The following is a 144,179-nucleotide window of genomic DNA, read 5'->3' on the forward strand; positions in this document are numbered from 1 at the left end:
GGGACCAATATCCTTGCGGGAAGGTTTGCTAGTGCTGCTCGGGGTGTTTAAACCTGAGTTGCGGGGGGGGGGGGGGTGGGAACCAGAGTGGCAGGGCAGCAAGTGGAGTGGCTGTGGGAAAGGCAGATGTTAAGCCTACAAGCAGAGACAGAAATTGACAGGTTGATGAGCATGGTGGGACTAATGTTCTGATATGCGTCTATTTCAATGTAAGGAGCATTGTAGGAAAGGCAGATGAACTTAGAGCATGGATCGACACGTGGAATTATGATGTTGTAGCCATCAGTGACACATGTGGGAACGATGAGGGAAAGGCGGCGGACGTTGTCTACATGGACTTTAGCGAGGCCTTTGACAAAGTCCCGCATGGGAGGCTGCTCCAGAAGGTTAAGTCGCTTGGCATTCAGGATGAAGTAGTCAATTGGATTCAACATTGGCTCAGTGGGAGAAGCCAGAGGGTGGTAGTAGATGGTTGTCTCTCTGACTGGAGGCCTGTGAATAGCAGTGCCCCACAGGGATCGGTGCTGGGTCCGTTGTTGTTTGTCATCTATATTAATGATTCAGATGACAATATGGTGAACTGGATCAGCAAATTTGCAGATGACACCAAGGTTGGGAGCATAGTGGACAGCGAGGAAGGTTATCAAAGCTTGCAGTGTGATCTTGACCAGCGAGGAAAACGGGCTGAAAAATGGCAGATGGAATTTAATGCAGACAAGTATGGGGCGTTGCACTTTGGGAGGACAAACCAAGGTAAGACTTGTACAGTGAATGGTGGGGCTCTGAGTTGTGCGATAGAACAAAAGGACCTGGGAATACAGATCCATAATTCCTTGAAAGGGTGTAACAGGTAGATAGGGTTGTAAAGAGAGCTTTTGGCACACTGGCCTTCATAAATCAGGGCACTGAGTACAGGAGTTGGAATGTTATGTTGAAGTTGTACAAGACGTTGGTGAGGCTGAATTTAGAGTATTGTGTGCAGTTCTGGTCACCTACCTACAGCAAAGATATCAATAAGCTTGAAAGGGTGCAGAGAAAATTTACAAGGCTGTTGCTGGGACTTGAGGACCTGAGTTATAAGGAAAGGTTGAATAGGTTAGGACTTTATTCTCTGGAGCGCAGGAGAATGAAGAGAGATCTTATAGAAGTATACAAAATTATGAGGGGTACAGATTTGGTGAATGCATGCAGGCTTTTTCCCCTCAGGTTGGGTGAGACTAGAACTAGAGGACATAGGTTTAAGGTGAAAGATGAAATATTTAAGGGGAATCTGAGGGGGAACCTCTTCACTCAGAGGGTGGTGCGAGTGTGGAACGAGCCGCCAGCAGAAATGGTAGATGCGGGTTCAATTGTAATATTTGAGTAAGGTTTGGATTGGTACATGGATGGGAGGGGTTTGGAGGGATATGGTCCGGGTGCAGGTAGATGGGACTAGGCAGAAGATCAGGTTGGCATGGACTAGATGGGCTGAAGAGCCTGTTTCTGTGCTTTAGTGCTCTATGACTTTAACCTCCATCCAACACCTTTAAAATTTCACATCCTCCACCAGCATCTTGTGCTTGCTTTGTGTAGCATTACAAAATGCACAGTGTTTTTTTTTGCCAAGGCTACTACCTGTGCCACCTCTAAAAGACAAGGACAGATGTGTAAGGGCGTATTCCCTTTCGAGTTATACCATCCTGACATGGGAGTGTATTGTGCTCCAGTGACCCAGGTTCAATCCTGACCTCAGATGCTGTCTGTGTGGAGTTTGCATGTTCTCCCTGTGACCATGTGGGTTTTCCCCGGATGCTCCGATTTCCTCCCAACATCCCAAAGACGTGTGGGTTGGTAGGTTAACTGGCCGCTGTAAATTGCCCGTACTGTTTAGATAAGTGGTAGAATCCAGGGGGAGTTGGTGAGAATGTGTGGACACTAAATGATGGGATTAAAGCAGGATTAGTGTGAATGGATGGTTGATGGTTGGAACAGTCTCAGTGGGTTGTAGGGCCTGGTTCTTTCTACCTTTCTATCTCTCTATCTCTCTCTATCACACAGACTGCAATTAATGATAGGCAATAAATGCCAATGATTGATAAGAAGTTCAAAGCACTGCCCCTCTGGCCTCTGTAAAGCAGCACCATACCTGGCAAGTGATTTTAGAAGAAATCATCAGTCTGTGTCAAGATAAAGGGTCAAGATGAATCCAGATGAAGGGTCTTGACCTGAAACATCAACTGTCCATTTCCCTCTATAGATGCTACCTGACCTACTACATTCCGCCAGCAGCTCGTTTCTTGCAGGAGTTATCAACATTACTCATCAACATGTTCATCTGGTTTGTTTGTGCAAGCTATGACGTGATTTCTGGAGGAGGTTCAATGCATAAGGATTTGTCAAATAACTTGTATTTACAGAGTCCTGCCAATGAATGAGTTGACACAGTAGGTTATCTAGAAACCAGTGCAATTTAAAAAGCTGTTCAGGTTCACCTTATTAGAAGATTACACCTGTGGAAGATTGCCTTGTCAAAGAAAATTTCAAGACCAGATATGTCAGAGTGTAATCCATATGTTTATTATGCACTAACAGGCATCTTATTTACAATTGTCACAGTCCTGAGTATGAAAGGGCATCCAGCTTCATACGGGAGATATGTAACTCACAACCAACGTGTCATATATGTCCCAGCAAAGGTAGGATGGTTTGTCATGGAGCTGCCATCATGCCTTGTACCTGCACTGTTACTTTACCTATCTGGCAGTGTGGACAGCACAGGGAAGAAATTGCTTTTGTTTCAGTTCTGCAGCCACTACTTTAACAGTTAAGTCCAAATGAAACTTATTTTTGGATTCAGAATAGATGATAAAGATATTTTGAGAAAGCTTGTTTCCTGTGTTGCCCTGTAGTAAGCGTAGTTGTGCAAATTGCAGAATGCAACTCCAATTTGCATGTGTATGATTAAAAACAAATATTGGTTGCAGTCACACCCTATGCTTTTAAACCCAAACAAATTGTACTCATGTCACTCAATGGATGACAATCTCTCATATTGCACAACCCAAAATTATCTTTGATTCCTATTCAGTTATTACACCACATCAATTGGCTCCCCCTTATCTATTCTACTGGTCAAATCCTCAAAGCACTCCAATAGGTATGAAAACCACAATTTCCCTTTCATAAGTCCATGCTGACTGCTCAATCCTATTATTCTTTACTAGGTGTTCTGTTATTACGTCTTTCATTATAGATTCCAGCATTTTCATTTCTACTGATGTCAGGTTAATAGGTCAGAAGTTCCTGTTTTCTCTCTCCCTCCTTTCTTAAATCATGGGCTCAACATTTACTACCCTCCAATCTGCAGAAACCATTCCAGAAGCGGGAGAACTTCCAAAGACAATAGCATCCATTTGCATCATTCTGTGTCTTGCACTCGTCGCTATGTTTATTGTTGTATTTTTTTATTTACCATGTATACTGTTGACTCTTTATTTTGTGAGCTTCACGCCAGCAAGGAATTTCATTGCACCCTGGTGTATATGACAATAAACTAAGCCAACTAACCAATCCACTATCTCTACCTTATCATTCATTTTTTGGCACTATTTATTTTTGTAATTTATAGTAATCTTATGTTTTTGCACTGTACTGCCGCAAAACAACAAATTTCACTTCAGTGATGGTAAACCTGATTCTGACTCTGATTCCACAGCCCCGTCTTTCTGCACTCTGAAATAGAAGTCATTGGGTCCTTGGGACTTCAATCTCACCAACCTTTCTAGTTCATTTTTTTCCTACTAATGCTAATTTCCTTCAGTTCCTCATCCTTGCTCAACCCTTGATTCTGTAATATTTCTGGCAGGTATTTGTACCTTTTTCTAAGAAGACATGCGCAATGTATTTTTAAAATTCCTCTGTCATTTTCATATTGTCAGTTATAAATGACACTACCTTCAAGTGACCCAAATCTGCCCATCACCATTTAAAAACTCACAGACAATTCACAGGCTTTAAATCAACGCAGAAACAGATTATGACTTTCTGCCAAGGGTTGAACAGGCAAAGCAGCCTAAAACACAATCATGCAAACTTCAAAGAATCTTTCAGACTTTAAGGCTTTAACAAAAATGAATACTGAGATGTTATTCATATGACGTATATAGATTAAAATGTTCCCACATCAGTCATATCTCCTCCAGCCTTTGAGCTTTTGCACCTAATAACCTCTGATCTATGACTGAATTTAAATAATAATAATCATCTGTTTCACAATCCCAGGCAATTTGCCTGATTTTGCCAAATTATAAAATTCTTACGCAGGTTCACCCTCCATTTCAGAACTTCCATTTATGTGTGGGATTTATGTTAAACTTCTCCTTTATGGCTTTGCTTCTTGATAATCTATCAAAAGGGGTTGAACTCTACCAAATGTAGGAGCAGATCTCTGATCCTTTAATTGAGCCATCCATGGGAACTCACTCGCCTCTCCTTCCAAATTATAACCAACTTCCTTAATCCTCTTGCTTCTGCCAAGGCTGACTCTCCAAAATCAAATCCTGACAGGTCTGGGTCTGTAACAGGCTCTGCACAGGAACTGTCACCTACTGCAGTTGATGGTCTCCCGACAACTGATTGCAATCTAACTTTCCTCCTTATATTTCATTGTAAACTCTCCACAATCTGTTACAAAATACTTCAGTGTAATCCTACTACCCCTGAATAAAAAATGCCATGATATTGAACAGATTACCTCTTCCGTACCCATAAGCTTCCCCAACATGTATAGACACTTAATATAGACCCAAGCTACCTTGTGCCACGCACATTCATTATTTTAGAGTATTCCATCTGGAACCACCCTTCCAAACTGAGTAAAAAATGCCATGATATTGAACAGATTACCTCTTCCGTACCCATAAGCTTTCCCAACATGTATAGACACTTAATATAGACCCAAGCTACCTTGTGCCACGCACATTCATTATTTTAGAGTATTCCATCTGGAACCACCCTTCCAAACTAAACAGCCATCACTTCTTTTTCTCACTCTCATCCAAAACATGCATGGCTGCTATTGTTTGCAACTGCAAAAGACAACCGTCCACATCTCCTCTCCGTTTAAGAGTTCCATGATCTCTTTTGTGAGTGTATGGTTAACCATTAGTTGACATGATGAGTTGTCCCCTATCCGTGGGTGATGAATTGCATGCCTTATCAAATACATCAGTCCTTGCCTTATCAGGGCATGCAGCATCTGGAATACTCCCTTTAAATTCCTGCCTTCCTGAAACACTCGATAATTTTCTTCCCATTCACAATCCACTTCGTCTTGCAATCTGTGGAAAGAGAAAATATTAACATTTCAGGTCTGAGATCCTTAATCAAGTCTGCTGAAGGAGCACCAACCTGAAATATTTACTGTTTCTCTTTCCATAGATGCTGCCTAACCTGGTGAGTGTTTCCAGCATTTTATGTTATTTATTTCAGATTTCTAGCATCAGCAGTTTTTTTTGATTTCCCTCCTGTAATCTACTGCACTGACATTGTAACTCAACTGACTGTGCTTTTGAGTATCTGCATCTTGTCCCCATTCGTTTCTTCTCTCTCAATCCCAATCTCCGACAATTCTTTCATCAAGCTTTCTATTACTGAATCTTTTTCCTGCAGTTCTATATCTTTTTCCTTTAAAATTTCAACTGTCTCCAGTGACATCTTATCCTCTTCATTATGTTACTGCTCTAAGTGCTGTGCTCTTTGCCTGTATGCCCAGACAGATTTTATCCATTTTTTTGGTTTGATTAGGTTTCATTATTGTCACGTGTACCCAGATACAGTGAAAAACCCATATTTTGCATGCCATCCAAGCAGATCGTATCATACATAACTACATCGAGGCAATGAAAAGAAAAACAAAATGCAGAATATAGTGTTGCAGCTACAGAGAAAGTGCAGTGCAGGCAGACAGATATAGTGCAAGGGCCACGATGAGGTCAACTGGGAGGTCAAGAGCTCATCTTTAGGGTATAAGAGGTCCATTCAAAAGCCTGATGACAGCGGGATAGAAGCTGTCCTTGTTTTGACTTCCCCTTGTCTGTTCCCCCTATTCTTCAGCCTCTATGACAGGGTCAGAAGCAATGGCCCATACCTAACCTTCCTTCAGTCGTAATTTCTTCCCCAGCTACTGCTCCACCATCAGTGTCCCTACCAGGGTGTAAATCTGCAGCTAATCCTGCCTGGAGACACGGGGAGACTGCAGATGCTGGAACCTGGAGCAACAAACAAACTGCTGGAGGAACACTGCAGGTCAGGCAGCATCTGTGGAGGCAAAGTGACGACTGACATTTCGGGTCGAGACCTTGCATCAAGACTGAGAATGTAGAGGGGTGATAGCCAGTATCAAGAGGTGAGAGGGAGGGGTGACGCAGGGGCTGCTGGAACCAGGTGAGGGAGGGGGAGATAATCCTGCTCGATTTTTATTTTCAGTGTTTCAACCTGAAAGTGTCTGCGTGCAGTAAAATAATCCCAGAAAAACAGAGTAGCACAGGCAAGAACCTTTTTAAAAATTATTGAAACTAAGTAACACTATAAGTAATGTAATATGAACTGTGACAAATGATATAACAAGAAAGATAGGAAAGATTTAATAGGAACTTGAGGGGCAACTTTTTTACACAGACAGTGGTACATATATGGAACAAGCTGCCAGAGGAAGTGGTTGAGGCAAGTACAATAACAACTTTTTAAAGACATTTGGACAGGTACATGGTTAGGAGGGTACGGGCCAAATGGGGGCAAATAGGACTAGCTTGGATGGGCATCTTGGTCAGCATGGACCAGTTGGTCCAAAGGGCCTGTTTCTGTGCTGTCCAACTCTATGAATCTATAAAAACATTAAAAGAAACTACAAAAGGTACGATATTGGACGACATGACGGGAAGCGCTACTGAAGTACCGTCCACTGCTACAGCCTCTGTGCTCTAACAATCTTACATAGCTTATAAATCTCAACTGTAACAACAACTTCATCTCCCGTGTAATTAGCTTGAGTTCTGAGTCTGGACTGAAAGAGGGGAATTCCTTAATTCAATCACAGCTCAGCCCACTGATCAAATTAAGGAATTTCCCTCCTTCAGTCCTGATGCAGGGTCTCGACTCAAAATGTTGGTGATCTTTTTGGCTCCACAGATGCTGCTTGACCTGCTGAATTCCTCCAGCAGCTTGTTCTTTGCTGCCCTCCTTCTGGATATGTCCACAGTTTGTTTTGAGAGTTCTTTTGGCTCGTGCCCCTAAGCACCTTTTTTTGTTATACAGAAGAATCAAGTGTGTGACAATTGATTCACACAAACCCTTTCCTTGTGATTGTCTGTTCCATGACGTTTACTCCCTATTAGTCCATGCATTAATCATTTCAATCAGTCCTCTTCATCAGTTTTTGCAGTGGCATTGTTTTGATGCTCTGAGTCCATCAGCACATGGAGATGTTCCTACTTTTGCTGTAGTTTCTCACACCCTTCATCTTACAGAGCCTGCTTCTGTAAAAGTTGCTTTAAAAAGACCCGTGGTTTCTCATGGTATGCTGCGATAGAATTCCAAGTCAATTCTTGTCAGTGTTGGTCAATGCTGGTTCACCAGGAGTTAAGTGCACTCCTGGTTGAAGGTATTTGCCTACAAGGACCCAGAAGGTGTCTGCTGAGGCTGATGGGTGAATAGTTTGGGAGACTGTGCGCTCCTTCCACCGTTTATGCTGGCCTTCTCTGTGCTGCTGACGAATGGTCACAGATCCTGAATGCCATCCTGAATGCTCCATCCCCATTTTAAGCAGTCACAGGCCACAGGTTCCCACTCACTGACGAGAATGTTACAGTATTTCATGGAGGCTTTGCAACCATTCTTGAATCTTTTCCTCTGACAACCTGCTAATTTCTTGAGCTTAGAACGGAGCTTCAGGAGTCTGGTGTCAGGCATAAAATGACAAAGCTGGTCCATCAGAATCAACTCACAATCAGGATCAGATTTAGATTTATTATCACTGACTTATATGATGTGAAATTTGTTGTTTTGCAGCAGCAGTACAGTGCAAAGACATAAACTTACTATAAATTGCAAAAATAAATAAATAGTGCAAAGAAAAGAATAACGAAGTAGAGTTCATGGCTTCATGGACCATTCAGAAATCTGATGGCGGAGAGGAAGAAGCTGTTCCTGAAACATCGAGTGTGGATCTTCAGACTCCTGGACCTCCTCCCCAATGGTAGTAATGAGAAGGGGGCAATGTCCCGGATGGTGAGGGTCCTTAGTGATGGATGCTGCCTTTTTGAGGCACCACCTCTTGAAGATGTTCTCCATGGTGGAGAGGGTTGTGCCCGTGAGGGAGCTTGCTATAACCCTCTGCAGCCTCTTGTGATTCTGTACATTGGAGCCTCCATATCAGGCTGTGATGCAACCAGTCAGAATGCTCTCACTCAGTGGGTGTAATTAGGGCCTCAGTACTAGGGATGCTGGTATTGGGATTGGTTTATTATTGTCACTTGTACTGAGGTACAGTGAAAAACTTGTCTTGCATACTGTTTGTATAGATCAATTTATTACACAGTGCATTGAGGTAGTACAAGGTAAAAACAATAACAGAATACAGAGTAAAGTGTCACAGCTACAGGAAAGTGCAGTGCAGGTAGACAATAAGGTGCAAGGTCATAACATGGTAGATTGTGAGGTCAAGAGTCCATCTCATTGTATAAGGGAACCTTTCAATAGTCTTATCACCGTAGGATAGAAGCTGTCCTTGAGCCTGGTGGTACATGCCCTCAGGCTCCTGTATCTTCTGCCTGATGGGAGAGGGGAGAAGAGAGAATGTCCCGAATGGGCAGGATCTTTGATTATGTTGGCTGCTTCACCAAGGCAGCGAGAGGTATAGACAGAGTCCATGGAAGGGAGGCTGGTTTCCGTGATATGCTGGGCTGTGTCCACAACTCTCTGCAGTTTCTTGCGGCCCCGGGCAGAGCAGTTGCCATACCAAGCCATGATGCATCCAGACAGGATGCTTTCTATGGTGCATCGATAGAAGTTGGTGAGTGTCAAAGGGGATATGCCAAATTTCTTTAGCCTCCTGAGGAAGTAGAGGTGCTGGTGAGCTATGGACTGCATTTTTGAAGGCTACTGGCTGCAAATATACTGGTCTAGTGCTTGAAGCTGGAATTTGTTTGGTTAGCTTTTTTTGAACAGGAATGGACATGAAGGGCATTTGATCCTAATGCCATCAGAGAACTGTTGTACTGCTCAATGATTCCCCATCCACTGACTGATGCAAGAGTCCACCCACAGACCAGTACTTGAGAGTAAATAGCTGATCAATGTGGTGAGGCAGAGGCCAGATGTAATTAGGCTGAGTCATGTTCCAAGGACCGTGGGGTTACAGTGCAGGCGCACATTCCCCTTCCTACTATCTCAAGCCCCATGCCAAAGGAAATTTGACTTAGGGGAGTTTAGATTGCATAACAGGCCAAGATGATCCTAGAATACAGAGGGATCCCAATATGGAGAGAGTCATGCTGTTAACTTGAGGTCATTAGCCTAAAATTCACTCAGCCATGAGTCACATCCAGTCTAATCAGTCACCCTTAGGAACCTTTTAAGCATTTTGAAAGCAGCAACATTGCTAAGGCATGAATTCAAAGATGTGTTCGGACAGACTAAGATCCCTATTGATGGGATTTGAAAAGCTTCTCACTGTGCACACAACAGTCACCAATCTCTCTTCCTAACTGTTGAGGTCAATAAACTCACCATGTTGAGTACTGAGGTTGTGAACTCGTATCCAGTCACTCTGTGGTAGTGTATGAAAATGACCGAAAGATTAATAGAAAGATGAATCAGACTGAACAAATAAATGGGCTTTCCACGCTTGGAAGAGTTTAATGATTGTTTTCTTTGTATCATTTTTTAATTATATTTTTTATTAATTTTGCTTCTTAAGAACATTTATTTATGGATTATGAAACAAAGGAAATCCTATGCCTCTCACAATTGTTGTCTGTGGTTTTATATTTTGTACTCTTAATGGCTACCTTCAGGGACACAGCATGATCTACTGCACTCACTATGATGTGGACTGGACCAATGGAATCAGGATTATCTCAGGTAAACTTAAATTTGTAAATGAGGACATGAGAATTAGGAGAAGAAGCGGGCCACCAGGCCCTTCGAACCTGCTCCACCATTCATCAAGATCACGGCTGATCTTCTAACTCTGCTCCCGTTCTCCTGCACTATCCCCGTAAAGCTTAGTATCGAGGAGTCTATCGATCTTCGTTTTGAAAGCAATCACTGACTGAGACTTCCAAAAATTCACTGCCCTCTGAGGGAGGAAATTTCTCCACCTCTCAGTCATAAATGGATGATCCTTTAATCTGAGACTGTAACCTCTGTTTCCTCAGTCACGTGAAATATTCTACCTCAATCCACCCTCCAATCACTTTGTTCAGCACATACAAAATGTGGGACTTCTTTTAAATACATTCAAGATAATTGGGTGAAACCCTAATTACTACAGTTTAGCAACACTATGATAACTTTGATCACTTTACACTAAAATGGACCATTTTTTTGTTCTAATTGTGTTCTTTCTTGTAAAAACTGTGTATAATTTATGTTTAATTTATGATTTTCTTGTGAATGCTGCTTATCTGATGATGTGTGCCCATGATGCTGCTGCAAAAGTTTTTCATTGCACCTGTGCAGTCATGTACTTGTGCATGTGACAATAAACTCAACTTTGACTTTGACTGCTTGTTGTCCATTCCTGAGTGCCCTTGCTATGCCATCTCAGAAGGCAGTTTTCATCCACATTGTGCGGGTCTGAAGTCATCAAATAGTCCAGACTGAGTACAGGCAGCTGGTTTCCAGCTCAAAAGGATATTAATGAACAGGAGAGATTTAATATCCTTGTGGTTTTGTCATCATTGTTGCTTTTTTTATTTTGATTCAGCTAACTGAATGTAAACTTCCCATTTGCTATTTGAACCAAGGGCCCCACATCTCCCCAGGCTCTTGGATTATTGGTCCAGTAACAATGTCACTGTCCTATCATCCCTTGTTGGGTCAACAATAGATCTTGAGAGCTCATTTTGAAACAATCAAACAAAATCTAGTCTAGTCCAAGGTCCCCGATCTCCCGGCTAATTCACAACTGTGCTCACAATCAGTCCTTTTATTGGTATGAAATTTTAATTTTAATATGCACGGGATTTTTGGTGAGATTTTTTGAATGATGACAGAATTTATTGTTGGTCAATAAGGCCATGATGTCATGAGCTATGAACCACATTTTTTAACAGTTTTCTTCTGAAGTATTTGCAGATGGAGAGAGTTCACTAATGAGGTTGGGAGGAAGGGTAGAGTTTAAATTGAGATAGTGGAAAGGGGATGTTTAATGGATGCTCATTAACTTGGTCCATTATCAGAGGCGAGGATAAAAGAAAGCAGCTGACCAAGCAAAATCAGCTCCATTGTGGGTTCGGAGAAGCTTGAATCCAGCCATTTAGTGCAGAATTCCTGACCTTGGAAATGGAACAGAGGACAGTGATTAAAGTGAGGACCAGAGAATTAATCTCTCCCATTTCCACCTGGACATGGGAAATGGAAGGATTGCTCCTGCAGCATATCTCCTTCAAAGAAGACATTCTGGTAATACCCACAGTTCAATATGTGGACTCTTTTATAGAGAATTGCCCCATTGCAATTTCAATGTTACATTCATTTTCATTTCTAGGTCTATGAGAAAATTTTGAAAATATTGATCAGTGTTTTCTTGGTTGGTGATGTTAGAATCATAGAACACTATAGCACAGAAACAGGTCCTTCGGCCCATCTAGTCCATGCTGACCTGATCTTCTGCCTAGTCCCATCTACCTGCACCCGGACCATATCCCTCCAAACCCCTCCCATCCATGTACCTATCCAAACCACTCTTAAATGTTACAATTGAACCCACATCTACCACTTTTGCTGGCAACTCGTTCTACACTCACACCACCTTCTGAGAAAAGAAGTTCCCCTCAGATTCCCCTTATATATTTCTCCTTTCACCCTAAACCTATGACCTCTAGTTCCAGTCTCACCCAACCTGAGGGGGAAAAAGCCTGCATGCAGTCACCCTATCTATACCCCTCATAATTTTGTATACCTCTGTAAGATCTCCCCTCATTCTCCTGTGCTCCAGAGAATAAAGTCCAAACCTATTCAACCTTTCCCTATAACTCAGGTCCTCAAGTCCCGGCAACGTCCGTGTAAATTTTCTCTACACTCTTTCAAGCTTATTGATATCTTTCCTGTAGGTAGGTGACCAGAACTGCACACAATACTCTAATTTCGGCCTCACCCACGTCTTGTACAACTTCAACATAACATCCCAACTCCTGTACTCAATGCCCTGATTTATGAAGGCTGATGTGCCAAAAGCTCTCTTTCTGACCTTATCTCCCTGTGATGCCACTTTCAAGGAACTATGGATCTGTATTCCCAGGTCCCTTGCTTTACCGCACACCTCAGAGCCCTACCATTCACTCTGTGTATTACCCTGGTTTGCCCTCCCAAAGTGCGACACCTCACACTTGTCTGCATTAAATTCCAGCTGCCATTTTTCAGCCCATTTTCCTAGCTGGTCAAGATCACACTGCAAGCTTTGATAGCCTTCCTCGCTGTCCACTACATCCCTAATCTTGGTGTCATCTGCAAATTTGCTGATCCAGTTGACCACATTGTCATCTAAATCATTAATGTAGATGATAAACAATAACGGACTCAGCACCAATCCCTGTGGCACACCGCTAGTGACAAGCCTCCAGTCTGAGAGACAACCATCTACTACCACTCTCTGGCTTCACCTGCTAAGCTAATGTTGAATCCAGTTGGCTACTTCATCCTGAATGCCAAGTGACTTAACCTTCTGGAGCAGCCTCCCATGCGGGACTTTGTCAAAGGCCTTGCTAAAGTCCATGTTGACAATGTCCGCCACCTTCCCCTCATCGTTCCCATGTTACCTTTCCTCTACTTTCTTTGCTACGCTCTCTTCCAGGTAAAAAGGAACTTATGTGTGTGCAGTGGAATTGTCAGATCATTGAGCATCGTCTGAGAATGAATGGTTGAATTAATGAATTAACTTCATTTGGCTTTACATGTTGATAAATTACTTTTGCTTTATTATTTTAGGCAGCCTATAAACATGTTTGTTCCTGTTTCATTTTTTTTTACTGTGATAAATGATCATTTTTAATATGCTATATTTTAGGTACTCTGCTATTTTTGATGGGACTAGCAATTAATGTTCATGGTGACAACATACTATTGCGTCTAAGGAAACCTGGTGAAGGGAGTTATTATATTCCTCAAGGTAGCATCTTTCTAATAACAATCTTTGGAATTCAGTAGCAAATAATACAATTCTTCTAAAATTACATTATTTGTGTTAAATGTTTGTATGTACATTTACCAAAATTTTGGTACCTAAACAATGATATCTGAAAATGGGGAAGTGGTGTGGATAATGGTATTTATTGAAATGTTCTTTCTCTGTAACTGTAATGCTTTAATCTGCACTCTGTTATTGTTTTCCCTTGTACTATCTCAAAGCACTGTTGTAATGGAATTATCTGTATGGATGGCATGCAAAACAAAGTTTTTCACTGTACCTCTGTGCATGTGACAATAATAAACTAACTTAATTTGATTTAATTTACTCAGGTTCATACCCATCATTAACAACCTTTTGTCTGCCAAATTCCTGTCAATCATTTTTTTGATAGAGTTGTACAGCACGGAAAAAGGCCCTTCAGCCCATACATGTCCCTGCCAACCAAGATGTATATTCAAGCTAATCTCATTTCCCAACACTTGGCCCATATCCCTTTAAACTCTTGTCATCCATATACCTGTCCACATACTTCTTAAATGTATCTAATGTACCTGCCTCAACCACTTCCTCTGGCAGCTGGTTCCGTATATCTCCATCCTCTGTGTAAACAAAATAGAGCTGCCTCTCAGGTTCTCATTAAACCTTTCACCTCTAACCTTAAACCTCCGTCCTCTAGTATTCGATTTCCCCAACCCTGGCAAAAGACTGCTCACCCTATCTATGCCCCTCATGATTTTATATACCTCTGTGAGATCACCCTCAGTTTCCTACACTCCAAGGAGTAAAGGCCCAGCCTGTCCAACCTCTCCCTATAACTCAGTCCCTCAAGGCTTGGCAACATCCTTGTAGATCTTTTTTGCACTCTTTCCAGTTTAATCACGTCCTTCCTATAACAGGGTGACCAAAACTGAACACAATACTCCAGTGTGGCCTTGCCAAACTCTTTAACAATCACAACATAACCTCCCAACTTCTACATTCAATGCCCTGACTGAGGTAGGCCAGCATTCCAAAAGCTTTCTTCACTGCCCTGTCTACCTATGACTCCAGGGAACTATGCGCCTTTACTCCAAGGTCCCTCTGTTCTACAATGGTATCCAGGGCCCTACCAGTCAATGTAAAAGTCCTTCCTTGATTTGTTCTTCCCAAATGTAATGCTTTGCACCTATCTGAAATTCCATTTGCCATTCCTCAGCCCACCTATCCAGCCGATCAAGATCCCGCTGCAATTTTTGATACTCCTCTTCACTATCTACAACACCACCTGTTTTACTGTTATCCACAAACTTACTAACTATTCCTCTTATATTCTCATCCAAATCGTTCATATAGATGACAAATAACAATGGGTCCAACACTGACCCCTGGGGCATATCACTAGTCACAGACCTCTAGTCTGAGAAACATCCTTTTACCATCAGCTTCTGTTTCCTACAATCCAGCCAATTTTGTATCGTTTGCTAACTCTCCTTGGATGCCATGTGAGCTAAACTTCTAGAGCAGCTTATCAAAAGCCTTACTGAAATCCATATATACTACATCTACCACTGTCCCCTCATCAACCTTCCTTGTCATTTCATCAAAAAACTCAATCAAATTTGTAAGACAAGATCTCCAATGCACAAAGCCATGCTGGCTACCCCTAATTAACCCCTGTCTTTCCAAATGTAAATATATCTTATCCCTCAGAATGCTTTCCAGCAACTTACCTACCACTGGTCTATAATTACCGGGTCTATCCTTACTGCCCTTCTTAATTAAAGGCACAACATTTACTATCCTCCTTAAATTGATCAACTTCCCTTTCATGCTTTCTTTGTTTGTTTGTACTTCTACATCAGTCTGACCTTTGTACATAATTCTGCTGTCTCCTACTACACCTTTTGCTGTCATACCCAATAAGTATTAACAAGTTGAAGGTAATATTCATTCTTGGCCGGCCTGACCAACAAAGTTCACATACAGGTCAAAATAAGATGCATTCTCATGGGCTTAGCTGAATTTCTAAACCGAAGGTCACTTCACTAAAACACAAATACTGAAAGCAGGTTTGCCAGAAATCTGAAACAAAAAATTGCAAACATAAACACTTCTGTGACAACTGGGTGTGTTCCAGGATCCAGAAGCCTAAGTGGGCTGTTTTTATCTGAGAATCAAACAATATCACCACCACCCTAAGGTTCTTCTAAGTCCTAAAGGACTGTAGTAAGGCCTTTGACAAGGTCCCACATGGGAGATTAGGTCAGAAGGTTCAGTCAATGGGTATCCATGGAAAGGTTGTAAACTGATTCGAAATTGACTGAGTGGGAGAAGACAGAGTGGTTGTGGATGGTTGTTTCTCAGATTGGAGGCCTGTGACTAGTGGTGTGCCTCAGGGATCTGTGTTGGGGCCATTGTTGTTTGTTGTATATATCAATGATCTAGACGATAATGTGGTAAATTGGATTAATAAGTTTGCAGATGACAATAAGATTGGAGGTGTAGTGGACAGCGAGGAAGGCTTTCAAAGCTTGCAGAGGGATCTGGACCAAATGAAAAATGGTCCAGAAAATGGCAGATGGAATTTAATACATACAAGTGTGAGGTGTTGCATTTTGGAAGGACAAATCAAGGGAGGACATACACAGTAAATGGTAGGGCACTGAGGAGTGCGGAACAAAGGGATCTGGGAGTTCAGATACGTAATTCCTTGAAAGTAGAGTCACAGGTAGACAGGGTTGTAAAAAAAGGCTTTTGGCATCCTGGCATTTATAAATCAAAGTATTGAGTATAGGAGTTGGAATGTTTTGGTGAGGTTGTATAAGTCATTGGTGAGACCAAATTTGGAATATTGTGTGCAGTTCTGGTCGCCGAACTACAGGAAGGATAACAGTAAGATTGAAAGAGTGCAGAGGAGATTTACTAGAATGTTGCCGGGTCTTCAGGAGTTGAGTTACAGGGAAAGATTGAGCATGTTAGGACTTTATTCCTTGGAGCGGAGAAGAATGAGGGGAGATATGACAGAGGTTTACAAAATGATGAGGGGCATAGACAGAGTTAATGCAAGTAGGCTCTTTCCATCTAGATTAAGAGAGATAAGTACGAGAGGACATGGCTTTAGGGTGAAAGGGGAAAGGTTTAAGGGGAACATTAGAGGGAACTTCTTCACTCAAAGAGTGGTGGGAGTGTGGAATGGGCTGCCATCTGATGCGGTAAATGTGGGATCACTCTTAACTCTTAAAGAGTAAATCAGATAGATACATGGGCGAGAGAGGTCTGGAGGGGTATGGGCTGGGGGCAGGTAAATGGGACTAGCAGAATAATGTTTCGGCACAGACTAGAAGGGCTGAATGGCCAGTTTTTCTGTGCTGTAGTTTTCTATGGCTCTATGGTTCTATATCAGATATTATATTTTAAGGCACGGTGACATGATATATTGGAATCAAAATTGCCTTGGCCATAGAAGACAGAAGATAGTGGTGGAGGGGTGTTACTCTGACTGGAGGTCTGTGATCAGTGGTGTTCCACAGGGATCAGTGCTGGGACCTCTGTTGTTTGTGATATGTATAAGAGCTTTGGATGAAAATGTAGATGGGCTGATGAGTAAGTTTGCAGATGACAAAAAATCAGTAGAGTTGTGGATGGTGAAGAAGGTTGTCAAAGGACACGGCAGGATATAGATCAGTTGGAGATACAGGCAGAGAAATGGCAGAGTGTTTAATCCATACAGGGGTGAGGTGTTGCACTTTGGGAGCACAAATGTAAGATGAAAGTATAGAGTAAATGGTAGGATCCTAAGGAGCAGTGAAGTACAAAGTGCTTGTTCACATGAAAGAGGCAACACAAGTAGGTAGAGTGGTAAAGAAGGCGTTTGGCATAGTTACCTTCATCGGTCAGGCTGTCGAGTATAAAAGTTGGGAAATCATGTTGCAGCTGTATAAAACTTGGTTGGGCCACATTTGAAGTATTGCGTGCAGTTTTGGTCATCCCATTACAGGAAAAGATGTGGAGAGGGTACAAAAGAGTTTCGCCGGAATGTTCCCTAAATGAGAGAGTACGAGTTAGAAGGAGAGGTTGGACAAACTTGGATTGTTTTCTCTGGAGCATTGGAGGCTGAGGGGTGAGCTGATGGAAATATATAAAATTATGAGAGGCATAGGAAGATAGTTGGAGTCTTTTTTCCCCAAAGTGGAAATGTCAAATAATAGATGGCAGAGGTTTAAGGTGAGAGGGGGAAAGTTTAAAGGAGCTTTCTGAGGCAAGTTTTTTTACACAGAGAGTGGTAGGTGCCTGGAACACTCTGTCAAGGGAGATGGTGGAAGGAGATATGGTAGTAACATCTAAGAGACATTTAGACAAGTAGATAACAAGGAGGGAATGGAGGGATATCAATCATGTGCAAGCAGATCCTATTAGTTAAAATTGGCATGGTCAGCACAGATATCGTGGGCTGAAGGGCCTTTTCCTGCGCTGCATCATTCCACTTCAGATATAAATTGTTGCTTTCTGTGAGGGTTCCTGACTTTATGTTGGGACCCGAATCTGAAGTGGATCTGTTGTTATGTCCCGATGAGAAGTAAGGCAAAAATTAAGATGTAGTTGAAAAATGTAAAGTGGATTTGCACAAAGTTAAAACAAGTTGAACTAACTTTAACAAAAAAAGTTCCATAAAGAAAGAAAGCAAAATTAGAAAAGCAATAATTATTGTAGGACAAAAAGTACAAGGAAAGATAAAGAAAGCAACGGGAAATGAATAAAGCAGGAGACAGATGCAAAAGTAAGGAAGTTAATGAATTGAAAAGAGGATAGAGGGAGCCGATGGTTTGGAGAGGGGAACGAAGACCATTTGGCACAGATGTCTCATTTCCATCCCACCCTCCCATCATGAAATTGGCAGAAAACTCTGGGCAGCTTAAACCCAGCCTATTATTGCTTGAGCTGGATCCTAACAGGATTCCTATCTACAGTTATGGTGTTGTAGCTGGAGGAGGATGAAAACCTACAGACCTAAACCTCTAACACCATGAATGTAGAACGTAGAACAGTACAGCATAGGAACAGGCCCTTCGGCCCACGTTGTCTGTGCCGACCATGATGCCAACCTAAACCAATCCCATCTTCCTGCACATGGTCCATATCCCTCCATTCCCTCCATGCTCATGTGTCTGTCTAAATGCCTCTTCAACATGTAGCTCCACCACTTCCCCTGGCAGCATGTTCCAGGCACCTACCACTCTCTGTGTACAAAAAAACTTGCCTCATGAATCTCCCTTAAACCTTCCCCCTCTCACTTTAAACTTATGCCCTCAAGTATTTGTCATTTCTACTCTGAGAAACAGACTCTGACTATCCAAGGCAGCAATACCAGAGCAGCGTTTAGCCACCTTTAGGGTAACAGCTGTTCAGTTGACAATTATTCTCAACACTGGTGCCCGGCAAGGCTGTGTCCTCAGCCCTCTACTCTACTCCCTATACACTCACGACTGTGTAGCCAGATTCTGCTCTAACTCCATCTACAAGTTTTCAGATGATACCACCGTTATAGGCCATATCTCAAACAGCGATGTCGGAGTACAGGAAGGAGATAGAGAGCTTAATGGAATGGTGTCATGATAACAACCTTTCCCTCAATGTCAACAAAACAAAAGAGCTGGTCATTGACTTCAGGAAAGGGGGCGGTGTACATGCACCTGTCTACATCAATGGTGCTGAGGTCGAGAGCGTTGAGAGCTTCAAGTTTCTGGGAGTGAACATCACCAACAGCCTGTCCTGGTCAAATCACTGTAGCAATTATATTGGATTCCACTACCTCCTTTGGCAGTGGTATGTTACAGATGTTAAACGCTCTCTGTGTAAAAAAAACTTACCTTTAACCTCCCCTTTTAAACCTCCTACTCCAAGTGTGGCCTAACCTGTGTTTTGTAAAGTTGCAACATATCACCCTAACTTTTATGTTCTTTGCCTCTGTGCCTTTACTCATTATCTCATTACTGTTTATGGGAGCTTGCTCTGTACAAAATGGCAGCTGCATTTCCCATTTTACAGCATTGACACGAGCACTTCATTGGTTGAAAGATGCTGTGGTCATAAAATGAAAGTCTACTTTTCCCGCCTGAGAAGGTTAAAGGGGAATCAGTGGAGGTGTTAAGAAGTATGAGGAAGTTTGAGAGAGTGCATAGAGCATAGAACAGTATAGCACAGAACAGGCCCTTCGGTCCACAATGTTATGCTGACATAGCTGATCCCTTCTACCTACAGAATGCCCATATCCCTCCAGTTTCCTCTCATTCATCCAAGACCCTCTTAAAAGCCCCCAATGAACTTGCCTCCACCACCCTATCAGGCAACGCATTCCAGGCACCATACCTTTGCCGCTCATAATTTTATACACCTCCAACAGATCACCTCTCAGCCTCCGCCGCTCCAGAGAGAAGAGCCCGGGTTTGTCCAGCCTCTCCTGATAGCACATGCCCTCTAATCCAGGCAGCGTCCTGTTGGATGCTCCAGTTTCCTCCCACAGCCCAAAGTAATGATGGGAGGACAACTGGCTGCAGCAGATTACCTCTTAGTATAGATAAGTGGCAAAAGAACCAAGGGGGCAGGTTAATGGGCATTTAGTACAACATACATTGTAGGGCTCCAAGGGAACAGGGAGAGGGCGAATGGGACTGACGGGATTGTCTTGTTGGGAGTCTGATGCGATGGAATCATAGAATTGTCGAGCATGGAAACAGGCCATTTGGCCCAACTTGTCCAGTACGCACCCTTGCGTATTAATCCCATCCCCCCCAGCACTCTATCGCCCTTTATGTCCGGGCGATTCAAGTGCTCATCTGGACACATTAAATGCTGTCAGTGATCCAGCTTCACCTACTCTCTCAGGAAGTGCACTCTCGGTACTCCCCACTCTCCAGGTGAAGGTCCCCCTCAGATTCCCTGTGAATCTCTACTCCCCTAAACCTATATCCTCTAGTTTTATCTGCCTCTGATTTGGGGAAGGTTTCCTGCAGTCTACCCTATCTGTTTCAGCATCTGCAATCTCTTAGGTCTCCTTTTCTATCCATGAATCTGTCTAAATGTCTTTTAAATGATGTTATTAATGATCTTGAAGAATGGTGGGGCAGGTTTCAAGGGCCAGATGACCTCCTCCTGATCCTTAGACATTCCTAGAACAGCAGAATTCCTTCCCAGAGTGAACCAGATGTTGTTTTTATGACGACCTAGTGGCTTCATGGATACTTTTACTGGGACTCGGTTTATTTGATACTTGAATTTAAATGCTTCATTTGCCATGGTGGGATTTGAACTCTTATCTCTGGATCAATTGTCCAGATCTCTAAATTAACTGCCATGTCACCCATGGACTCTGTCTACACTTCTTGCTGCCTCGGTAAAGCAGCCAGCATAAGCAAAGACCCCACCCACCCCGGACATTCTCTCTTCTCCCCCCTCCCATTGGGCAGAAGGTACAAAAGCCTGAAAGCACACACCACTAGGCTCAAGGACAGCTCAAAGACCATGTGGCCAGATTCTGCTCTAACTCCATCTACAAGTTTGCAGATGATACCACCATAGTGGGCTGTATCTCAAACAGCGATGAGTCGGAGTACAGGAAGGAGACAGAGAGCTTAGTGGAATGGTGTCATGACAATAACCTTTCCCTCAATATCAACAAAACAACAGAGCTGGTCATTGACTTCAGGAAAGGGGGCGGTGTACAGGCACCTGTCTACATCAAAGGTGCTGAGGTCAAGAGGGTTGAGAGCTTCAAGTTCCTGGGAGTGAACATTACCAACAGCCAGTCCTGGTCAAATAACGTAGATGCCACGGCCAAGAAAGCTCACCAGCACCTCTACTTCCTCAGGAGGCTAAAGAAATTTGGTTTGTCCCCTTTGACTCTCACCAACTTTTACCAATGCACCATAAAAGCATCCTATCTGGATGTATCATGGCTTGGTACGGCAACTGCTCTGCCCAGGACCACAAGAAGCTGCAGAGAGTTGTGGACACAGCCCAGTGCATCGAGGACACCAGCCTCCCCTCCTTGGACTCTGTCTTTACCTCTCATTGTCTTGGTGTAGCAGCCAGCATAATCAAAGACCCCACCCACCCGGAACATTCTCTCTTCTCTACTCTTCCATCAGGTAGAAGATACAGGTGCTATGATAAGACTATTGAACGGTTCCCTTATACAATGAGATGGACTATGACCTCACGATCTACCTTGTTGTGACCTTGCACCTTATTGCACTGCACCTTCTCTGTAGCTATCCCACTTTACTCTGTACTGTTATTGTTTTTACCTGCAGTACATCAATGCACTTTGGACTAACTCAATGTAACTGCACTGTGTAATGAATTGACCTGTACAATCGGTTTGTAAGACAAGCTTTTCACTGTACCTCGGTAAAAGTGACAATAATAAACCAATACCAATACCAAAAAACTGCAGATGCTGGATATCTACAATAAAAACAGAAAATGCTGTAAATACTCAGCAAGCCAGGCCACATCTGTGGGAAGATGTTGCCTCTCCTGCTGAGTATCTCCAGCATTCAGTTGTTCAGATGCATTTTGAAATGCTACATTTAAATTCCTCGTACCCAAATGGATAATGATTGGTGTTGTGTGCAGGAGATTTCAGGCACCAGATAAGCTGGTCATAGATCACCTTTCATTTCACCAGCTTGCATACATTCACTAAGGATAAGGGGTTCTATAAAGCACCTTGGATTGGTTTTCCACATTAAAGGCACTATGTACATGTATTTTGTAAACAGAACTTTGGATGGTCTGTGATCATCTCTCCTCCATTTTGCAGGTGGGTTTTTTGAATATGTCTCGGGAGCAAATTATTTTGGTGAAATAGTGGAGTGGTTTGGTTACAGTCTTGCAACTTCAACTTTGCCAGCCTTCGCTTTTGCCCTTTTCACTGCTATTAACTTGGGACGTCGTGCTCAACATCATCACAGGTAAGTCACAAAATACCGCCGGTGAAACTCAACTGATGGAAATCTGAAGTAAAACCAGAAAATGGTGGAAAGACTCAGCAGGTCAGGCAGCACCTGTGGAAAGAGAAACAGAGTTAACATTTCAGCTCGACATCTGCTGACCCTGACAAAGGGCCTTAGGCCTGAAACATTAAAAGGTGCTGAGTGTTCGAGGCATTTTCTGTTTTTAATCTTGAAATGCCACAGATCTGGAAATCTTAAATATGCTGGAAATTAGCAAATCGGGCAGTAACTGTGTTGAGTAAAACTGTGTAGCATAATAAAAATAGTTAATATTTCACATTTCAGCAGTCATGATGATAGGCTATTGACCTGAAGCATTAATTTTGTTTTCCTCTGTACTGGTGCTGCGTGACACGTCAGCCTTGAGGGAATCAAGTTCATTATGGGAACAATTTTCTTTATTCTTTCAAAAAATGTGAGCTTCGCAGGCTGAGCCAGCATTTAATTACCCATCCTTAACTGTCCTTGAGAAGGTGGTGGTGAGCTGCCTTCTTCATCACAATCCTTGAGATGTGGGTATAAGGGAGGGAGTTCCAGGATTTTAACCCAGCGACGGTGAAGGAACAGCGATATCTTTCCAAGTCACTGTGGTGTGTGGCTTGGAGGGAAACTTCCAGGTGATAGTTCTCCCACGTGTTTGCTGCCCTTGTCCTTCTAGCTGGTAGAGGTGATGGGGTTGGAAGATGCTGTCTCAGGAGTCTTGGTGGGTCGCTGCAGTGGATCCTGCAAATGGTACAAACTGCTGCTACTGTGATGGAGTGAGTGAACAGTTGTGGATGGGGTGCTTCTCAAGTGGGCTACTAAGTCCTGAATGATGTTGAGCTTCTTGAGTGTTTGTGAAACAATATTCATCCTGGTAGGTGGAGAGTATTCCATCACACTCTTGACTTGAGCCTTGTGGACGGTGGACAAGCCTTGGGCAGTTAGGTGGTGAGTTACTCACCACAAGGTTCCTAGCCTCTGACCTGCTCCTGTAGCTACATAATCCAGCTCTGCCTATTAGAAACAAATAAGATAAGGTATATTTATTAGTCACATGTACATCAAAACACACAGTGAAATCCATCTTTTTTGTGTAGAGTTGTTCTGGGGGCAACCCACAAGTGTCGACACATTTCCGGTGCCAACATAGCACGCCCACAACTTCCTAACCCGTACCTCTTTGGAATGTGGGAGGAAACTGGAGCACCCAGAGAAAACCCATGCAGACACAGAAAGAACGTACAAACTCCTTACAGACAGCGGCCGGAATTGAATCTGGGTCGCTGGCGCTGTAATAGCGTTACGTTAACCACTACACTACCGTGCAATGCTGGTTTTATATCCTATCTAGTTTTATTCCTCATCACTCAATTGCTCTATTTATGGTAATAAAAAAGGCAGTTGCAGGAGATGAGTTCACTAGCAAATGGGTTGGGTATCTTCTGCTGGTTGGTGAGCAGTCTTGCACTGGGAGACCAGCTCCCAGCTGATTGGACAGTGCCAATGGAGACGAAGGCCTTTCTGGGTATAATGCCATAGAAGTTCACAAAGACCCATCACAGGCACAAAAATCACACCACAAAATTTTAAATTTTTATTTTCCCAAAAAATATTAAAACACTAAAAAACACTCACGTGTAATCAAATACAATCAATTTCTTAAAAATGAACAAAATTAACTCAACCGTGGAAAGGTCAGGTCCTGGAGTATTTGAGGTGACGGACATGGATGTATTTAAGGCGAGGTTAGTGAAGCAGCTGAGGCAGTGAGGAAGGGAAGGATGTGTTGATAGATGAAAAGGGTAGTAGGGGAAGGATCTGTGGAGCATAAACGCTATCATGGACAGATGGCCCAAATGGCCTGTTGTGATGTTGTAGATCCCACATAAACCTTTGTGTTATGGAGAGGTACACTTGCCCTAGGAACACATGCGAAAACCAGGTTTTCTTCACATGGCATTCCTCTATGGCTCCTCTCCTCTGTGTATCAGGGAACATATTGGAACTCCTGATGCTTCCAAAATTCAGCGACATTTCTGCCTGATGAGAGGTGGGAGTGCCTTCTCCATTTGTCCTCGTTAGGTTGTTGCCGGGTCAGAGTGGTGAAAGGGTGTTCAGAAATGGTGTTCCAGGATTTCTTTAAAATTTGTTGATACCACATTCTTCACTGAGCTGATAGGCTGTATTTTTTGTCACATTCAGATATTATCTGGAGAAGTTTGATGATTACCCAAAATCAAGGAAAGCCATGATACCCTTCATCATTTGAAATTCATCTGGAAGGTTATGACATCATGTCAAGATTTTCAAATGAAAGCTCCATTTTCAATGGAAATTAACATCAATTCTTAAACTTTGCAGGACATATTTCCATTCATTTTATACTTATGACTTATACACATGCATATTCATCCTATTTTAACATTCAATGCTAGGTTTATTCAGTTAAGATAATTTATTATGCCTCTTGTACCATGGCCCTGAATTTCCTTCGTGAGAGGTTAGTAAAAAAAAACTTCGGAGGCTTCGTGGGTTTCGCTTCGGAAAACTTCAGAGCAGATAAGTTTTTCTTTTTTATCTTTTCTTTAATAGTGTTTTAATTATAAGGGTTAGTTTTTAATAGGGTTGTTATTATTAGGGTTAGATTCTTATAAGGTTCTTTTTTAAGTGTTTTATAAGTTTTAATCGGGAAGAGTGGGGGCTGGACTGCGCAGGCGTGGCGCGGACAGTTTAGAAAGCAAACCGCCATATCCAGCGGGCAGCACCGGAGCAGGCAGCTGAGTGAGAGGGAGCAGGGTGGTCAGGCTTTGGCTTAAGGGGCTTCGGCGTAAAGGGGCAAGGCAGGTGAGTAGCCGGTAGGTAAGTAAAGGTAAGGTTTACCTGTTACAAATTTTTAAGTAGGAAAAACTAGGGCAAGAAAACAAGGAATTAGTTCAGATGGAGGACATGGTGGTGCGCTGCAGCTGCTTGATGTGGGAACTCGTGCACCTTGTTGTGGTCCACGATGGCCACATCTGCAGTAAGTAGTTGAGGCTGGAGGAACTTTGGCTCAAAATCGATGAGCTGGAGTTACAGCTTCAGACACTGCGCAGCATCAGGGAGGGGGAGAGTTTTGTAGATACTGTACATAAGGAGACGGTAATTCTGGAGTCCAGGAAGTAGATAGAAGGGTGACTGTCAGGGGAGGGAAAAGGAAAAAGAGAACAAACAGGCAGATAGAGCAGAGGACCCCGGAGACTGTTCCCCTCAGTAGCAGGTTTTCTGCTTTGGAGGCTGTTGAGGGAGATGACCTGCCGGGGCCTAGCAGCAGTAGCCAGGTCTATGGCACTGGGACCGGTCCTGCTGCTCAGAAGGGAAGGGAGGAGAAGAGGAAAGCGGTAACGATAGGGGACTCAATAGTCAGGGAAACAGATAGGAGGTTCTGTGGCAGTGAGCATGAATCCTGGATGGTATGTTGCCTCCCAGGTGCCAGGGTCCGGGATGTCACTGATCGGGTCCACAGGATTCTAGAGCGGGAGGGAAAACAGCCAGAAGTCGTGGTTCATGTTGGTTCCAACAACGTAGGTGGGAAAGAGGGACGAGGTCCTGAAAAGGGAGTTTAGCGAGCTAGGCAGAAGGCTGAAGAACAGGACCTCAAGGGTAGTGATCTTGGGATTGCTGCCAGTGCCACGCGATAGTGAAGGTAGGAATAGGAGGAGGTGGCAGATGAATGCGTGGCTGAGGAGTTGGTGCAGGAGGGAAGGTTTTAGATCTTTGGATCATTGGGATCTCTTCTGGGGAAGGTGGGACCTGTACAGAGAGGACGGGTTACACCTGAACCTGAGGGGGACCAATATCCTTGCGGCCAGGTTTGCTAGGGTGGTTCAGGAGGGTTTAAACTAGATTGCGAGGGGGAAGGGAACCGGAGGAGTAGGTCAGAGGAAGAAGGGGATGGGGAAAAGGCAGATCTGACAGGTAGAGAGGCTTTGAGGAAGGAGAAGCAGAGTACAGGCTACAAAAGTAGTAAGGTGGATGGGCTACAGTGCATTGACTTGAATGCAAGAAGCATCAGGAATAAGGGAGATGAACTGAGAGCTTGGATAAGTACATGGGACTATGATATTATGGCTATTACTGAGACATGGCTGACATCGGGGCAGGAATGGGTATTGAATATTCCTGGTTTTCAGTGTTTTAAAAGGGACAGGGAGTGGGGGAGAAGAGGAGGAGGGGTGGCGATACTGGTCAGGGACACTATTACAGCTGCAGAAAGGGTAGGTAATGTAGAAGGAACCTCTCTAGAGTCAATATGGTGGAAGTTAGGAACAAGAAAGGGGCAGTTACCCTCCTGGGAGTATTCTATAGGCCCCCCCCCCCCCCCCCCCCCCCCCGGTAGCAGTAGGGATACTGAGGAGCAGATTGGGAGGCAGTTTTTGGAGAGATGTGAAAATAACAGGGTTATTATAATGGGAGACTTCAACTTTCCAAATATTGATTGGCACCTACTTAGTGCCAAAGGTTTAGACGGGGCGCAGTTTGTTAGGTGTGTCCAGGATGGATTCCTGACACAGTATGTTGACAGGCCGGACTAGAGGGAATGCCATATTAGATCTAGTTTTAGGTAATGAACCAAGTCAGGTGACAGATCTATCGGTGAGTGAGCATTTGGGGGACAGAGACCACTGCTCCATAACCTTTAGAATTGTCATGGACAGGGATAGGAGCAAAGAGGACAGGAAGATATTTAATTGGGGAAAGGTGAATTATGAGGCTATAAGGCGAGAACTTGGGAGTGTAAATTGGGATGACATTTTTGAAGGGAAATGTACTATGGAGATGTGGTCGATGTTCAGGGATCTTTTGCAAGATGTTAGGGATAAATTTGTCCCGGTGAGGCAGAGAAGGAAAGGTAGAGTGGAGGAACTGTGGGTGACGAGAGAGGTGCAACAACTAGTTAGGAAGAAGGAGGCAGCATACATAAGGTGTAATCAGCAAGGATCAGACAGGGCTCGTGAGGAATATAGAGTAGCAAGGAAGGAACTTAATAAAGGGCTGAGGAGAGCGAGAAGGGGGCATGAAAAGGCTTTGGTGAGTCGGGTTAAGGAGAATCAGAAGGATGGCTAGGGTAAAGGTAGGTCCGATTAAAGACAAAGGTGGGAGGATGTGCCTGGAAGCTGTGGAAGTGGGTGAGGTTCTCAATGAATACTTCTCTTCACTATTCACCAAGGAGAGGGGTCTTGATGATGCTGAGGACAGTGTTGGTGAGGGTAATGTTCGAGACTGTGCAGATATTAAGAAAGAGGATGTGTTGGAGTTGTTAGAAAATATTAGGACAGATAAGTCCCCGGGGCCTGACGGAATATTCCCCAGACTGCTTCGTGAGGCGAGGGAGGAGATTGCTGAACCGTTGGTTAGGACCTTTGAGTCCTCGTTGTCCATGGGGATGGTTCCGGAGGATTGGAGGGTGGCAAATGTTGTCCCCTTATTCAAAAAAGGTAGTAGGGATAGTCAAGGGAATTACAGACTGGTGAGCCTTACGTATGTGGTGGGTAAGCTGTTGGAAAGGATTCTAAGAGATAGGATCTATGAGCATTTGGAGAAACATGGACTGATTAGGGACAGCCAGCATGGCTTTGTGAAGGGAAGATCTTGCCTCACTAGCCTGATAGGGTTCTTTGAGGAGGTGACCAGGAAGATTGATGACGGTAGTGCAGTGGATGTGGTCTACATGGATTTTAGTAAGGCGTCTGACAAGGTTCCACATGTTAGGCTTCTTCAGAAGGTCAGAGGGCAAGGGATCCAGGGAAGCTTGGCTGTGTGGACTCAAAATTGGCTTGCCTGTAGAAAGCAGAGGGTTGTGGTGGAGGGAGTGCATTCGGATTGGAGGGCTGTGACAAGTGGTGTCCCACAGGGATCAGTTCTGGGACCTCTACTTTTTGTGATATTTATTAATGACTTAGATGAGGGGGTGGAAGGGTGGGTTAGCAAGTTTGCAGATGACACAAAGGTCGGTGGTGTTGTGGATAGTGTGGAGGGCTGTCGAAACTTGCAGAGGGATATTGATAGGATGCAGAGCTGGGCTGAGAAGTGGCAGATGGAGTTCAATCCGGAGAAGTGTGAGGTCGTACACTTTGGAAGGACAAGGCAGAGTACAACGTAAGTGGCAGGATTCTGGGCAGGGTAGAGGAGCAGAGGGATCTAGGGGTTCATATCCACAGATCACTGAAAGTTGCCTTGCAGGTGGCTAGGGTAGTTAAGAAAGCTTATGGGATGTTAGCTTTCATAAGTCGGGGGATCCAGTTTAAGAGCCACGAAGTGATGATGCAGCTTTACAAAACTCTGGTTAGGCCACACTTAGAGTACTGTGTCCAGTTCTGGTCGCCTCATTATTGGAAGGATGTGGAGGCGTTGGAAAGGGTGCAGAGGAGATTTACCAGGATGCTGCCTGGATTAGAGAGTATGGATTATGAGGAGAAACTAAGGGAGCTAGGGCTTTACTCATTGGAGAGAAGGAGGATGAGGGGAGACATGATAGAGGTATACAAGATATTGAGAGGAATAAGTAGAGCGGACAGCCAGCACCTCTTTCCCAGGGCACCAATGCTCAAAACAAGAGGACATGGCTTTAAGGTATTGGGTGGGAAGTTCAAGAGAGATGTCAGAGGGAGGTTTTTCACCCAGAGAGTGGTTGGTTTATGGAATGTGCTGCCTGGGGTGGTGGTGGAGGCTGATACATTGGACGAGTTCAAGAGATTGTTAGATAAGCATATGGAGGAATTTAAGTTAGAGGGATATGTGGGAGGAAGGGGTTAGATAGTCTTAGGTGTGGTTTGAAGGGCAGCACAACATGGTGGGCCAAAGGGCCTGTATTGTGCTGTATTGTTCTATGGTTCTATGGTAAATTGGTTATTATTGTCACATGTACCGAGGTGCAGTGAAAAACTTTGTTTTGTGTGTCATCCATGCAGATCATCAGTGCATTGAGGTAGTACATGGGAAAAGCAATAATAGAAAGCAGAATATCGAGCATAGAACATTGCAGCACAGTACAGGCCCTTCGGCCCACCATGTTGTGCCGACCTTTTAGCCGATTCTTAGATCAATCTAACCATTCCCTCCACATAACCCTCCATTTTTCTATCATCCATGTGCCTATCTAAGAGTCTCTTAAGTGTCCGTACTGTACCTGCCTCCACCAGCACCCCTGGCAGTGCATTCCACGCACCCACCACTCTCTGTGTTAAAAAAAAACTTGCCTCTGATATCGTCCCTGTACTTTCCTCCAATCACCTTAAAATTATGCCCCCCTCCCCGCACCCCCCCCCCCCCACCCCCATGTTAGCCATTTCTGCCCTGGGAAAATATCTCAGACTGTACACTTGATCTTTGCCTCTTATCATCTTGTTCACCTCCATCAAGTCACCTCTCATCCTCCTTCTCTCCAAAGAGAAAAGCCCTAGCTCACTCAACCTACCCTCATAAGATGGTTTCCAATCCAGGCAACATCCTGATAAACCTCCTCTGCACCCTTTCTAAAGCTTCCTATAATGAGGCAACCAGAACTGAACACAATACTCCAAGTGTGGTCTAACCAAGGTTTTATAGAGCTGCAACATTACCTCGCTGGTCTTGAACTCAATACCCCGACTAATGAAGGCCAACACACCATACTCCTTCTTAACAACCCTATCAACTTGCGCCACGACTTTGAGGGATCTAAGGACTTGGACCCCAAGATCCCTCTGTTCCTCCACACTGCTAAGAGTCCTGACACTAACCTTGTATTCTGCCTTCAAATTCGACCTTCCAAAGTGAATCATTTTACACTTATCCGGGTTGAACTCCATCTGCCACTTCTCAGTCCAGGCCTGCATTCTATCAATATCCTGTTGTACAGCAGCCATCTACCCTATCCACAATACCACCAACCTTTGTATCATCAGCAAACTTACTAACTCACCCTTCCACATCCTCATCCAAGTCATTTATAAAAATCACAAAGAGCAGGGGTCCCAGAACAGATCCCTGCGGAACACCACTGGTCACGGACCTCCAGGCAGAATACACTCCATCTACAACCACCCTCTGTCTTCTATGGGTAAGACAAACAGCCAAGTTTCCCTGGATCCCATGCCTCGCGACCTTCTGAATGAGCCTATCATGAAGAACCTTATCAAACACCTTACTAAAGTCCATATACACCACATCCACTGCTCTACTCTCATCAATGTGTTTTGTCACACCCTCAAAGAATTTAGTCAGGCTCATGAGGCACAACCTGCCCCTCACAAATCCATGCTGACTATTCCTAATCAGACCATGCTTCTCCAAATGCTCATAAGTCTTGTCCCTAAGAATCTTTTCACATAATTTGCCCACCACTGAAGTAAGACTCACTGGTCTATAATTCCCAGGGTCATCCCTGCTCCCTTTCTTGAATAAAGGAACAACACTTGCCACTCTCCAATCATCTGGCACTACTCCTGTGATCAACGAGGACACAAAAATCATCGCCAAAGATGCAACAATCTCTTACCTCACTTCCCGTAATAACCTTGAATATATCCTATCTGGCCCCAATGACTTCTCCATCCTAATGCTTTTCAAAAGTTCCAGCACATCCTCCTTCTTAATATCAACATGCTCTTGCTTATCAGCTTGTTTTGCACTGTCCTTGCAAACGTCAAGGTCTCTCTCACAGGTGAATACTGAAGCAAAGTATTCATTAAGGACCTCCCCTACCTCCTCCGACTCCAGGCACATGTTTCCTCCTCTATCCTGCATTCCCGTAGTGTTACATTTACAGAGAAAGTGCAGTGCAGGAATATTATTAGTAATTCTTAAGTCTTAGAATTTAGATTTAAAACAGTAGAAAGATTATAAAAGAAGTAATGAGTAGATCTGCAGAGAGCAACTTGCAATGAGTCGGCATGCTCAGGCGTCATCTTGCTTGCGTTTTCTTTTGAAGGTAGCTGGGAGTAGTGGGTAAATGGTTTGCCTTGTATTTTGTTGGTCAGGCTGCTTGTCCAGTCTGGATCCCATGGTTGTCCCTGCTTAGGTTTCAGCCATAAATCAATGGCTAGTCCTCTGAGCCAGAAACCCTTAGTTAAAGTCACATTCCGGGAACTTAAATGTCAACTCTATTCATATTCCAGTATAGTACTGGCACAATATTCCAGAACAGTCGTGTCTTTTTGATGAGACATTAAATTGAGATCTCGCCTGCCTTCACGGATTAATTTAGACGGTGCCATAGCATTATTTCGATGAAGAGCAGCACGGATATCCCCAGCGTCCTGTCCAACAATTTTCCATCAACACCTTGTTATTGAGCTTGCCCCCATGCTAGCCCCATGGTTGCATAAATCGTTTGCAGCTATGCAGCTCCCGATAACATTGAGGACTCAGTTTCACATCAATCCATGGGTGTAAGGGACTGAATGACGAACGGGCTTCTAACGTTTGTGCTATCAACGGCCAGTGCCATTGTTTTAGATTCCATCATATGCAGCCGATCACCTCCTGGCCTCTGTTGCTATTTCTACTATTCCCTCCTCCATCAAAATAACAACTTTTAAAAAACAGTTGGACAGGTACATGGATTGGAAAGGCAAATGGGACTAGCTCGGATGGGCATCTTGGTTGGCATGGACCAGTCGGGCCAAAGGGCCTGTTTCCATGTTGTATGACTCTATGACTCTATCTGCGTGTCACCCCTCCTCACCTGGATCCACTTATCACCTGCTAGCTCTTGCTCCACCCCTTCTCTTCACCTTTTTGCACTAGCTACCTCCCACCTTTCAGTCCAGATGAAGGGTTTCAACCCGGAATGTCATTTCCCTCCACAGATGTTGCCTGAACTGCAAAGTTCCTTCAGCATCTTGTTTGTTGCTCCAAATTCAATTTTCTGGTGGTTTAAAAGCAAGCGGTTGGAATGCAGCAGCCCTCACAGAAGTCACAGTTAACATCAAATTATCCATGTGGCAGTTTTCCAATAATTGTGAATGCTTGTGGATCTTGAGAAGACTCTTAAACATTAAGTTTTTTTTAATAGAAGCATGGACAGAAATAGGCACTTTAAGAGGTTTAAGTATCAAAAAAACAACTTGATGTACTGAGAAACTTGGTTACTGTATGCCAATCAAACATAAATGATTTTGTATATTTTTAAATGTCAATAACATATTTCAAATCATATAACTCATAGTTGAAACTCTTGACACTTACTAAAGTGCTTATTTTTATAATGAATATATTTTTAGCTGTAAGAGTAAAATATAGAAGTGTGCCAATATTTTTTAATGTGTAGCGGTCGCTACCGCAGAATGAACACAAGATACTAGTTGTAGAGTTTCAGAACAGAACTGGTTTATTTTCCCGCCTTGTGCAGGCCTTTTAAGAGAGCCTGTTCCCACCCACTCAAAACGGCAATGACATATACGCCACTTCATCAAACCTTTCCCGTGCGCCAGTTCTCCCTGTTGCTCGGGGAAGACAAAAGCCCACCACCATCTTGGGCCTCGCCGCTTCAACGACGCGCGACCCGACCGCCGAGCCAGTTCGCTTGCTCGGACGGTGAGTCGCTACAAATGCAACAAATACATCTTATAAGGCTACTTGTTTGTGCTAATACAGGGAAAATTTAGCATGTATTTGTCTTATTATTGTCACATGTTCCGAGATACAATGAAAAGTGTTTGTGTGCCACCCAGTCAGATCATGCCAGATGTATGTACATCGAGGTAGTACAAAGAAAGACAGAATGCAGAATATATTGTTGTAGCTACAGAGAAAGAGTAGTGCAGGTAAACAAAAAAATTACATTTGGCCAAATACAAATTAATTTGATTTGTAAGAATTGAATCAGAAAGCAAGCCCTAATTATTGTGCACATTATCAACTGGTCTCAAAGTGTAACTCTCATTCCGTCCTGTGAACACAAATATAGTTATCTTCTGACACAGGGAAGTAGGTTAATTGTTTTTTGAATTAACAAGAACAAAATAAATCTGATCAAAATTATTTTTCTGCATACATACTCACAGTGAAACCTAACAGCTTACTGATTGATAGTTGCTTTCAGAGTGACTGACAATGCATCCACATGAAAGACAAGTGTATTCATTTCAGATCACAAAGCCTGTTGTTATGTTATTATTGTGGCCTGGATTATGCAATTGTTCAGAACTATATAGAATAATTACTTCCTATAAAAATAAGGCAATACACAAGGTAATTTAGTTTTAACAAAGATTCATTTTATTCTTGAAACTTATTCTTCAAGCTGTGATATATGTAAATTCAGTTTTTCTTTAATTTGTTCACTGTTATAGCCTATCCCTAATTGTCCTTGAATGAGTTACTTTTCCAAATAAATTAATTGACATTCAATTAACGTATGTTATTGATCTACAGGTTGACCTAATTTGTTTGTTTCTGATCAAAGTTCACTTTGTTGCTGCATCAAAATGCAACCACACAGTAGCACTTTCCATAATTTTACCATTTTTGTAAAATAATGAACAATTTCACGATGTGTATTGGTCTGCAAGTCTTTCAAAGCTGCTGCAAGTGTCCATGAGACACATCACTGATGCTACGTAACTACAAGGGAGTCCCACGTGCTTGAGATCAATGTCAGAATGTCCGGGTGATGATGGACCTCTCCATTATGTTGACAAATCTCCTTGTCAGCCAGACCTGTGCATTAACTCATCAATGGTCCACAGAAACCATGTCTGTCTTCTTCAGCATTGCAAGGACTTGGGCTTTCTTTCTGATTAACAGTTGCCTGACTTGCCTTTTTCACTTGTGTGTTATTGCCCCCAACCACGATAAATGCTGAAATTTCCAATGTACAGTAATTAGAAAATACTTGGATAAGCATGAAAATGTTACAAGCTACAAAGTCATAGACCTGGAAGTGGAAAGTGGATGAGGCTGGACACTATGTCCTCTGCTGGTTGTGATTGGTCCAACGACTTTAAAATTTTGTACTGTGAATTATTAATTGCACTGTTCTGTCCTAAAAATACCTTACAGTCATTGAAGTACTTTTTAAGGGTTGTTACCGAATGTGTGCACATGGGAGAGTTAAGCAGCATGAGAAAGTAAAGGAAGATGCCTTAACCCTGATGTGCTTAGCCATGTTAAAGGCTGCTTAAAAATCAAAAAACTGTAGATCTGGAAATCTGAAGTAAAAACAGAAAATGCTGGAAACACTCAGCGGGTCAGGCAGCATCTACAAAGAAAAACAGGATTAGTATTTTATGTTGTAAGAGCTGAAGCAAGTTAGTTTCCCCTCCTCTCCCCTTTCAGCACTCTGAAGGGATCATTCCCTTTGCCATTTCCTGGCCCATCTCCACCAACCATTGCCCTCCTCTCACCGTCTCCCATGCAACCACAGGAGGTGCAGTGCCTACTCTTTTATCTCATCCCTTCCCACTTTCCAGGGTGATTCACTTGTACTTCTTCCAGTCTGGTATATTGCATTTGGTGCTCACAATGTGGTCACCACTGTACTGGAGAAACCAAATGCAGCTTGGATGACTGTGGTGTATGGGGCGTGACCCAGAATTTCCATTTGTTTGTCACTTTAAATTCCATGTCACTTCCATTCTGACCGATCTGTCTGCGCCTCTCTGCACTGCACCGACAAGGCCCAGCGTAAGCTTAAGGGACAGCAATTTATCTTCCATCTGGGTATGCTGCAGTTTCCGGACTCAGTATCGAATTCAACAATTTCAAGTAACTTGCTTTTTTTGTATTCTGACCGGTTTTGCTGTAGATTATCCATCTATAACATGAACTCAATTTTTCCCTGTCTATCGACACTGCCTCTTCTGCGAGGCATTTTCCACAGCTCTGACCTGCATTTCACAGCTTTTATATGTCCTTTTCTTGTTTTCTCTCTTCCAACTGTGTTCATCAATCTATCGACCGGATAGCTTCATCAACAGCTTATCGCTATGGCAATCCTGGGTGCACGCTGTCAGAGATATTCCCTTTGTGCCACCCTGCCCCACCCTCTCCATAACTTAAAACTAACTTGTTTTCTCACTTGTAATACACAAAAAGTGCTGGAGGAACTCAGCAGGTCAGGCAGCATCCATGGAGGGAAATAAGCAATCGACGTTTTGGGCCGAGACCCTTCATCGGGACTGGAAAGGAAGAGGGCAGAAGCCAGAATAAGAAGGTCAGGGGGAGGGGGAGGAGCACACGCAGGCAGGGGAGAGTTCAGGTGAGGGGGGAAGGTAGTGGGTGGGGGAGGGGGAGAAGACATAATGAGCTGAGAGGTGATAGGCAGAAGAAACTGAGGGCTGAAGAAGGAGGAATCTGGTAGGAGAGGGCAGTGGACCATGGAATAAAGGATGGGGGAGGGGAGGAGAGGAGGTGGGCAGGTCATCAAGTTGGGGTAAGGGAGCCATGGGAATAAGAGAAGACAATGGAGTTGGGGGGGGGGGAGAAAAAGAAGAGGTGGGGTTACCAGGAGTTAGAGAAATCAATATTAAGGCCATCAGGTTGGAGAGTCCCAAGGCAGAATATGAGGTTTTCTCTCCTTCCCAGTTCTGATGAAAGGTCTTCAATCTGAAACATTAACTCTTTTTCTCTTTCCACAGATGCTAACTTGTTGAATGCTTCCAGCATTTTCTGCTTTTATCTAAGGATACTTGACCTTTTTCTGCCAATAAGATTGCTTGCCATTGTAATAACCCTTGTTAAAATAATACAGAGTGGGAAGACAAAGATATGTTTGTTCATCAGGGTGCAGCCATCTTTTATATTTCTTCTCCTGACTCCACTGTCCTACTTGTGTCAGAGTTTTGCAACCTCCTCCTGTATTGCATTCAGTGAATTCACAGTCTAACCCTCCTCAACGCTATTTGTATCATCCAGCATGCTCTTCATTAAGTCTACACAGTCCTTGTCAGAGTCAGAGCCATTGGTGCTAATATTGGTCAAATCCCTTCCCCTATGTATAAGCATCTTTCCCTGAGTAAACACAACTGTTCTCTTGCACGTTTTGGCCTCAGCATGACTAGCGCCAGTTCCATGTTGGTGGAGTTCAATGATACAAATACTATTTGTGAGCTAGCAAGACAACACCCGCTGACATCCCTTCCCATGTGGATGTAGCGATGGTTACTGATGATACACACTACTGAAATTTAGAAGTGCAGGGTAGATCCAAGTATTGTTCTGGCTCAAACCTTAGCACCCGCTTCCCCTCCATGATAAGAAATTAACTATTCCAGCTTTTTCTGTGCCTTGAATTTACAACTGCTGCCTGCTTGACTTTGAAAGGTCACTTCAGTTTCAGGATCTGCCCAGCATCTCAATGCAGCTGTGGCTGAAGGTGGTGTGGCTTAACTTACCTTGTGGTGATTATTTAACCGTCCAAGAAAAGAAACAAGCCATAGCTGTATGTAGAAAATTGTAAATTATGATTCCACAAAATGTTGCTTATGAAAGAGGTTATCTAAGGTTGTTCACTTCCAAACACTTTTACTCTGAAATAATCTTTGTTGGATTCCCACCAAAAATCAATTTAAGATTCGTCCACTCATCTTGAAGTGACTCTAACATGCTGCTCGACCTGCTGAGTTCCTCCAGCAGTTGCTTGTTGCTCCAACATTTCTTCACCTGATTGTTGCAATCTCTTTACAATTCTGTTCCCTTCTTAAAACCTACCTCTTCCCCTAAACTTTTGGTCGTTTATTTTAATTGCTCAAAGTCAAAGTCAAGTTTATTGTCACATGCACAAGTACAATGAAAAACTTACTTGCAGCAGCATCTCAGGCACATAGCATCATATAAGCAGCATTCACAAGAAAAACAAATAAAACACAAATTTTACACAACTTTTACAAGAAAGAACACAATTAGAACAAAAAAAAGTCCATTTTAGTGTAAAGTGATCAAAGTGGTCATAGTGTTGTTAAACTCTAGTGATTAGGGTTGTGCTGGTTGCTTCAAGAACTAAATGATTGAAAGGAAGTAGCTGTTCTTGAACCTGAGGGTGTGGGACTTCAGGCTTCTGTACCTCCTGCCCAATGGTAGCTGCAAGCAGATGGCATGGCCCAGATGGTGGGGATCTTTGATGATAGATGATAGGATCTTGAGGCAGTACCTCCTGAAGAAGTTTGTTCGAGTGTTCGTTGAAAAGCCAGACCTCCTTAACCTCCTAAGAAAGTAAAGATTCTGGCATGCTTTCCTTGTGATTGCATCTATGTGTTGGGCCCAGGACAGGTCATCCAATATGTTGACACCCAGGAATTTGAAGCTGCTGACTCTCTCCACCACTGATCCCCCAATGTAGACTGGCACATGATCGCCCTCCTTCCCCTCTCTAATCATTCTTTGTCAAATTTGAGATTGGTGGCATTCCTGTGCAAGCACAATCTACCACATTATTGGTAGTACAAAAGGTTATGCCGCTCTGTGAAGCTCTTAGGGGTGTTTTTCAATGTAAAAGTATTTTGTTACATAACATCACAGAGAAATTACAGTAAAAGAACAAGCTAAATGACCAACAAACAATCTGCTGGAGGAACTCAGCGGGTCAGGCAGCATCTGTGGGAGGAAAGGAATTGTCTGATTCTCATACTGGTATTTATGCTCAGCATGAGCCTCCTCATACCCTACAAGTAGAAAGTGGTAGGCAAATATAATACAGAGAGCAAATAACTTCAGTTAAGACACTGTAAAATCAAAGCATAATAAGTAACATATAATTAGTAATAAGCAATCAGAAGCCAGCTAAAGTAACTAAGTGGCAAAATACCATTTAAATATAAGTAGTTTGATTGTTACAAATGCATTGATTTTAGGGTTTTACGTAAACAGAAATTAATTCCAAACCACCAAAAATATCTCGAAAGATCTTGAACTATTAACTCTCTCTGTAACAACTGAAAGATAAATGCAAGGTTGCTACTGCTATTATCATTGTCTTGTGTCAGTGTCTTTAATTAGGTGTGATTGTCCAGGAATGCGATCCACTTCCTTTGTTCAACCCTGAATGGCCCATGATTACATTTCACATCCATCCTCTTCCTCCACACTGCATTCCTCCTGACAACGGCTTTCAGCCCTTACAAAACACTCAAGGAGTAAAGTTTCACCATTTCCCTGTGAAAGTGACATGGAACAAATATGAGTTTTTTCATGGAGCAAATATGAAACTTGGTATAGACACAAGAGACTGCAGATGCTTGAATCTGGAACAACACACAAAGCAGTGGAGGAACTCAGCAGGTCAGGCAGCATCTATGGCGGGAAATGGACAGTTGACATTTTGGATTGAGACCCTTCATCTGGACCCGAGTGAAACTTGATGGTTTGATCAACTAATGAATCAACCACGTTCAATTAGCACGGGACCCATGTGCTGTGTTTCTAATTTACACAGTGAATTGCCGCCAACAAACATTGCAGGCAAGCTTGCATATTTCAACATGAGTTCAATGCAATTTAATGCATTATTGCAGGTGGATGAGAGAGAATTAAACAATCATTGGGGAACAAAAATAATTAATTGAAGGTATCACTCACACTTAGAATTTTAAAATTGTGTAAGTTTGTAGTGACTCAATGTCCGAGCAAGCGAACCGGCTTGGCGGTCGGGTCGCGCGTCGTCGGAGCGGCGAGGCCCAAGATGGCGTTGGGCCTTTGTCTTCCCCAAGCGACGGGGAGAACCCGCGAGCGGGAAATGTTTGATGACGTAGCGCATACATCATTTCTGTTTTCGGTGGGCGGAAACCGTTCCTCTTAAAAGGCCCGCGCAAGGCGGGAAAATAAATCAGTTTTTGTTCTGCAGCTCACCGACTAGTGTCTTGCTTTCACATCGTGGTAGCAGCTGCTACAAGTTCATACTTAGACCAGGATTGAATGCTACATGTTTTACTTTATGAAAAAGGGATATGAGATATCTTTATTAGTCACATGTACATCGAAACACACAGTGAAATACATCTTTTTGTGTAGTGTTCTGGGGGGCAGCCCTCAAGTGTCGCCACGCTTCTGGCGCCAACATAGCATGCCCACAACTTCCTAACCCGTACATCTTTGGAATGTGGGAAGAAACTGAAGCACCCGGAGGAAACCCATGAAGACATGGGGAGAACGTACAAGCTCCTTACAGACAGTGGCCAGATTTGAACCCGGGTCACTGGTACTGTAAAGTGTTACGCTAACCGCTACACTACCGTGCCTACCACACTTGCAGGTTACCATTTCTGTATAAATAGTGGACACAGCAATAGATTGAATGGTGGCTTATGAGTTCACACAGGTCATTCTACCCTTGGATTGAAGTGTGGCCAATGTATGAATACAGAACTAACTTCCTGTAAACACATTCCTGGTCCGAGTGTAGAATTCTAGCCTATCAGTTAAGTTGCATATTACATTGCGCAAGGCATGTTACTAAATTACAAAACCTGGACAGAAGCAAAGCTTTTAACCAGTTATATGGTTTTAACAAAGGGTTTCTCTTTGGTTAAGAATAGAGGAGTTGTTTTCTAAAATGTCAATTTTAGAATGGCACAGTTCATGCAACGCTTTTTTTGTGTTCATTGAAGGAATGTGGGCTTCGCAGATTAAGATAATTTAGTCAGCATTTAATCCTTTTATTATTTTTACAAAATAAACTTTCTTCATGATATACAAGAATAAACAATGCAAAACCTTTACACTTGTGTACAATTCATTCAGTAGCGTTAACTAATTTTTTGAAACCCATAGCACCATTGCCACTCATGTGGCTCCCTGGGGTGATACCCCAATACAATATTTACAATACTTAAGGAGCTTCTCCACCCAACCCAGCCCCTCCATGTTCAGTAGCGGAAGAACACTAGACTATGGTCCTTCCCCTCCGGGCCCTCATGAGCTTCATTCTTGAACCATTGCAGTCCTTGAGTTGTGGGTATACCCACAATACAGTTAGGGAGAGAGTTCCAGGATTTTGACCCAGCGAGGGTGAAGGAACAGTGATACATTTCTAAGTCAGGATGTTGTGTGGCTTGGAGGGCAACTTCCAAGTGTTTAAGAATCATTTAATTCTGAAATATGGAGTTGTGAGGAACCTGAGGATCATCCTGGATGGGTTAGTTAAGATTGGCAAATGCTCTTCCCCCTTTTTAACTACCTTATCACCTCAGCTGTGGCAGCTTTTGGGAATTTACAAATAGTTTGTCACTCATGGTTTAGGATGAAGGAAAGGATCAGCTCGGAATCAAAGTCATCTCATCGGGCCAGGAGAAATCTTTGCAGGAGCTGTTGCCAGGACAATGTCAAAGGGAAATGATATTAACTGTGGGGATGTAATTGCTACCTGAATAATTTATCTGCACTGTTGGCATTGTATTTGCATGCCAATCATGTCATTTTCAAACTGAGGTGTTCCCACTCTTTCTGGATAGCACTCATATGTTTACTTGCAATGATATTTTTTATTTCTGAGATCCGTGAATGCTTTTGGACTTAACACTTTGCCATTTTCTGGACTAGATTATTCCAAACAACTAGGAGGAGGATAGTCCCTTTATTGCCAATTAAATGCTGCACATGACAAAACAGACAACGACTTTGCCCATTAACTGTATTTCTTTATTAATCGCGATTAGTTCAAACAACTCAAAGGCTCAGTACCAAACCAGACTTTATTACTCTTTGGCTGCAAAACTCTTTTAGCAATTTCACAACCTCCAAAGCTCATTAAGTCTATTCAGATATTACCCGCTCCAGATGAACCTGGCCAGGGTTTGATGTGGTGAGTTTCTCTCTGAGCCAGAGACTTCAGATCCTCTTCTGCAATTGTTGGTCTCTGGAGTTACCACTATCGATTATCCCATATTTATACGTTTCTTCATAAACTTTTCAGACATTGCTTTGATTTTATAGCTCATTATATGGCTAAAGTTGACTCTTTTTCCATATACGTACTTGTCAGTTGAAACTTTCAAATTCTTGCTGGTTCTCATAATTACATTAACCACCTGGTCTGCAGTTATCAGAGTTTAGACTTATACAACACTGTCCCTGATACACAGTATCTCAAAATTGTCTGTCTCTCTCGGTATTGGGAATAATGGGAGAGGGAGGGGAAACACAGCACTGTAAAACAGTCTCCAGTGGAAAATATCTGCAGCTACGTTCCCACACTGTTCATAACCAAATGTTCAAATGTTAGCATGATCCGTTCAGCTTCATACTGACCAAGTCTCTCTTGTGTTCAATTCTTCCTTCTCTCCTCATCTGCCTTCCTGATTATTACTTATTGGTACCTAGAAATTGGATTTCACCCTCTTTTGCTGGACTAAACAACAAGCTGTGCCTTGCACTGCTGTCCAATCAGATCTCCAGCAAAAATTAGTGACATCGACAATAATGTTAAGAAGAGCAACACTGCAGTCTGCTAAAACAGCAACTGTGCAGCTTCATTAGCAAATTGCAAAGCTGACAGCAACTGCATCATTGCCTCACTGATCATTGGGCAGAGCACAAGATCTCAGCAATCTCCCTGTGGATGTGGGCATCACCCTTTTAATGGTTTGTCCCTATTTACCCATTCAATCAACCTGTCTGTATTTCCTTGAGCAAACACACACAAAATGTTGGAGGAACTCAGCAGGTCAGGCAGCATCTATGGAGGGAAATAAACAGCCGATGTTTTGGGTCGAGGCCCTTCATCAGGACTGGAACGGAAGAGGGCAGAAACTGAAATAAGGTCGGGGGAGCGGGAGGAGAACAGGTTGGCAGGTGGTAGGTAAGTAGGGGAGGGGATATGAAAGGGAGTGATGTAAGAAACTGAGGGGTGATAGGTGGAAGAGGCAAAGGGCTGATGAAGAAGGAATTTGATAGGACAGGGCAGTAGACCATGGAGAAAAGGCAAGGAGGTGGGGAATAGATGGGCAGGTCATGCTGAGGAAGTAAAGGATTAATAAACTATAACTGTATTCATATCTTATAACTGATGAGAACTGTGGCTACACGAAATACTGATTAAAAAGGTGGTTGGCAGGCCAGGGCAGCAAAACCAGTTTTTCTGGGCTGGGTGCTGAGTGACAATTGCTGTGTCCAGGACTTAATTGCTTGCAATCAAGTTAAACTATAAGGATGATGGTTGCACGTAACGAGAAATGGGAAGGCTGTCCCAGACAATGAGTGTGATACCTGTCTTTCATTGCAAACCAATTAACTGAACCTAGGGTGCAATGCTGTTCTTTGCTTCTCTGCAGTGGTCCTTTGTTTCCTTGCTGCTCAGCCCAGAACCGTGGCGCCTGGCTCATTAAAGTGTGCATGACAATGTTTGCATAAATTACTGTCTGCCCCCTCTGTACCTCGGAGAGCTCTGCTGCGGACTCTGAGAGTAAGGAGGTTTCTCCCTAGTGATAGATTTCTAAATGAACGCATTTGAATTAAGCTGTGGCACTGTGTGATTTTACAGCAGACAGAAATGGGACTTCAAAATGGGGTTAACAATGGGAGGGAAAAGAGAAGGGGTGAGGGGGCCACAGGAATTAAGGAAGACAAAGGGGGGGGGGGGGAATTTTCCTTGAAATCTATTACTAACCTCCTCCAAGTTCATGATGCTTCCAAATGTCAAGTTATCACATTACATCCAATGTTGGAGCAACCTCGCGGTATTGCATTGGAGTTTCAATCCAGATGTACTGTTCAAATCTCTGGAGCAGGATTTGAATCCAGAACTAAGGTACAGAGGCAAGATTGACGGGACGTTGATTAGCATGTTTCCAAATGTCTACCATTAATGCTGTATATGGCTACATTTAATGAGGGCACCTGTCCTTCAGTTTTGCAATGGAGTCCTGCAAAACCAATGCTTACAATAAAGCTACCTGAAATTCAAGATCTTGACAAAAATAAAAGAAGGAACCGATGTGGGATTGTTTTGTCTTGGTGAAGAACTTGGACAGAGCCTGATGTCCATGTCCTCTTGTTTGAAAGTCTCAGGTTTGGAAAGTGCTGCCAATTGGGACTGACCAATTTGCTGCAATGCAACCTTTATCTTGTGCTGAGTCTCTGAACTGCTCCTGTTGCTAACTCCATCCAGAATCAGAATCAAGTTTATTATCACTGACATATGTCGTGAAATTAGTTGTTTTGCGGCAGCAGTACAGTGCAAGATATAAAGACATAAGAATTACTATGTTACAAAAATAAATAAATAGTGCAAAAGAGGAATAATGAGGTAGTGTTCACGGGTTCAGAAATCTGATGGTGGAGGGGAAGAAGCTGTTCCTGGAACTTTGAGTGTGGGTTTTCAGGCTCCTGTACCTCCTCCCCGATGATAGTAATGTGAAGAGGGCATGTCCCGAATGGGGAGGGTCCTTAATGATAGATGCTACCTTCTTGAGGCACCACCTCTTAAAGGATGTCTAGATGGTGGGAGGGGTTGTTGCCCGTGAAAAAGTGAGAAAAAAGAGAAAAAAGAGGCAATTCCATTAAACTTTTTATTTGTTTGATTAGTGGGAGGGGAGTCAGGATGTGAGCTTTCATGCTGAATAGCCAAATTCACACCTCCTCTGGTAACCACAATATCAATGTGGTTATTTCATTAGACCTTTTGGCCAATGGTTGCCCTTGGGAAAGTGCTAAGATTAGGTTTGGCAAAGTTAATGATTGAACTCAAGGGGAAACCATATGATGAAGACCATTGATGAAGCAGCTGAAGATATTTCAACATTGGATCCTTCCTTCTTGAAGAATTCCTGCAATCGTGCCCGGAGGCTGGGATGATTGGTGTCTAATAACCACAGTCATCTTCCCTTGTGCCAGTTATGAATCCAAATTAGTGGACAACTTTTGGCCTGATCCCCACTGACTGATTTTGTTGAATGCTCAGTTGAATGCTTCTTTTAGATCAAATCAATCATTCTCACATACCTCTAGAATTCGGCTCTTGTATCCAGATTTAGATCAGGAGCTTAATAAGTTGTGGAGCCAAGTAGACCTGGAGGACCCAAACTGATCTCAGTATGCAGATATGACGGGTAAGAGACACCCAGCAGCAATGCTAATGGGGTTCAAATCCATTCAGCTTGGTTCCACTTTTGGAAGTCAGTTTTTGTTCTTTGGCCAGCCAGCAGCTGTCATTTACCTCTGTTGACACATGGCTTGAAAGGCTTGTTCATTGGTGTCGAAACACTTGTTGGGTTTGAATGTTATACCAAGCAGTAGTAGTGCCAAAAAGAGCATCAATGTCCCCTTCTGTTGAACCTCTGTTGTGAGAAAGGTTCTTTTGGTATCTTAAAGATAAAGGTATCTGGACACACAGGTGGATCTTATTCACAAAGACCGACACAGGAACAGAATGTGAAGGAACAAATGCACCCTCGCACACTCGCACTAAGGTGATCGCGAGTGTGGAGGGAATCACAATAGGGGGTGAGGTGCACGCACACACACACACGCACACACACACACACACACACACACACAATAACTGGTTACAAATGATCAGGGAATAAACAACACAATCTTTGAACACCCTGATATTCTGGACAAACATTGGCTCTTTGGTCTCGGGAGTCCTTAACTAACTGCCCTGAAGTAGTGCACAGCTTACCTCAACATCCTTGGAGACAGAGAGAGAGAGAGAAAACCAAACATGCAGCACTTTTATACTGCTGGAGGGCTGGGTGGTCCAGCAAGGATAAAGGTGTTTACCTGATGGGGTGGTGCCAAACCTTGACTGACAGTGGTGTCACTTTCGGCCATGTGCTCAATGGTGTCATCCCAACCAAAGGGGTCAGTGTTGTCAGTGTTGTCATGGTCACATGACAGCCATGACCTTTTACACTACAACCCCTAAGCGTTAAGTGCTGCTCCAAACCACAAAAACGTTGTCTATAAAAGGGACCTTTATTCAGGCTGTTGGTGATTTATCTTCCCAATGACTACTCAGGTAGAAAAACATATTTCTTTTTTATGCTGGATAAATATGAATAATCAAATTCCTGATAAAGGAATAATGGAACAGGTATAGACCATTCAGTTCCTCTAGAATGCCTCGGTAAAGCAGCCAACATAATTAAAGACCCCACCCACCCCAGACATTCTCTCTTCTCCCCCCTCTCATTGGGCAGAAGATACAAAAGCCTGAAAGCACGTACCACCAGGCTCAAGAACAGTTTCTACCCCACTGTTATAATACTATTAAATGGTCTCCTAGTACAATAAGATGGATTCTTGACATCACAATCTACTTCATTATGGCCTTGCACCTTATTGTCTACCTGCACTGCACTTTTTCTGTAGCTGCAACACATTATTCTGCATTCTGTTATTGTTTCCCTTGTACTACTTCAATGCACTGATGTGATGTAATGATCTGTATGGATGGCATGTAAAACAAAGTTTTTCACTGTACCTTGGTACATGTGACAATAATAAACCAATTTACACTATTCAATCAAGTCATGGCTAATCATGGCAACTCACCTTAGTCCTATAATCCAGAATATGGACATACGATTTTTTAATTTGTAGAAGGTGGCAATTGGAGATGGTGTCACTGGAGAGTTGCACCAAGACACAAGAATACATAAACAAGCTTGCAGACTGGCAGATAAGTAACAAATTAAATTCAATCCAACAAGCACAGTAATATAGCAGTTAGCATAATGCTATTGCAGCACCAACAACCCGGGTTCAATTCTGGCCACTGTCTGTAAGGAGTTTGTACGTTCTCCCCATGACTGCGTGAGTTTCCTCCGGGTGCTCTGGTTTCCTCCCACATTCCAAAGATATACGGGTTAGGAAGTTGTGGGCATGTTATGTCGGTGCAAGAGTGGCGACACTTGCGGGCTGCCCCCAGAACACTCTATGCAAAAGAAGTATTTCACTGTGTGTTTTGACGTACATGTGACTAATAAATAAATAAATAGAAAATAGAAGTGTGAAAGGAGGAAAAATAAAGAGACCATGTTTTTGGTTAAGAAAGGAACTAGTGTGACAAAAACAAGTATTGTGGACACTGGAAATCTGAAATAAAAACAGAAAAAGCTGGAAACACTCAGCAGGCCAGGCAGCACCTGGGGAGAGGGAAAGACAGTTGAGATTTCAGACCAAAGGTCTTTCACCAGAAAAGTTGGAAGATAAATAAGTTTTAAGACACAGAGTAAGGGAGAAGAGAACAAAATGAAGTCTGAGATTGTGTGGAAGAGACAAAATGCCAAAAAAAAAAGGTGAAAGAGTGCAGGAAGCAAAAAAATCATTTTATTGAACATTATTTTGAGTCTCTATTAGACCACAAATGTTGCATTGTGCAATATTCTGGGACAGACTACATTGACAACTATACACGTACACCAGGGGGTTGCCCTGAAATTGGTTTGCAGGTGCCTTCTGAATGATCTGGGAAAGCCAGCAGCAGCTGTTGCCATAGTTACAGGCTCATCATACTGCAGGGTGGAATTTGAAGGCTGAGATTGGCATCTGAGGCCCTTTCAAAGTTTGGAATCACGGGCTTGCTCAGGTGCCTGAAGCTCACCTGGGCCAGAAAGTCTGCGACAAACTACCTGCTTTTGATTGTACCTGGGGGAAGGAGATGAACTCACTTGCTTCAAGCAACCAAGAAGTATGTCACCTTGCTGATATGATAGAGACATAAAAGACTGCAGATGCTGGAATCCAGAGTAAGAAACAATCCGCTGGAAGAACTCAAGAGCTGCTGGAAGGTCCTGTTACAGGGTTTTGACCCAAAGCATCAACAATTGGCACACGAATGAGAGGAAAATGGAGGGATATGGGCATTCTGTTAGTAGGAGGGAATAGCTATGTCGGCACAACATTGTGGAACGAAGGGCCAGTTCTGGGCTGTACTGTTCTATGTACTAATTCCTTTGCTCCCACAAATGCCTCTTGATCCACTGAGTTCCTCCAGCAGATTGTTTGTTGATATGATAGCCTCCTGTCCAGGTACAGACATGGAGATTAGGAGTTGCAACAATAAGTGAAAGATAAACGATGTCAAGGAGGCTGCAGAGGACAGTGGAAGACAAGTGAGGCGACACAAGGGTCTGCAAGTGCTGGGATCTGAAGTAAAACAAAAGGAGCTGCCGGAGGAACTCAGCGGGTCAGGCAGCGTCTGTGGAGGGAAATAGACAGCCAAGATCCATCATCTGGGCGGAAATATGAGGAGCTGGGCTACTTGGAAGCTCCTATGTAGAACAGGATAGGCCGATTGGACCCCGCTGCGATGGGTGATGGAACAAATAGTAATCAGGCAATTTAGCAAATGCTGTATTGAAATTCAAAATATGACAAAAAAAAACAAATTGCTACCTCAAGAGCGCTTCTCCTGAAAGTTTGTGTGACCTTTAGTATCACACTGCATCACAAATGTTTAGAATTACTTCTTGTACATAACGGGTCCAATCCGCGCATTATTATAATTCGAAGTGGCAACGATATTCGATTCATTATATTTCTGAAAAACTAACAAACTAAACAGACAAAAATCAGAATGGTTTAGCTCCACGTGTTTGCACACTTCAAACGTCGAATACAAGTAATATAACAGCCTGCACATTGTTTGAATAAACAAAAAAACAGCATTCGGAATAGAGCAGTCATAATTGGCACGTGTTATCATTAAAATAGAATTTAAATAGAGTGTAGATTCTGCTGTTTAGTGGAGAATAGTCGAATGGGAGTGGTTTATGGTCAGGCTTATAACTGACGAAAGTGGATTGGTTTTAAAGACTGTGAAACAGGTTTTGTGACTGGTGAAAACTCTTGCTCAGAGCACACAGCAGCCGGTGCAATGTATTAATTATTAGCACTCCCTCTTACCAAGGCCGAGCGGGAATCGCAACCTAGAGGTTTATTGAAGATAGTGGCGTCCGGTTTTGTAATGATGGGCTCGGACTGCAATGGAAGTATCGTGTTGTTCCTTTCCAGTATCCTCGTACTCTTAGGAGTTTGCACTTGGAAAAAACAACAGAAGGAGGTTGTCATGTACGGAAAGTATAGGTTGGAGTCGTCCAGTGATGCCACGGTCCTGATTCCGGCTAAGGTGGGCTGGGGCGTTCAGGAGTTGCCTTCGTTTGTTGTACCCGCCTTGTTGATTTACCAGTCGGGAAGCCTGGATACCTTGGGGAGCAAACTCTTGCTGTTCTTATTCTTCCACAGGTAAAGTCGTCATAGTGATTGGGATGGCAAGTACTTGCACTTAAACCCTTTCCCGCCCCACACGCAAAATAGGAAGCCACCTGGTCTATTGATGGTGATGTGATGTAGCTGTGGTATTCAAGTTAATTCCCCTTTCCCTGTTGTTCTTTTTTTCTCTCTAGGCACAGATGGACACACACACACACTTCCCAAACACATTCGATTCCCTTGTGATGGTTATTATTGCATCTGCTTCCATACTACCACATTCCTTCTACCTTGATTACAGTGATTGTCTTACTTTCCAAGCTGAGAAATCAATTTCTACATAACCTGGTCCACTGTTGATGAGTATCAGACTTCTGGCTGTTCTTTGGACATCTATTGCTTCTGTTTTTTTCCAGTTTTGAAAGGTGCAAGTCATGACCTGTGTCCAGTGTGCAAGTTTGAGGAGTTGTGGTGGTCACCTCAAAGACCCCAGCCACCTGGATCATTCTCTCTTCTCTCCTCTTCCATCAGGTAGGAGATACAGGAGCCTGAGGGCACGTACCACCAGACTTAAGGACAGCTTCTACCCCACTGTGATAAGACTATTGAATGGTTTCCGTATATGATGGGACGGACTCTGACCTCACGATCGCACCTTATTGAACTGCATTTTCTCCGTAGCTGTGACACTTTACTCTGTGCTGTCATTGTTTTTACCTGTACTACTTCAATGCACTGTGTACTAACCCAATGTAACTGCACTGTGTAATGAATTGACCTGTACGATCAGTATGCAAGACAAGTTTTTCACTGTACCTCGGTACAAGTGACAATAATAAACCAATACCAAAAAGGGTGACCAAGTGGATTGACTAGCGTAGCGTGGTAGATGTTGTCAATGTGAATCTTTAATAAGGTGTTTGACAAGGTCTTGTGTGCTAAGCTGTTCTGTAAGGTTAAAATACATGGGATCCAGGGTGAGATAGCCAATTGGATCTAAAATTAGTTTGGTGATAGGGTGCAGAGGGTTGTAGTGGAGGGCTACTTTGCAGATTGGAGGCCCGTGACTAGCGGTGTGCTGCAGGGATTGGTGCTGGGTCCTTTATTGTTCATGTGTACTAATGATTTGGGAGAGAATACAGGTGGCATGATTTAGTAAGTTTACAGATGGTACTAAAATTGGTGGAAGTGTGGATGGTGAAGAAGGTTGTCTGAGGTTACAACAGGATCTAGATCAATTGGGGAAGTGTGCAAGGGAATGGCAGATGAAATTTCAACTCCAACAATGTGAAGTGATACAATTTGGGAAGTTAAACCACATCAGGACATAGTGAATGTCAGGGCCCTGGGAGGTATCCCAAGGTGTCTCTGTTCAACAAGTACATAATTCCCTGAAAGTGGCAACATTTGTAGATGAGGAAGGGGTATGCCCTGCTTCCCTTTATCAGATGGGGCAGTGAGTATAGGAGCTAGGATGTCATGTGACATTCATACAAATCAGTAGGCCATACTTGGAATATTGTGTGTAGTTCTGGTTGCTGCACTATAGGAAGGGTGTAATTAAACTCTGGTGCAGAAAGGATTCACAGGAATGTTGGCTGCGCTGGAGGTCTTGAGTTATGAGGAGAGATTGGATAGGCTGGGACTGTTTTCCCTGGAGTGAAGGAGGCTGAGGGGTGAGAAGCTTTAATAAAATAAGAGGCATAGAAAGGGTAAATAGTCTTTCTCCCAAGACAAAGTCAAAAACACAAGGGCATGGGTTTAAGGTGAGGGGAAAGGTTTAAAAGGGATCAGAGGGGCAGGTTTTTCAGGAAGGCTAGTGGGTATATGGAATGAGCTGCCAGAGGAAGTAGTAGAAGCAGGTATAATTACAACATTTAAAGGACCCTTGGACAAGTTTATGGATAGGAAAGGTTTAGAGGGACATGGGACAAATGGGCACCTTGGTTAGCATGGATGAGTTGGGCCGAAGAATCTATTTCTGGGCTAAGCAACACTGACTCTTTCTAACAAATAAACGAAAGCAAACCTGATACAAGGCTTCAGATCAAGAAATTGTGGGATTTGTCTGAATAGACTTTTGGGGGGTGGGGGAGACACATCAATTAGATAGCTATCTTCAATGCTGTTAACTTCTATTTTAATTCTATCTTTGATGGTTGTGCATGCTGTGCACTACACCCAAAATGAGGTTGCTTCATTTCTCATGGTGGACTTGGTAAACTAGAGGAATTTCCAATATTGCTGTTGCTAATGTTTTGCGAAAAATCTCTGAAGGAAATGATTTCTAGTATTACAAGAAACAGAAGTACTTCACTAACTATAGAATGTTTGGGACCTGTTCAGAACCATATCTGAGCAGTCATAAGATACTTGAAGTGTTTTCTTTTGAGAGAGATCTGGAAAAAGAACCTCAAACTATAACATATCAAACTCTTTTCCTGTACATTAGGACATGGATTTATGGATACCTCACCAGAGGGAGACCTGTTCAAATCGCCTTTGTTTTGACAAGTTTTTTATTTTGCACTTTGAATGGGTACCTTCAAGGACACAACTTGCTCTACTGTACGAAGTATGAAGATAGCTGGACGACTGACTTCAGATTTTTGTTTGGTAAATTCTTATGATTGTGTATCCTGTAGCATTTGAAATGCATTCAATGGTATCTGCAATAAATTCTATCATCTGATTTGTTTTATTCCTTTACTACATACTCACTGGCTTCAACATTGTTCCTTTTCTGTGAATTTAATTTAATTATTTTTTTGACAGAAATTGCTTTAGTTTGTGATTAAGTATTTGATTGTACTGAAGAGGATAAGACCAAAACAGTGGTGGGTGTTTTGGTATATACCAATTATCTTGGATTGATTTAGTCTGTGATAAAACTAATATTTGAATAATAAAAGCATAACTAGGGAGAGGGCAGGACAACTCAAGGATAAAGGAGGGAACATGTACTTGAAAGTGGAGGATGTGGGTAAGGTCCTAAATGAATACTTTGCATCAATATTTAACAAAGAGAAGAATGTGGAGGATAGTGAAATAAGTATGAAGTGTACTAATTTGCTAGGGCATTTTGAGATGAAGAAAAAAATAGTGTTGGGTCTCCTTGTCTTAAAGACATTAAGGTCGACGTCCCTCGGGCCTGATGGGATCTACCCCAGGTTATTGCAAGAAGTGAGATTGTTGGAGCCTTGACCAAGATCTTCATGTTCTCTCTTGCCACAGACGAGTTCCTGGAGAACTAGTGGGTAGCTAATATTCCATTATTGAATATTCCATTATTCAATAAGGGAAGTGGGTATAATCATGGAAACTAAAGATGGTGAGTCCCATGTCAGTGGTAGGGAAGCTATTGGAGATGATTCTTAGGGATAGGAGTTATGAGCACTTTGAAAACTATGGCCTAATTAGGAACGGTCAGCATGGCTTTGTGCAGGGCAAGCTGATTGATTGAGTTTTTCGAGGAGGTGACAAAGGTGATTGTTGAAGGTAGAGCTATGGATATTGTCTACATAGATTTTAGTGAAGTGTTTGACAAGGTCCGTCATGGGCTCATCCAGATGATTAAGATGCATGGTATCTATATAGAGCAGGATGAAAATGTGGATGGGTGGGTTAGTAAGTTCGTAGATGATACAAAGATTGGTGTTGTGGATAGTGTAGCAGATTGCCAAAGGATACAGCAGGATATAGATCAATTGCAGACATGCGTGGTGAAATGGCAGATGGAGTTTAATTTGGCAAAATGTGAGATGTTGCACTTTGGGAGATCAAATGTAAAGGGACAGTACACTGTTAATGGCAAGACGCTTAACAGTGTTGATGTACAGAGGGATCTTTGGGTCAAAGTCCATAGCTCCCTGAAAGTGGCTGCACAGGTTGATAGGGTGGTAAAGAAGGCATATGGCATGCTTGCCTTTAGTCAAGCATTGAGTTCAAGAGTTGAAGTTATGTTGCAGAGTTATAAAACTCTAGGCCACATCTGGAGTACTGCATTCAATTCTGGTTGCCCCATTATAGGAAGGATGTGGAGGCTTTAGAGGGTGCAGAAGAGGTTTACCAGGATGCTGCCTGGATTAGAGGGCATGTGTTATAAGGAGAGGCTGGATTAACTTGGGTTGTTTTCTTTGGAGGAGCAGCAGAGGGGAGACCTGACAGAAGTTTATAAGATTATATGAGGCCTCGATAGAATAGACGTCTAGTATCTTTTTCCCAGGGTTGAACTGTCTAATACTGGAGGGCATGCATTTAAGGGGAGAGGGGAGAAGTTCAATGGAGATGTGTGGGGCAATTTTGTTTTATTGGTGGGTGCCTGGAATGTGCTGCCAGGGGTGGTGGTAGAGGCAACTATGATAGAGGCATTTAAGGGGCTCTTGGATAGTTATGCGAATGTGTAGAAAATGGAGGGATATGGACATTGTGTAGGCAGAAGGGATTAGTTTAGTTAAGCATTTAATTACTAGTTTCACTAGTTTGGCACAACATCGTGGGCTGAAGTGCATGTTCCTGTGTAGAAGTACAAGTGCGCCACATGTTTTAAAGGATTATCATTTTTTTCTTCCCTCTTGATTCGTAAATATAAAATGTAAGTTGTACTGTGGAGACTGGGATCAGTAAGGAAGTGGGGATCAATCATAGGGTGGGAAATGGTGGAGAAGCTGAGCTGCATCAGATGAAGCCAATGTGGAAGTGAAATAGAACCGTGCTGGAAAAACTCAGCAGAGCAGGCAGATTCTGTGTAAAGAGAAACTGTTAACATTGCAGGTCAAAGGCCCTTCAGATGAGAGTGCAGATGTTAGTCTAGGTAGTAGAGGAGGGTAATGGGTATGTTACATAGCTCCATTATTTTACACTATTACAAAGATTCCTTTGTTCCACCCATTGCCCTCCTATCTTCCCTGCTACCTAACTTGTTTTCATTCTCTCCCTTCTGAAGAAGGGCCTTTGACCTGAAAAGTTAACTGTTTCTCTTGTCATAGGTGCTGCTTAACCAGATGTGCATTCTGTTTTTTTTTAAATTTTATTTTGGATTTCCAGTATCTTCAGTTTTGATTTCCATTTACTACAGCAGCAGCCCTATTGAAGTGGAGTTGTAGGCATTATGATCTTGTTTTGAATGAATATTGCAAATTAAAAGTCCTGAAGTGAATCGCTAACATAATCAAACTGCTCTTCTATTGGACATTGAACATGGTTCTGCCACACTTATTCCATAAACTCCATCTGAAGGTATAGTGATCATCTAATTACCTGAATTGTTTATCAATTTGTTGCACAGAAAGGGCCCTTCTACCCAACTTGTCAATGCTGATCAAGTTGCCAACCTGAGATAATCCTATTTGGCCCATATTCCCTCTAAAACTTTCCAATCCATATTTTTTTTTATTCCAAAATAAACATTATTCATCATAAAAACCAAACTATATACAACAATAAAACAGTGCAAACCTTTATATTCGTGTACGGATCAATCATTAGTGTTACCTTTTTATATAAAAACCACCACACCAATGCCACTCGTGTGGCTCCCTAGGGTGTTACCCCAATCCCATATTTACAATATTTAAGGCACTTTCTCGCCTGACCCCACCCCTCCCTCTCCAGTGGCTGAACAACCCTAAACTGTAGTCCTTCCCCACTGAGCCCTTGCATTGGCTGCACCCAGCTTCAGTGCGTCCCTCAGCACGTACTCCTGCAGCCTGGAATGTGCCAGTCGGCAGCATTCCCCTACGGACATCTCGCAGTGCTGGGAGACCAAGTTTCGGGCAGACTAAAGAGTGTCTTTCACAGAGTTGATGACCATCCAGCAGCAATTGATGTCCATCTCTGTGTGTGTGTCTGGGAACAGCCCACAGATCAGAGAATCTTGTTACACAGCTGCTGGGGATGAAACGTGACAAGGACCCTTGCATCTTTCGCCACACCCTCTTCACAGCAGAGACTGGGACAGTGGGAACAATGCTCCCCCTCAATAACTGGGAAGAACTCGGTCATCAGGTGTGAGGTGCTCTCAGGGCTGCTATACTCGGCGCAGGTGTGGCCTGTTCCTCGCTCCTCTGGCTTGGAAATCACCTGTGCCATCTTCCGGTTCATCTGGGGATCCGGCAGGTCGCGATGCACCAGTCCCTGGACAATGGGGGCAAAAGTGTCTCCAATGTCACCTTCATCCTGATGACCACCTTTGTCTCTGGCTGCATCAGGCTGTGTGTGGAACCAGAGTATGTGGGCACCTAGTGTCACTATGTGCCAAGGTTCTACCTGTCCCCAGTGTTGCGAAGGATGGACCTGGCCCCGTTGCTGCACAACACCCCAGTCAGCTGGACGTTGCCGCGCTACCTGTCCTTCGTTTTTAAAAACAATTTCTTCCAGACCAACACCTTTGACCACAAGTCCATCAGGCAGTGGTCAGCATGGAACATCCTGCAGACACTGCAGGAGGAGGACTTGATGGATACTGTGGGGTGGTTCCCTGAGCAGACTGTCCAGACCATCTTGCAGAACGCCTCATCGGCAGAACTCATCAACGAGCACCAAGACCTCGCTTGGCTGGCAGTGAGAGGGGCCCTCCCAGTCAGATCCTTCCTGCATGTCGAAATATCAGTCCCAGTGCACGCTGCCCCTGGGAAGACTGCACTGGGGATGAGACAGTCGCCCACTTTCCAATCCATATACGTACCTGTCTAAATGTGGTTTAAACATTGCATTGTATTTGCCTCCACTACTTCCACTGGCAGCTTACTTATTCCACATGCCCATCACTGTCTGCATGGAAAGTTTCCCCTTGAGTCCCCTTTAGATCTTCCTCTCAGACCTTAAAACAATGGCCTTTAGAGTTAGATTCCCCTACCCTGAAAAGAGTGTGACCATTCACCTTGTCTGTGCCCCTTTATGATGTTTGTATTCCTCCAAGGTCACCCCTCAGCCTCTTGCAATCCAGAGCAAATGCCCTGCCTACTTTGTAGCTCAACCACTCCAGTCCCAGTAACATCCTTGTGAATCTTTTTTTTGCACCCTGGTCCAACTCAGTGCCCTGACTAATGAAGACAACATGTCAAATGCCACCTTCAGCACCCTGCCTACCTGTATCTCTCTTCAAGGGAGATTTATTTTTCCAATTGCAAGTTCTACATGTGCTTATACCCGTAGGTCTCTGTCCTACAATATTCTCCAGGGCCCTGCCATTTATGGTGCAAGTCCTGCCCTAGTTTAACTTCCCAAAATGCATCACTTCACGCTTGTCTGAAGTAAATTTCATCTGCCATTCCTTGGCTCACTTTCCCAGCTGATCTAGATCCTGTTGTAATTTGGATAACCTTCCCTGTCCACAATACCGCCAATTTTGGTGTCATTTACAAACCAGTGTTCTGCCTATGATGCAGGATTAAAAAGCTTGCAGCAATTCTTGTGGTTTTGGTTACTATAAATATAATTTGGTGGTGATCATTTCTATGTAGTTTATAAATATAAGGGATTATCTTGAAGAAACGTATAAAATGTTAGTACTGACAGTTGAGAGAATATGCCCTAATAAGTGGAGAGTCCAGAACCAGGGATTTGTGGCCTCCATATGGGGCATGTCATCTAGAACTGAGACCGGGAGAACTTGTGGCATTTTCAATCTTGAAGGTAGTGTGGGACTTGGCAGCAAGATAATATTTAATTCTAAAGGGATCGAAGGATATGGGGAGAAGGTAGGAACAGAATACTAAACTGAATTATTGATCCGCCTTGATGGTGGAGCAGACCAGAATAGACTGCTATTCCTATTTTCAATATTTCTATATGAAGTGTATATGTAACTTAAAACCATTTTTAGTATGGTTAGCAGAGCTTATTGGTCCCTGGCATTTCACGTAAATGATATTTCCTTTAATCTGTGTGTGGAGGTAGTGTAAAAGATTCATCTGAAACCCTTCATACTTTTATTTTGGGTTCCTGACACTCTATAATTGGGTGAAGCCTGAGAACTAATACAATTTGAAAAGGGTTAAAGTGAAGTCTGATAAATTGATTATTCCACATTGGAGTCTCAAAATAATAATGAATTTGCAAAACTGATACAACGTGAGTGGTGGACAGTGACTAGAATTGACCCAAAATGTCGACTGTCCATTTACCTCCAAAGATACTACCTGACCTATTGAGTTCCTCCAGTATTTTGTGTGTTCCTTTTTTCTCTATTGTGTTCCAAGATGTTTTTATTTTTGTTTTGTAGGGATATTGCTATTCTTACTGGGAATGGCCTTCAATATTCATAGCGATAATTTATTGCGGAATTTGAGAGAACCTGGAGATTTCAGTTATAAAATTCCTCGAGGTAACTTTTCACACTTTCTTTTAAAGTAGTAACAGAGCCTCGCATCTAACTTTTCTATCCATTCCATTTGTCACTTCCACTTGCTTTAATGATAATGAAGTAATATGCTATACTTGTATTTTTGAAGCCATGTCACAATTTTTTTTAAAAAAGGTTGGAATATGCCAATATCTTGGCCAAATTCTCCAACAAATTCTTGGAAATGCTTGTGTCGTTCTGGCATGGCGGTTAGATGAAATAATATTTGATTTTGATAATATGGCTGATTTATTTCTGTCCTAAAATCTGATTATGGTTACCAAGATAACTCATTTTGTTAAACTTCCTTACTTGAAAACATTATGTTCTGCAATGCTGCCTTCTATTGAACAAAGTCCCCTTGCATGTTGATTCTACTACCCTGTAATTGCAATTTTATGTGGTTTATCCTTGGCCCATTAAGTGTCTGTGCTAAATCTAGAAAGTTGATTTGCAGTATTTTGCATTGGAATTGGAAAATCGTCTTTTTTATATAGGCATTTGCAATGTAGTTTTTCTATAAAGTAAGAATCTCATTATTAATTGAGGTCTGAGCAAGCTTTTAATGCTGCTTGGCAAACTATCTGTCTCTTCTGCACCCAAAACATAATGTACATTAAAATTGCAAACATTTATCATTGAGAATGTGTTTGGCTGCTCAGCTAGTTAAATGGCATGGGTTACAAGGTACCAGGGTTCTTGAACGCAAGAGGCATCAGAAAAGTTCTGAACGCCATACTGTTCTGCCCTTGACTTTGAGCCAATGACTACAGAATCTAACACTTTAAATGACTTTGTCTACAACCTCAGTTTTTGTGTAAAGTTAGCTTGTTGTACTTTCCACTCTAGTACCTAGGTCTGAATCCAACATTCCTCTCAGAACAGAGGTCAATTGGCAAGTGACCCATAGAAAGAGTTTGGATAATCTTAGTCCAGCTCCTAATAATATGTGTGTGTATATATACTTCTAATTCTGCACTAGAATTCAGGGGTGTGATGGGAAGTGAATTATTAATGATACTTTAGTGGGAGGGTGCTAGAGAAAACCTGAGTAAATTTTGCTCTATCTCTCCTGTGTAAATGATGCTATTTCGACATTCATATTAACCTTGTTTTAAGAGCAGCCAAGACAAATTGGTTGAACACAATAACTGCTCAATTTTTGGAACTTGCAGCTAGTTTAAGGAAACGACTGCCTGGATTGTATTGGTGCTAAATCAAAGTCAAAAGTTTTTGTACCAAGATCTTGACCTAGATAACCAGAAGTTGTATGTGACACTAATTGATTATGATTACAGACATGGATCAATCTTTGTGGTTCTGCTTTTTCAGGAGGATTATTTGAATATGTTTCTGCAGCAAACTACTTCGGTGAGATTGTGGAGTGGTTTGGTTATTCCATAGCAACTTGGACCTACCCAGCTTTTGCTTTCGCTATATTCTCAGCGCTCTATTTAGGGGCTCATGCTTTGCAACGTCACAGGTAAATTTGAAGGAGGAAGAAAGCTTTCACAGTAATAAACATCCAATTTTGCAATGAATGATCTAACAATTCAGATTCAGGTTTGAATAGTCCTCAGCAGAATTTAATGGGGTAGATTTTTGATTTGGTACAGTTCTGTAACTACCAATTACTGATTTATCCAAATGTGCACTTAAAGAATTAAAATAAAACTAACAAAAATTTGATCTTTGAAACAAAGCTTGTCTGTTTGCCTTCTATCATTGATCTGCCATTTGAAGATTGTCCAGATTTTGTCTTGTCAAACCTTGTTGGTATTTACCATTGTTCTTGGTTTTACAAGTTGAGTTTGTACATGGTAATATTTGTCTTTGCTTCCTCCTAATATCTTAGTGAATGCAGACCTGCATTTGTTAGGAATCAATGTTGCCTGTCCTTGGTTCCTGTATCTTTCACTGAGTTGACTTTCCACCAAAAAAAAAGCTGATATGTGGAGTATAAGTTTGCAGTTGTATTAGAAAGGATGCAGCATGTTTCAGCTCATGGTGAGACAGACAAGTTGAAAATGTAAATTATTTGTGGAAATTTTAATGAGGAATTTGGGCTAGTTGAAGTGGTTAGAATGTGGAATTTCTTGACATGAGTGAATGGCAGGAATATACTTAAAATGAAGCCAAACAAAAGCATTGGGTAGACTGAAAATATCCCATTGGCATTATTTCAAACAGAGTAATTGTTATGGCTGGTATCTGGATTAATTTATCCCTTGGGCAGATTTGTCTGAAAATAATAAACAGGGCTGGAAATAGCAAGCCAGGCAGTTATCTACAGAGAGAAAAACATGTTTCTAGTTTCAAATCAGAACTAGTAAAAGTCAGAACTCTAATGTGTTTTAAGTTGCAGATGAGGGGGCAGGCTGGGGAGAATAAAGGGAATATCTGTGATGGGATAGAGGCCAAGAAACATGGTGATGAAGGCTTATTTATCATAGCTGATCAGTCTGGAAAGTGCAAGTAAATGATTGACAGAACTGAAGAAGGGAAAGAAATTATGCTGGAAATGTGATTATAATACTGCATTTGCTGGCAATCTGAAATATGAGGATGATAGAAATACTCTATAGGTCAGGCAGCATCTGTGGAAAATAAAAGAAAAAGTTAACATTGACTTTGGCAGAACTGACTAATTGTGATAGGAACTGCAAGAGCTAGTCATCTAAAATGGAAATCTATTTGGTTTGTGAAGGACATTAGGAGAAGATTGCGTATTTCTATCAAGTGCAATACTTTTGTATTTCTCTCTCCTCCCCTTCATTGCAACTTAATGTGCTGGATTTCTAGTACTTTTTCCTTGGTTCTATTGAACCTTCTCAAAGTTTTTCTCTACAGCTACTATTATGCCTGCTAAGAATTTCCAGCATCTGCATCTTGCTACTTTTTATTTTTCTGCATCTTTGGCTTTAGTACACAATTTGTCTCTAACCAAGGATTATGTAGAATCACAAGATGTATGGCACAGAGACATCATTTGGCCCAATACTCCATGCAGGCACTTGGGTGTCACCTTGAGAGCCTTACTCCACCTTCCCTCTAATTCTATCAGGATAACCTTTTCCATGTGCTCAACCAGCCTCTCCCATAAATGCATTTTTACCATTTGCTTCAATTGTTTGCTTGAGTAATTAATTGTACATTCTCTCCAATTTTTGGGAAAGGAGCTTCTTCTGAATTTCCCCATAGAATTTGTTGGTATCTTCCATTATTGGCCTTTGGTTATGATGTTCCTTGCTGTTAGTAGTGCTGCTGCACAGTTCTAATGGAGTTGTGTTGAATCCTGACCTATGATGTGTCTCTCTGGAGTTTGCACACCTGGGTTTCTCCATCCCAAAGACCCATTAGTTGATAGGTTAATTCTACTGCAGGTCATCTCTAATGCAGATAAAAGTGCTGAAAGAATTAGGATGGGGGAGAGGAATGTGAGAGGCAAAAGCTGTAGGCGAATAAGTGTGGGCATGGGACTGATGGGGAATTGCTTGGGAGATGGCATTGGTTTATTATTGTCACTATGTACTGAGGTACAGTGGAAAAAACTTGTCTTACAAACCGCTCTTACAGGTCAATTCATTACACAGTGCAGTTACATCAAGTTAGTACAGAGTGCATTGATGTAGTACAGGTTAAAAAAAAACAGTACAGAGTAAAGTGTCACAGCTACAGAGAAAGGTCAATGCAATAAGGTGCAAGGTCACAACAAGGTAGGTCATGAGGTCATAGGTCATAGTCCATCTCATTGTATAAGGGAACTGTTCAATAGTCTTATCACAGTGGGGTAGAAGCTGTCCTTAAGTCTGGTGGTACGTGCCCTCAGGCACTGTATCTTCTACCTGATGGAAGAGTAGAGAAGAGAGAATGTACCTGGGATGGTGGGGTCTTTGATTATGTTAGCTGCTTCACCAAGACAATGAGAGGTAAAGACAGAGTCCAAGGAGGGGAGACTGGTGTCCGTGATGCACTGGGCTGTGTCCACAACTCCCTGCAGCTTCTTACGGTCTTGGCAGAGCAGTTGCCATACCGAGCCGTGATACATCCTGATAGGATGCTTTCTATGGTGCAGTCGGTAAAAGTTGGTGAGAGTCAAAGGAGATAAACCAAATTTCTTAGCCTCCTGAGGAAGTAGAGGTGCTGGTGAACTTTCTTGGCCATAGCATCCACGTGGTTTGTCCAGGACAGGTTGTTGGTGATGTTCACTCCCAGGAACTCGAAGCTGTCAACCCTCTCGACCTCAGCACCATTGATGTAGACAGGTGTATGTACACCGCCCCCTTTGCTGAAGTCAATGACCAGCTCTTTAGTTTTGTTGACATTGAGGGAAAGGTTGTTGTCATGACACCATTCCACTAAGCTCTCTATCTCCTTCCTGTACTCCGATTCATCACTGTTTGAGATATGGCCTACAACGGCGGTATCATATACAAACTTGTAGATGGAGTTAGAGCAGAATCTGGCTACACAGTCATGAGTGTATAGGACCAAATGATCTCTTGTGTTGATATAATATGAAAATATTTCTCTATCCATTGTATCATTTTAAGGACTTCTATTAGGATATCCCTCGGCCTTCTGTTTTCAAAGAAATTCTTCATTCTTTGTTTCTGATATCTCTGCATCCTTCCAGTACCTCAATCCTTTTCACAATATGGTGACCAAAACTGGATACAGTACTGTAAGTGGTCATAACAAACTTTTTGAAATGAGCTCCTTCACCCCACTTAGATTTATACCTTTCAGGTAATAAGTGACCTCCTTGTTCTTCTAAAACATTGCAATTTACATTTGTGTTGAACCTCATCTGCCATGTTTGCCCATTCTGGAAGTTTACTGAAGTCCAGAGTATTGATCATAATCTCCCTTCCTCCAAACACTGCAAAGTTTGTATTATATACAAATGTAGAAATTAACTCCACAACATGGATCATTAATGGAAATTATAAATGGTATTATGCCAATACCCTTTACACCTGAAGCCAGCTATCAATCCAATTTGCTCCCACACAATGACTACATGTTCTCAGACATTTGCAAGTCTATAATTGGGTGACTTTTTGAAGGTATTTGTATTTTAAAAAAATCTAAATTACATCTATATTACCATTGTCTACTATTGCCTCAATTTCTTCAGGTTAGTTGAGCTAGATTTTCTCTTGAGATTCTGCCGTTCAATCATTTATATTTCTCCTTTAGTATTCTATTTATCTCTTCCTTGGATTCTCCTAATATGCATGGATGTAATCTATCTGGACTAAAGCCTGAGCTTGGTTAACATTTAAAATTTACTTTCTTCTAGTGTTTATGCAGTCATTTCATTACTTGGCATACAATGTCATGTTCCTGTGTTCTCCTGCCTGATAAATGTCAAAGTTAAAAAAAAAAAGATTTGGTATTTTTGCCACTTTTTTTAAAATCACTTTTGGAATCTGGGCATCATGGGCAAGACTAGCAATTCATGCACATCCCTAATAGCCCTTGAAGGTGATGGTGAGCTACAGAGACCACGTTTCTACCTTTTTCAATGATCTGTCTTCTTAAGACCCTATCCCAGTATAAACTTTCAATGATACCTCACTTTAATATTTTTGTTCCTTGATAATTTTAATATTCCCTTTTGTCTTGCTACTTTCATAACCTCCTTGTATTCTCCCTCATCATGCATTGCTTTGCTGTCTATGTACTCAATGTATACCTTTGTGTTAATTGTTCCCTTGTTTCATTTTTCCATGGATTATCACAAGTGTCTATGGAGCATCATTCTTCTTGGTGAAGACCACCAGGCAAATATTTTTTCTGCACTTTGGGAAGCATTTAAAAGTTTTCATTGTCATTCTGTTGTTTATCTATATTATCTTCACATTTCATTCTCAGCTCCTTTAATCTGTTAGCCTCGTTTTATCTATATGTCTGTTGCTATTTTCCTAAAGGACATGGGTGTCTGAATGGAAGTTTGCAACCTGCAACGGTTCCACCATAGTTCAAAATTTTCTGCATTCGTAATAAAAAATGTTAGTACATTTCTTGTGAGGGTCAAATGAATAAACGTTAATCTTCTATTTGTTTTTGTTTTAGGTTTTATCTGGAGAAGTTCAAGGAGTATCCAAAATCTAGAAAGGTTTTGATTCCTCTTTTATTTTGAAAAATCTGACCAATTTTCTTAGTTATCAGTGTTTAAAATTTTCTGCTGCAGTGACAAAGTTCTTTATGCTTAAAATCAACTTTAAATCATGTGAATCTTGAAGAGAGCTGTATTAAAAGACTGTACAATCTTTGCTAATTTAAGCTCCAGTTTTTAAGTATTTGGCTGAGTTTCTTCCAGTTTTGACAATCAAATGCTCAATAAAATTGTGACAAGGCTGCTTCATGAATGCAGCTGAATTTCATTGCGTTTCTGCATTAGATTGGGGTTTGAAGGAATAATGTTTTTGTTTGACTTTATAATTGTTTTGAAGACCAATAATTATGACATCAATTAATGGAATATTATATCTGAAAGTGAATACAAAATGTTAATTTTCAATTGGACCATAAATTTATTGGTGCTGAATTAGATCTAGTTAACCAAAGTAATATCTCAAAGATATTGAGAAGACAACCTGGCCTTTTTCTCTAATAGTCACTTTAAGTGGTGACACAAGAGATTCTGCAGATGCTGGAATCTGGAGCAAGACAACATTGGAGGAACTCAGCAGGTCAGGCAGCATCTATGGAGGGAAATAAACAATCGATATCTTGGGTCAAGACCTTTCATCAGGACTGGAAAGGAAGACAGCAGAAGCTAGAATAAGGTTGAGGGAGGAGCATAGGCTGGCAGGTGAAGGGGGATGAAGGAGTGATACAAGAATCTGAGAGGTGATGGGCAGGAGAGGCAAAGGGCTGAAGAAGGAATCCAGTAGGAGAGGACAGTAGACCATGGAATAAAGGGAAGGAGCTGGGGAATAGATGGGCAGGTCATGAGGGGAGGGGAAAGAGAAGGGGTGAGGGGGGCCGCAGGAATGAGGGAAAATGAGGGGAGGGGTTATCAGAAGTTGGAGAAATCTATGTTGAGACCGTCAGGTTGGAGAATACCAAGGTGGAATGAGGTGTTCCTCCAACCTGTCTGGTCTCAACGTGGCAGTAGAGGAGGCCGTGGATAGACATGTCAGTATGTGAGTGGGATGTGGAATTGAAGTGGGTGGCCACCAGGAGATCCTTGATTTTGCAGAAGGTGCTCAACAAACTGATGTGTACTTGTTTTACTTTGCTTGCTTTATTATATGTAGATTCAATTGGGTTCATTTTAAAATCTCTTGAATTGCAGTTTAATTTGAAGTACCAAAGGATGGAGAGTTCTATATGTGGAGAGTGATAATGTTTCATTTCAGTGGATCATGCAATTATGATGTGAATGCATGTTAAGCTTTAACTTGATTGTGGCTTTGCTTACCTTTGTAAACAATTAATAGAAGTTTAGAGTTGAGAAAGAATTGTAACATGACAAACTGACAGTATCAAGTGCACCACAACTAAAGGACAAATGCATAAAATTGGTTTTAAAAATAATAGTTGTACAGACTGGAAGATAAGCTGTGTTCCATAACTTGGTGCCACTTGCTCAAAACTGGCATTCATGATTTGGAGAATAAAATGGGATAAATTTGCAACTTTAATACTCCATTCCTATATCATGTTGACAGGCTTTCAGACTAGGTGGTTGAGTGGTAAATGAACCAACAAAAATGGCAATGAACTAATTGTTTCCCTTGCCTACCAATAAAATCATTAAATGACACATGTTGCCAAGAAAACTTGTATTTCAATCTTTAGTACTCGTGTGTCAAAGTGAAAATAGTGTGTGGTAATGATCTGCAAAGATCAAGTCTCCATTCTGAATTAATGATGTCATTGGAGACAATGAACCAAGTAGTTACAAGGATATTACCGATGCAAACTGTGGCTTTTGGGAAAATTTGAACAGGATTATGTAATTTCTCAAAGTGAAGAACTGGGAGAACCTTCACTCTTTAAAGATTATGACCATGTTGGGGTGGTTGCTATGGGAACACTTCAAATATGAGAAAATCAGAATCCCAAGAACCAGATATGCAATGCAAAAGCCAAGATTTGATGAGTCTGTCTTTGAGAGAAATAGTATTCCAGAAACAAATGCTTTCTTTTCAAATGTTGATAGTGGGAAATATTGACTTTCAAAGGGACTGTGGCATCCTTGTACGCATCATTGGAAAACTAATGAGCAGCAGGCAATTAGGAAGGCAAATGATATGCTGACCTTCAACACTATCTTTACTCATAATGAAAACTTATTTTGCAACAATTACAAAGTGCTGGTGAGCACATCTGGCACTTTGAATAAAAAGGAATATTTGCATGATTGGTTCTTGGTGGGTTTCTCCTATGAGGAGAGATTGGGTAGGCTAGGCTTCTTATTCTAGAGTTTGGAAGAATGAGGCATTCCTCCTTTAAATATACAATTATTCTTTTTGATTGTTCAACAGTGTAGAGATGGAGAAGATGCTCCCTCTGGCTGTGGAGTATAGAACTAGGTGTCACAGTCTCAAAATAAAGAGTAGGTCAGTTAAGACTGGGAAATTTCTTCACTGAGGGGTGAATCTTCAGAAATCTCTACTAGATTCTCAGTCATTTCACTCAGAACTGAGAGTGATCGACTTTGTATTTGAAAGGCAGTGAATTATGTAGATGGGTCTGAAATTTATGTGGAGGTAAATCAAACAAGATTGCATAGCAGAGTAGTGTCATTGAAGAAAGTTAAGACTAATGTTACAGATGGATAACCTAAAGCAGAACTGGTCAGTTCTGTTGAGCAGAAAGCATGTTAAATTTGATATTGCATCTGGAAGGCTGTAACATGCTCAGATGAAAGATGAAGTGCTGTTCCTCCACTTTGTATTGCGCCTCTTTGGAACAGTGCAGGAAGCTATTGACTAATCAGAGTGGGATTTTTAATTTTAAAAAAATTAGTGACTGGCAACTGGAAGGTCTGTTGGCCCTGTGGACAAAGTGATCACTCGATCTGCATTTAGTTTTAGTGTAGAGGAGACTACATTGAGCAACAAATCAGTACACTAAATTGGATGAAGCGTAAGTGAATCATAGCTTTGTCGCGAAGGACTGTTTGGGTGTCTGGATGGTAGGAAAGGAAGATATAAGAGGATGTTCCAATTCCTACAGTTCATGGGAAAATGCTTTGTAAAAGAGGTGGCTATCGGAGATGGAAGTAGTAGTTCAGTATTTGATCTTTGGCTTTTGTCAATTCCTAATCACTTGTGTAGAAAATTTTTCCCCTCATGTTGCCAATCAGCACAGTAGTGTAGCGGTTAGCATAACGCTTTACAGCACCTGCGACCCAGGTTCAATTCCGTAAAGAGTTTATACTTTCTCTCCGTGTCTGTATGGGTTTCCTCTGGGTGCTCTGGTTTCCTCCCACATTCCAAAGACGTATGGGTTAGGAAGTTGTGGGCATGCTATGTTGGCACCAGAAGCATGGTGACACTTGTGGACTGCCCCCAGAATACTGTTCGCAGAAGATGCATTTCACTGTTTTGATGTACATGTGACTAATAAAGATATCTTATTAACCTTCAATTACTTGAAGTAAATTTCTCAATCCAAAGTGAAATTCTGCAAATACTTGTCAGCACTTGTGGTTGCTAGTCTTTAGAACTGAACATTTTGTGTTTTGAACTCTTGGGTCATAACTTTTAAAAACTGTTAATATTTCTCTCCACAAATTTTGAGTACACTTCTTGCATGTCTTGTTCTCTTTTGCCCTAGAGAACAATCCCAGCCTATCCAGTTGAGGATAATTCCTTCCCTAATAGAACATGGAACAGTACAGCATAGGAACATATCCTTGATATTGAGCTGAACTAATTTAGTTGATGAGACCTAAGCCATTCTGCCTGCACGTGGTCCATATCCCTCCATTCTCTGCATATTCACATGCTTATCTAAGAGCATCTTAATGCCTGTTACATGCCTCCACCTCCACCACCACCACCCTTGGCAACATCTTCCAGGCACTCAACACTTTTTTAATCGTCCTACACATCCCCTTTTAAACTTTGCCCCCCTCCCTCCTTAAATACATGCCCTCTAGTATTTGACAATTCTACCCTGGGGGATAAAGATTCTGACTGTTTATCTATCCTCTCATAATTTTATAAATTTCTATCAGGTCTGCCCTTGGCCTCTGCTCCAAAGAAAACAGCTTAAACAACCTCTCCTTGCAGCACATGCCCTCTAACCCAGGCAGCATCCTAGAAAACCTCTTCTGCACCCTCTTCAGAATTCATAGTAATTCTGTATCTTTTCTACTGACTTCACATTCTAGTGTGTAGGAAGGAGTGCAAGAACAGTGGGCCAATCAGTGCAACATGTTCTGTCATTCCACTTCATCTGGCTGTTCTGTATTTAGTAGCAGAATGCATCAACTTGGTCTAGAAAGAGCAGGGATTACTTCCAGATGTAGTGATCACCAGTGCAGTCTAGTTGGGCTCAATGCTCTACAGTGCAAATAAGCAGCAATTTCAAATTCAGTTTAATATTGCTAATCTTGCCTAAAGATCAGTTTGAGGAGTCAGTTTTATCAGCTTGAGGGCAAGGGAAGAGTAAGAGAACAAAATCCCCATGTGAAGCAGTTTAGGGGGATTTTAAAAACTTGGATCTATTTAATTCCATTAAATTTGTGCACCATAAAATAGAAAACACTGTGGTGAAAATTAAGAATTTTTCCTTCTACTTCATATCCATTAGTGTATTTCCTATTTTCACTTTGTTTTGGGGTTAATTAGCATTGGGTGGTGCCATCATTGCCTAAATTAAAGCATAATTGTTAATTCATTTGTATGTCCCCATCAGACTAGGTGGAACTTTGGAATTGAGAATTGTTTTGATTTTCAACTAACAGTGCCCCCAACAGGCCAATTATAACAGCTGTTTCTTGAGGTGTGGGGAACAACTAAAATGAATTGTGCAGCTTCTGTCACTCCTGTAGATATGTATTAGTGAATTGCTCACCACTACTCAACAGCATAGAGGGTTTCTACCATTTGCTAAGGGCTGTAATGACCAAGCTTGTGGATGGATTTGGGAAAACAAAAGCAATTGTCCGCATCTAGAGGGCCTGTAGCACTATTTCACTACAACCTGGGTAAGGCAGCAGATGAGGCCAAGCAACAAAAGAAGCAGTCAAGTGTATTGGGCAGCATTGTAGGAACAAGGAAGAACAATGGTATAAGACACCCTTCCAGATGAAGGGTCTCTACCTGAAATGTTGACTGTCCATTTCCCTCCATAGATGTTGCTTGACCTGTTGAGTTGCTTCAGTGCTTAGTGTTGCTGAATAACTTGAAGCTTTATTTCCTGTTCTAACATTGTGACTTCTAACAATAGCAGCACTTGTCTTGTTCAATTGGAGCAATTTGTTCCTCGTTCATGATCTGTGGAAGTATCATCCAACAACATCAAAATGTCCTAAGTTGATTGAACTTGGATGGAGTTTCCCTTCCTTTAAGGGAAAACTGTTTAATGGATGTGGGAGACTTATTTGGGTACTTGCCTGGGACTAGTGTCTTTGTAGCTCAAGTTGATCCCTGTTCAAAGAGTCACACACAGTATTGTTTCACTATAGATGAATGTTTACTATAATAATCATTTTTCCCACATGACTCTGCTGGAAAAGGTGGGTCCCTTGGATTGGCCTTGGACTTGGCCAGAACTTTGACTTGAGTCTTTGAGCTTTGGAGGAAATAGGGAGTCATTGAGTCAGTGATGGTTGCATAATCTCTGGTGCAAGACCCTTGAACATATCTCAAAAACAAATTGAATAGCACAGGTAATTATATAACTTTGTTACTTTATTCCCACAATCTGATTATTCAATCCTCAATACATAACATTCACTCCAAGGGTAGAAATTTTGAATAAAAAGTCCTTGGATGGTAGTGTATAAAATCTTCTTTTGAACATCCCTTGGAACACCTTTATCTACCTAGCCTATTGGAACCTCAATGGTTGAACAGTGTAATGAAAATATGTTAAAATTCATTCCTTGTTCTTTCCTGATTCAGCAACAAGAGGTATTCACAAACAGAGGAACTGTACATGTTAAAGGTTATAGAAATTACTTTATTAGTTGTATAAAGAATAAAATATAGAAAGGAAGATTACTTAAAATACAGAAGGAAGGAAAAATACTTAACCAATCTGTATAATGCAGGAGGGAACCTTGGGGGTCCAACAGCCTTTCATGCAGCCTTCTGTCTTCTCTCTATCTCTTAGCACCAGTCATGATCCAGCCTAAGGGAAGATTTCAATTTGCGCAAAGAAGGTGCCCCTTTTTTATACCCTTCAAAAACTCAACATAAATTTTACCCCAGTACTTTTCCATCCCTTAGTAGTACCAGCCTGTACCTTCTTATCACTCACAACCTTCAGCCTAGACACATAACCTAGAAACAGAGACAACTGGCCTACAAAGAAGAAAACATTCTTCACCAGTATCTAATCTCAAGGATGTGCATCAGTACTCCTGTAAATTCTCAAAACATTCCCACATTCCGAGCTGGCACTATTTTGTCTTACAACCACTATTTTGTGTTGCACGCTACTGTACATACTGAGGAAGAATCGGAAATGACTTTTGGCTAATTTAACTTTCCTTACAAACGGCTTTGTCAAATGCAATTTCCTTTGGTCAGCACAATATGGCAGCTGGTAGAGTGCTGGAGATCAAGGTTCAATCCTGGTCTCCAGTGCTGTCTGTGGAGTTTACATGTTCTCCCGTGACTGCGTGTGTTTCCTCCAAGTGTTCTGGTTTCCTTCCACATTCACAAAGATGTGGGTTGGTAGGTTAATTGGCCACTAAGTTTCCCCCTAGTGTCAGTGAATGGCAAAATCTTGGGATGGAGGTTGATGAAAATGTAGAATGGGTGTAAATGGGTGTTTGGTTGGCGTGGACTCAGTGGGCCAAAGGATCTGTATCTCTGACTCCTGTGATTTGGGGGGATGGGGGGAATGAGGAGGGGGGATCTGGCTTTCTTTTTTTTAATATTGTGATTTTTTTTTCTGAAATGGCCTCTACCAGGTGCATGTAATGGATTCCAGCATTTTCCTTGTACTAAAATGAGGCTAACTGCATAGTTTCCTTTCTACTTTTCCATGAAATGATAAGGTTATGGTTGTCAGGTTTCAATCTATCTAGGAACCCTTCTACAACCCATGGAAGTTTAAAACTTCTGGAACTACTGTCTCCAGAGTTCTCCTTCAATTTTCAGAATATAGTCTACTATCCAGTGAATTTGAATTTTCATTGTCATTGTTATGATAATTTACACACCCTATTTAAAGTTCCGTGCTTTGAGTAACCCTTAGTTCTCCACTCTTTCCAAAATGTGCATGTATTTAAATTTCTTTTTTACAATATTTGCCTTTCCAATTATTTTCCTGCTTTTGCCTAAGGGACTTTGCAGAGAAATGTAGAGAAAATTAGATTCACACTCAGCAAGTCAATCTTGCTTACTGATAAAAGTTTTTAAAAGGTTCCACAGGAAACCCTGAAGAGACGGTGGGTATGGTGAAGATATTTGAGGGATGGATGTGAAGCGAAATTGAGCAGGAGAATTGATAGACTGATACAGAAGCAAGAGAAACACATCCAAAAGGAGAAGATGAAATAATACTGGTGGGGGAATGAGTTATTGAGAAAGAGGGAGAGATTAAGGGCAAGACAGACAAATAGAAGGGGAACAGATGATGGAGGAAAAGCGTGATTATAAAGGCAGAAATACAGAAACGAAAACTTGAGGGGAGAAGATTGAGAGAAAATTGATGACTGAGTAATATACAGAGAAAGGAGTAGGGAAAATGAGCAGAAGAAAAGTGTGTGGGTGGGGGGAGGGGAGAAGAACAATACACAGGGCTATCTGTTACAGGAACAAAAATATGGCTCTTGCATTGTTTATTTGATGTAGTCCCCACTTGGGGGAAAGATGGTGTTGATTACTGCCTACTGGGTTTTAAATGAATTGAGGGGGTGGAACAATGCTGGCTAAATGTGGGTCGAAGAGTTCTTTGATCATCAGTTTGAATTAGTACTTTAACCTGCTTTTCCACCCTCCATTAGCTACTGAGTAAGTGAATCCTTGTATAAAGGGAAAATAATGAATTGATTCTTATTTTCTAATAAAAATAGATTTGCATCATCATTAGCCACGGCTGAGATGCTGGTAGACTGAAGGGTAGTGAATGTTGTGCCTTTATTTAAGAAGGGTAGCAAAGAAAAACCTGGGAACTACAGGCCAGTAAGTCTAACATCTGTGGTAGATAAGTTGCTGGAGAGGATTCTGAGGGATAAGATGTACATGCATCTGGAAAGACAGGGGTTGATTAGGGGTAATTGGCATGGCTTTGTGCATGGGAGATCATGTCTTATGAACTTGATTTGAGTTTTTTTGAGGTGACCAAGACAGTTGATGAGGGCAGGGCAGTAGACGTGGTTTACATGGATTTCAGTAAGGCCTTTAAGGTTCCACATGGTAGGCTGCCATGGAAGGTTGTAATCCAGGGAGAGCTGGCTAATTGGATACACAATTGGCTTGATGGTAGAAAGCAGAGGGTGATGGTGGAAGGTTGTTTCTCAGACTGGAGGCCTGTGACTATTGGTGTGCCTCAGGGTTTGCTGCTGGGCCCATTGTTGTTTGTCATCTACATCAACGACTTGGATAAGAATGTAAAAGGTGTGGGTGGGCAATAAATGCTGGCATTATCAGCCATGTCCATTTCCCAAAAAAATGAATGGTAAGTCTTTACTTCAAGAGCTACGGGCCAGATCCTACCAGACTGGGTCCGCTGCCCTTCCACCTCCCCACCCCATATTTACCTGTGGCAGTAACTTTGCAGATGATGCTAAAGTAGGTGGTATAGTGGACAAAGAAGGTTGTAAAAAAATTACAGGGGGATCTTGATTAGCTCAGTAAGTGGGCTGAGGAATGACAAATGGAGTTTAATTCACATTAGTATGAGGTGTAGCATTTTGGAAAGTCAAATCCAGGTAGGACTTTCATAGTGAACAGTATGGCCTTGGGGAGTGTTGTAGAACAGAGGGAGTACAAGTACATGATTCCCTGAAAGTGGAGTCACAGGTAGACAGGGTGGTGAAGAAAGCTTTTGGCATGCTAGCTTCATGTCGGGGCATTGAGTATGAAAGCTGGGAGGTCATAGTGTGGTTGTACAGGATGCTGGTGAGGTTGCTCTTGGAGTATTGAGTTCAGTTTTGGTCACCCCTGCTATAGGAAAGATGTTATTAAACTGGAAAGGATGCAGAAAAGATTTACAAGGATGCCTCCAGGACTTGAGGGACTGAGTTATAGGGACAGGTTGGACAGGCTAGGACTTCAATCCTTGGTGTGGGAGAATGAGAGGTGATCTTGTAGAGGTATCTAATCATGAGGGGCGTCGATAGGGTGAATGCACTCGGTCTTTTTCCCCAGAGTTTGGTTATCAAGAACTAGAGGGCATAGGTTTAAGGTAGGAGGGGAAGGATTTAAGAGCAACTTGAGGGGCAATTTTTTTTTACACACAAAGGATGGTATCTATGTGGAATCAGCTGCCAGAGGAAGTGGCTGAGGAAGGTACAATGGTCGTCATGGATCAGTTGCGCCAAAGGGCCTCTTTCTGTGCTGTATAACTCGGACACTATAACCTACAATTTAATTGCTAGTTGCTAGGTAGCCTTAAATGTATTTCCCCGCTCTATTGGATTTGTGTATATCTGGCTGCTGTCATCATAAAATGTCATCTCTCATTATGACAAGATGCACTTTTTTTTTTGCATATACTCTCCCATATATCAATGGACAACATTTACCCCCATTAAAAATGAGCTACAACAAAATGAAGAATTTAAGATTTTTTTCAAAGCCTTAAATTTCCAAAGAAACCTCTAATTTAATTGAAAAATGTGAACAGTGCATATTTAATGTGCTTGATATCAACATAGCATTCGTACCTGGGCATAAGGTAGCCTGTATCTAAACTTTAAGCTCTCATCTTGCCTTGCATTTGATTTAATTAGTGATTACATTTTGCTAATCTGTTTTCCCCTGTAGATGACCTTTTTCAAGGAATGTTGGTAAATTAATGAATGGAGCATTCCAGAAATTGGGAAATGGGAATCCTACTTAAAATCTATAATGGCTTCCCAGCATTCCTTTAGACAATCCTGAACAGCATTCCAGAGGTTGAACCTCTTGGTGGTTTATCAGCTGTCTTAAGTACCATTTTATCTACCTCTATACCTCAATGCTCTGCACAGCTTGCCTGTTAACACTGGGCCAAAAAAAACTTCCTTCCACAATACATTTGGCTTTGTTTTGAGAATATAGCAAGAGGACAGTGTTTAGTTACTGTTCATTGGGAGAAAATTCAGGTGCTTGTAAATGCCTGAATTTGGGTGATAAATAGGAACCGATCTTAAGTCTTGATGTCCTTCAGCTGGTCCCAGAACAAAATAAATATAGGTAAATTTGGCCTTTCTGGAATCTTTGGCTTGGGATTTTAAAAACTTGAGCAAGCCACACAGTATCAAGTTTACTGTCTACCAGACTAGTATTCAAAATAGATTTGCACTATAAAAGACAGTTGATCAGTGTCCAAAAGGATGACTACATTGAACTATGTATGTAGATCTGTTGGTTTGTAAGTAGCAGTCACTAAATACTGACATGTGTTAACTATTCTTCGGTTTGTAAGTGTCTATAGAAGTTATAGATATGCAGTCTGTGAGAAGCTAAGGGAATAAATGCACATTCTTTGTCTCATTGAGATTTGACATGCCACAGCATTGGAAAGGTGAGACTAGTACCATTGGGATGGGTTGCACCTTAACCAGAGTGGGACTAACATCCTTTGGGAGGTTTGCTGGTGCTGTTGGGGGAAGATTTAAACTGAGTTGGCAGGGGAAGGGAGCTCAGTTGTTCAGATTGAGAGAGAAAAGCACTTGGAGGAGAATAAGTTGGTGAGTCCAGTAGGCTGAACAAGGGAGTTTGAAGCTAAATGGCATCTAACTTAATGAAAGAAATATAGCCAGTAAAGTAGATGAACTCAAAGTTTTAATTAACATGGGGCTCTAATATTGTTGCCAACACTGAGAAGTGGTTGAAGGATGGGCAGAACTGGCAACTCAGTATGTCAGGATACAGAGTTTTCAGGTGATACGGAAAGGGGAGGTATTGGACTGTTAATCAAAAATGGTATTAGTTCAGTATGAAGGGAGGATATCCTGGAAGGCTCCTCAAACAAGGCCATATAAGTAGAGATTAGAAACGAAGGGTGTTGTTACTTTGCTGGGGCTGTAGTACAGACTTCCCAATAACGAACAGGAGATATAAAAGAAATAGGAAGATATAAGAGAGACAATAAAAATGGGGTTATTGTACTGGGGGCTTCAATTTCCTAAATATTAACTGGATTGCCTGAGTGTTAAAGGCCCTGAATTTAGGCCCAAAATGTTAAAGGGGGCAGAGCTTTCTGATGCAGTATGTAGATAAAGCAATGAGAGAAGGAGCATTACAGGACTTTAGGGAATGTTGCTGGTCAAATGGAGGGAGTTTTAGTAGGGGAACATTTTGGAGAAGGTGATCATAACTCTGTATATTTTGAAGTCTTTCTGGGGAAAGATATGGATGGACCAGTAAAGTCTTAAATTGGGCCAATTTCATTAATATAAGGAAGGGCCTGGAAAGATGGATTTGGAGCACCTACTTGCAGGTAGGTTTAAATCTGCACAGTGGGAAGCATTCAAAGGAGAAATGGAAAGAGGCCAACATGTTTCTATAGGGGTAAAACCCAGGGGTGATAAGTATAGGATACTGAGGGTTGGATAAAGGGGGGGGGGGTGGGAAGCATATGATGGGTATGGGGAACAAATGGGGCAGGCTGTCAAGAGTATTTAAAAAGTATAGGAAAGCACTTAAAGAAATTAGGAAGGCAGAGGATTCATGAGAAATCAGTGGCAGATAGGAGTAAGATAAATCCGAAGTGGTTCTATAACTATATTAAATGCAAAAGATTAACCAGTGGAAACTGTAGGGCCCACCACAGACAACAGGGATAGTTTGTGCATGAAGCCAGAAGGTATTGGTGAGGTCCTAAATGAATATCTTTCATCGATATTCACAAAGGAAGCAGTCTTTGTAGTTGGAGAATTCAGTGAAGGAGTAGGTAAATGTCTACTGCAGGTCTCCATAAGTAGAGGTACTCATTACCTTGGCAGGCTTAAAGTGGATAAATCCCCAGGACCAGATGGGATTTATCCCAGGCTGCTGCAGGAGGCAAGGGAAGAGATTGCTGAGGTTTGGCTGAGATTTTTAAATCTTTGGACACAAGTGAGGTATATCAGATGACTGGAGGGCAGCAAACATGGTCCCCCTTTTCATGAAGGGCAGCAGGGCAAAGCTTAGCAACTACAGACTTATGAGCCTACTATCAGTGGTAGGGAAGATAACTGGAAAAAGTTAAGGGAATGGATAAATGATCACTGGAAAAGGCATGGACTAATCATGGCTTTGTCAAGGGTGGATCCTTTCTGACCAATTTGATTGACTTCTTTGAAGAGGTACAAAGTGAGGGTAGGGCAGTAAATGTCATTTGAATGCTTGTCTCCATGTAACACTGCTGGAGAGCACAGAGGTCAGAGTGGGATGGGGAATTAAAATGGCAGGCAACTAGAAGCTCAGGGTCACTGCAGCAGGCTGAGCAAAGGTGCTCCACAAAGTGATCACCCAATTTGTATTTGGTTTCTCCATTGCTGAGGAAGGCACATCAGGAAAGGAAGTAAAAATACAGATATTGCACCTCCTGCAATTGTATGGAAAAGGGCCATCTGAATGGGAGTAACAGGAGGGGATGGGTTAGGATGGATAATTAGTATCCCCAGTTCCAAGTCTTCATTAATACCAATACCAGATTCAGAAGACAATTGATAAGTTATGGGCAAATTTAGTGTCCGGATTGGATTTGGGAGAAACAGTGAGCGTTTGAAGCCAATACTTGTACAGTTAATATTGGGAGATTCAGTGAGGTCAGTTAAAGATGAATTCCTGATCTCCCAATCTACCTTGCCATGGTCATTGTGCTTTTTGTTTACCTGCACTGCACTTTCTCTGTAGCTGCTGCACTATATTCTGTATTGTTTTCATTTTACTACCTTAATGTACTTGTATATGGCACGATCTGCCTTGATGGCATGCAAACAAAAGTTTTTCACTGTATCTCAGTACCCATGGCAATAATAAACCAATAATTAACCATTTGCTCATGATCTGAGATGCCAGTATCAATAACAAAGTTATGATTTGTGGGACATACCCAAAGAAGATGTTACAGTAGAATACAAGAAAATTTCAGACAAAATAGTGATAGATTCTGAAAGGGATTGTAGGAGGTCTTGAAAAGGATCATCAACCAGCATCCAGTGGGGACATTAGTCACACCAACATTACCGGGAATGGCCCAGGTAGTAGGAAAACCTGTGATACATTTGAACTTGTAAATTCCTAAGTGTAAGAATACAAATGTAACCTTAAAAAGAAAAGGTAATCTGTATAGCATATGTAGGTGGTAAAAAGTAACTACCAGCTTAAGTATTGTGTTGTGTGCTCTCTAGTTTGTAACAATGTATAAGATAAGATACCTTTATTAGTCACATGTACATCAAAACACAGTGAAATGCATCTTTGCGTAGAGTGTTCTGGGGGCAGCCCACAAGTGTCGCCATGCTTCCAGCACCAACATAGCATGCCTACAGCTTCCTAACCTGTACGTCTTTGGAATGTGGGAGAAATTATTGAGGCTTCAGACTAGAATGAATAGATAAGTTCCCCTTATGCTCTTCGTCGTTTTGAATTTAGCTAACACACCACAGTATCTTATGGAGAATCTGAAATGCATTTCAAATAATGGACTAAGATCTTGCTAATGAGAAAGCTCTGCTGGCTGTATCTGTTCAGCAATCTGTTTGGTGACCAGAGGCTTGAGGTACCCACCAAAGCTTTAAAAATGACCTAAAGCAATGATGACTAAAGTGAATTGAAAAAGTCACAAAAGTAACCATATATGGGCAATGAAATACCTATAAATTGGGGGGGGGGGGTCAAACTGTGACACACTTGGAGAAGAGGAGACTGTATTCAAGCACAGCTGTATCCCAAGTGTAAGTAGCCCCTGTTGTTCATGGCCAGTATAGTAGTCCCTACTCCTGGAAACAACTTTTTTTTAGCCTCCTGGTACAGGTGCTGGTGAGCTTTCTTGGCCATGGCCTCTACATGGTTGGACCAGGACAGGCTATTGGTGATGTTCACTCGTAGGAACTTGAAGCTCTCAACCCCAGCACCATTGACGTAGACAGGAGCATGTGCACCCCCTGCTTCCTGAAGTCAATGACCAGCTCTTTTGTTTTGCTGATATTGAGGGAAAGATTGTTGCCATGGTACCATGTTACTAAGCTCTCTATCTCCTTCCTGTACTCCGACTCATCGTTATTTGAGATATGGCCCACAATGATGGTATTATCTGCAAACTTGTGGATGCAGTTAGAGCAGAATCTGATCACGCAGTCATGAGTTGTAGGGAGTAGAGTAGGGGCTGAGGACTCAGCCTTGTGGAGCACTAGTGTCAAGAATAATTGTGGCAGAGGTGTTGTTGCCTATTCCATCCTCAACTCTTCCATCACTAAGAATTGAATTGTAATTGAAATTTAACAGCTCTGGATTTAATGAAATGACAAGATGACTGCTGAGTTTTAGAAAAGGAACAAACTGTGTAAGGAATGAATACATTTGTAATCTTTTGAAAATTGATGATGAATGCAGCATATTACTGGGAAGTTTCTGTTTCCTTGCAAATAGAAATTTAGAGCATTCAAATAGCCAAAAATGCTTGCCTGATTATCCACTGGATTTTTCAAGTCTTTCTCCTTCTTTCCCTTGCTTTCGAGGAACTTACAAATCTGATGAAAGATACCCAAGAATCTTTCAAGTACTTTGTGACAAGACAACCATTTTACTTCACTGGGTATGATTAAATCACTGTATTCTGTCTCATAATCCCCATAATGCTCAAAATTGCTGGTGATTTGGTGTTGTTGCAACAATGACATTGACCACCTTCACAACTGAATTCCTGTTCAAGTGGAAATGAAAGATCTATTTGTATAATATTATATTCTGGCCAACATTCAACCATTGGTCTAGTTGTTTTATCCATAAAATGGATGACTTAGAATAGAAACCGAGTTAGGAAGCCATGGAGGGAATATCTGTAGCAGAGGGGAGTCATGATCCAAGAGATAGGTGTAGGCAGCAGAGAACTGGCATTCAGTATTCATAAGGCAGTTTGCCAAACAGCAACTTCACTACCATCTAATAATGTTTAGATTGATGGGTGGGTAAGCAAGTGAAAAATTGAGAGAATTGGAAATTGCACTACCACTTTACAATTAAAAGTTATGTAACAGTTAAGGTGCCAGATGGTGGAATCTGTGTGTAAAATGTGTAAAGGTGGAGGCCTAATCAGATAAGAAATAGCAGAAGGCCATCTGGCATTTTATGCCTTACATGCCACTCAATGATCAAGACTGGTCTCTTAGCTCAAGTGCCATTTTCACTTTGCACTGATCCCACATCACTTGATTTACTTAATATCCAAAACTTCATTGATCTCCATCTTGAATATACTCTGACTCAGCCTCCACAGTCCTCTTGGATACTGTCCTCAGAAGTCAAGGCCATTCTGAGACTTGAGAGTCAGTTGTGGTTCAGAGTTGTTTGTATTTTCACCAAGTCAGAAAGTCTTTGGTTCCAGACCTGTTAAGCAAAGACTCTACCTACTCTCTTACATTGATGCAAAATACCACATATGATTATTCTGAAGAACAGGGGAAGTATCCTCAAAGCCCTGGCCAATATTTGTTGCTCACTCAATGCAACTTGAATTTGCTTAGAAAAAATCTGGCTGGCTATTTGCTGTGCACAATGTGGCTGTTTATCTGATGCTATATGCCAGTGATGTTGCTGCATAAAAGCTTTTCAATTGTACCTGTGCATACATTGAAATTGGTTTATTATGGTCACTTATACCGAGGTACAGTGAAAAACTTGTCTTGCATACCGATCGTATAGGTCAATTCATTACACAGTGCATTTACAATGAGTTAGTACAGAGTGCGTTGATGTAGTACAGGTAAAAACAATAACTGTACAGAGTAAAGTGTCATAGCTACAGAGAAAGTGCAGTGCAATAAGGTGCAAGGTCACAATAAGTACACCTGTGCAGATGACAAAAGACTTTGACTTCCTTAAATTGCAGTAGTGACTTCAAAAGGACTCCAAGGTGACATCATGGAGGGCAACTACATGAGCGCAACCCTTCCCTCTATCTATCTCCCTCCCTCCCATCGTGGAGGAAGGCTGGGACGTGCACAGGAAGAGGTGATACTGGACGGAGGGAAGGGAAGGTCGAAAGGATTTCAGAGGCCATTAACATCCCGGTCTGAACGAGCTTCTGGTGAACAAACCCACCTGCAGGTCCCAGACGGCGGCCCTAACCCCTTACACAAGGCAAATGAGACCCAGAGGCCAAGGATTAGCACAAGTCCTGAACTATACGTGAATGGGGGGGGGGGGAGAAGAAGAGAAGGCAGAAGTTTTCAACCCAACCGAGGACTCACGCTGCACCGCCTCCTCGCCTTCCGCCCGCTCGCAGTTTGAATAAAGTTTGTTGAATCAAACCGCAGGATTTTTGAAGGCGCCGGGGGTTCCCGCCGTGGGCGCGCGGGCGGATCTCGCGAGAGTTGGGCGGCCGGACGGGGAACTGGAGCGAGGAGCAGTGCGCAGCTCCGGCGGGGGAATGGCGCTGACGTTAAAGTGAAAGGAGCGGGAGAGAGGAGCCGGGCACAAAAGGAAAGCAAAAGACACCCTCTCGGCGAGAGTCGGCGCCCAGACTACTGAGAGGAGTGAGCCGACGAAAGCGGGGCCGGTGCCCTGGATTAATGACACGGCCGCCGGCTTCATCCAGCGGTGGCGGTGCTGCTGCTGCATCCGATCGCAAGCAGGTATAGGTCTCCGCCCGCCCGCCCGGCCGGCACCTGATCGGACCCTGATCTGGGAGTGGGTGGAGATGTGTGGGTGGGGGGGAGAGAGAGGCCGCTGCTTCCACCGCCGCGGGGTTACTTTTAGGCGGCGTGCGTGGGGTGGGAGGTGACTCACGGCTGTGTAGGCCTCGGCGTGCGCGGTCGGGGTCGCACACAGATTGCCCAGCGCTGGAATACCCGCTGCAGCAACGTGGTTTTCGAGCTTGGGAGGAATTGTGGTGGGATGGAGGGGGGGGGGGGGGGGGACAAGGATGTGTTTGCATCATTTCGCTCAGATGCAAGCATTTCCTTTCTGGCGTTCCCCTGGCCAAATTGACGGTGCAGTTAATGTGCCTCTGATCCTGCTCGCATTGAAGTCTCCTAAATCTTAATGGTGGTGAAGTCCACGGGGAGTTGAACCCCCACACCCACCCCCACCAGCCTCCTCCGTCTTATTTGGAAACGTTATGCTATGATTCGTAGTTTGGAGGAGGAAATCTGTAGGTTGTACTTGTGAACAAGAAACCAGATCTTCGTTAAATCAGGGGTTTCTGTAGATCGGCATCTGGAATGTCCATTGTACGTGTTTGGGACCAGAAACGTTTAAATGGAGCTAATCCGATGTCGTGAGATGATGAGTGTTGGAAGCCACTCACGTCTTGCAGTTTAGTATTAATGTCTAACTTGCAGTAAAAACTGCATATGTTGGAAACCTGAAATAAAAGCAGGAAAGTTAGTAATACTCACGAGGTCAAACATCGTCCGTGGAGTTAGCATTTCAGGCCGATGATCGATGTATCTCTTCCCACAGATGGTAGCTGACCTTGTGACTATTTCTGGCGTTTTATTTCTTCTGTAGGAATAGGTTTTGAAATGTACATTTTAACCGCCCAGGAAAAAATATTTACGTTTAATTTCAGAAATTAGTATTTGTGCCTTGACATTCTGCATCAAGTATGTTCTTATTTTGTATTCTGACACAATATATTTCATATTAGGCATGTTCAAATTTGTTTATGTAATACAGATCTTTTTCACTGTGTCGCGTGTAAACGAGTACGTTGCAGTCCTGTATACTGACACTGACATCGTTGATTTTAAGGCTTACGAACATGAGCAATGAAATTTAAAATAGTGACATGGAGAGAGAACGAGATACAAGTAAATAAAAGGAAAATTAAGCGCTGTAATTTTGAAATGGAGGCAAAGGTATGCAAGTCCAAAATACCAACAAAAGAGAGGCAGGTTTTGAACTCTGTGCTACTCTACCTATTTGATTAAGATTAGGTTAAATTGCTTGGGGGGGGGGGTGATATCGCGTCTGCTTTCCTGGCATCCTGTAGTTCATCAGGGAATTGTGCTTGATCACTATAATAATGATGACTTCTATTTACCTTAATGGAATAAAATATGCCAACAGCGTTATCAAACAAAATTCAACACCAGCCACATATTAGGACAGATGATGAAAAGTTGGTGAGAATGCTAGTTTTAAAAAAAAGGGGGGGAATGGTTTAGAGTGGCAATTTAGTATGTTAAGGCACTGGGAGCTGACAATGTTGGAGCTTATAAATGTGATTTTTAAAAAATTGAAGGATTACTGTATCTGAGCACTAAAGGGCTGAGGCAACCGAGGGATTTGATAAGGGTAAATATTTAAATTCGAAGGCATTATAACCAAAAGCTAATATCAGTAAACAAAGATGATGAATTGGACTTGATCTGAGCAAACAATAATGGATAATTAAAATTGATCGAACGAGTAGGGTGTGTTGGAATGATAACCTTAAGCTAGCAATGGCATGGATGAGCATTTCCGTAGCGGCTGAACTGAAGCAAGGGCCGTGTCAGGTGATGGAAATGGATGTCCCGAACAAGAATATGGATGTGTCGTCTGAAACTCATTTTGGGGTCAAGTATGAACAACCTGGTTCAGTTTAAGATGGTTGTTAGGGAGAATGATAAGGCAGGACATTTGGGAGTGAGGTTTCATTGGAGGAAGGTGCATCAGTACTTACATTGGACAGTCTGGCAGTTTGGAGACACTGGAGAGGAGGTGGTCGTAAGCTAAAGCTGATAGTCATCCCTTGTATGTAAAAACTGAAGCAATGTTTTTGGGTGCCGTTGCCAATGAAAATTAAGAGTTGGAGCAGTGATGAATACAGAAAGTAGTGAGGTAGTGGCAGGGAAGCAACTTGTAAACTGACATGCAATTCTTGTGCAATGACTTTTCCAATGGACTTATTGTCTTAGCTGACATCAGTTGGATTGAGACGTGGTGCTGCTTGGTCAGAGCTGGAAGATTGTATGAGCCAAAGATAATATTACCTTTTAAATTTTTTTTCAGGCACTGGCTTCTGATGAGGATAACGTAGCTCTGCAGTTGTCTACCAGCAGTGAAGGTAATGCTGTCATCAAGCTGTGGATTACCACAGTGAACCACAGCTTGCAACTTCTGAGGCCACTGTTCTTTGGTAGGGTAGTTACTTTGTATCAGCTGCTATTCTGCGGTCTTTATAGTTTCCTTTAAGTAGGTTTATGTATGTTTCTAAATCTTAAAAAGAAAATACTTGCTTAATAGTACACATTCAGTAGTCCTGTTCCTACTCAGTAGCCAGATGTATTTGAGGTTTTTGAATCTCCTGTGGATAATTTACCTGCTTGTTGTTAAAAGTAGAATTGTACTATTATAGGTTCCACCTTTTGATTTAAATGGTCAGATCAAATTTCTTTGGCAGCATTAGAACTAATTTGGATAAAGTTTTGTCTTGAGCAATGCTGTTCTCCAAAAAAAAAAATTCACCACTTAAATCTGTCAAACTTTGGATTTTAAGTGATTGAGAAGTCATTGTTTTAAATTGATACATCATGCTTATTTATTTTGAATAAGAGAAAGTACAGATGTGAAAACAAAATATCTCGTTTTGTTGAAGGGTTGTATTCTGCGTGGAGGTCGGTGACCAGTGGTGTACCTCAGGGATCTGTACTGGGACCCTTGCTCTTTGTGATTTTTTTTTTATAAACGACCTGGATGAGGAAGTGGAGGGGTGGGTTAGTAAGTTTGCGGATGACATAAAGGTTGGGGGTGTTGTGGATAGTTTGGAGGGCTGTCAGAGGTTACAGAGGGACATAGGATGCAAAGTTGGGCTGAGAAGTGGCAGATGCATTTCAACCCAGATAAGTGTGAAGTGGTTCATTTTGGTAGGTCAAATATGATGGCAGAATATAGTATTAATGGTAGGACTCTTGGCAGTGTGGAGGATTAGAGGGATCTTGGGGTCCGAGTCCATAGGATGCTCAAAAGCGGCTGTGCAGGTTGACTCTGGTTAAGAAAGCATATGGTATATTGTCCTTCATCAATCGGGGAATTGAATTTAGGAGCCGTGAGGTATTGTTGCAGCTATATAGGTCCCTGGTCAGACCCCATTTGGAGTACTGTGCTCAGTTCTGGTCACCTCACTACAGGAAGGATGTGGAAGCCATAGAAAGGGTGCAGAGGAGACTTACAAGGATCTTGCCTGGAATGCGGAGCATGCCTTATGAAAGCAGGTTAAGGGGACTCGGCCTTTTCTCCTTGGAGCGACGGAGGATGAGGGGGGACCTGATAGAGGTATATAAGATGATGAGAGGCATTGATTGGGTAGATAGTCAGAGGCTTTTCCCCAGGGCTGAAGTGGCCACAAGAGTACATAGGTTTAAGGTGCTGGGGAGTAGGTATAGAGATGTCAGGGGTAAGTTATTTACTCAGAGAGTGGTGAGTGCTTGGAATGGGCTGCCGGCAATGGTGGTGGAGGTGGATACGATAGGGTCTTTTAAGACACTGTTGGATAGGTACATGGAGCTGAGATAAATAGAGGGCTATGGGTAAGCCTAGTAATTTCTAGGGTAGGGACATGTTCGGCACAGCTTTGTGGGCTGAAGGGCCCGAATTGTGCTGCAGTTGTTCCATGTTCTAAAAATGTACATTAACTCCATTTGATTGCATTGATTTATATCAGATAATTGTGCAGTGGGCCAGGGGCAATTTGTCATCTGCTTTCCCTTATTTTAATCTTGAACAGCAAATTAATTTGCCTCCATTTATGACAACTTGCCCAGTCATGTTGCTGACTGAACTGTGATTCAATAGTTAGTCATCTTTTTCTTGCTCTCCACATTAAAGGCAAGAGAATGTTAGTAGGTACTTCTGCCAACCTGTACAAAAATCGAAGATGTACTTAATGGAAGTATAACTTTATGCTGCTCTCCCCGACTACCACTGGCTACTGCTTATTCTATTGATGCCAGGAGTTTGCAAGTGTAGCCAATCACTCTGCTGCAGTTGAAAGTCGTCTTTCAACCAATTATTTGATTTTTAACAAAATGGTTTAGGGTTGAGTCAGTATTACTTGATTTTTATTTCTGTCAAATTGTCATTGTTTGCTTAGGTAACATACCTGCTGACTATTTGTTGTTAGTTGTCTTTCAGAGATGTTTCAAAACAAAATTTATCTGTGGTCAAAATTAAGTCACTAAGAGGGCAAGGTACCATTGGTACTTTGTACAATGTAGTTTTTCTCTTTCTTTTAGAGCAGTCAACCTCTGGATACCTTGCTGTTGCTACATTTGTGTTAAAGATGATACTGAATTATGTTCAATATCAATAAATAGAAAAGTGCAAGTTTTTTTTTAACTGCATTGCATGAATGGTGGCTGGGCAGCTGTGTAGAAAATACTGTACAGTATAATAAACTAGCAGGCCAATAAGTGTGAGCAATTTTAAATATTATGAAATTGAGTGGGATAAAGATTATACATATGATCGAAATAAGTTTTTTTTTAACAGTGCACCAAGCTGCTTTAAAGAAAGAGGTACTTGTCTGAAGACCTTATAGTTTGTAAACAGTTGAGTCAAAGCACAAAAGTTTTATTTTCCCACCTGAATGTTATAATGTGTCAAAAAGTACTGAAATACAGAAGGTGCACTTCAGATAGAAGCGTTTCTGACCCATAAAAATGTAAGTAGGAGACCATGGAGCCCCTCAAAGCTGCTGTGCCATTAAATAAGATCATGGCTGATGTGAATGTTAGTCTGTATGCCGCTTTCTTACCTCATCCCCAACGTTATTATTAAGTGGGACAGAAAAACTGACAACTGGGATGATGAATTAGTAATAGAAAAGTGCAATTGTGAGATGAGTGGGGAAAAAATGAAAAGGAGAGTTTATCAAATTATGTAGATCAACAGATAAATGAATACACTGAAACTGCTGAAATGTGAGAGTGATGGTAATAACACTGATAAAACCATAGAGATCAGGAAAATGAAAAGGGGCCAACATTTGGAATAAATATTAGCAGGTGAACTAGCAGAGTTGCTCAGTACTTGCAGATAATGGGATAATCATGCACACGAAAATGTCAGTTTCCACAATTAATGTAAATAAGAATTTGGATGTACAAGAGTAGATTGTGTAACAGTTATGAATGATACTCAAAGGAAGAATTTATAGTGAATAAGTCACTGAGCATTGTTGTCATGCACTTCAGTGTAGTGAAATAAGGCAAAGGAAAGTTATCAGGGATGTACACTGCAGATTTTTTTAATTGATATGCAAATTATACTGGGGAAATGTGCATTTTTGTTGAAGAAATGAGTACCAAACTTGTATACATGAGGATTGATTGGAGATTAATCTGAGAGTGCCTTCAATATGATTTAGCTTTCTGGTCCTTTGACCAATTGAGCTTTTGGGGTAGTTGTGGCTATTTCTGGCATGTGCTTTAACTTTAAATGTTTTATTTATAAACACCAGTAGAACAGTACTAAGTGAACCCCATTCACTTCCAAAACAGTATCTCCACATGGACACTTTAAAAGAAAGAAGAGCTTGCATTTGTGTAGTATCGTTTGCATCCCATTTTAGGATATCCGAAACTGCTTTACAACCAATAAAGTGCTTTGAAATGTAATGAAATACAAGATTTTCTTACCACAAGCTCTGACAAGGATGATCTTGAATGAATAAGTGGACAATCTCTGCAGTGTTGAGAAGGGATACATTTTGCCAATAGATGGAGGATGCAGTGGGACCTTTAAGGTCTCAGCTGAAAGTCAGCACTTCTGACACACCGCAGCTCTCCCTTATTACACTACAATGAAGGCCAAAATTCATGTGATGCAGTGTGATTTGAACCAACAACCTTTGGACTTGATGGGAGTGTTCAGCATTGAGCCACAGTTGGGTTCTGTTGGTAGGATGCACAAGATGGGGATTGCAGAAGTTGAACTGTATGCCTGTGTAATTTTTGTTCAATATAAGATCAGATTTTTCTTGATTCTAATTTTTTTTAACCAGTTATTCTAATTCCAGACTGTTGATTAGCAAAAACTAATTTCTAACCAGCAGTAATCATTTGTTACATAAAAGATTTTGATTTAGAATTGTGTGCATAATTGGAAAAGTCAACTATTACAGCTAAGTATATAGTTGGTTAAAACAAACAATGCTCATTGTTAGTAAACTTATTCTGTCCTCTTCCAACACCACCCCTCACATCTGGCCACGAATTGTGTATCTCTTGAATTCCCATTAACTTGTTCCTGATTCAGCTTTGTCTTTACAACACGACCAAGGTCTGTGATAGTTTCACACCATGTTCTTAAATACTCACATCTTCACTTATGGCATTGAGGATAAAGGGTGTATTGAAATAACTTCATTAATCTTCATCTTGTTGTTGAATATCAAGAAAGGAATACTTTAATTTCAAGTTATTAAATTTATGCAAGCCAAAAGAAGTTTGTGGATTATTTTATAATTCTTCATTCTGCTCCAATTCTCCCTTCCTCTAAAATAGGCTATGTTTAATCAAGAACATATCTTGATCCTAAGATAAATTCATTTTGATTTTATTAAGTTTTAATGAAACTCTCACAAGTTATAATATAACATTCCATCCTTGGACTAATTGTTGGAGTTATTTGCAATAGATGACATTCATATTCATATCACATCTACCTCCCAAAGGCAGGGGGAGTTTTTTCAATATTAACAGATGTTTCATGCAGATTCCACAGTAAATCAAGTTTTGTGATAGAATTTAAAAGAATATTTAACAAATGTTTAGAAAGAAGGACTTTATGGACTAGATGCCTGTGACTAGTGGTATGCCTCAAGGGTAGATGCTAGGCCAGTTTTTTTTCCCATGGATAGCAACGGTTTGGATGAGAGTGTACAAGGCATGGTTAGTAAGTTTACAGATGACACTAAAATAGGTGGTGGTGTAGATGGCGAAGATGGTTATCGAGAATTACAGCGGGATCTTGATCGGCTAGGTGAGTGGGCCAAGGAATGGCAAATGGATTTTAAATCGGACTTGTGAAGTATTGCATTTTGAGAAGACAAATCAACGTAGTACTTCCCCAGTGAACAGTAGGGCCCTGGGGAGTGTTGTAGAACAGAGGGACCTAGGAGAACAAGTACGAGGTTACCTGAAAGTGGCGTCACAGGATGATGAAAAGGGCTTTTAGGCAAGCTAGACTTCATCAGTCGGGGCATCGAGAATAGCAGGTGGGATGTTATGTTGCAGTTGTACAAGACGTTGGTGAGGCCGCATTTCAAGTACGTTCAGTTTTATTCACCCTGTTGTAGGAGAGAGTGTAGAGGAGATTTACGAGGATGTTGCTAGGACTCAAGGGCCTGAGTTACAGAGAGAGGGTGAGCACTTTATTCATTGGAGCAGAGGAGAATGAAGGGTGACTTTACAGAGGTGTATAAGTTCATCAGAATCAGGTTTATTATCACTGACGTATATCATGAAATTTGTTGTTTTGCAGCAGCAGTACAGTGCAAGACATAAAAATTACTACAAGTTACAAAAATAAATAAATAGTGCAAGAGAGGAATAATGAGGTCGTGTTCGTGGGTTCATGGATCGTTCAGAAATCTGACGGTGGAGGGAAAGAAGCTGTTCCTGAAACATTGAGTGTGGGTCTTCAGGCTCCTGTACCTCCTCCCCAATGGTAGTGACATGAAGAAGGCATGTCCTGGGTGGTGAGCGTCCTTAATGATGGATGCTTCCTTCTTGAGGTACCGCATCTTGAAGATGTCCTCGATGGCAGGGAGGGTTGTGCCATGATGGAGCAGGCTGAATCTACAACCCTCTGCAGCCCCTTTCGATCCTGTACATTGGAGCTTCCATACCAGGCGGTGATGTAACCAGTCAGAATGCTCTTCACCGTACATCTATAGAAATTTGCAAGAGTATTAGGTGACATACCAAATATCCTCAAACTGCTAATGAAATGGAGCCACTGCCGTGCCTTCTTTGTGATTGCATCAATGTGTTGGGTCCAATATAGATCCTCTAATGTTGACGCCCAAGAACTTGAAACTGCTTATCCTTTCCACTGCTGACCCCTCAATGAAGACTGGTGTGTGTTCTCCTGACTTCCCCTTCATGAAGTCCACAATCAGTTCCTTGGTATTTTTGATATTGAGTACGAGGTTGTTGTTGTGACACCACTCAACCAACCGATCTATCTCACTCCTGTACCCCTCCTCATCGCCATCTAAGATTCTGCAAACAACAGTGGTGTCATTGGTGAATTTATAGATGGCGTTTGAGCTGTGCCTAGCCACACAGTAGAGTGTAGAGAGAGTAGAGCGGTGGACTAAGCACGCATCCTTGAGGTGCGCCTGTGTTGTTTGTCAGCGAGGAGCAGATGTTCCTACCAATCCGCACGGACTGTGGTCTCCTGATAAGGAAGTCGAGGATCCAGTTGCAGAGGGAGGTACAGCCGCCTAGGTTTTGAAGCTTGTTAACTAGTACTGAGGGGATGATGGTGTTGAACGCTGAGCTGTTCATGGTACGGCATGGTAGTGTAGCAGTTAGCATAACACTTTACAGTGCCAGTGACCTGGGTTCAATTCCCGCCACTGTCTGTAAGGAGTTTGTATGTTCTCCCCGTGTCTGCGTGGGTTTCCTCCCACATTCCAAAGACGTACGGGTTAGGAAGTTGTTGGCATGCTATGTCGGTGCCAGAAGTGTGGCGACACTTGAGGGCTGCCCCCAGAACACCCTATGCAAAAAGATGCATTTCACTGTGTGTTTCAATGTACATGTGACTAATAAAGAAATCTTATCTGTAATCGATGAATAGCAGCCCAATGTATGTTTTGCATGAGGGGCATAGATATGGTGAATGCGCATGGTCTTTTTCCCAGGCTTGGGGAAATCAAGAACTAGAGGGGCATAGGTTTAAGGTGAGAGGGGTGAGATTTCATAGGAACCTGAGAGGCAACTTTTTCCACCCAGAGGGTGGTTCATATATGGAATGAGCTGCCAGAGGAAGTGGTTGAGGCATTAACAACATTTCAAAGGCACTTGGGCAGATACATGGATAGGAAAGGTTTAGAGGGATATGGGCCAAATGTAGCTGCCAGAGGAAGTGGTTGAGGCATTAACAACATTTCAAAGGCACTTGGGCAGATACGTGGATAGGAAAGGTTTAGAGGGATATGGGCCAAATGTAGGCAAATGTGGGGTTGGCATGGACTAGATGGGCCAAAGAGCCTGTTTCCCTTCTGTATGACTCCAGTTCTATGACTTGCATTCACATGCAGGAAAGTTTTATAACTTCAGGACCTGTGAGGGTGTTTTACAGTTAATGTACAATTTTAATGCAGTTACTGTTGTAATGTAAGAAATGTGGTAGCCAATTTGTGCATAATAGGTTCCAACAAACATTGAGGTAAATGAACAGATTTTCTGTCTGTTTTAGATATGGTTTTGAAAAGAAAGTTGCTGGAGTATTGGGTGAAACTTGTCCATTCTTATGAATGTTTCATTTGTGTCCACCTGAGAGAACAAACCCTCCAGTATCATACAACAGTATTGGCCTAAGCATTGGGATCATAAGCCTGCTGTGCAATGTATTGTTTTCTTTATGGTTTTTTGAATATAGAATCTAAATTTTTAATCAAAATTTTCAAAGCTTGTGTTTTGCATGTTCGAATGACTATTTTTCTTTTCAAGCAAGTTCTAGTTGCTTTCACCATTTAAAGTAATTTTCTCCCAGGATTTTACCCATACTTTTATACCATTGTATAGGAGCTAAGTTAGATGTGGGCCTTGCATGCTTTATAAATTGTCAGCATTCCTATCAATAATAAGAATTCTCAGTGTTGTAGGTTCACTTTTGTATTTTGAATTATTAAGCAGCATCTTGTGTTTCTTCAACTGATGCTATCACCTTCTTTAAAAAATCTGAAGAACTTTAACTTGGGGTTTTCTGGGGATCTGTAAGATGTTGGAAAAATTCATTATTGTTCTCTCTTACATTTTGAAATTAATTTGTACCTTTTATGTTGGAAGCCTTATTATCATATGCAGAGATTTGTTATTGAGAATTGGGTATTTCCTTTTTTTAAAGGAAATATTTTAATGATGTATCCAAGTCCGGGGAGAATGTACATACTGTAGCAGCTAGCTACACACTACAAAATGAAGACACAGAGTCGCTGGTTCGAAATCAGAAGTCGAATGAACGACAGGGGCACAGTATGCGTTTAATATCCCAAAACTTCCCGCGCTACAGTTCCCGTGCTGATGTCACGCGCAGGTCACCTGACCTTCCCGCGCGCGGGCTTTCCTAGCCCGACAATGGGGAAGAAGGAGGGCCCCTCGCCATCTTGGATCGGGGCCTCCGACGTTCGCAATGTCGGGAGCCGGTTCGATGCCGGTGCGGTGAGTCGCTACAATACTATCAATATGATTTGAAAGCATCATGGAGCTTGGTAATTAAAGAACAAAGTGCATCCTAATGTAGCGATGGGCTATGCACTGAGCTAGAAGTAACGACACGCAGTCGGTAGGTTGCACTTGAGACTGGTTTATTGCGAACCTCGCCGTGCTGGCTTTTAAACAGTTAAGTTCTCGCCCTCTCTGGGCGGCGACGTCAGAGGTGCGCCACCAGAACCTCTTGCTGCGTGTGGGCTTTCTCCCCTCACTGGTGGAGAAGAAGGCCCAGCGCCATTTTGTGGCTGGCCTCTACCGATGCACGCGCCATTTTCGGAGCCGGTTCACCTGCGTGGAAGGTGGGTCGCCACATAACCCCCCCCGCCCCCCAGAACCAGCGATACACCCCCTGAAGTCCACAGACTGGGTCAGTCGCTGTTTGGGCGGTCTGCCTCTGCACTGCGGGGCCTGAACCTCAACCGGCAGCGCCAAGTCCACGTGGGCTGGTTTGAGCCGGTCCACCGTGAAAACCTCCTCTTACCCCCCAATGCCTAGAGCGAACGTGGACCTGTTGTTCCTGAGCACCTTGAACAGCCCCTCATACGGCCGCTGTAGTGGTGTCCGGTGTGCGCCCCTCCGTACGAATATAAACTTACAGTTCTGCAGGTCTTTGGGTAAGCAGGTTGGGATCTGTCCATGCCGTGAAGTTGGTACAGGGGCCAGGTTGCCGAGCCTCTTGCGTAGTCTGTCCAGGACTGCCGCGGGTTCTTCCCTTTGCCCCTTTGGGACTGGTAGGAACTCCCCTGGGACGACCAGGGGTGCGCCGTACACCAGCTCAGCTGACGAGTGTGCAGATCCTCTTTGGGTGCTGTGCGGATTCCAAGCAGGACCCAGGGAAGCTCGTCCACCCAGTCAGGCCCTTTCAGGCGGGCCATGAGAGCCGACTTCAAGTGACGGTGGAAACGTTCCACTAGTCCATTCGACTGTGGGTGGTAGGCAGTTGTGTGGTGTAACCGTGCTCTCAACAGTCTTGCTGTAGCCGACCACAGGCTGGAGGTGAACTGGGCGCCTCTGTTGGAGGTAATATGGGCCGGTACCCCAAAACGTGCTACCCAGGTTGCAATCAGCGCTCAGGCGCTGGAATCGGCAGTGGTGTCAGTGAGCAGGGCCGCCTCCGGCCATCTCACGAACTGGTCTACCATATTTAGGAGGTACCGTGCTCCCCTCGACACTGGCAGGGGCCCCACGATATCCACATGAATGTGGTCGAACCTCCAGCCGGTGGGTTCGAACTGCTGCAGTGGGGCTTTGGTGTGCCGCTGTACCTTGGCTGCTTGACACTGCGTGCACGTTTTGGCCCGTTCGCTGACCTGTTTGCGAAGGTCGTGCCACACGAACCTGCTGGAAGCCATCCGGATGGTTGTCCTGATAGATGGGTGTGCCAAGCCGTGTATGGAGTTGAAAACTCGCCGCCACCAGGCTGCCGGGACGATGGGGCGAGGTTGGCCGGTAGCCATGTCGCACAGGAGGGTCCTCCCACCTGGGTTACCAGGAAGACTTGCAGCTGCAAACCCGAGACTGCGGTGCTGTAGCTGAGCAACTTGTCGTCTGCCTGCTGCGCCTCCACCAGTGCTACATAGTCCACCCCCTGGGACAGGGTCTGGATAGCTGGCCTGGAGAGTGCGTCCGCCACGACGTTGTTCTTTCCCGAGACATGCTGGATGTCCGTCTTGTACTCAGAGGTGTAGGACAGATGTCACTGCTGGCGGGCCAACCAGGGATCGGACACCTACGTGAATGCGAAGGTCAACGGTTTATGGTCCGTGAACGCGGTGAAAGGCCTGCCCTCTAAGAAGTACCTGAAATGTCGGATTGCCAGATATAGCGCCAACAGCTCCCGGTTGAAGATGCTGTACTTGAGTTCGGGTTGCCGCAGGTGCCTGCTGAAGAACGCCAGGGGTTGCCAACGCCCCTCGATGAGTTGCTCCAGCACCCTACCAACTGCCGTGTTTGATGCGTCCACTGTAAGGGCGGTTGGAACATCCGTTCTGGGGCGCACCAGCATCGCGGTGTCTGCTAAGGCTTCCTTGGCTTGAATGAAAGCGGCCGCGGCTTCTTCATCCCAAATAATGTCCTTGCCTTTACCCGACATCAGGGTGAACAAAGGGCGCATGACACAGGCTGCTGAGGGGAGGAAACAGCGGTAGAAGTTGACCGTACCCACAAACTCCTGCAAGCCTTTGACTGTGTTGGGCCGGGCAAAGTGGCGGATCGCATCTACCTTGGCGGGCAGGGGTGTTGCCCCATCTTTGGTAAGCCTGTGGCCCAGGAAGTCGATGGTGTCGAGTCCTAACTGGCATTTGGCCGGGTTGATAGTGAGGCCAAAATCACTCAGGCGGGAGCAGAGCTGGCGGAGGTTGGACAGATGCCTGACAATTTCTGCCGGCTATGAGGATGTCGTCCAAATAGATGAACGCGAAGTCCAGGTCACGTCCCACTGCATCCATTAGCCGCTGGAATGTCTGTGCAGCATTCTTCAGGCTGAACGGCATTCGGAGGAACTCGAACAGGCCGAACGGGGTAATGAGTGCTGTCTTGGGGATGTCTTCAGGGTGTACTGGGATTTGATGGTATCCCTGGACGAGGTCCACTTTGGAAAAGACACTTGCCCCATGCAGGTTTGCTGCAAAGTCATGTATGTGCAGCACGGGGTAGCGGTCTGGGGCTGTCTGACCGTACGATCCCCAATTCCTCCATCCTCTTGAACTCCTCCTTCGCCAGGCAGAGCTTGTCCGGGGGAAGCTGTTGTGCGCGGACGTGGAGGAGTGGTCCCTTGGTTGGAATGTGGTGCTGTATTCCGTGTCTGGGGATGGCTGCCGTGAACTGCGGTGCCAGAACCGATGGGAAGTCCGCCAGGATTCTGGCGAATTCATTGTCTGACAGCGTGATGGAGTCCAGGTGTGGGGCTAGCAACTTGGCTTCGCCCAAGGAAAACATCTGGAAAGTCTTGGCATGGACCAGCCTTTTCCCGTACAAGTCGACCAGTAGGCTGTGAGCTCACAAGAAGTCCGCCCCCAGGAGTGGTTGGGCCACGGAGGCCAGTGTGAAGTCCCACGTGAACCGGCTGGCGCCGAACTGCAACTGCACTGTGCGGATGCCGTGGGTTCATATCGTGCTACCGTTTGCGGCTTCAGGGTGGGTCCCGGCTCCCTGTTGCGGGTGTCATACCCCATTGGGGGTAAGATGCTGATTTCCGCTCCAGTGTCGACCAAGAAGTGGCATCCCGACTGTTTGTCCCAGACGTACAAGAGGCTGTCCTGGTGGCCAGCCGCCGTAGCCATTAGCGGAGGCTGGCCTTGGTGTTTCCTGGGAACTCGCAGGGCGGGCAACACCGGCAGGCTTCTGTGCCCCACCGCTGGTGGTAGGAACATCACCGTACATTGGCCCCCTTACTCCTGCCTCTGGGTTGTGTGCACTCCGTTGCCGGGCCTGGTCTGTCCTGCTGTTGGGCACGTGGCTTGGTAATCTGTCCGACGGACGCCCCGCTTTCCTTCTTGGCTTTCCACAGCATGTCTGCCCGGGCCGCCACCTTCCGGGGGTTACTGAAATCTGTGTCGGCCAGTAGCAGATGTATGTCCTCGTGCAGTTGCTCTAGGAATGCCTGCTTGAACATGAGGCAGGGCTTGTGTCCGTCAGCCAGGGCCAGCATCTTGTTCATTAATGCTGATGGCGGCCTGTCTCCCAAACCGTCGAGGTGCAGCAAGCGGGCACCTCGCTCCTGCCGTGAGGGGCCGAAGGTCATGAGCAGCGCTTTGAATGCTGCATCTTTGCCTTCCTCCGGGGGCGACTGTATGAAATCTTCAACCTGGGCGGCTGTCTCCTGGTCAAGGGCGCTCACCACATAATAGTAATGTGTGGAATCAGAAGATATCTGCTGAATCTGGAACTGGGCCTCTGCTTGGTCAAACCACAAGCATAGTTGCAGTGTCCAGAAGGGTGGCAGTTTTAGCAAAACTACGTGAACGGATGAAGAGTCGATCATCTTTGGTCCAAATCCCATTTGGACCGTCGGGGTCACCAATGTAGCGATGGGCTACACACTGAGATAGAAATAACAACACGCAGTCGGTAGGTTGCACTCGAGACTGGTTTATTGCAAACCTTGCCGCGCTGGCTTTTAAACAGTTAAGTTCCCACCCTCTCTGGGCGGCGCTGATGTCAGAGGTGCACCACCAGAACCTCTTCCCATACGTGGGCTTTCTCCCCTCGCTGGTGGAGAAGAAGGCCCAGCGCCATTTTGTGGCTGGCCTCTCTGCCGACACGTGTGCCGTTTTCGGAGCCGGTTCGCCTGTGTGGAAGGTGGGTCACCACACTAAAATGATGCTAGTGCAAGGGGAGGGCAACTGGTATTTTTATGTATCCTTGCTACAAAGTATCTAAGCAAACTCGTAAAATAATTTGGTAAATGACTGAATTATGCATATCTTCCTGTTCTTGGGAACCTATTAATTGAATCAGTTATTTAATCAAACTAGTGACGTACAGTTGTGTTGACCTATCTCCATATGAACTATTATTGCTATGTAAAGTATTATAAAATTTTTTTATTAGAATAGGTACTGTTGCTTTTTCAATATGGAAAACATTGCGTTGAAATTCAAGTATAGAAAAGCATCATTTGGTCAAACTATGCCTATTTATGCTCTGTGCAAGCTTCCTTCCACCCGACTTCATCTAATCCTATCAGCATGTTCTTGAATTAATTTCTTGCTCATAATTAACCTTAACTACATGTAGCAAATTTTGTGTTTAATCCACTTTCCTGGTAGTTTCTGCATTCCTTCCTAGATTGATTATTTTTTTTATTCATTTCATACTATAACTGCAAAGCTGGGACTATAAAATGAAATGTTCAAGGATTTGTATGGTAACATGGGATGACCAAAACTGAACTCAGTTATTTGTACAATAGTTTTAATTCTTATAGTACCTTTTTAATGTACCCCTGAGGTAGTGTTTCAAATAGTCACAGAATGTTGCTCAAATACACTCTCACTTGGAAAAGAGAATTGATTTTCGGCATACGTTTGGGCACTTCTTGACTTTGGAAATTTGTATAAACTTTGATCAGTTAAAATGCAAATAGTTCCCCATTTGTGGATGAACCAATAAGGTTACGATTTCTTAAATCTTTTCAAACACCCCAAGTGAAATAATTTTTCCTCATATCGTCAGTTTATCCCCTTCTTCCACGAATCATTTTAAATTTATGTCCCCTGGTTATTGTCCTCTCTCAGGGAAATATGTCAGTCCCATTCCTCTTGTCTTGGCCTCTTATTATTTTAAGTAAGTCTCGCCTCATTTTCCTTTGTTCTAAAGAAAACTACCCAACCTTGTAACTAATTCTCCAACCTTGACAACATCCTTGTGACTTTGTGAACCCTCTCTAATAGTGCATGGGTATTCTAGCTGTGACCTAACAAATGTTTTGTATTGTTCAAACAGAACCTTCCTGTTCTTTTCATGAGCAAGGCACAGAATATAAGCTAGTATCCCAAATGCCTTCTTTCCCACCATTGCAAGCATGCCCTGACGAGATCTGTGGATATGGATTCCTGTTCTCTACATTTCTTGGTATTCTGCACTTATTGTATATTTCCTTGCCTTGTTTGACCTCTCCAGGAGTATTCTCTCACACTCTCAAATGCATTGCAGGATCAATTCCATTTGGTATGTTTGTGCCTAACCACTATATTGATCTGTTTATGCAGGCTAGCTCTTTCTAGCTCACTATCAGTCGACTGCAAATGTTAGTATCATTGGTAAGCTACTTGAATGTCACCCATATATTTAAATCCAAATCGCTCAGACATATTACAAATAACAAATGGCTTGGTTCTGAGCCCTGTGGATGACCACTATATAGTCCTTTAATTAGCAAAACCTCCCACTGAGCCAGTTTTTAATTCATCGTCACTTTCCTTTCATTTTCTTGGGTTTTCTGTAGGTTTTCATTTTCTTGATCAAGCTCCGTGTGGAACTTAAAATGTTAAAATCTGTGTATACTATATTAAATGTGTTACCTTCATTGGTGCACTTTTTATCATTGTAATTGAATTAATTTAGTTGGATACTTAATTTACTTGATTAACCTGACACTCAATATGTATTTATACTGTTCCCCACTGATATTGGGTTGAATGATCTATAGTTACTCAGTCTGTCTTTTTCCCTTTTTTAAATGATGGTACCACATCAGCATCCTTCCAGTCCTCCAGCAGCACACAAGACCAGTTAATTAAACTGGCAGTTCCTGCATTCAAACAGTATGTATAATTTCTAAACTTCCTTCATAATTTTCAAGCATTATTCAGTAATGTGGGTGGCACAGTGATGTAGCTAGTCGTGCTGTTGCCTCACAGCTCCAGTGAAGCAGGTGCAATCCTGATCTCTCTGGAGTTTGCAAGTTCTCCCAATGACTCTAGTTACTTTAGTTTCCTCCCAGGGTTGAGGATTAATTGGCCACTGCAGTTGCTCCTAGCATGTAGATGTGTTGAATGATGGTGGTAGAATCTGAATGTGGGAAGAATAAAATGGGATTAGTGTGGATGATATTTAGCATGGACTCAAGTGGGCCAACAGGCCTGTTTCTGTGCTGGTTGATTGTCCATGACTCCAGTTTGGTCATGAATTTGTTTTTAACTTCTGTTGAACAGAGTTATTTTTATTTTCAGCAATTTTTTTTGAAAAAAGGGTGAGGGGTATTAAGGATAATAACACACGGAATTCAAAATTGTTGATTACTACCAACCAACATCCAACAGCCCCTTCACTCCTTTCTCCCAAAGAGTTACTGCAGTCATTACACTAGCTAGCCTATTTTATTACTTATCTGAAAACCACTGTAATTGGTCAATGGTATGTGCATTTTGAAAACCACATCCTTAAATGTGTGATTGATTTTTAAAAAATGTTGCCAACGCCAGTTTATTGGCGTATTTAATAATAATCGGGGACAGGGGTGGGGGGTGACTTCTTTAATTATCATCTGTCATATCTGAAAAATTTCAAGCCCTCCTTTAAATTAGCTGGATGACTTTAACAAGTTTTTTTCCCCTGTCTTTAACCAAATTTATTCTTGGCAGCCTTCTGTTTCTCATCTGTTCCAATAATCTCTTTTTAGTAATGCCGATTAAGTAATAAAGATGGGCTAGGAGATTTGGGAGGCACTGTGTCACAGCTAGTAGAGCTGCTGTCTCATAGCACCAGAGTCTTAGGTTCAATCCTGACCTCTGGTGTAGGAGTTTGCACATTTTCCCTGTGACTGCATGAGCTTCCCTCGAATGGGGGATGTGTGGGTTGGTAGTTACTGTAAATTGCTCCTATTGTGTACATAAGTGGTGGAATTTTTGGGAATGTAGAGAGAATAAAAACAAAAAATGAGATTAATGTAGAAGAGTGATTGATGTCCAGCATGGAGTCAGTGGGCCAAAGGGCCTGTATGTTTGTTTCTTTGAGTGTGAGAACTCCCCTGCTATTCTTCAGCATGATGCCATTGGACCTTCCACATCCACCTGAGAGCAGACAGCTCAATTTAAAATTTCATTTGAAAGACATTTAAGTGAAGACCACACTGTTTGTACATGTCGCAACTCTCCCTGATAGTAAATGATGGCATTAACCATTTGCCATCACCATATCATCATTTACAAAAACATGGCTTAAAATGTATTTAGCCCACCTGGAATTTTGGCAGTTGAAGCAGCTATAACCAGATGCTTGAATTTACAGTGTAATTACTTTAATAATGTGTCTGTTATTGAGTAATTGTTTTTTTTTGTCTGTGCATCAGCTAGCCTTGTTTCCATTAGTCCCCTATTCCCACTGCAAATCCTTGAGCTGCTGCAACTGCTTGATCCCCTTTTGCCAATTTGTTCAGGTGATGCACATCCTGTGTTGATGATGTGCATTATCCTCAGCTGCTGATTGGTTCAGTGATCTTTGGCATGCTCTGGCACCTTGTGGCTGTTATGTAATTCGGCACCCTTTCACTTCTCTGGAATTGAGGATGACTTCATTCTGGTTTTGTGCATTGTGAGGTGATTTATGAGGCCACTGTGGCAACTGCAGACACTCTAATGGATGGGGTTGGAGATGCTTAGCAGGGCAAGTAGGTGGGTAGTTTGTGACGTGGTGCGCTCACACCAGTGACGCAAGGCTTTATGTGCTCCAGATACATGAACTTGAGCCAACTGTGTGTGATGAGGGACTTGGTGCTAAGGATGTTGGCCAGGAAGAAGATACTGCTGTTATTCAGCTTATCCTTTCAGTGAATTTTGGAGAATTTTGCAGACATTGTTGGTGGTATTTTTTCAAGTACCTTGATGTGGTAGACCAGATCTCAGAAGCATATTGGAGGATAGGGATTTTCTGCCACTCAGTGTGCTATGGGCTTTGTGCCATGTTTGAGGACTTGATCTTAAAACAATTTAAAGATTGATTTCAGACTGCACTAAGAGGTAGCTTGCGAAATTTGAGAAGTAGTCCACATTTTCAAGTGTTGTAGATAGATGAGGTCTCACTGTGAATCTTTATTGTATAGAACAGTGTTGTACTATAGCAGTACGTTATAATAAAAGTTTACAGCAAGACCTTGTCTACCTAGAGCACTTGAAAGATGCTACCAATGCTGTTTCGAGAAAATCTCCAAGTTTACTGGAAGGATATGAGAACCAATATGTATCTTAACCGAGGCCAACATCCCCAGAAATAAGGCCTTAATTATACTCTGTTGGGTAGGTCGCGTACTTTTCGACCTCATTAAAACCTTTGACTCTTCACTGGGAGGAACCTTGGAACATTCCTCAGATTTGGCTGTCCACAGAAATTCATCTCTATGTTGCATTTCCTTTATGAACTTAATCCACAGGCTGACAACGGAACCAATCTCATTGAAGTCTGTGTCAGGCAAGACTCTCTCAAGCAAGACTATTTCAGTTGTTCCACCACTAACAAACTTTCTGTAGGAGTGCATCTAATCTTCAGAAGTAGTGGGGAACTGTTCAAACTATGATGACAACACTCCAGAACCAAGGTCACTTGAACCTCAATACCTGAAGTATGCAGATGTTCCTTGCTTTTGCACATCCTCAGAGGCTGAACTGTTCATTGAAGCATGTAACAAGATGGGCCTTGCACTCAACATCCACAAGGCATATTTCAGCATTACCTTCTCCTTCCAGAGATAGTTTTGTGCAACAGAGCGCAAAAAATAAAGCAACCAGTAAAATATTTAGCTAAACCTATTGTTATTAGGACAAGTAGCTTACATAGACTTTACTAAGGCTTTTGATAGTATGCAGATCCAGAAAGTCAAGGCGCAGGGGATCCAAGTCATGTTGGCATAGAGGATCTAAAATTGGCTGGGTGATAGAAGGCAGAGGGTAATGGTGAATGTGTGTTTTTTTGACTGGAAATCTGTAACAAGTGGTGTACCACAGAGATTGGTGCTGGAACCTTTATTGTTTGTAATATGTGTAAATGATTTGTATGAGAACGAAGGGGGTAAGATTAGTAAGTTTGTGGATGATACAAAAATTGGTGAAGTCATAGATGGCAAAGATGGTCATCTAAGGATACAGCAGGACAGATCAGATGGCAAGTTGCTTAGAGTGATGGCATCTAGAATTTAATCCAGACAAGTGTGAGGTAGTGCACTTTGTGACGTCAAATTCTGGTAGGACATATAGAGTAAACAGCAGGAACCTGAGGAGCATTGATGTACAGAAAGGTCCTGAGGTCCATGTCCATGGTTCCCTAAAAGTGGCAATGTGGGTGGATAGGGTAGTGAAAAAAGCATTTGGAATGCTTGCCCCTTCATAGGCTGAAGCATTGAGTGTAAGAGTTGGGACATCATGTTGCAGCTATACAAAGCATTGGTTAGACCACACTTAGAGTGATGCGCACAGTTCTGGTTGTCACATGAGGAAAGGATGTGGTAGCATAGAGAGAGTTCAGAAGAGATTCACCAGGATGTTTTCTGGAAAGGAGGGCTGTAGTTATAAAAAGAGATTGGAACATAGGCGGTGGAGGGGTGACCAGCAAAGGCAAGTCAGGGAACTACAGGCCAGTGAGCCTGATGTCAATGGTGAGTGAGTTACTGGAGGGAATTCTGAGGGACAGGATCTATCAGCATTTGGATAGACATGGACTGATTAGGGATGATTTACTGATTTCCCAGCTTTGTGTGTGGGAAATTGGGTCTCACAAATCTTAGTGTTTTTTTTGAAGATGGAACTAAGAAGATTGATGAGGGCAGGGTGGTGAACCTTGTCCCTATGAACTTTAACTAGGCCTTTGACAAAGTCCTGCATGGAAGGCAAGTCTGGAAGGTTAGATCGCATGGGATCCAGTGAGAGCTAGTTAAGTGAATACATAATTGGCTCAATGGTAGGAAGCAGAGGGTGAAAATGGAAGGTTGTTCTTCCGACGGGAGGCCTCTGGTGATGTGCCATTACGATCGGTGCTGGGTTCATTGTTGTTCGTTGTTTATATTAACAGTTTGGATGAGAATGTATAAGGCATGATTAGTAAGTTGGCACTAAAATAGATGGTATCGTAGATAGTGAAGAAAGTTTATTAAAAATTTACAGAGGGACCTTGATCAGCTATGTAAGTGAGAATTTTGCATTTTGGGAAGTTAAACCAGGGTAGGGGTTTCACAGTGAACAATAGGGCCCTGGGGAGTGTTGCAGAATAGGGACCTAGGAGTACAAGTACATAGTTCCCTGAAAGTAGGGTCACAGGTAGATGGGGTGCTGAAGAAGGCGTTTGGCACGCTGGCCTTCATAAGTCAGGGCATTGAGTAAAGGAGTTGAGGCGATATGTTGTAGATGTTCAAGACGTTGGTTTGTAGAGTTTTGGTTACCCTATTATAGGAAAGATGTCATTGAGCTGGAAAGAATGCAAAGATTTATGAGATTATTGCCGGAACTCGAGGGCCTGAGGTATAGGGAGAGGTTGGGAAGGCTAGGACTTCCTTGAAACGTAGGAGACTGAGGGGTGATCTTAAAGAGGTGAATAAAATCATGAGGGATATAGATAGTGTGAATGCACAGTCTTTTTCCCTAGGTAAAGAGAATCAAAAACTAGAGGGCACAGATTTAAGGTGAGAGGGGAAAGATTTAAAAGGGACCTGAGGGGCAACTTCTTCACATGCAGGATGGTGCCTATATGGAATGAGCTGCCAGAGGAAGTAGTTGAGGTAGGAACAATAAATAACATTTAAAAGATACTCGGACAGGTACGTGGATAGGAAACGTTTAGAGGGATATGGGCCAAATGCAAGCAAATAGGACTGACTTAGATGGGCATCTTGGCCAGCATTGATGAGTTAGTGTCTCTTTCTATGCTATATTACTCTATGACTCTTACAGAAGTTTATAAAAATTATGAGGGCCATGGATAGTATAGATGGGAAAGAGGAGTCTAGAACTAGAGGGCACAGGTTTAACCTGTGAATTATGAGATTTAAAGGGGATCTAAGGGCAGGTTTTTCACACACAGTGATGAATATCTGGAATGAGCTGCCAAAAGAGGTGGTGGAGACAGATGCAATTACAATGTTTAAAAGGCATTTGGACAGGTACTTGGATAGAAAAGGTATGGAAGTATAAGGGCCTAATGAGATTGGCACAGATGAGGTGGGTTGTAAGGGCCCATTTCTGTGCTGTATGTTTCCATGATTCTATGAAATCCTTATATCACTTAAAAGTAATTCCTTTGTGGATTTCTTCACAACACAATTCACCATGTCATGTATTGAATCTAGTTGACATTAATGTATCTAGTTTAAATGTTTTCAATACTTACTGGTTCTATTTTATTGACACCTTTTGGAGAGCCAGTGAAAAACTTCTAAGAATTAATCATTACAATCATTTATAGTGAATGTATGGGAAAAAGTTCCAAACTAGTTTCCTTGACCTTTTTGTTTTTCTCCTCCCTTCCCTCAATGCTGACTAAGAGCAGGAATTCATCTGTGAACAAAACCTTGCATTACATTGTGCCAGTGGTCTGCCACCCTCTCCTTGTGGGGAGATTTGCTAGTACTATTTGGGTGGGTTTAAACTTGTCTGGCAGGGTGGTGGGACCCAAAGTAGTAGTCTAACAGATGAGAGAGTTGAAGCAAATATAGAGATTAGTGCAAGCAACTCCAAAGAGGCAGGGCAAGATGAGGAGTGTGGAAGGTCTGATAGGCTAAACTGCATTTACCTAATGCAAGAAGCTTCACAGCTAAGGTAGATGAACTCAGAATGTGGCTCGGCACATAGTATCTTGAGATTGTAGCTATTATGGAAACATGGTTGAGGGATGGACAGGACTGGCAGCTCAGTGTTCCAGGGTATTGATGCTTCTGGGGTGACAGAGGTGAGGTAAGAGAAGAGGGACAGTTGCACTATTGATTAGGGAGAACATCAAGGCAATACTTGGAGAGGATATCCTGGTGGCAATGTCCAGTGAGGTCATATGAATAGAACTTTGGGGGGGGGGGTGTGTGGGTGGAGAAAAGGGTGATCACTTTGGGATTATACTGTAGGCCCCCTAATAGTCAGCAGGAATTAGAGAGGCAAATATGTAACGAAATCGCAGGTAGGAGTAGGAATAATAGGGTTGTAATAGTAGATGATTTTAACCTCCCTAATTTTGACTGGTACTGCCTGAGTGCTAAGGGATTAGATGGGGCAGAATTTCTTAAGTGTGTCCAGTGAAGTTTTCTGAAGCAATAGATGAGTGAGAAGGGGCTACACTCAATCTCCTTTTAGAAAAGAAGGCTGGGCAAATGGTTGATGTGTCAGTGAGGGAACACTTTGGGGCCAATGACTATAAATTCTATTAGTTTCATGATGGCTTTGGAAAAAGCTAGGACTGGTCCTCAACTTAAAGTCCTAAATTGGGGGAAGGCTAATTTCAATGGCATCAGACAAGAACTTGCAAATGTTGATTGGGAAAGGTTGTTTGCTGGTGGAGGGACATCTGGCAAATGGGAAGCTTTCAAAAAAGAGAAGGGGATATTTCAGGGCCAGCAAGTTCCTGTTAGAGTGAAGGGCAGGCCGGCAAGATCAGGGAGCCCTGACTGATGTGTGATATTGATGGTCTGGTCACGGAAAAGGAGGCATATGTCAGGTTTAGGCAGCTGGGATCAAGGAAATCTGTTGAGAAATGTAAGTAATTTAGGAGTGCACTTAAGAAGGAAATTTGGAGGGTGAAAAAGGGCCGTGAGATATCCTTGGCAGGCAAAATAAAGAAGAATCCTAAAGATCCAATAATTTCATCAAGAATAAAAGGATCACTAAGGAAGGGGTGGCTCTTAAAGGTCAGTATGGCATATTGCATGCTTGCCATTATTGGCCGAGGCATTGAGTACAAGAGGAGGGATGTCATTTTACAGTTGTACAAAACATTGGTTAGGCTGCACTTGGAGTATTGTGTGCAGTTATGGTCCCTGCACTATTGGAAAGACATGATTAAGCTTGAGAGGGTGAAGAAAAGATTCACAAGGTTATTGTCTGGATTGGAGGCTTGAATTATCAGAAGAGATTGTGCAGATTGGGTTTGTTGTTCCTGGAGGAAAGGAGGCTTGAGAGGGGTCACGATAAAGGTATATAAAAATGATGAGAGACATATACAAGGTAGATGGCCAGTGTCTATTTTCCACGTTAGGGGTGTCTAAAACTAGAGGGCATAGGTTTTTTAAGATGAGAGGGATGAGTTTTAAAGGGGATCTAAGGGATAAATTTTTCATCAAGATTAGTTATTGGTATCTGGAATGAGCTACTGGAGGAAGTAGTTGGAGTCAGGAACACTAACAACATTTAAGAGACATCTTGATAGGTATTTGAATGAGCAGGGCCCAGAGGGATATACAATTAATGCACACGAGTAGGATTAGTATAGATAGGCATGATGGCCAGCATAGACACGGTGGGCCAATAATTGATAATATATGAATCAATAATCAGCACATATTGTCAGCTCCAGCAGCTCCATTCCTGCGCTGCTAAAGGTCCTAGTCATCCCCAGAACTACCAGTCCGTGTGACCCTCCCTAATTGCACTTCAATTCTCTTATGGTGCAGGCAAATATCAGACTCAAAATGCTACCAGCTTGCTGTGATTTTGATCATTAAATCTGGAAAGGAATAAAAATATAATCAGAATGCAAAGAGATATCTAAAATAACAAGCATTCATTTATGATTTTCCCGTAATTGTGGAATAGCCACAGAATTCATTCCCAAAGTATGCTTTCAATAAAATTTTATTATTCAGTCATTGGCATTCAGTGGCAATCTAATATGTAAACATTTATCCTGCCCCACACCATAAACACAACATGCTAGTAAGATTATAACTGGTGAAGTGGTTGCTCTGTATCACTCCATATATTTTGGTTTATTTTGTTTCAGAGTGAAGTATGTGTGAACTAACAGCACAAGTCACAAGTAGTCTACTGCAGTTTCCAGAAGTGACCATTGAAGCTCTTGGTGATGATGAGTCAGCACAAGATGTAGGACTATATGGAAAAATTGCTACAGGTAAGCCATAATTATGTTCACTTAAAACATGCATATTTTGTTTGTCTTCTGTGCCTCTAACTAAAATTCATGTCTTGGGATACTTTAAAAAGAAAGTACCCTATTTGTAGAATCTTATGTATACCATGTTTGTATTTCTTTCTTTTTTCCCCATGTAAAAGTAATCAATAGAAATTGCTGAATATCATTGTGCTTTGACTACCGAGTGTCTGTAATATATTACCAGAAAATATGTTATTTTACGTTACAATGTTTTTCCTTGTTCATATTCATCTTGTGACTTTGAACACTTCTGTTTCAAGTTATTGATTCTGTTCAGTTTGTCCTTGATTTAGTTCAATAATGACATGTTGTCATGGTGTGCAAGTTCGGTCAAAGCTTTCCAGGAATAAAATAATTTTTTACGTAATTTATCAATACTTTCTGCCTGGCAGCCTATTGCAGATGTAAACGTCAGAACTTGCAAAGCTATATTGCTAGAAAGATCCTTCGGATTGGAATATGTTGCCAACTGTACCTTGCAAGGTATCACAGGCTGTAGCTGATTCAATTTCAGTTAGGACCAAAACCCAAAAGATTGAATCTTTTAAGTATCATTTGTTAAGAGTTTGTCAAGAATTAGAAAATATCTGGGAATTATTCAGTGTATTCTTGAGGGAGAAGCTCAAGACCACAAACGCTAACCCTCGCAGGCATCCATTGAACATTTCCTTGATGGCCCAATCCACAAAGAACCTTGAGGCATTGAGATTACTTTAATTATTTCATTCCTTTGGGAGCAACAGCAGAGGATTGAACCCTCAACCAGATTACTGGTACAGCAGCAGTGAGGGTAGGGCTTTGCTTCAAATTTCCAGCATTGCCAGTAGCATGCCTTCCTCACTCCATATAGTAGTATAATGATCCCCTTTGCTGCTAATTCCATGGGTGCTCTTGTTCATTGGAATGCATCATCCTGAGTGCTAAGCAAGCTACCATGAGGTTAGCTCATGCCAGGATATAAATACAAGTGCACAGTTTTTAATTGGAGGCATAAGGGGTCTTCATAATTTTCATGCTGTGTCCACTTGTCCAATAAAAATATAGATTATAGCCATAGAAATGGGATGTTTTTTCCCCCACATGGAACATTTGGTTTGTTTCAACACTAGAAAAGTTATCTGGGGAGAATTATGTGCACTTGTCAATATAGTGACCAAGTTGAACACACATTGTTTCCATTACTTAGAATTGTAAAATATACAATTACTTATTTTTCTTTTCCGGTACAAAAATAGATGCCTGTTGGTCGGAGGCTGCGTAATAACATTTGTCTGTTGGAAATTGAGTACTGATGTGAGCCATTGCACAGCTGTGGCTTGTGGTTTTGCATCTGTATTTTAAAACCCTATTATTGGTATTGGTTTATTATTGTCACTTGTACCAAGGTACAGTGAAAAACTTGTCTTGTATACAGTTTGTACAGATCAATTAATTACACAGTGCATTGAGGTAGTACAGGGTAAAAAAACAATAACAGAATACAGAGTAAAGTGTCACAGCTACAGGGAAGTGCATTGCAGGTAGACAATAAGGTACAAGGTCAAACAAGGTAGATTGTGAGGTCAAGAATCCATCTCATCATATAAGGGAACTGTTCGATAGTCTTATCACTGTGGGGTAGAAGCTGTCCTTGAGCCTGGTGGTATGTGCCCTCAGGCTCTTGTGTCTTCTGCCTGATGGGAGAGGAGAGAAGAGAGAATGACCTGGGTGGGTGGGGTCTTTGATTATGTTGGCTGCTTCACCAAGGCAGCGAGAGGTATAGACAAGAGTCCACGGAGGGGAGGCTGGTTTCCGTGATGCGCTGGGCTGTGTCCACAACTCTCTGCGGTTTCTTGCGGTCCTGGGCAGAGCAATTGCCATACCAACCCGTGATGCATCCAGATAGGATGCTTTCTATGGTGCATCGACTAAAAATTGGTGAGTGTCAAAGGGGACATACCGAATTTCTTTAGCCTTCTGAGGAAGTAGAAGTGCTGGTGAGCTTTCTTAGCCGTGGTGTCTACAGGACAGGCTATTGGCGATTTTCACTCCTAGGAACTTGAAGCTCTCAACCCTCTCGACCTCAGCACTATTGATGTAGACAGGTGCATGGACACTGCTCCCTTTCCTGAAGTCAATGACCAGCTCTTTTGTTTTGCTGACATTGAGGGAAAGGTTGTTGTGACATGGTGTCATGACTAAGCTCTCTATCTCCTTCCTGTACTCCAACTCATTGTTATTTGAGAGATGGCCTACTATGGTGGTATCATCTGCAAACTTGTAGATGGAGTTAGAGCAGAATCTGGCCATGCAGTCATGCATACATAGGGAGTAGAGTAGAGGGCTGAGGACGCAGCCTTGTGGGGCACCAGTGTTGAGAATAATCGTGCTGGAGGTGTTACTGCCTATCCTCACTGCTTGTGGTCTGTTGATCAGAAAGTCAAGGATCCAGTTGCAGAGGGAGGTGCTAATTTCCAGGTCTTAGAGTTTAGTGATGAGTTTGCTTGGAATTATAGTATTGAAGGCGGAGCTGCAGTCAAATAATAGTCTAACGTAGGTGTCTTTACTGTCCAGATGCTCCAGAGATGAGTGTAGGGTCAGGGAGATGGCATCCACTGTAGACCTGTTTAGGCAGTAGGCAAATTGCCGTGGGTCAAGTTTGTCTGGGACATCGGTCAGTCAGGTGAATAGTTGCTTGTCCCCTATCAGTTTGTGTGCATTGAAATAGCAATTGTGGTTCTGTTTGGGTAAGGTTTGCTGTGTTGTATTGCAGGTAGGTGTCCAACGCTATATTATTTGAATTGGTGTATTCACACTTGGCTCTGGGTCGAGTAAGATGGTGGTGTAGCGTTGGGCAAGAAAGAATCTTGCTCTGGGCTCCTTTTGAATTCAATCTAGGTTACGGAATTTTCTTGGACAGCTGTTGAAAAATTTGAGCCAATTCTAGTGTGAGTGATCTTCCTCTAGTAAATTATTGTGAAAGTCTATGAAGCATGCTCTGAGTTTGTTGAATTATTTCTTAAGATAAAACTGTATGCATACTGTCCTTGAGTTCATTGTTTTGCACAAGTAGCAGAGGCTCAACACCGATCTGTACTGGGAAGAGTTAGTTGTCCCAGCAGACTAGAGTGTGAATTTTAGTGCAATTAAAATGAGGTATATTCCAGCCAGCTCCGGCTCTTGCTTTAGAGACCTTGTTGTCTGCTTTAAATGCCTTCTTGTCTGTTGGAGATGTGTGTGGGGATTGATTGAAAGCTTTACAGCTGTTCAGAATTTACTGGATTTATACTGGACTTCTGTCAATACTGTGAAATATGTCAACTGAGCAGAAGTTAGGAGCAGAATACACCATCAATACCAATGAGCCACCTGTTGTCAAAGCTATACACAAAGCTCTTCATTTACTTGAGAGAACAGCTAATATCTGTTTGACTGCTGTTACAAAGCAAACTAGTCAGCATTTGTGTGTCTCGTGTCGTTTCCCCTTCTCTCTATGTCCTTGTCTCAGCCTGCAGCCCAATTCTTTCTCTTGTATGTGATATCTTTTTGAGGCTACTTTTTTTTGGAGTACAGAGTATTTACTTAGGCTATTAAGTTCTAGTGATTTTTGTTAACATACAGCATTTTACATCACTGCCAGTTATGTTTCAGTTTGAAAATTTGTAGTAATTTATTCTAAATGGATAAGAGTTGTCATGTTTAGTGAAAAGTATGAGTAAAAGTATGTTTAGTAAAAGTTACTTCATGAAAAGTAAGAGTTGTCATGTTTATCTTGACGCCAAAGTAAAACCTCATCCTTGCCTTAAAAGAATTAAGTTTGGAAAGTATAGTTCGTTATGAGGAGGTTTCTAATGAAGTCATCCATTTAAGTTTGAGTAGCTGTTGTGACTTTTTGGTGAAAAAAAACTACATTTTATGTTTGCCAGAAATTAAAAAGAACAGATGATCCAGTGGGAATTAGGAACTGAAGGAATTAAGTATTTATATTTTTTTTAGAAAAGTACTAGAGAAGTTAGTGAAACTGAATCCCAGGAACCTGATGGTGTACATCTCAGAATTTTGACATGACAGTGAATGCTCTGGTTATTATCTTCTAAAATTCTATAGATTCTGGAATTGTTCAGTGAATTAGAGTGTAATAAATCTGACCCCATTATTTAATAAGTGTGGGAGAGTGAAAATGGAGATCTAACAACCTATTAACCTAACATCAGTAGTAGAGAAGATGCTGGAATCCATTATGAAGGATGTAATAAGAGATGCCTTAAAAACAATAATAAGATTGAGCAGAGTCAGCTGGGATGTATGAATGAAAAATCATGTTGGACTAATCTATTAAAATTCTTTGAGATGTTGCCAGCAGAGTAGCTAATGGATGTGCTGAATTGGATTTTCAGAAGACTTTTGATAAGGTCCCATGCAGGTGGTGGTCAGCATGGTTTAAATGCATGGAGTTGGAGACAGAGTGGAAATATATTTTGCGGTTTGGCAGGCAGTGAGTTCTGGGGCGTTACATGGATTTGTGCTTGGGACCCCAGGTTATTCACAATCTATATCAACAATTTGGCTGAGGGGACCAAATAATCAACTTTACTGATAGTGCAAAACCTAATGAGGATTGAGAAGGAAGCTGGTCGTAGAGGCTTCAAGGGGGTATAATGTGAAGTTTTCTGTTTTGTGTACCAAAGTAGATAAGCAGAGTATTTTGAAATGTTGAGAGAGTGGATAATGTTGATGTTCAAAGAGTTCCCTACAAGCAAGTCACTGAAAACTTGGGATCCAAGTTGAGATCCGCAGGGATCTTGGGGTCCAAGTCCATAGCTCCCTGAAAGTGGCTATGCAAGTAGATAGACTAGTAAAGAAGGCATATTGCATGCTTGCCTTCGTTGGTCCTGGTATTGAATATAAGAATAAGGAAGTTGCATAGCAGCTAAATAAAACTTTGGCTAGGCTGCACTTGGAGTATTGCATTCAATTCTGGTCACCCCGTTACAGGAAGGATGTTTGGAAAGCGTACAGAAGAGGTTTACCAGAATGCTGCCCGGCTGCCCGGATTAGAGGGTATAAGGAGAAGCTGGACAAACTTGGGTTTTTTTCTCTGGAGCATTGGAGACTGAGGGGAGACGTGGTAGAAGTTTATAAAATTATGAGATGTACAGATTTGGTAGACCAGGATGATTGAGCAAGATGGTGCCGGAGCATGGTGACTCATTGCAAGCTGCTCTCTGCAGATCTACTTATTACTGTTACTATAATCGTTCTACTCTTTTAAGTTTAAATTCTATGTCACTATTACACTTTACTTTGTATTCTGTTATTGTTTTTACCCTGTACTGACTCAATGCACTGTGTAATGAATTGATCTGTACGAACGGTATGCAAGACAAGTATTTCACTGTACATCAGTACAAGTGACAGTAGTATACCAATACCAATCTTTTTCCCAGGGTAGCAATGTCAAATAGTAGAGGACATGGATTTAAAGTGAGATGGGGAAATTTTTTTTTACACAGATAAAGGCCACCAGAGGTAGTGGTGGAAGTAGCTATGATTGTAGTGTTTAAGAGGCTTTTAGATAGGTACATGAATATGCAGGGGATGGAGGGGTATGGATCATATGTAAGCAGAAAAGATCTAGTTTAATTTGGCATTTATGTTCAGCATAGACATCGTGGGCCAGCTGGCCTGTTCCTGTGCTATACTGTTCTATATGTAAAACCAATACACAAATAGAGCAAGAGGATTTTGTATTGCTGCAATAAAACATCTGTATTGCTGCAATAAAGATGTTTTATTGCAGCAATACAGGGCTGAAGTGAGACTGCATCTGGACCATTGTGTACCTTGTTTTGTTTCCATGCCCAAAAAGGATATACATACCATAGAGTTAGTACAGCAATGATGCACTGGACTGGTTCTGAGGTTAGTGAGTTTGATGTATGAAGAACAATTGAACAGGCTAGGCTTATGTTCTCTAGAGTTTAGTTGAATGAGAGCGGATCTCATGGAAAGATCCTTAAGATTCTTATAAGGATTAACAGGCTGGATGTAGACAGGATGTTTTCCCCACTTTGGTCTAGATCCAGGCATTACAGCCTTAAAATAAGAGTCAAACCATTTAGGACCTAACTGACCAGAAGTTTCTTCTTGGGGTGATGAATGTCTAAAATTCTATGCTGGGGACGTTCAGTTATTGAGTTCATTCAGATAGGGATTGGGAGTTTTCTGGATATTACGGGAATAGAGTGATATGGGGATAGTGTGTGAAAGTAGTGTAGAAGTAGTAAAGCCATGATCTTGATGAATGGTGGAGAATACTCAGAGCCAAATGGCCTGTTCCTCCACTCATTACTTATGCTGATGTGCAGTCTTTTCTGTTTGTATCTCAAACTTAATGAATAGTAAGAGTTGCATATCCCTAGATATTAAGAAAGAATTCATTGTTGAAAATGCAGGTGACCCCCACGTTATGGCCACTTGGGTAGTGATGGAAATGGAAATCCGCCCTTGGAGAATTTGCAAATCACTACCCGAAAATTTGAGATAAAGAATAACACTTGCTCATGGTATTGTTGTGAAATAAAGTAAATAAAGGCAATTTATTTTTTTTCAACATGTGTTTCTTGACACATGCACAGATGATATGGCTTCGTGTTACGGAAAATCAAGCTGGCGACTGTTTTCTAGGAACACAAGCCCCTCCCCCATAAGGAGAGAGTTGTCAGTATCTAAGAGGGATAAAGTTATTTATTATATACCTGCAGTAGCTTTGGTATGTACGGTTTGTTTCACAGGAACAGATGAAAGAAGGACATATTGTTTCGAAGATGACCTCTTAAATTTCAAATTGTTTCGGCAAGTATGTGTATGCTTCCACCATTTGCACAGATCTGATCACCTCCTTGCTTATCCTTGGGTGGAGTAATTATCAAAGGTTACTCATTCCAAGTTGCTGTCGATAGGTAGTGATTGGGCTTTATCTTTGTAACATTTTGGGGGGAAAAAAACTGAATACCACACTGAGGGTAGTTTGGGGATATACAATCTGGGTAGAACTGGAGTTGGATCATTGCAGGTCTGGTAAGCACGGGAGGTTCCTTTTCTGTTGTTTACTTTTCAGATTATCACTTTCTTGTGGAGGTAAGTTATATATTCTAATAGGAAAGGAAATTAATAGCTGTTGGGTTTCTCTTTCAGGCAGAAATGGATTGGCTTGGCTGGCTTGTGGTGCTCATTTGGAGCTACTTAACTCGATCACAGGTGAACGACTGTCTGCCTATAGGTTTTGTGGAATCGGGGAGCATCCTCCCACTATTCTGGCAGTCAAAGAATTTTGTTGGTTGAAACGAACTGGACTGTTGATTGGATTAAAAGAATCTGAAGGTAGCATCCTCTGCCTTTACGACCTCTCAGTTTCCAGAGTGGTTAAAGCAGTGTTCCTCCCTGGAAAGGTAGGTTTATGTAATCATCCTCCACTGACAAGTCCACATCCTCTTTGCTTAATCAACTAGTTTGTTTGATAAATACTAGGAGTTTTGAAGATATTTAATAATGTCTGGAAAATAAATAGTGCCAAAGTTGTGTTCAAAATTTATTTGTCTTCGTATCCTCGACCAGGAAAAGTAAACAAAAAATAACTTTGTCTTCCACTAACCTTTAAACCAATTATACTTGGGCTTTAATGTGTTTTTGTTCCTTTCAGACCATTTTAGAATTTCTGCTTTTATAAAGATGCCTTTTCTATGTTTTAAAAATGTGCCCTTACATAGAACATAGAACAATTACAGCACAATTCAGGCCCCTTGGCCCACAAAGCTGTGCCGAACATGTCCCTACCCTAGAAATTACTAGGCTTACCCATAGCCCTCTATTTTACTCAGCTCCATGTACCTATCTAACAGTCTCTTGAAAGACCCTATCGTATCAGCCTCCACCACCGTTGCTGGCAGCCCATTCCACGCACTCACCACTCTCTGAGTAAAAAACTTACCCCTGACATCTCCTCTATATCTGCTCCCCAGCACCTTAAACCTATGTCCTCTTGTGGCCACCAATTCAGCCCTGGGGAAAAGCCTCTGACTATCTACCCGATCAATACCTCTCATCATCTTATATACCTCTATCAGGTCCCCCCTCATCCTCTGTCTCTCCAAGGAGAAAAGGCCGAGTTCCCTCAACCTGCTTTCATAAGGCATGCTCCGCATTCCAGGCAGCATCCTTGTAAATCTCCTCTGCACCCTCTCTATGGCTTCCACATCTTTCCTGTAGTGAGGCGACCAGGACTGAGCACAATACTCCAAGTGGGGCTGACCAGGGACCTATATAGCTGCAATAATACCTCATGGCTCCTAAATTCAATTCCCCGATTGATGAAGGACAATACACCATATGCCTTCTTAACCATGGAGTCAACCTGCGCAGCCGCTTTAAGTGTCCTATGGACTCTGACCCCAAGATCCCTCTGATCCTCCACACTGCCAAGAGTCCTACCACTAATACTATATTCCGCCAACATATTTGACCTACCAAAATGAACCACTTCACGTTTATCTGAGTTGAACTGCATCTGCCACTTCTCAGCCCAACTCTGCATCCTATCTATATCCCTCTGTAACCTCTGACAGCCCTCCAAACTATCCACAACACCCCCAACCTTCGTGTCACCTGCACACTTACTAACCCACCCCTCCACTTCCTCATCCAGGTTGTTTATAAAAATCACAAATAGTAAGGGTCCCAGTACAGATCCTTGAGGTACGCCACTGGTCACTGACCTCCACTCAGAATACGACCCTTCAACAACCACTCTTTGCCTTCTGTGGGCCAGCCAGTTCGGGATCCACACTGCAATGTCCCCTTGGATCCCATTTCTCCTCACCTTCTCCATAAGCCTGGCATGGGGTACCTTATCAAACGCCTTGTTGAAATCCATATACACTACATCTACTGCTCTTCCTTCATCGATGTGCTTAGTCACATCCTCAAAAAATTCAATCAGGCTCATAAGGCAGGACCTGCCCTTCACAAAACCATGCTGACTATTCCTAATCATATTATACCTCTCCAAATGTTCATAAATCCTGCCTCTCAGGATCTTCTCCATCAGCTTACCAACCACTGAGGTAAGACTCACTGGCCTATAATTTCCTGGGCTATCCCTACTCCCTTTCTTGAATAAGGGAACAACATCTGCAACCCTCCAATCTTCCAGAACCTCTCCCGTCTCCATGGACGACACAAAGATCATCCTCAGAGGTTCTGCAGTCTCCTCCCTTGCCTCCCACAGCAGCCTGGGGTACATCTCATCTGGTCCCAGCGACTTATCCAACTTGATGCTTTACAAAAGTTTCAGCACCACCTCTTTTCTAATATCTACATGCTCAAGCTTTTCAGGCCACTGCAAGTCCCCTTGATTAGGAAGAAGAAATTTTTGAATGATTGGATGCTTGCTTTATCGTAAACTTTCATGTTTTAATTTGTGGAATTAAGTAAATAAAAATGGTACATATTTCACGTGAGAAATTTCAGCATGATGTACAAATTGCCCCATGATACTGATGCATAGTTGGGGACCTGCTTAAAATCAAATTCATTATCAGTCACGCAAGATCCAATTTTAATAAAGATTGTATGATCCCATTTGAAATTATAGTTACGAAAGTTGTTGAAGTTTGAGCCTTTCTACCAAAGAATATATTTTATTTTTGTGGATATGTTGCAAATGTAGTTTAGTTGAAAAGTTGTGTCTTGAGTTTAATTAGGATCATTATAGCATGCATATAAGCATTCTAAAAGATGAATAATTTTTTTCGTATTCCAGTCAAACAATTTGCATTCTGACTTGGTTCCTTTGTGCCTTTATTGGAATTTGGTTCCTCCTATTTATACAGAGATGGAGTTATTTTATTGGAAGCAGCATTGTTGTTACTCCTTTTTCTTAAAAAAAAGTTCCTTTTTTATCAAGATCACAAGACAAGGGAGCAGAAGCAGGCCATTCGGCCCATCGAGTCTGCTCCAAGGAAAGGGAAATAGAAATGAGGAATGGGGGAAGAAGAAGAAGAAAAAAAAACTATTCTAATCCCAATTACTGGCCTTATCCCCATATCCCTTGATATCCTGACTATTTAGATATCTATCTATCTCCTCCTTGAACGCCCCCACTGATCTGGCTTCCACTGCTGTACGTGGCAAGGAGTTCCACAAATTCACCACCCTCTGGCTAAAGAAATTTTTCCTCATCTCTGTTTTGAAACTGTACCCTCTAATTCTAAGATTGTGCCCTCTGGTCCTGGACCCACCCACCAAGGGAAACAGCCTAGCCACATTTACTCTGTCCTTTCCTATCAATATTTTAAATGTCGCTATGAGGTCCCCTCTCATTCTTCTGTACTCCAGCGAGTACAGTCCAAGAGCCGACAAACGCTCCTCATACTTAAGCCCTTTCATTCCTGGAATCATCCTCGTAAATCTCCTCTGAACCCTCTCCAACGTCAACGCATCCCTCCTAAGATGTGGGGCCCAAAACGGTGCACAATATTCCAAATGAGGCCTCACTAGTGCCCCATAGAGCCTCATCAACACTTCCTTACTTTTATACACTATACCTCTCGAAATGAATGCCAACATAGCATTCGCTTTCTTTACCACCGATCCGACCTGGTGGTTAACCTTTAAGGTATCCTGCACGAGTACCACGAGTATGCAGCACATTGTCAGTATCCAGAATTAAACCACTTAAAGCAGTATGGCACACAACCTTCCAAAACTTGTTTTTGTTTTCTTCCTGATTTTCAAGTTGGTTAGTTTCATGGAGTAGTTCTTGTGCAAGGCTGGTTAGTGTTACTAGTTTTAACTTTGTTCGTGGATCAGTTGGCAAAGTACCACTTGGATGTGGTAGGATGGACTGGTTTTACTACTTATAACTTGGGTGGGACAGAACATGGTTCTAAGTTTCTTCTCAGTTAAATTATCCACTCCTATTTAAGGAAATGTAACATTGATTAGTTTGTGCTCCAATTCAGGTTTTTGGGTCATTTCGGTGAACTTTGGAGCAGCTAAGTTTTTTTTCTCTAATTGGGAATGGTGGGGCAGGACTGCGCAGGTGCATGACGTAAGCGGGTAGTGTGCGAGTAGTTTAAAAAGAAAACCGCCATATCCAGCGGGCAGCAGAGTGAGAGGGAGCAGAGTGATTGGGCTTTGGCTCAACGGACTTGGGCAGTAAGGGGCGAGGTGGGTGAGTAGCTGGTAAGTAAAGATAAGGTTTAATTGTTATTGTTATAAACTTTAAGTAGATTAAAACTAGGTAGGGAAAGAATAGTTCAGATGGAGGACATGGTGATTTGCAGCAGTTGCTTGATGTGGGAGCTAGTGGACCCTGCTGGGGTGCACAGTGACCATGTCTGCAGTAGTGTTGGAGGAACTTCGGCTCAGAATTGATGAGCTGGAGTCGCAGCTTCAAACACTGCAAAGCATCAAGGAGGGAGAGTTATGTAGATGCTGTGCATCGGGAGACAGTCACCCCCCTTAGAGCAGGTACTTCTAGGGTCCAGGAAGCAGATAGAAGGATGACTATCAGGGGAGAGAAAAAGAAAAGGAACAGGCAGATAGTGCAGAGGACCCCAGAGGCTGTTCCCCTCAGTAACAGGTTTTCTGCTTTGGATGCTGTTGAGGGGGATGACCTACAGGGATCAAGCAGCAGTAGCCAGGTCTCTGGCACTGGGACTAGTCCTGCTGCTCAGAAGGGTAGGGAGGAGAAGAGGAAGGCGGTAGTGGTAGGGGACTCGATAGTCAGGGAAACAGATAGGAGGTTCTGTGAAAGTGAGCATGAATCCCAGATTGTACGTTGCCTCCCAGGTGCCAGGGTCCGGGATGTCTCTGATCAGGTCCACAGCATTCTTGAGCAGGAGGGAGAACAGCCAGAAGTCATGGTACATGTTGGTACCAACGACATAGGTAAGGAAGAGGGATGAGGTCCTGAAAAGTGAGTTTAGGGAGCTAGGCAGAAGGCTGAAGAACAGGACCTCAAGGGTAGCAATCTCAGGATTGCTGCCAGTGTCATGTGATAGTGAAGGTAAGAGTAGGAGGAGATGGCAGATGAATGTGTGGCTGAGGAGTTGGTGCAGGAGGGAAGGTTTTAGATTTTTGGATCATTGGGATTTCTTCTGGGGAAGGTGGGACCTGTACAGAGAGGACAGGTTACACCTGAACCCAAGGGGGACCAATATCCTTGCAGGCAGATTTGCTAGGTTGGGTCAGGAGGGTTTAAACTAGTTTGCGAGGGGGATGGGAACCAGAGGGGTAGGTCAGAGGAAGAAGTGGATGGGGAAAGTCAGATCTAACATGTAGAGAGGCTTTGAGGAAGGAGAAGTAGAGTATAGGGTATAAAAGTAGAAAGGTGGATAGGCTAAAGTGCATTTACTTAAATGCAAGAAACATCAGGATTAAGGGTGATGAGCTGAGAGCTTGGATGAGTACATGGGACTATGATATTGTGGCTCTTGCAGAGACTTGGCTGTCAGCAGGGCAGGAATGGATATTGAATATTCCTGGATTTCAGTGTTTTAAAGGGGATAGGAAGGGGGGGAGAAGAGGAGGAGGGGTGGTGATACTGGTCAGGGATACTATTACAGCTGCAGAAAGGGTGGATAATGTAGAAGGATCCTCGCTAGAGTCAGTATGGGTGGAAGTTAGGAACAAGAAAGGAGCAGTTACTCTACTGGGAGTATTCTATAGGCCCCTAGTTAGCAGCAGGGATACTGAGGAGCAGATTGGGAGGCAGATTTTGGAAAGGTGCAAGAATAACAGGGTTGTTATCATGGGAGACTTCAACTTCCCAAATATTGATTGGTACCTGCTTATTACCAAAGCTTTAGACGGGGCGGAGTTTATTAAGTGTGTCCAGGACGGATTCCTGTCACAGTATGTTGACAGGCCAACTAGAGGGAATGCCATATTAGATCTAGTATTAGGTAATGAACTGGGTCACGTGACAGATCTCTCAGTGGGTGAGCATTTGGGGGACGGTGACCACTGCTCCCTAACCTTTAGCATTGTCATTGGAAAAGGATAGGAGCATAGAGGACAGGAAGATATTTAATTGGGGAAAGGCAAATTATGAAGCTGTACGGCTAGAACTTGCTAGAGTAAATTGGGATGACATTTTTGAAGGGAAATGTACTATGGGGATGTGGTCATTGTTCAGGGATCTCTTGCAGGACGTTAGGGATAAATTTGTCCTGGTGAGGCAGAGAAAGAATGTCAGGGTGAAGGAACCATGGGTGACGAGAGGTGGAACAACTAGTTAGGAGGAAGAAGGCAGCATACATAAAGTGTAGGCAGCGAGGATCAGATAGGGCTCATGAGAAATGGAAGGAACTTAAGAAGGGGCTGAGGAGAGCAAGAAGGGGACATGAAAAGGCCTTGGTGAGTAGGCTTAAGGAAAATCCCAATGCTTTTTTTCACTTATGTGAAGAGCAGAAGGATGACAAGAGTAAAGGTAGGACTGATTAAAGACAAAAGGTGGGAAGATGTGCCTGGAAGCTGTGGAAGTGGGTGAGGTTCTCAATGAATACTTCTCTTCAGTATTCACCAAGGAGAGGGGCCTGGATGACGCTGAGGACTGTGTTGGTAAGGGTAATGTTCTGGAGCATGTAGATATCAAGAGAGAGGATGTGTTGGAGCTGTTAGAAAATATTAGGACACTTAAGTCCCCGGAGCCTGACGGAATATTCCCTAGGCTGCTCCGCGAAGCAAGGCAGGAGATTGCTGAACCGTTGGCTAGGATCTTTGAGTCCTCGTTGTCCATGGGAATGGTACCGGAGGATTGGAGGGTGGCAAATGTTGTCCCCTTATTCAAAAAAATGGCCAAGTATTGCTCTACAGTTGTTAATGCTTTGTAGTCTGGGGTGTATTTTTAATAATACAAAAGTAGATCTTACAGGATTAATTCATGTATGCTATTCTGTTTGAGGTTTATAGTAAAATGGCACTGAGAAATGACACTAAAGTAGGTGGTATAGTAGACAATGAAGAGGGTTATAAAAATTACAGTGGTATCTTGATCAGCTGAGTAAGTGGGCTGAAGGATAGCTTATGGAGTTTAATCCAGATAATTGCAATGTGTTACACTTTGGAAAGTAAAATCATTTAGGACTTTCACAGTGTATGTTAGGGCCCTGGGGAGTGTTGTCGAACAGAGGGATCTTGGAGTTCAAGTACATGGTTCCCTGAAAGTGGAGTGACAGGTAGACAGGGTGGTGAAGAAGACTTTTGGCATGCTGGCCTTCATCAGTCGGGGCATTGATTATAAAAGTTGGTAGGTCATGGTGCTGGTGAGGCGCACTTGGACTATTGCTTTCAGTTTAGGTTGCCCTGCTATAAGAAAGATGTTATTAAACTGGAAAGAGTGCATAAAAGATTTGGAAGGATGTTGCCAGGACTTGAGGGACTGAGTTATAGGGAAAGATTGGACAGGCCAGGACTATATTCCTTGGAGCAAAGGAGACTGAGGGGTGATCTTATGGAGCTGTATAAAATCACAAGGGGTATAGATAGGGTGAATGTTCCAGGGTACTCAGACTTTTTCCCAGGGTTGGGGAATCAAGAACTAGAGAGTATAGGTTTAAGTCGAGAGGGGGAAGATTTAATAGGAATTTGAGGGGCAATTTTTTTTACACAAAGGGTGGTATGTACAGTATGTGGAATGAGCTGCCAGAGGAAGCAGTTGAGGCAGGTCCAATAACAACTCTTAAAAGACACTTGAACTGGTACATGGATAGGAAAGGTTCAGAAGGTTATGAGCCAAATGCTGGCAAATGGGACTAGTTTGGATGGGGCATCTTGGTTGGCGTGGACCAGTTGGGCCGAAGGGCCTGTTTCCATGCTCTATGACTCTATGACCCCTAAATAGGGATAGTCCAGGGAATTACAGACCAGTGAGCCTTGCGTATGTGGTGGGCAAGCTGTTGGAATGGATTCTTAGAGATAGGATCTATGATCATTTAGAGAATCATGGACTGATTAGGGACAGCCAGCATGGATTTGTGAAGGGAAGATCTTGCCTCACAAGTCTGATAGGGTTCTTTGAGGAGGTGACCAGGAAGATTGATGAGGGTAGTGCAGTAGATGTGGTCTACATGGATCTTAGTAAGGCATTTGACAAGGTTCCACATGGTAGGCTTCTTCAGAAGGTCAGAGGGCATGAGATCCAGTGAGGCTTGGCTGTGTGGAGTTGGCTTGCCTGTAGAAAGCAGAGGGCTGTGGTGGAGGGAGTGCATTCTGATTGGAGGGCTGTGACTAGTGGTGTCCCACAGGGATCAGTTCTGGGACCTACTTTTCGTGATATTTATTAATGACTTGGATGAGGGGGTGGAAGGGTGGGTTAGCAAGTTTGCAGACAACACAAAGGTCAGTGGTGTTCGGAAGGACAAACTCCAAGGCGGAGTACAAGGTTAATGGCAGGATTCTGGGTAGCATGGAGGAGCAGAGGGATCTGGGGGTTCATATCCACAGATCACTGAAAGTTGCCTCACAGGTGGATAGGGTAGTTAAGAAAGCTTATGGGATGTTAGCTTTCATAAGTCGTGGGATCGAGTTTAAGAGCTGTGAGGTAATGATGCAGCTCTACAAAACTCTGGCTAGACCACACTTGGAGTACTGTGTCCAGTTCTGGTCGCCTCATTACAGGAAGGATGTGGAAGCGTTGGAAAGGGTGCAGAGGAGATTTACCAGGATGCTGCCTGGTTTAGAGAGTATGGATTATGAGGAGAGACTAAGGGAGCTTGGGCTTTACTCTTTGGAGAGGAGGAGGATGAGGGGAGACATGATAGAGGTATACAAAATATTAAGAGGAATAGATAGAGTGGACAGCCAGCGTCTCTTTCCCAGGGCACCAATGCTTAATACAAGAGGACATGGCTTTAAAGTAATGGGTGGGAAGTTGAAGGGAGATATCAGAGGGAGGTTTTTTTTACCCAAAGAGTGGTTGGTGCATGGAATGCGCTGCCTGGGGTAGAGGTGGAGGCAGGTACGTTGGTCAAGTTCAAGAGATTGTTAGATAAGCATATGGAGGAATTTAAAATAGGGGGATATGTGGGAGGTAGGGGTTAGATAGTCTTAGGCGTGGCTTAAAGGTCAGCACAACATGGTGGGCCGAAGGGCCTGTATTGTGCTGTATTGTTCTCTGGTTCAATCTTGCACTCAATCCTGAAGGTTTGTTTGAGTTGCTTACATTCAAGTGGTTTTATGAAACAGGGATGCTTGTGCGTGATTTCCTTTAATGTAGGTTGGTCATTGCACACCAGTTTCTTAATGTAAATAAATGACGATGCATATGTGCAATTTTACCCAGACCAGTTTCCTTTCCGTGAAATAAGGTAAGTAATCACATTTTTTTTTTCAATTCTTAATTGTCGACACATGCACAGATGACCTGGCTTTGTGTTATGGAAAAGTGGATTACAGAGCCTTCTGATTCCCCTTGATTTGCCTCCACCCAATATTTAGATGAAACAAAAAATGTCATTGTGGTGTTTTATACCTTAATACATTTCATTGATGTTCAAAACCACAAATTAGCACAATGCTGAAATGGCACATTAAAAGTGACACACATGACATCTTCATTTTGCTTTTTATATAGCATTTTAATGTGAGATTCAAATATTACTGCAGCATTTTTAATTTCTCAGGTTTCGGCCATTGAGCCAATTGTTAATCATGGAGGTGCCACAGCCAGCACACAGCGTTTGAATCAAAGTCTCCGGTGGTTTTTCGGTATAGTAGCTGTTGTAACTGACACTGGACATGTTCTTCTTATCGATCTGTGTCTGGATGATTTCTCATGCAGTCAAAGTGAGCAAGAGCCAGCAGGTAAATTTTCTTAAAAGATCAGGCTTGCATATCCATCAAGCTATTTGCATCACTTCAAAATGCCCTAAAATGTATGCAGCCAGTGATGTTCCATTTTGAACTGTTGTAACAGGAGAGCCAGTTAATCACAGTAGACTTACACAAGCATCAATATGATAATGACCAAATATCATGGCCTTCATACACTTCATTGGTGTTTAAAAAGCCATGTCAACACTTCACACCAAAGTTTCAGTGGCAAATATCAGAAGGGACTCAAGGTGCTATATCTTCCACTAGCAGCCCAGTGAATTACATCAGCAACTGCCCTACATTGAAATAACTAAATCAGTCATGCAGCACATGCAGGGGAATCAGGGACCCTAGTTGCTGTTTTCATCATGCTAGTAGATCCATCACCCAGTTCAACCATTAATTTTCTGCATTGCAGGATTTTGTATGATGCGTTTTAGACTGTGCTGTGAATAACTGGAGAGTTAGTGGAAAGGCAACATCAAGTTCCTGACTGTTGACTACCTGATGTCAGAAAGCCTATACATATCAACATGCAAGAAATGTGTTATTGAAAATGATAGTTTGACCAAAAGATATTTCTATTCTTTACATTTGTTTGACGATTTAATCAGGACACCTGAAAGATGACAGTTATGAATATAATCATTACTATTATCTAGGATGCTTTAGTATATTGCTTTAATTTTACCTAATATCATTGGTCCCAGAGTCCCTCAACGACTCTACTTGGCAGTTTATCCCATTTTATCTAAACATAGTCCACTGCTTCCAGGGCAGTGGCTTCTACAGACTGTGTAAGCCTTTGACATTTCCAATCTCTATGCCAACAGCTTTTTTAAAATATCAGTTCTCTGAGATATTCTTGTAATGTAACTTGCATTGTCAGGTACTGGTTATTGTCAGATTTTGTTCCCTCCTACGTGATGATGATCAGAAGTAGAAAAAATGTCAGGAGAGAGATTTTTGACAAAAATAGTTGAATGCAAGAATCTGGTTTCTCTGCTCTTATCTTCTGCACTTTATTTTTTGTTTCAATGTAAGAGGCTGCTGTCACCCAAGTTCAGGATGTTGTTGCTCTTGTTGTCAGCCAGGCAGTTGAAAGACAGTGAAGCAGGCACTGCAATATCCTGAAATCTGCTAAGAACACTTGAGCAAAACTGTTTTGTTACGTTCCAATCGTATGATCATGTGGTTCTGATTGGCACACATGTTAATTTTCATACTAACATGGAATTAAGTATCATCTTAAATGGCATAAGTAATTTTTTTATAATTATTTGGCAATATAGTTTTCCAAACAGGTACTGTAAACTGTTGAATGCAGGCTGTTCATGCATCTAGTTTTTTTTTCACTTGATACCTGCTTTATTAAAACATTGGCTTAAAAATATTTTCACTTGTGTTTTAACTAATCTTTCAGACCTTGAAGTGGTCAATGGGTCACCTGCTGAAATCCCACGAATGAGGGAAAATGTGATGCGGGAAGGGCGACACCTTTGTTTCCAGTTGCAGAGTCCATCAGGGATAGCAGCCACTGCAATGCGATATGTCCTCAGAACAAATCAACTTGTTGTTGGCTTTGCAAATGGTTACGTTCAACTTTGGAACCTGAAGACTTTGAAGAAGGAGTAAGTAATGGAAAGTAGACATTTTGCTTAATCACCTTGCACGCTCGTCTTTGACCTATCTGCAGCACTTTCAGAAGTCTTTCAACTTTCACACAGATTCTCTGAAATTTGCCATTTTTAACTTCAATTTTAAGCCAGAGGGATTCAAAAGTTGTAAGTACACGTAGCAACAACAGAAATAATGTTTAAAAGTCAATTTGATAAAAACCTTATCCTTGATACAGATACTACTCTCAATTAGAAGGGGGGAATGTACCTGTCTATGCATTCACCTTTCAAGAACCTGAGAATGATCCTCGGAATTGCTGTTACCTTTGGGCTGTGCAATCTGCTCAGGATGGGTGAGTGTCTGCTCATAATTATGAAATATAGTTTGTTTTGTGCAGTTGTGGTAATGAGAGCATTATTTTGTGTATATATTGTGATCACCCAAGCAATGTAAGATGGTGGGCCAAGATCTCCATATATCTAGAGCATCATGTCCAGCCTAATGAATTGAAAGTTAGCACCACTTGTATTAAGTTCTTTAATACTCTTCTATTTAATCCACGTCAACCCCAACCGCAGAAGACCATCCTCTTCGGTCTTCACTGAAACAGTTTTGTACTGTAGTCATGCAGTGGGAGTTTAATCGGAACTAAATTAGGGGAAATCATCAGTTGTAGAAATTAACTTTTGAGTGCATTCAATTTCATTGGAAAGGACAATTATAGCAATAAAGACTAGATGCCTCCTTAGTTTGTATATTAAAAATATCAGAAGCAAATGGTCATTTTATGGTTGAATTCCTTAATATATTTCAGAAGAAAATTCTTTTCTTGTTTGTTCATTGTATATTTCTATCATTTTAAGGAGGCAACAAATATACAGTTTAGAGATACACCTACACAGTGCTGAGGTAGTTTCTGTGATTGGGGGGTGGGGGGAAAAAGCATTGAAAGAAATGACAATGTGCATTATTTTAGTGCCTTTTTTGTTTTTAGTGAAGGAGATGTGGTAAGCCTACACCTGCTGCAGTTGGCTTTTGGTGACCGGAAGTGTTTAACATCAGGACAGATCCTCTATGAGGTACTGATATATTTTTCTTTCTGCTATAGAACCATTTTATTAAGTCCACAACATAAAGTCATCCAATTTAATGCTGAACAAATGATAGTTTGAGTCTGAATGGTGACAAAAAGTATTAAGAAAACATTGGCTGCCAATGTTTTGAAATGTCTGACTTCTTTTCTAACTGGGGCTCTCCCCTCCCCCTGACTGTGGTCAAGATGCCATTTCCCACACCTCCGCTCTCACACCCACCCCTCCCAGACCCAATAGGGGTCCCCCTTGTCCTTTCATTTCATCCCACAAGCCTATGTTTCCAACACATCATTCTTTGCCACTTCCGCCTTCTCCAACTGGACCCCACTACCAAGCATATCTTCCCCTCCCCACCCCTTTCTGCCTCTTGCAGGGCCTGCTCTCTCCGTGACTCCCTAGTTCATTCATCCCAACCCCCCACCCCTCCTGCTCCCACCCTGGGAACTTTCCACTGCCCCTGCCATAGGTGCAACACCTGCCCCTACGTCACCTCCATCCAGGGACCCAAACAGTCCTTTCAGGTGAGACAGAAATTCACCTGCAGTTCCCTTAGTATCATCTTCTGCATTCAGTGCTCGAAGTGTGGCCTCCTCTACATTGGTGAGACCAAACACAGACGAGGTGACTGTTTTGCAGAACACCTGTGCTCTGTCCGTAACCACGATCTGCATCTCCCTGTTGCCAGTTGCTTCAACTCCTCCTCCCACACTATCACTGATATGTCAGTCCTCTGCCTCTTCCATTGCCAGGAGAATTCCAAGCGCAAACTGGAGGAACAGCACCTCATTTTCCGTCATGGGACCTGCCTAACGGCACGAACATTGAATTCTCCCACTTTAAGTAATCCCCCCCCCCCCCCTTCTCTTCCCTTTCCTAGCCTATCTTTTTTTCCCAGCCCTTTTTTTCCTTTCTTTCCTTAACTCTGACCCATCCCCCGGTGGATCTGCTCTCCCCTCCTCCCCCACACCTGCCTATCACTATCTCTCACCTGCATCTACCTATCGCCACCTTGTGCCACCCCGCCTCCCCTCTTTTGTCCACCTATCACTGTTCTATTTTTCCCTCCTATATATTGGGCTTCCCCTGTTCCTATTTCCGTGCTGAAGAAGGGTCCTGACCCAAAACGTTGACTGCCTGCTTTTCTCCACAGATGCTGCCTGGCCCGCTGAGTTTCTCCAGCATCATAGTATTTTTCATCTAGATTCCAGCATCTGCAGTCCTTTGTTTCTCTAATGTTTTGAAGTATATTTGCACTTCCAAGAGTATTATTTAGAAAAAACCAAAAGCCGTATCCAGCTAGTGATTGCAGTATTGACTTGTTAGTGAATGGATACTCTAATCAGTCTTGCACATCTGCCATTCCTCAGTGTTGCAATGCAGAGTATATTCACATTTGTACCTGATTAGTAGATATGACCTACATTTGCTCATTTAAAGGGAATGAGATGGAACCGTGTAGGACCTTATTTGTACTGTGAAATATTTGAAATGGTCACAGAGGCAGCAATCTTGCTGTTTGCAATACTGTACCTATTTCTAAATGCATGCTTGTAAAAAAAAAGGAGCAGCTGTAGACATGATTATTTGATGTATGAATAGTATAATATAAAACTAAAACAACTGGAAGATGTTGTATCTGAAAAGTCTGACCTTGGAGGTTTCATAGTTCTGTTGTCATGGTTTGATCATCTGTGCTCGAAGTAAAGCATGTGCCTTTAAGGTTAAGGGTGTATTTAAGGAGGCAGTGGAGGAAAAACTGGATTGCAATTTATACCCAGAGTTTCTAAATGGCCTTTCTGTTTCCTTGAAGGGCTTGGAATATTGTGAAGAGCGTTATACTCAAGATCTTACCTATGAAGTACTTTCTTCAAGAACACGGAATACTAATGCTCGGCTGCTGGGCTGCCAGACTATAGAGAAATTTCGGAATCATGCTGATAGAGAAGAAAGTATGACTGAGGGTGAGTTTAAAGTATTACTTGTACATGCATGTCAAATCAATCTTGGTTACTTATAGAGGCCAGAGAGGTGTTGTTGCTTTTCTCCAAAGCTGTTTATCACAGACTACCTTTGGGGAAGTATTAGGAACTTCAGGTGTTCAATGTTCACGATTGAAATTTTATGGAATTTTCTAATGTGGGTTAAATTATCTGTTCTCAATACACGTGAATTGTCACACAAAAAATTCATTCTACAAAATGATGCATTCTGATTTCAACTAGTACATTTAAGATAGAGGGTTGTGTTAGAAATTCATCCATTACTGCAGAAATTAGACCTTTTGTTATTAAAGTTTGTGCTTCATTAACAAAATGTCATTTGACTTTCCACACGTCAGAACTGGAAGATGCTAGCAGTTCGTTCTCCATTAGAACTTGAACAAAAGGGTTTTACAGGGATTTTGATGGGTGAAGCAGTCAGATGTTGGACCGGTGGAATACTGAGCCATAATCCTAATGAAATTACCTGTTCCGTCTTTTCATCTTCTCACACAGCCTCCTCTCCAGCCTGGCTTTAAAGCCATAGAGGCTTCTTCATGGAGGACTGAATTGCAGTTGCAACTTCAATGCTACCATTGGAGTTCAATGTATTTTTTTTTGTAAGACTTTGCAAGTCTGACTGGGTGACTTCGCCAGAGAACCTGGGCAGTGCCAGAGAATGTAGGTTTGATGTTTTATAACTGCCCTTCTGCACCCTTTTGTCTTGCTGGTCACTTGGGCTTTAAAAGTTTCCCCATAGTAAGTGCTGACATTCAGCTCCGATGAACAGAGAGAGACTCCTGTCCTTTGAGGTTGGACAAAATTCATCTGGGTGGGCCATTCAGTAGTTTCCACAATCAAATTGTATTCAAAGCTGTTTCACTGTATGAAAGGCTTAACAAACTGAATTAATTAATTTTAATGTGTGTTTTGTGCTGAACTCTTAGCAAAAAGCTTAATTTGACCATTTTGCTTACAGCCACCTCGCCAGACACCAGTGTGTCTGTTTTCAGTTGGCAGATGAATACGTATGGGCAGCGCAAGCCCTCTACTTATTTGGGCATTTTTGATATCAATCGTTGGTATCATGCACAGATGCCTGATTCATTAAGGTAAGAAATCTGTACTTTATTCTGTTCGCATGACTGTAAAGTGTAAGTGAATGTACTCACAGATGAAAGTACTCGCACAACTTGAATGCTCATAATTTATAGATTCGCCCTTGATAACAGAAAAGCAGGTTTGGAAGATTTATTTCGTGTTGTGGTTTTAATATTGAATTTTGAAAAGGTACCATTAGTTGGAAAGTTTTCAAAAGGTGCACAACAAGAGACATGGATAACTGCAGATACATTTAATTATTGGTTTAAAATAACACTTTCCAAGAGTAAGGAAAGGCTTTGTGTGAACAATTTTTTAAAGGTAACAATACCTTTATATAAAAAAAAAACTGGCTGGAAGTCTTGACAATACAGTGTATTTAAATTTCAGAACTTCTGCAAATCCACTTTAGGCTAACATTAAGTCCAGAGATTTGGTGTGATGATCAAGAAACTGGCTAAAGGGTAGAAAACAGCCATCCCCACTGATGCTGTCTGACCTGATCAGTGCTTCCAGCTCTGTACTGCATCACAATCCCTGGGTATATCCTGCCCCAACAACACAATGGATCAACCAGAGGGGACAGCACAGTGGCATAAAGGTGGAAAAGAGTAGCCCTTGGACTCATTAATATTAAATCCACAGATGAACCTCTTGGATTACCATCTACTGTCTTCCCTCTGCTGATGAATTGGTGCTGCTCTAGTTGAACAACAGTTGTGAGAAGCAGAACTGGTCACAGAATGTAATGAAAACAGAAGGTGCTGGAAACACTCAGTAGGTCGAGCAGCATTTGTGGAAGGAGAAACAGAATTAACACTTCAGGTCGTGGATCCGTCATCAGAAGTGCATGAGGGGCAAAAAAAAACAAGCACAGTTGTAGTGTATAGAAAGGGATGAATAGGATAAAGGAATTATGAGTTGCCATGGGAATAAGCTGTAAACGAGCACAGCCAGTTGATGTGTTTAATGAGGGCAGTTAGAAAGAGAATAAACGAACATAAATTATGAAATGAGGGCAGTTAGAGACTGAGAACACAACAAAGGAACATAAGTTGTAAAATGCAGAGCTGCAGGACGTGTCCAGCAGGTCGTGCTATGTGAATGGACTGAAGAAAAACTGATGGACTGGCCAGTACTGAAATAGATGGGCCTGAAATTGCAGTATTTAATATTAATTCTGAAAGATTCCAATGTGACCAGATAGAACATCAGGTTCTGTTCCTCACGCTTACACTGGGCCTTGTTAAAATGGTTCAGGAGGCCACAGAGTGGGACACGTATGTAAAATTAAGGTGGTTAGCAACGGGAGATCTGAGTCACCCCAGCACCGAATGCAGGTGCCCCGCAAAGCATTAATCTGCATTTGTTTTTTTCAGTATAGAAGAGACCACGTTGTGAACAGTGAATGCAGTATATGAGGTTGGAAGAAATGCAAGTGAATTGCTGCTTCACCTGGAAGGACTGTTTGGGTCCCTAGATGGCAAGAAGGGAAGAGGTGGGGGAAAATGCAGTAAGAATTGGAGTGGTTGATGAAGCAGACCAGAGAGTTGCAAAGAGGACAGTCCTTTTGAAATGCAGTCAGGCAGGGTAGGGGTAGGGGAAGGGGAAGGGGAAGATGTGTCCAGTGGTGGAATGTCATTAAAGGTGGCAGAAACTGCAAAGAATGATCCATTGAAAGTGAAGGCTGGTGGAGTGGAAGGTGAAGACCAGGGGAACTCCTATCATCGCTCTGTGCAAGAAAAGAGGGGTGAGAGCAGAGGCATAGGAAGTGGATGAGATGTGGTCAAGGATTCTGTCAACTGTGGTAGACAGGAAACCACAGTTTGGAAAGAAGGGTGATATCTTGGAAGTGCCTGTGTGGTCTCCTGTAAATATTGTCTGACTTGCTGAGTTCTTCCAACATTTCTTGTTTTTATTTCACATTTCCAGCATTTGTGGTTTTCTAATGTTTTGGGGCACATCGACCATCATTACTGACAGAGCTGGCTGAGTCCTAAAGGAGAAAGCTGCCAGACTCAACACAAAGAATAAACTTAGTTGACTTTGTCTTTGCCAATCTACTTGTGGCAGATACATATGTCCGTGACGGTTTTGGTAGAAGTAACCACTGCACAGTTCTTGCAGATCCAAAGTCCTGCCTTCACCCTGCATTGTGTTATGTATCACGAACCAGCAACAAAAGAACCACACTGAGCATGATTCAGTGTTAAAAACTATTTTATTAATCACTACTTATGATAATAATACGTAAAATAAAAGTAAAAATGTTAGTATGTTAGAATTCAAAAATGTTAAACCTTGAACGTTAACCCCAAAAACTAAACTCTTCGTGTGTGTGTGTGTGTGTGTGTGTGGCAAAGTCCAAAACTCCCAGTTCCGGAATGGTTCTTAAAGTTCAGTTCCGCAAGCCATAAGGTGAAACATGAGCAAGGGCTTCTTCAACAACCACCGTTGTCTGAAGATAAGACGTAGACGTAGAGAAACAGAGAGAGAGTACATATGAAATCCAAATGTTCCACGATGGAACCCAAACGACACTTCAGTGTTTACTCGGTAGTGACTGCCTCACCCCGAAAAGCATCTGAATCATGGTCGTCCACACACAAATACCTGTTTCCTTCTACAGGTCAACAACAAAGTGAACTCCACCGGATTACTTCCAACTTCCATACATGGATTTCAGTGGCAAACACAGTTATTGTTTCTCATCCATCGATAGAGAAAACAAGCAGGCTGGTGTCTCTCTCCCTTCTCTCTCTCTCTCTTTTCTTCTAACTTCTTCAACAATGTCATTACGTCCTTTATCTTCTATTGACGTAAGCACGCCCCACACACACATACACACACATTCTCTATCTTAAAGGGACTTCCACTAAGTCTGTAACATATGTGGCACCACAATGGTACCAAATTGGATAGACTCAGACCGGATCTGGCAGCCCAAAGCTGGTCACCTACGAGGTGCTGTGGTCCACTACCAGCAACAGCAGAAATGCACACCACTACAATCAGTAACTTCAAGGCATGGTACATATCTTGCTCTGACATTATTATAAACCAAAGGACCAGCAAGGGCAAGCCAGTAGCAGCACCAGGCCTCACCTGAAAATGAGGTGCCAGGCTTGTGAGCTGCAGCACAGGACTTGCTAAGCAGCATGGAAAAGACATCACAGACCAGATCAAAGCTCAGCAGTTCTCATTTTGAATGGTGGTGGACAATTAAACTACTGAAGGGAGGAGGCAACTCCAGGAATATTCCAATCCAGATTAGTTTATTCTCAGTCGACAGCAAAGGGATGGAAGTTGTTATTGACAGTGCTGTTAAATGGTACTTACTCACCAATGACCTTCTCATTGATCACGAGATTGGGTTTTGCCAGCCCTACTTGGTTCCAGATCTCACCACAGCCTTGGTTCATGCTGAATTCTAGAAGTGAAGTGAAAGTGACTGCCCTTGATGTGGAGGCAGAATTTGACTGAGATATGTCAAGACCTGCTAAAATTTAACTCAACAAGTATGTCTGTCAGAAAGAAAGTTTGTGATTGTTAGATGTCAATCATCCCAGTCACAGGAGATGCTCACGGCAGTGTCCTCTTCTACAAGTCATTGCTTCTGCAATTGTGACATCACGAAAGGACTGTGATGATGCAGTTTCAAGGTCCTCTTGGTCAGGTTGTGTGACTGGACCCTTGGGCAAGAACTCAAACTGGTTGATCTACGAAAGGTGAACAATTAAATTAAAATATCCCACACTGGGTTAGGACTTTAGGAATGTGGGAGTTTATTGCATCCAAGTATGTGATAAGGTGTTTTGGATTGCATTGTATGAAAGTTTTAATATCCTACATTAAATTCTATAATTGTTAGTGTAACTGTAATGATGCTATAAATGGAAATGAAATGTGCACTCTGACTGATCAAAAGTAGAAAATGTCAGGTTCTTTTGTAAAAGCCTTAATGGAACATTTGTAGCAATGGATTGTATCTTGCCTGTATATCTCTTCATGGAACCTAGGAAGGAATTTGCCAATTAAGTTTAAAATGAAGATCTCTGATTTCACTTTTGTGATTTTGTTTTATTTCTAGAGCGGGTGAGAAGCTTGGTAACTGCCCCTATTTTGCATTATGGTCCCTCGATGCTGTAGTGAACATGACCTTCCCGTATTATCTGCTAGATGTCTTAGTACATGAAAGAAGCCTTAGCCGTGGAGTTCCTCCTTCGTATCCTCCACCAGAGCAGTTTTTTAATCCTAGCACCTACAATTTTGGTAAGTGCACTTACAACAGCAGCTGATGTTAATGCCAAAACATTCTTGTGATAAAATGTGAGGTGAAATAAAAATTGATTAATCAGTGACACTGAATGCAGAAGTAACTATTTATTTTGGGACCTGAGATAAAATACAGCCCACTTACCAACAAGTGGACACTATACAGCCAAACCATAGAGATCAACTGAAAAATAAAAATCTGTAAATGCTAACAATTTGCAATATGGATAGAAAATGCATATTCATACTCAACAGGTCAGGCAGTAACTGCAGCTCAATGCTTGGTCAGTTTTGGTAGAATTATCTGACCTTGGCTGAGAAACAGTATGGATGATATTATTGTCCATTCACAATCAACCAACACATCAAAGTTTACTTACGAGGTTTGTGTTTGTGCAGTGGCTGAGTATACACGTTATTTCAGTGCCAATGGAATTACATGTTATTAATGTAAAAACATAATTATCTTTTGCAGTTTATTATTGAACCTCATTTATGATGTTCTTTTGTATCCTATTTGTATTACATTTCTTTTAACTGTTGGCAAGTATCCCTTTAGCTGCTTTAAGTCTTAAGCTCGAGGATTCCCCCCTCTTATCCTCTTTCCTGCTTTAAGCCATTCTTTAAAACCCATCACTTTGTTCAAGTATTTGGTCACCTTTCTAATATCTCCTTGTCTGGATCTGTTGGATTTACTCTGAAGTGTCTTGGGATGTTTTACTAAGTGTAACTTCACTCTTTGATTGTAACATAAAAATGTGAATGGCAGAGAGAAGGCAGCCAGGTGTTTTTGCATACTTTTGTGGGCTTTTTAGCACAGGAACATTTGAGGGGTTTTGATTTCTCTCCTGGAACTCTTCATTATTGTTCTTCATGTATTTCAGTCTATTCTGGTTTAGCTGATAATCTCTTATTGTAGGTTTACTTTCTCTGTTGAGTCTGTTGATGGCTAAAATGTGAATGGCACTAACTAAAATTATATGATGTGGGATTTTAATCCATGTAGTTTGGCTTAAATGGCAGAAAGTAAACTAGAATTAAACTTGGGTGAGCAAAATTATGTTCAAGATACTATTTTTTTAAAAAAAGTTAACTTTTCTATGGTGTTCTAAATGTTTTTTTTCTGTTTGTAGATGCAACTTGTTTGCTAAATACTGGACTTGTACATATAACAGGTTCTGGGTTTCAAAAAGAGGTGAGTTTTAGTGAAACTGTCAGAACAGTATTTAATGCAGCACTATTTCAATAGCGTTTACTTATTTGAGGTAGTGTGCGTGAAAAAATGACAGCCCTAATCATTTTAAAATTGGTTAAGTTCAGGTTAAACTGACCCATTGTTATTTAGATATTAAATTGATTGTAATTTGATCCTTTTATGCCTATTTTAAACATTTTTTTGATTTGTCTGTAGTTACTACTATTTAAGTTTCTGATGCTATATTTTCAATATTTGGGGTTTGTTTTGATTCATGCAGTAATGGCTGTGGCTTGGGTCTGATTGTAATTAATTTGATATTGCAGAATGGTTGCAGCATTGAAGGAGGCCATTTGGCCCATCAAATCCACACCAGTTCTCTGTAAGAACAGTCTAGCTAATCCCATTCTACGCCCTAAGGCCATAGGGCAACAAATTCCTTCCTTCCAGTTACTTATCCAGTTCCTCCAGCCTCCCAGAAAACCTCGACCCACTGCAATTTGCCTACTGTTGAAACAGGTCTACGGCAGATGCCACCTCCCTGGCCCTACGCTCATCTCTGGAGCATCTAGACAGTAAAGGCACCTATGTTAGACTATTGTTGAATGCGGAGCTGGAATCAATAAACGTTATAATTCCAAGCAAACTCATCACCAAACTCCAAGACCTGGGACTCAACACTTCCCTCTGCCACTGGGTCATTAACTTGCTGACCAACAGACTGCAATCAGTAAGGATAGGCAGCAACACCTCCGGCACAATTATTCTCAACACCGGTGCCCCACAAGGCTGCGTTCTCGGCCCCCTACTCTATTCCCTATGTACCCATGACTGCGTGGCCAGATTCTGCTCTAACTCCATCTACAAGTTTGCAGGTGATACCACCGTAGTGGCCCATACCTCGAATAATGATGAGTCGGAGTGCAGGAAGGAGATAGAGACCTTAGTGATATGGTGTCATGACAACAATCTTTCCCTCAATGTCAACAAAACAAAAGAGCTGGTCATTGACTTCAGGAAGGAGGGCGGTACACATGCACCCATCTACATCAACGGTGCCGAGGTCGAGAGGGTTGAGAGCTTCAAGTTCCTAGGAGTGAACATCACCAATAACCTGTCCTGGTCCAACCACATAAACGCCATGGCCCAGAAAGCTCACCAGCGCCTCTACTTTCTCAGGAGGCTAAAGAAATTTGGCATGTCCTCCTTGACACTCACCAACTTTTTATTGATGCACCATAGAAGGTGTCCTATCTGGATGCATCATGGTTTGGTATGGAACTGCTCTGCCCGGGACTGCAAGAAACTGCAGAGAGTTGTGGACATAGCTCAGCACATCATGGGAGTACAGGCTTCCCCTCCAAGGACTCTGTCTATATTTCTCGCTACCTTGGTAAAGCAACCAGCATGATCAAAGACCCCACCCACATTCTATCTTCTCCCCTCTCCCATCAGGCAGAAGATACAAAAGCCTGAAACCACGTGCCACCATGCTCGAGGACAGCTTCTATCCCACTGTTATAAGGCTATTGAATGATTCCCTAGTACAATAAAATGGACTCTTGACCTCAAAATCTACCTCGTTATGACCTTGCTCCTTATTGTCTACCTGCACTGCCACTTTCTCGGTAGCTGTTGCACTTTATTCTGCATTCTGTTACTGTTTTAACTTGTACCACCTCAATGCACTGTGTAGTGTATTGATCTGTATGAACAGTATGCAAGACAAGTGTTTCATTGTACCTTGGTACAAGTGACAATAATATTTCAATTCCACACTCCTTTTTGAAAGCTGCAGTTGAGCCTGCCTGCATCACAGCCCCTAATCACTTGCTGCATTCTAGACACTAGATGCACCATGTACAAGTTTTGTGTTGTCACTTGTTTAGTTTATTTACCCATTGCCATTCTGTCCCAAGTTCTTGACCACTTTATCAATCGGGACTCTACAGTATCAATGAACTTTCCTGTGACAACCCAGGTCCCATCTCTGAGACACATTCTATCCAGCCAATACATAAATGTCTTCCTCCAGAATTGGCTTAGGAGTCCAAGGAAGATAAAGACCTCTCTCCGGTACTCTCTCTAGCCCTGTTCTATGTATTATCCTCCTATTTCCATCGTGACTTGTGTAGTACAGGGAGTACTCTGGAGAGTGAGGTCCTGCTTAATCTCTTTCCTAACTCCTTAAATTCTGCCTGCAGGGTGTTATCATCATTGGTACCATTAAGGAGTTCCCCTTGGACCTTCCTCCTGCAGTTCCACAGACACTGAGTGATATCCTTAGTACCTTGACTAGGAAGCTCGATTGACTCTAATATATTAATTCTTATAATTCACTTAACTGGATCCTGGCTTTATTTCTTCTTCCACTTGCTCAAAGGCAGCAAATGGATACAATGGTGCAGCTAGTAGAGCCACTGCCTCATAGCACCAGTGACCTGGGTTCACTCTTGACTTCCAGTGCTGTCTCTATGGAGTTTGCATGTTCTCCCTGTGACCACGTGGGCTTCCCCCTGATGCTTCAGTGTTCTCCCACATCTTAACGATTAGGTTAATTGTCTGCTCTAAATTGTGTCTAGTATGTAGATTACTGGTAGAATATAAGGAGAATAGGTTACAGGGGAAAATTAGTGGGGGAAGGGGATTACTCTGTGGGCTGGCATAGACACAATGGCCTATGTTACAAGGAGATAGGAAATATGGTATCATTTGCTCAGGTTGCTCTTTGACATCTAGGGTTTTTTTTTAAATCCTGGAGACTTGCCAATGTAATTTGATGGTAGTAATTGCTTTCTTTAGTTAACTGCTACCAAACAGATTTTGAAATTTGTTCATAAGTTTGTCCTTATTTGCAATAGTCTGCACTTAGCTTCTATAGGAAATTGGAACTTCGAGCTCTCCCATTCTTTTAAGAAAATACTCTCTATTGGGCTAATGTTTATTTTGATAGGATTTTATTGAAAGACTGTCGGCCATTGAACTTTTGATAACGTGTTTTGTAGACATTGAATTATTTGAAGAAAGCTGGTCCTTTTCTTAGTGAAGCTATACCTGACGGTTATAGTCGTTGCCTGATGGCTGGGCTTTTGTCTCCAAGACTTGCAGATGTACAGCCTTCATGTCTGTCACAAGTAAGTAGAGTGAAAGTTATTAACATTTTTTTGTCTTGTGTAAATTAATAGCAAAGGAAAGGTAAACACTGTTTCCTGTACTTGAGCTTTTGTGGTCTCATTTTTAGTATGAAATAATATAGACTTCATTCTAATGAGTATTTTTCTTTCATTGATTTCTAAGATTAAGTATAATAAATCCTTGGAAGTTACAATAACTTTAAAAATGAATTATTGATCTGTACCTCTGCAACTTATTGTCAGGTTGGATTTCATTATTTTACTTAAGGCAGTGAAATGATTCATTAAATGTTTCCTACTTTTTTTTTGAAAAGGTCTTTCCTTGCTTTATTCTCTATGGAACAACAAACTTCCTTCAGATTGCATCTTCAATGTCATAAGATGCTTCAGGAGAGCTCTGAAACAAAATGGGAATATTAAGACAAATGAGAATAGGTTTTGAGCATCTTAAGCAGGGAAGAGGGATAAAGAAGTGGAGAATTTAAGGGCATCCTGTTAGTTGAGGCAAATTTAACACACTTGCAATAACTGAAATAATTTATTGTGTGATGTTTTTACCAAACAGCTTTGAACCTTACAAATGATTGTTACACTTCTGTTAATTTTTTAGTTACATTAATTCAGTATATATTCTTTGACTTATCTATCTCCTCATTTCTAGAGTCTCATCTGATGCCAATGATGTTTGCATCCTATGAATAAATAACCAAAGTTCTGTGTAATTTTTTTTATATAACCTAAGTTTTTCAGAACTAAATAGATAAACCTATTGAGCAGCAAGATTGTTGGATACATCATTTTTGACCTTTAATGATGAGAATGAATCTGTTATTTTAGTCATCTCTGTCAGATGACTTAAGCATGAACAATTAGTCAGCAATATGAGTAAGGCCCAGTTTGTTTTCCAACTAAATTTTTTTTTTGCAACCGTTTTGTAGCTTGATTGGAGAGGAGGTTTTCAATTTTTTCAATATAGTTTTAGAGAAATGAGGTAAAGAGAGGAAAATTGATATGGAACTTTCTCCTATTTAATCAAAGTTAGTTAATTTTCTGATTTGTCGCATGGTCTGTGACGTTTAAGTGTTGGGTAGGTTTCCTAAATGGGACAATAGACATTTAATGTTCAAATCACTGAAAATTCATTAATGCCTTTTAAAGAGAAGCTCTCTTGAACTCTGGCATTTTGGGAGTGGTACATTTGTATGACTGCTTCATCTCCGTTCCAGCTACGCAAGTTTGACCTTCTCCATTTGCTGTATATGTGGAGTTTGCATGTTTTCCCTGTACTATGTGGGCTTTTTCCTGAGTGCTGTGGTTCCCTCCCACATCCCAAAGACATGCAAGTTGATGTGTTAATTTATTGCTGTAAATTGCGCCCACTCTGTAAGCGAGTGGTGGAATTGGGGCAAGTTGATGGGATTGTGGGGGAAATAAAATGGGATTAGTGTAGAATCAGTGTAAATGGGTGCTTGACGGTTGGTGCAGACTTTGTGAGCCAAAGGACCTATTTTTATGCCAAATAACACAGGCTCTGTGGCTAAACCATGTAATTTTTCACTTTGAATTGAAGTTCACTGTCAACAACACCCAAAATGCTGGAGGATCTCAGCAGGACAGGCAGCATCTATGGAGGAAAATAAACAGTCTATGTTTTGGGTCAAGGCCTTTCAGGACTAGAGAGGAAGAGTGTAGAAACCAGAATAAAAATGTGGGGGGAGGGAGAGGAGCACAAGCTGGCTTGTGATACAGGAGTTGAGGTGTGAGGGGGAAGGTAGGTGGGTGAGGGGGAAGGTAGGTGAGTGGGGGAGGAGGGAATGAAAGGAATGATGTGAGAAGCTAGGAGGTGATAGGTGGAAGAGGCAAAGAGCTGAAGAAGGAGGAATACTGTAGGATAGGACAGTAGACCATGGAATAAAGGGAAAGAGATGGGGAACCAAAAGGAGGTAATGGGCAGGTGGGGGAGGGGAAAGAGAAGGGATGAGTGGGAAAACAAAGGGAGGGGGGAACGGGGAAAATGGGGGTGGTGGGGTTACTGGAAGTTGGAGAAATCGATGTTGATACCGTCAGGTTAGAGACTACCAAGACGGAATGTGAGGTGTTGCTCACCACCCTGCATCTGGCCTCAAGGTGGCAGCAGAGGAGGCTGTGGACAAGCATGTCAGTATGGGAATGGGAAGTGGAATTGAAGTGGCTGGCCACCGGGAGATCCTGGCTGTTGCAGTGGCTGGCGCCAAGATGTCCTGGCTGTTGCGGCTCCAGATTCCAGCATCTGCAGAATCTCTTGTGTTTCAAGTTCACTGTCAAGTTGCTTTTCATGTGAGGTGCTCAGAGAGAGAGATACAGCATGGAAACTTGTCCTTCAGCCCACTGAGTCCATGCCATCAAGCACCTATTTAGACCAAACCTACACTATTCCCACTTCTATTCTTCCCACATTCTCATCAACTCCACCCCCCCCCCCCCCCCCCCCCCACACACCGATTCTACCACTCACCTACACGGGCAATTTACAGTGGTCAATTAACCTAGCAACCTGCTTGTGTTTAAGGTGCAGATGAGGTACTGATTCACTTTACAGGGTCTTTTGATTATCCTGTAGAAGCAGGTGTTTTAAAATGGAATCAGAATGTCTGGATTGCAAATCCAATTGTAATGATTTTTTTTCTCTTTTTAAGGAGGAAAAGCTTGAAGCCATTTTGTCAGCAGCTGTGGAATCTAGTTCTTTGGGTTTAATAACTGGGTGCATCAAACAATGGACGACAGAAGGTAAGCCACCTGAAAGCATTTGAAACAAATGTTTAAGTATTGAATTTTCACTTTGATCTTGTAATCGAATATGACAATTATGGGTAAACTTAAGAAGTACAATTTGAAAATATTGCTTTTTCAGCTGCTGTTTCAATTTGCAGCATCTTATTCTGGCCACCTTAATAATCTGTTCAGGTGTGTTGGTTGAATCTTCCAATTGATAGAAAATTGAATGGGATTGATTGAGCTAAAGGGGCTGAATGGCCTGCTATTCCTGTAGCTTCTGAAGATGTTTTGGGATACTCAACTAGCTAAAGCTGTGCTGAAGTATGCAAGTGAGGAGGGGTGGGTGCAAACAATCTGCTTGAAGAACTCAGTGGGTCAAGCAGCATCTGTGGGAGGAAAGGAATTGTCGACATTTTGGGCCGAAACCCTGCAATGGGACTGAGAATGGAGAGGTGAGATGGCCAGTATAAAGAGGGGAAGGGGAGTGGTGAGACAGGAGTCTGAGGAGGGGTGTAAGGTGACAGCAGGTTGGGACAAACAATCTGCTGGAGGAACTCAGTGGGTCAAACAAGTGATCTGCTTAGGGGAGGTGGGAGAGTGTATTGTAAATATTAGGCCAACTGTTTTCAGTCTCATACTATATGCTTTACTGAAGGCTGTTTAAGTCCAGGCATGAGTCCAATAGTAAAGTGTTGTGGTATTAAGGTATATCCAGGTTTTCTTTTGTTTGTTGTAAGTTACTTTGTCTGGTTTAAATTTCCCATAGTCACCATTATTTCATTCGGGTATCAACATTTCATGTTGGCCATCTGAAGAAATTACATTGAGTAAGAATATATTTGTCAGTAAGAGTTAATAGACAGTTGTCTACCACCTTCACCTCTTTTGTTCTCCAAGTAATGGCCTGACCTAAAATAGTATTCAGCACTATATAATTTTGTAAATTGACAATAAAATAAAAGCTAAAGGGTGCAGCTCAGATTTGCCTATTGTTTGTCTATACTAAGAAATAAAGCTGCTTTTGCTACCTTTTGCATCCAATCTCTATACATTTCATTTAGCATCATTAATCTTTTCATACACTGCTGTTCAAAAGTCAAAGTGGAGTTTATTGTCATATGCACAAATACAAGTATGTACAAGTGCAAAGAAAAACTTACCTGCAGCAGCATCATGGGCACATACCATCATACAAGCAGGATTTGTCAGAAAAACATAAATATAAATTGTATATAAAGTTTACAAGAAAGGACACAATTAGAACAAAAAAAATACTATTTTAGTGCAAAGTGGTCATAGTGTTGCTACAAAATGATTTTTTTTAACTTGGTGAACAACCAAGACTCTATCGAGTTTGAAGGACATGTCATAAAATTAAATTCATCAAACTCACTCATCTGACCTTGGATTTAATTCATGAGGAATGAAAATACCAAAATAAATTGATCTTATTTTCATTCAATACTAATTCCTTCCCTATTACTTCAATAATTTGAGCAAAGAGTAGCTGAATTTTCTGGAATTGAAATCCAGTAGGATACAACTTGACATTTCAATTCAATGAATAGCAAAAAATGTAGTTTGAGGATACTGAAAAATCTTAAACTTATGTACAATGTTGTTTTTAGTTAAGTGTGTAATCTGTGATTCTGTTATGTCTTGTGACTTTTTAAAATTCTCTACAAGAACAACCCAGGTCATCTGCCAGTCTGCGTTTTGTGCTCGAGTGGACCTGGAAAAAAATAACTCGTACAAAAGAGGAACTGGACAACACTTGTAAGTACCCAGCTAGTGAATGTTATTTATTTCTGGGGTTTTCTTAGCCTTTCACATTTTAAACTAGTGTATTGGCTTCTGTGGTGCAAATTCAGTCATTCAAATTCTGTATTTCCAAGCTGTTTAGCTTTTCAAATGAAGACCTTTCACACCTATGAAGATATTTTCATGGCCTGGTGTTTTTTTTTGTGCTCCACTTTAATCTTCTATCCATCAATAGAAGAAAAGTATTGTATTTCTCAGCATATTAATCTATAACCAGTTAATCATCTAAATTAATACTGTGGGTTACCCCCCCCCCAACCAATTTTTATCACTTTTAGGATTAAAAAATAATTTACAGTAAGTAATAGCTCTGTCTGTGAAACATAAAGCACAAATTTGTGCTCGGAAGCTGAACGCAAAGAGACTCAGATATATACTGTCTCTACCTTTATAGGAGTTTCATTATTACTGGTTTTAATTTCTAGATATATGCATGTGCTCTTTGATTTGTGTGTATGTGTTGAGAAATAAGTTAATTTAAAAAGGTGACGTGGCAAGTTTTTGTATCTTTTATATCTTTAGAGTTTTCCAGTACTTTGGATTTAAACAATTTTTTATCCGTGAGGAATCTAGATTTGTATAATTTAAAAAAAATCTTAATGGACATATGTTATCACCATGTGCTCTCAGGACACAGCATATACGTGTGTGCTTTAATCACTTTTTGAGATTTTTGGCGAAATGAAGTATTATTCTCAAAACTCCTGAGCCATTCACTTGTACCTAAACATAAATTCCTTCGAAATCAAACTCTTGCTGCTGTAGCCAGTCTTGGTCTCTCATAGTGGGACTTTGTGTTGGTCTGTTTGTAGCCTTGATTCTGGATGGCTACCCCACCTCGCCATCTACTGCACTTTGCCAACATTCCCACATTTCACTGTTAATAAATGGGGTAGTACAGCCAAAGATTCTATCTGGAATTCATTTGCTTAACTTGTCAAGCTTGCCATTTCTCTCTGCTCTTTAAAAAACCTCCCAAAATCTTGTATTTCTGCCATCCAGTTTGGTCCTTTCTCAGTCTATCTCCCACTGTACCTGACTCCTTTTTGTACTTTTTTCCCCTTCCCCTACCCCTCCTCTCCCCACCCCCACGCCTCCCCCTCCACCCCTCCTCCTCCCAACAGCCCAGGGTTGAAGAAGCTACACAGCTAAAAGGAATTTACTGTTCTTCACTTTTTTACTGAATTTTCTGAATTCACTTTTTCTTCACTTGCTGTTCTCCACCATGTATGCTTTGTAGAAAGCCAAGCTGAGAATCCAGAATAAATTGAAAGTTTTCTTGTCTCCAAGCATTTGATTGGTTTTGTGGCAGTTACCAAGAACTGAGTTAGTAACTTTGAAAGACTTTGATCAATTGGTTTTGTGATGTTAGACTATTAATTAGTTGCCTTGCGTACGTATCTAATTAATGATATTAGTCTCTGTGTGTGGTTAACCATTAAAACGCCTCTGAGATTTTCTTGTCTGAGCCAAATGAACTGGTCAAAAAAGTGTGATTTTTTTTTAAATTGCCCCATACTATTAAAACTTGGCTCCAACAGTAGTCCTGCTACCATGCACTGTTAATGGATGAATTAAATGTTTGAAAAGTGCATTTTAACCCTTTCAGGAAGAAACAGGAGTCTTATTTATATAGTTTACTTGACTAACACCAAATTAAATTTAACATTTCACCAGTGGATCAAGCCATTTATATTTTGGGTACTTAACGTTCATGAAGATTTGTTATCTATAACTTTTGTTTAAAATAAGGGATTTGTATTTTACTTAACTCTATAACAAGCTGCTTAAAATCCCTTTTTTGCATGTTCTCAGGCATTTATTCTGGTGATCTACCTTCAGCTCTCTAAAGTGTGTATATCTAGTTCCTGAGAGGTGGGCAAATCAATCTTGAGCATATTTGTCTTGGAAAAAATTTAGTCATTTGCTCCTTGTCTGGAAGAAGCAAGTGTTTACTCAGAAACTCCCTTCTATAATGTGGCTGGCATCATTAACTTGTATATATGTTTCTGTTGGTGTGAGCCAAGTGGGGCATCCCAAATTAATTAGTGAAAATGAAATTAAATTGTAATTTGGTTATCTTTATTAGGATGCTGATTAATGCGAGTACTATAAGTCTGCCATTGAGATTTAACAGTTCTGAAAGATATTCAAGGTTGTTTTGAAAATGTTGCTGTATTCATAACTCTAGATTGTCTCACTTTGTTCTTTAACTACTAGGTATCCCACTTTTTGATGGATCGTGCCACTTCATTGACCCACACACACTCCAGTCTCTACAGCACTGCCAGATGTTACTTAGCAACCTCACCACCATTGTTAGCTGTTTCCTTACAGAGGCCCAGGAGTTGACTGAGCGAGGTGTGTGTTTAACTGTTACAGCTGTCGTTCCTTTGTATTGTGCTCAGTAATATTTTAAACCCTGTGTTAATTAAGTTTCCTTAATCACACTAACAATTAAATACCAAATACTTCCCATCTTTTTAAGTGGCAGTAACCCACAAATGAACATTTTGGGGCAACTTTTCCAGTGATTTTTAACTAGTTTGTTCATACTTGGCAATGAAAAGGATGGATGCTAGGGATGCTAGCTGAATGTTTAGCTTTGGAGCTTTTTTTATATATTAATGACAAATGATATTCAAGATGTATATCTTTTTGTTAAGCTTGCTAATAATGAAGCATTCTTCAAACAGGACTGGTTGACTTAATGAACAAGCGTATCGTAGGCACTCTGCTTTCGCAATATGCGCAAGTTGTTTTATGGTTCTGTCGAGCAGGATTACTTCCAGAGGGTTCAGGTAAGCTCGGGATATTTTATAAAAATTCTTACCAGTTAAATCAAAATAACCGTATTTTAACCGCTGTGCTTGGTAAGCCTATGCAGTTCATGAACATGCCATTTGCTTTTCTCTTAGATGATGCTGATCTATTACAATTATCCAGGCCCCTCTACAACTATCCAGTAATACAAAACTATTATACCAACAGACGACACAAGTTGGAGCGTTTGT

The 144,179-nt window shown here is 42.1% G+C and overlaps 2 protein-coding genes and 1 pseudogene across 5 annotated transcripts in view; all 3 read left to right on the forward strand.

The window, feature by feature from the left end:
- Positions 1–2,603: 2,603 nt before the first annotated feature.
- On the forward strand, positions 2,604–24,634 carry LOC127568018 (3-oxo-5-alpha-steroid 4-dehydrogenase 2-like; annotated as a pseudogene).
- Positions 24,635–48,310: 23,676 nt separating this feature from the next.
- Positions 48,311–62,966, forward strand: LOC127568537 (3-oxo-5-alpha-steroid 4-dehydrogenase 2-like). The gene is made up of 5 exons (XM_052012403.1): positions 48,311–48,507; positions 50,927–51,090; positions 56,699–56,800; positions 58,151–58,301; positions 62,900–62,966. Exons 1-5 carry the CDS (start codon positions 48,332–48,334, stop codon positions 62,964–62,966), a joined length of 660 nt encoding a protein of 219 aa, XP_051868363.1. The 5' UTR covers positions 48,311–48,331.
- Positions 62,967–79,713: 16,747 nt separating this feature from the next.
- Positions 79,714–144,179, forward strand: part of ahctf1 (AT hook containing transcription factor 1) — a 101,694-nt gene continuing 37,228 nt past the window's right edge. For 2 of the 4 annotated variants that reach the window (XM_052012156.1, XM_052012159.1), the window contains exons 1-18: positions 79,714–79,955; positions 82,321–82,375; positions 105,162–105,290; positions 112,509–112,762; positions 122,000–122,180; positions 123,616–123,823; positions 124,048–124,164; positions 124,807–124,891; positions 126,717–126,867; positions 127,865–127,997; positions 132,077–132,258; positions 133,395–133,456; positions 136,462–136,590; positions 139,266–139,356; positions 141,031–141,120; positions 143,386–143,526; positions 143,862–143,966; positions 144,084–144,179. The exon at positions 144,084–144,179 is cut by the window's right edge and continues 4 nt beyond it. In XM_052012156.1, the coding sequence (XP_051868116.1) occupies positions 105,170–105,290; positions 112,509–112,762; positions 122,000–122,180; positions 123,616–123,823; positions 124,048–124,164; positions 124,807–124,891; positions 126,717–126,867; positions 127,865–127,997; positions 132,077–132,258; positions 133,395–133,456; positions 136,462–136,590; positions 139,266–139,356; positions 141,031–141,120; positions 143,386–143,526; positions 143,862–143,966; positions 144,084–144,179 (2,146 nt within the window). In that variant the 5' untranslated portion in view covers positions 79,714–79,955; positions 82,321–82,375; positions 105,162–105,169. Of the gene's footprint in view, positions 79,956–82,320; positions 82,376–90,390; positions 90,519–105,161; positions 105,291–112,508; positions 112,763–121,999; positions 122,181–123,615; positions 123,824–124,047; positions 124,165–124,806; positions 124,892–126,716; positions 126,868–127,864; positions 127,998–132,076; positions 132,259–133,394; positions 133,457–136,461; positions 136,591–139,265; positions 139,357–141,030; positions 141,121–143,385; positions 143,527–143,861; positions 143,967–144,083 lie in introns of all 4 variants that reach the window. The other 2 variants (XM_052012157.1, XM_052012158.1) reach the window with 2 other exon arrangements.

Source organism: Pristis pectinata, chromosome 3 (assembly GCF_009764475.1).
Source record: "Pristis pectinata isolate sPriPec2 chromosome 3, sPriPec2.1.pri, whole genome shotgun sequence".
NCBI classification, from domain to species: Eukaryota; Metazoa; Chordata; class Chondrichthyes; order Rhinopristiformes; family Pristidae; genus Pristis; species Pristis pectinata.

Coding starts and splice junctions, on each gene's coding strand:
- LOC127568537 (XM_052012403.1), top strand. CDS start 48,332: ATGTACGGAAAGTATAGGTTGGAGTCGTCCAGTGATGCCACGGTCCTG. Junction 48,508..50,926: donor CTGTTCTTATTCTTCCACAG/GTAAAGTCGTCA, acceptor CCTGTACATTAG/GACATGGATTTATGGATACC. Junction 58,302..62,899: donor CATGCTTTGCAACGTCACAG/GTAAATTTGAAG, acceptor TTTTTGTTTTAG/GTTTTATCTGGAGAAGTTCA.